This window comes from Xyrauchen texanus, chromosome 45, assembly GCF_025860055.1.
Source record: "Xyrauchen texanus isolate HMW12.3.18 chromosome 45, RBS_HiC_50CHRs, whole genome shotgun sequence".
NCBI lineage: Eukaryota > Metazoa > Chordata > Actinopteri > Cypriniformes > Catostomidae > Xyrauchen > Xyrauchen texanus.
In genome coordinates this window covers 17,922,343-18,052,317 of record NC_068320.1, presented here as the reverse complement: position 1 = coordinate 18,052,317, position 129,975 = coordinate 17,922,343, and the positions used below count along the sequence as shown (strand labels likewise).

The window sequence follows — 129,975 nt, the reverse complement described above, 5'->3', positions numbered from 1 at the left end:
GTCCCTGTCAAATAAACAGAAGGAAAAAAAAAAAAAACATCCAGTGAGAGCCAGTTCTGCCAATGGAAACGCCTTGTTCATGAGAGAGGTCAACAGAGAATGGCCAGACTGGTTTCGTACTGACAAAGTCTACGGTAACTCAGATAACAGCTCTCTACAGTTGTGGTGAGAAGAATATCATCTCAGAATGCTATTCTGAGATGCGGGCTGGTGCTGTTTTAGCGGAACGAGGGGGACCTACACAATATTATGCACTGGATGCATGAACGAGGGGGACCTACACCTATCATGCACTGGATGCATGATCGGTGTGTATATGTTTTTTTCTTAATGGGAACAAAGTAATCCACTCATGGCTCAGGGGAATTAATATGTGCAGAATCTGAATATGTAGTGCTTTCCCGCTGGAATTTGCAGGGAAAAGGTTTTATCAAGAAAGGGCAGGCTGCTATCACAGCATACTTAAAACTAGCCAAAATGATCTGAGAGTGAGGGAGAATGATCAAAATGTTCAAACTGATGCCAATCAACAAAGAACATGATACGCAGCAATTAAAAAGCAATTCTCCAATGGAAATGAAAGATAAACACTCAGAAGAGAGAGAGGTAGCACTTGCTTTTTATATTTAGGCAGCATGCTCCAATCTGCCTTTATTTCATCCAGTGAATTCTCAAGGGATGAGTGTCTCCCATAGCAACAGTTTCATTTGCCATAGATTGTATTGCTCTCATAACAAAGTGAAGCAATATCTGTAACATTTTCCAGTTGACCAGTTTCTTTTGACAGACCCTGCCATGTCCATTTCATATCTGAAATCTGGTGTCATAGGATGTAAATATTTATTCTTATTAAAAATCTTTATTTTAGTATTTCCTTTGGTTAGCAATGATGAATAGCTTTTCAAGTAACAAAAAAAGTTCCTATTTAAACAGTTTGTGATATTAGTTCTCAATGTAGGATATTTTTATACACAAACCAAAAATGATAATAAATAGCTTCACTTGATATAAATGTGTCCCTAAATGTCAGACAAAGATTATACTGCTTATAAAAATGATTCAATGAAACAAACTATTGTTCCAAGTTCTAACTGATGAAAATGCTCTCTTCCAAATATTCCAGTACTAGGAATATTAAAAGATGCAAACTTAACAAGTGTATAATTGTGACTATACAATTTAATCTCAATGATACGCATATTACATGTTATTACAATGTTAGTAGCACAAGAGCAATGTGAAATTACAAGCTTTCCAACAAAATAATCACATAACGAGTAGGCGTACATGTGGTTCATCATAACTCAGTAGGGATGGACAGGCTGTATGGGGCACTGGGACTTTTCTTGGTGATCCGGTTGGTGAAAGCAAATAGACAAAGATTTAAAGGGAGAAAAATTTAGACATCCACAATCCGGCCCATTTAAGCTACAGTGGCAGATCATGGCATTCAAAACATTGAATGGTGCTGGTAATGTTTATCTGGACAGTAAAATTACATAGTAAATGCAATAAAACATGCCACGTTCTTCATCAAAATCTATTGTTACTTGACAACCAGATCACTCTATACAATTACATTGGTTTTGTTTATTTATTGTTTAATATCACAATGTAAATAATATTACATCCATTTTGCCCACCTTAAGATTTACTATTTGTTTTTTAGCAATACTGTCAACAAAAGCCATTATATGTGGTGGACACCAATTCCATACTCAATGTGTCATCAGACCAGCATACAATGACCTGTGAGATTGAATTTAAAGATCAATCGCCAGTGACGCTTATGTCTACCTGCTTTTCATACAGAGCACAGGACGCTGTATAGAGTGACATTCTAAAAAACAAAAATCAATTTAGGTAAAATGTCACAGTTCCATTTTTTTCTCGGCACAGGACATCAAGGGTAATAATACAAAATAAGAACATTTTATAATGAATGGCCATCAATATAACAATATGATGTGGTTTGAAGTCAGTATAAAGACCTGCATTTATTGTATCTTGCAAATTTAGTACAGTATACTCTAGTCAGAGCATTTGCATTTTTCTAACTGAATACAGTTTTCAATTGGATTTTCAACGTAGACTTTTGAACGGCAATTACATTTTCAAATGTTAAAAGTGCATAAAAAGGCAAATGCATCGTTCTTTTAGTTTGCCACTTTTTGTCACACCCAAACAACAACTTAAACCACAGTTGCAAAATCACACAATGACACCTGTATTTGTACAGAAGCCACAAAAAGCAATTCCATACCCAAACACTACACACTACAGGCCCACACAAACAAACTTGGATCTTACCAAGCACTTAATCTTGTGAGAAAACATGCCGCAAGTCATTGTAAACATATAAATAGCATAAGCGGTTAGGGCTAAAAGTGACAAGTCTGTCTATTCTTGTGTGTTGATTTCAACATTTTCTAACATTCTCAAACAGAACACTAAATGCATGTCAGAAAATGTTTGGAAATGACTCCAGCTTCTGTAGATTTCAAATGAAGGGTAATGTAACATTTCATGGGCTATCTAAAAAAGATACTTTGTCTTACAGAAATAGCTCTTGAAGATTTTGATGTGATGATGAGGAGGAGTAAATTTAACAGCCCAAAGGTTTCCTCTGGCTTTTAGAAAGTGGGTTAGTTCAGAAACGTTCCAGACCAACTGGAGTGTCGTTGTAATTCATAATATCAGTTATTGAGTGAACTATAAGGTAAAACTTATATGGAACAGTCAATTCTGTTTGGCAGTACACAATGACCAATTACAACAAATAGAAGGTCAGGCATCAGCACGTTGCATTTAACAATAGTGTCTTTCCACACCATGTTTTGTTCAAGGACACACCACACTAATAACGCAAAGCACTAGACAGTCATAACCACAAAATCCTGTACACTATCATTAAACTCACAAGACAGAAATACAGAGGTATTTGCACTATGACATAACATGCCAATTCCACATCACATAATCTTAAACCACATATGACTCATTTAAAATTCTTAAGACACTGACTACACAAGACTAGAGTGACTTGGGAGCAACAAGACTTGTAATACTGTTTAGGTGCCATTTCATTACTATGCTATGCAAATATGCCTTAAACATGAATTTTCAAACTGGGGTCATCTGAAAATGTAAGACATTTTAGCTAAATGTATCTTAACAGTAAGACATAAAAAAAAAAAAAAAAAATTATTTGTATTTTTATTAGCCTATAGTATCTCTTCATATAAAAAGAGATAAAAAAAAGCTACTTTAGAACAATTTGCATTTTGGAAAGTGATATAAATATAAATTGAATATATATATTTATCGCTCTATTATATTTGGTTGAAGAGATAGTATAAACCACAATGTCATTTTTTTTCCAGATAATCTTTTAATTTTTCTTTTGACAAATAAAAGCTAATTATTTTGTTTCTAGTTCACACTAGCAATATAAAACTGTGCTTTACAACACTGGTTGTCTTTCTAATTATTTCTTGGCTTTAGCGCCAATAGCAGTACAGTAATAAGTGCCTTTTATCATCCAAATAAGATCATAGAAGAGCTTTATATACTAAAAGTGAGTTAAGTATAAACAAAAACTTTTTGCCTTCAGAAACTATTTTTGAGCACTATTTATCAAACATGTCTCCAAAAGAACTCCCTACAGATTACAGCCGAAATGTATCCTCCCTGTTTCCCTCACAAACCCAATGGTATATGGCATCCAACTGTACATGAAGGCAGTGTACTGGCATTGTATATTAGATTTTAAAATTAAAAAAAGATATGAAAAATAGCTTTAAAAAATGTATCTGAAAAATAATTCAATTATTACATAGTATTAAAATGACAAAAATAATTTTGCTCATACAATATTGTAAAACAGTTGAAGGAATTACACATATATAACTTGTTACGTAACTTTAAGCAAGTACAGTGACATTCAGATCCAAAGAGCTCAAGAATCTTGATATCATTTTTTTGTATACATTTAGCTATTCGATGATGTAAATGTAGCCTATCTTAAACTAAAATGTCAACTTGCAAATGTAAATGTTACTATAACTGAAGATATTTTCATTTTAGCAATCAAGTGGGTCAGGGCCCACAGATACTAATATTCACTGATGTTTAATCAATCATCTGAGGCATTTTCAACATGACTTGAAATGACATGTTGATATGAAACCTACCTCTAGACCCTTTGATGCTCCAGCGATGCATTGTGTACAGCACTAGCACATGTCACCATAGGCTTTGCTATAAAGGTAAACATCTGTGATAATATGCACGACAGTGTTCGTAAGCTGATAAGTGAACTGAGGCTATGTGCTCAATATAGTCAGACAAGCATATATATGACTACGTGAATATGCACTTAAGAGAAAGTGTTCTATGCAATATATTCCAAGGTAAGTAAAATAGTCAAAATAAGCCAAAATATTTTAAAATTATAAGTGCAACTAGATTTTTAAATTTTCTGAAAAAAATGAGGTGCTTGGCTGTGAAAAATTGACCGTCACAATGCCAGGGTGTCATGGGTGGTTGCTAAGGCATTGTTATGTGGTTGCTAATAGAGAAGTGCAAAACTACCAATTTTCATAATCGACTAGTCGGTCGGTTGTTTGAACAATAAGATGACTAATAGGTGTTAAGGATAATGATGTGCACTGATGTGCCAAAACATTATGACAACCAGCCTAAAATGCTGTTGGTCCTCCATGTGCTGCCAAAACAGCACCGACCCACCGAGGCATGGACTCTACAAGATGCTTGAAGGTGTCCTGTGGTATCTGGCACCAAAACATTAGCAGCAGATCCTTCAAGTCCTGTAAGGTGCCTTGTTGTTCCAGCACATCTCACAGATGCGCAATCGGATTGAGATCTGGGGAATTTGGAGGCCAGGGCAACACCTTGAATACTTCATCACATTCCTCAAACCATTCCTGAACAATGTGTGCAGTGTGGCAGGGCACATGATCCTGCTGAAAGAGGCCACTGCCATGAAGGGGTGTACCTGGACTGCAAAGATGTTTAGGTAGGTGGCACATGCCAAATTGACGTTCTCGTGAATGGACCCAGGGTTACCCCGCAGAACTCACACCCTCCATCAGCTTGTCGTCTTCCCACAGTGCATCCTGGTGCCATCACTTTCCCAGGTAAACGGTGCACACATACACAGCTATCAACGTGATGTAAAAGGAAATGGGACCATCAGACCAGCCAACCTTTTTACACTGATCCAAGTTAAACCCACCACCACTAAAAATATTAATGTTAGTAGTCGATCTCACTAATTGAATAGTCAGTTGTTAGATGACTACTCAATTAGTCGACCACCCTATCACATCCCTAGTCACTAAGGTGTTCTGGGAGGTTGCTAGGTAGTTGATTTCTGGCCCAAGTCAAAAGAGCTATTAAGTCTATTTGATATTCTGATCCCTAGCTATGGTTCAGGTCCCTGTAATCAATAAAAGTCTTTGGAAAGATTTATCACCACCAGGCAAAAACCATAAGTCTAATCCAGTGCACGCGTTCTCGCATACTGTCCCCAATTTCATCATCAAAAATATATTTATCAAAAAACTTTCAAATGTGTATGACCTGTGAGGTGTCCATTTTTCAGAGTATTTACAGTAGTCCTGTGCATTGCTGAATCACAACACAGAGAGGGAAATAAACTGCAAAACAACTGCTCTCTTTTTCCCAGGGAGACATAATGCAATGCTTACAATAACAATGGACCAAATTTGACCCACTGGGGTCAAATCTGAAATCACTAGATGTGGGTATCCATTATTATTTTTGTCTTGCTGCTGCCGCCTGACAACATATGTGCTGTTTTGATTGTGTAACTACAACACAGTATCTGCAGATATTTAAAAAGAGGGACAAAATTAAGGGGAGCACACTTGAGCCTAAGATGAATGGTACTGCTGTAGGATGCAGATGTGGATCAGCGCTGACTGATGGTTGCTTGGTTAGGACAGAGAGTTATTAATATAGATGCAATGTGATGGAAACAAAACATTCCTTTGACTTAAGTAAATAAGGTTAAGTGAACAGTCAGTGGCGGGGCAAGGAAGGGGCCAGTCAAAGCAGATTATGCAACAACCCAGATATACTGTGTGATAAATTGGTGAAAATATACACCAGAACAAAATAACTCATCTGGATTTGGGGAGAGATATCATGCAAGCTGCGAAATTAGGACAAAGCCAAACTGGACACAGTTTTTCCAGGTTGTTGGCAAATGGGATGTTCCAAACTTCCTGGAGAATTTGCCACAAATGTTTTTTGTGCACGCAGTCCCTGTTTTTATTCCCAGCCGTGCGCTCTTCTCTCTGTTGTGTTTCATGTATGGAGTATGGTTTCTGTATCCTAACTTCCTGTCTCTTTCGGTTCCGGTCTGTGTCGGAACATGGACATTCATACTCCTCATTTCTCTGATATTGGCGTGGGTGCATCTTGGCTACATGCACTCGCATCAATAATCTATGTCAGCCTTCGTGTCTGTCTCTTGCATCCACGCGTTGCACTCGCTTTGTGACGTGCACCTGGGTTGTGAGCTGTCTTCATGTTTGTGCTGAGGTTTGGTCACTTCAGTAAGGTGTCATGTGTGTGTGTGGCCAAACTCTCCCACAAGTGTCTGCTCTCGTCTTGTTTGTCGATTGGCTTGAGTGTGTATCACCTCATTGTCTCTGGCACTCATAGTCAGATGTTTTCCTTCTTGCGAGAACACTTGGCTTTGTTGTTGTTTCTGTCATCACCGCGAGTCTTACGTCACACTCCGCCTCCTTGTTTGCTCATTATTGTTTCAGTAGTAGCACCTGCCCTGTATTAACCCTCTAGATATCTCTCCCTATTTTAGTCTCCTCATGTGTGCTGTCCAGTGCTAGTTCGTCTTATATCTTGTTACCTTGTTCTCTAGTCTTGTTTCTTGTTCTCTAGTCAGACCTGTATATGTTCTCCTGTGTTCCAGCCGATCCTGTTTCCTTGTTCCCGTAGCCCGGTCCAGTTTGTCCTGCTCCCCTTTTCGCCTCTGCCCCAGCTTAGATTCAGCCTAGAGTTTTTTCCCTATGGGGTAGTTTTTGCTTTCCCCCTTGTGGGAGTTTTATGTTTGGTTTATTGTTTAAATAAATAATATTTATTTATACTCTGCATTTGGGTCCTCATCTCTGCTACACAGCATGACAATTTGTATTTCACCACTGTTTTACTTTTAAGTTTTAAACTAATGGGGCATTTTTACTGCACGGTACAGCTCAAACCGACTGGACTCTGCTCACTTTTTGGGGGTTTTCCGCTGTGGACAGTACCTGGTATCTGTTACTTTTTTTTAGTACCATCTCAGTCGAGGTTCCATGCGAACCGAGCTGATACTAAATGTGACATCAAAATCCTGCAGATTACTGATTGGTCAGAGAGAATCGTCACTACCAGCGTCACTGGATTTGCGACACGGGACATCAACCCGCTAGTTTTAAAGTTAGCAACAGTAATAGCAGTATCATTTGTTTACATGACTTTCGAATCGTGAAATGAAATGGATGTGTGCAAAACCATGCCATGGTCAACAAACGAGGTGCTGTCGTTCCTCTCGTTAGCGATGAATGAAACGACGCAAAACGAAAAAGTCTTTCAGGAAGTGTCTCAGCTATTGGCTCCACATGGCTATCACCGGACCTCCCAACAGTGTAGGGAAACATTTTAAGTAAACACTTAAAAGTGTCTACAGAACCATCAAGGACCACAACAGCCGAAGTGGTTCAAACAGAAGAAAGTGAAAGTGGTTTGACCAAATGGATGCTATCTATGGCAATAGATTGGACGGTGAGTTTCCTGGACTCTGCCACGGCTTTGGCCATGGAGTCCACGATGGGGAATGGTTAGTTTTGTTGCGTTAACTCTATATTCTGCTTGAAAGCTTCACTTTATTTAGTTGACCAGCTACTGGAAAGCTTGCTTCTAAAACAACCAGGCCAATTTAACTGTTACACTTACTGTAAAATAACCATGCAAGAACTGCTTTATGCAGCCGATGAGCTAGCAGCTAACAGCTAGCGGTAGTGTTATTGTTTATGGCCAGTAATGTCTGTGTCGTGTTTATGATAGTAGTAGAGGTGGCACTAAACTGCAGTGGAAAAGAAAACTAAAAAAAGTAAAGCGAGCAGAGTCGAGTTGAAACAACGTGCAGTGGAAAAGTGCCATAAGTCTGACACCGTAACAGTGTCATTATGTCATCTCCAAGCAGAAAAAAATGTGAATAGCTAAATACTGACGATGCCTAAAGTTTTAAACTAGTAGCAAATTTGTCTGTGAGTCCATCAACGGTATTTTACGAGATTAAGAAGTATTGTAGTTTAAGTGGCCATTCAGAGCTAACGTGTTGTTGTGCTTAAAAAGCTAGACGCAATGCAACCTCTTTAAAACTTTTTTTGTTTTTTAGCTCAATAAAAGACGCTGAAACAACAGTCAAAGACGTCTGTCTAGTGTGTGTTTACATAGAACATTTTTTGAAATAGAGCAGAAAGACACCAAATGTGTGAGCGGCCCCTAACTGTATAAAGTTTAAATGTATTTTGTCTAAATTTCTTTAAAACATTAAGCAATAAACTCTGATGGCTTTATGTACAGATACAGATATTAGAACAGATATAAGCTTGTAATATTTCAGAGAAATGTTATCTGAATATAATAGCTTCTCTGTAACAAAATACTGTCTTGGCCTGAATGACCAAAGAATTTTTTCATTTGGCAAACTTGATACAAAAGGTGGACTGAACTAGTTAAAAAATGACTGTTCTTTGCAATGCACATCACTAATTGACAGTAATGCAATGCGCAAGCATGTCCTTGCCCTCTGATTTGCACTAAACCCACCACAGACTCTGAAAACCCAAACTTTTGAACAAGAATTACCTCGTCTGTATGCAGAGTAAACAGTGCCAGACAATCTGAGTTGCTGACACTTGTGTCTTTTCAAGCACTCCAACACTGTAACATAAGATCTTTCTGAAATGCCAAACATTCTTAGTTGAAAATAAATTGTCTTAAAATCACCACTGAACTCTTCAGACCCATTTCACAGGAAACTAATGGTAAGCATGCTAGTGTTTAATGCATTAGTACTCTCTCTTGAAATGCTCCAAAAGAAGGGGGATTGTAAAGGTCAAAAGCATGTGTTGTTCTGCATGGAACCTGTGCTTTAGTGCGTTAATGAACAGTGCAGATCCATTTCAAAGCAGAAACAAAAGAATAGACTGGTGTCATAAAGAACATTTAAATCCTTCATTCACTCTTTTGACTGGTGTTGATTTAAGGAGAGCACTTAAGCAAAGGATGCAAGTTCCAACCAAACATCCTCCAATGTCATGCACTGTACAAACTACTTGCTATAAGTGAACAGAACTAATGCATCACATGATTTAAGCTCAATTACAAGTGCATGGGCCAAAGCAAGCACCACTAAATAATCAAAACAATCTAGAAAAACACTGTAATCACTACAATTATTGACAATACAGTCAAGATGTGTCACCTTCAGAGTTTAAAGAGCTATAAGACTCAATGTTATGAACCAACAGTTATGAAACTAATGTATCATGAGGCTTGTTTGATTGGAATAATTAATTAGGCTATACATTGACTGTATTTCTTTTTTATATATTTACCCCATCTAATATGGACAGGCTCTTAGGAAAATGTTCAGATTTTGTCATTACTCTGACAGCAACCCAGCACTGAGGTTAGTGAGGCCTGGTTTCCCCTTTTCGCCAGTTAAGCAGGGCAACCATCCAGGGGCAGCATGCCATACATTTAGATAGCACCTGATTAACTGCCCAGCAGTTGCAAAGATAAGAAATTTTATTTATTTGATTTATCTTACAGAGTTTTGTTCCTACTGACTCCATTCTTGACTCTTCATTTTTTGCTGTGTACTGTACTAACTGTATATGGTTGAAACGACAATAAAAACCACTTGACTTGACTTGACTTGAATGAAACAAAATGTGGATGATGTTATCCATGGGCACGTTTTTAACTGCTCTGGAGATCTGGTATGTTGAGGAAGAACAATCCATGAACAATGGAAATCAAAAAGACATCCCTGAATTGAAAGGGATTCAAGTTTAAATGAGCAGAATGACAAAATGCCTCAAAATAATGCAGTACATTATTGACATGGCACTGTTCAGTTCCAGTAAGGATGAAGACATACATTGGGATCTTTGCTATCCCATCATGATTTATGAATGTTTCAAGGAGCATCTTGTGTGCTTCAAGGAATTCAGATCTTTTGTACAAAGGACTCATGGTCATTGGTCAATGTGACAAATATGCTAATTTGGTTGTCCTACCTGATCTAAAATATTTCTTACTTTACCTCATAATGTTTCTTTGCTCATAACATTTCACAATCCTAAAATGTTGTCTATCTTCAAGTTTAAATTTGATTTTGAATTGTAGATTTTCAATATGTTGTCAGACTTCTGGCCTCCAATTTATTCTGAAACACAGTGACCATGAATGGTGTTCTGAATCCTAAAGTATCTGCCAAGAGAACGTGAGGCAGGAGGGAGAACAACCAGAAGAGTATTTGGCATCAGCAAGCAGACATGAATATGAGAGGTGCAAATTGCATAAACTGAGCCAAGTACAGTTTGTAACTGGGTAATTGGAAGGTTCAGTAATTGGATATGATGCTCAGTCTCTACCAAATGATCCAAATTCGTGTTTTGAAAACCTTAAATGGAGTCTTCTGCACCAACTTTTTTGTGTGTTGTGAGTCCAAAATGAAGGAGAAAACTTATATTAACTATCTTTTAGTGACATCATATCAGTCTAAAGATAGAGGGGGTCAACTTTCCTCATTACAGCCAGTGCTTTATGGCCAACTATTGTAAAAAAGAAAAAGTTGTGCTGCCACCATGTGGACAACATTGCAACAACTTACTCGTGTAACAAGACGAAAACCACGTGATCTCATCGTGGCCTCAGCAAAGAGAAAACATACATTAAAATGCAGCTGGAGGGTTTAGAAATCTGTCACAGGCATTCATTCTGCCCTTAGAGAAGCAACCACAACTAAATCAGAAGATAAAGGTCTTAATTTTTCAGTGTTCACTTTATTACAGTGTACATAAAATTACAGGTAAGTGTGCTGGAATAGGGCTAAAGATCTACCCTTATTCCATACAAATACAAAGAGAGACAGAGAAAGACAAAGTTGAGATTAACGAGAAACATACTCCATGACTTTAGTTGAATGTTAATAAGACAAAATGTGCCTGGAATGATTTATTTAACAAAACTAAAGCCAAAATGGAGAAGACATGTATGAAAATCTAAGTACACCCTTACTGCTCCCATAGGAATTAAGAGGCTAAGTAGTATCCAGGTGCTGCTAATCAAATGTCCTTGATTAATTGATCATCATGATGTGACCACCTCTATGAAACCCGGAGTTTTAGCAGTTTGCTGGTCTGAAGCATTCAGGTGTGTGTTAACACAATACCAAGGAGGAAAAACATCAACAATGATCTTAGAAAAGAAATTGTTGCTGTCCATCAATCTGGGAAAGGTTATAAAGCCATTTCCAAAAAAGTCCATCATTCTACAGAGAGAAAGATTATTCAAAATGGAAAACATTCAAGACAGTTACCAATCTTCCCAGGAGTGGACGTCCCAGCAAATTCAACCCATAGTCAGAACGTACAATGCTCAGAGAAATTGCAAAAAACCCAAGTTACATCTCAGACTCTACAGGCCTCAGTTAGCATGTTAAAGTTCATGATGGTACAATTAGAAAAAGAATGAACAAGTATGTTTTGTTTGGAAGGGTTGCCAGGAGAAAGCCTCTTCTCTCTAAAAAGAACATGGCAGCATGGCTTAGGTTTGCTAAGTTGCATCTGAACAAACCACAAGACTTCTGGAACAATGTCCTTTGGACAGATGAGACGTGGAGAAAAGTGGAGATGTTTGGCCATAATGCACAGCACCACATTTGGCGAAAACCATACACAGCATACCAGCACAAACCTCATACCAACTGTCAAGCACAGTGGTGGAGGGGTGATGATTTGGGCACCTTGCAGTCATTGAGTCAACCATGAACTCCTCTGTATACCAAAGTATTCTAAAGTCAAATGTGAGGCCATCTGTCCGACAGCTAAAGCTGGGCTGAAATTGGGTCATGTAACAGGGCAATGATCCCAAGCACACCAGCATATCTACAACAGAATGGCTGAAAAAGAGAAGAATCAAGGTGTTGCAATGGCCCAGTCAAAGTCCAGATCTCAACCCGATTGAAATGCTGTGGCTTAAGAGAGCTGTGCATAAACAAATGCCCACAAACTTCAATGAACTGAAGCAACGTTGTAAAGAAGAGTGGGCCAAAATTCCTCCACAACGATGTGAGAAACTGAAAGTCATACAGAAATCGATTACTTGAAGTTATTGCTGCTAAAGGTGGTTCTACAAGCTATTGAATCATAAGGTGTACATAGTTTTTCACACATGGCTTCTCCATTTTGGCTTTATTTTTGTTAAATCATGACATGGTGTAATATGTCATGTGTTGTTGTTCGTCTGATGTTGTATTTACCTAATTTAAAATAAAACCATAGAATTCAAGGAGGGTGTACTTTCTTTTTCACATGACTGTGTGTGTGTGTGAGTATATACACTCACCTAAAGGATTATTAGGAACAACATACTAATACCCCCTTTCGCCTTCAGAACTGCCTTAATTCTATGTGGCATTGATTCAACAAGGTGCTGAAAGCATTCTTTAGAAATGTTGGCCCATATTGATAGGATAGCATCTTGAAGTTGATGGAGATTTGTGGGATGCACATCCAGGGCATGAAGCTCCCGTTCCACCACATCCCAAAGATGCTCTATTGGGTTGAGATCTGGTGACTGTGGGGGCCATTTCAGTACAGTGAACTCATTGTCATGTTCAAGAAACCAATTTGAAATGATTCGAGCTTTGTGACATGGTGCATTATCCTGCTGGAAGTAGCCATCAGAGGATGGGTACATGGTGGCCATAAAGGGATGGACATGGTCAGAAACAATGCTCAGGTAGGCCGTGGCATTTAAACGACGCCCAATTGGCACTAAGGGGCCTAAAGTGTGCCAAGAAAACATCCCCCACACCATTACACCACCACCACCAGCCTGCACAGTGGTAACAAGGCATGATGGATCCATGTTCTCATTCTGTTTACGCCAAATTCTGACTCTACCATCTGAATGTCTCAACAGAAATCGAGACTAATCAGACCAGGCAAAATTTTTCCAGTCTTCAACTGTCCAATTTTGGTGAGCTCTTACAAATTGTAGCCTCTTTTTCCTATTTGTAGTGGAGATGAGTGGTACCGGTGGGGTTTTCTGCTGTTGTAGCCCATCCGCCTCAAGGTTGTGCGTGTTGTGGCTTCACAAATGCTTTGCTGCATACCTCGGTTGTAACGAGTGGTTATTTCAGGCAAAGTTGCTCTTCTATCAGCTTGAATCAGTCGGCCCATTCTCCTCTGACCTCTAGCATCAACAAGGCATTTTCAGCCCACAGGAGTGCCGCATACTGGATGTTTTTCCCTTTTCACACCATTCTTTGTAAACCCTAGAAATGGTTGTGCGTGAAAATCCCAGTAACTGAGCAGATTGTGATATACTCAGACCGGCCCGTCTGGCACCAACAACCATGCCACGCTCAAAATTGCTTAAATCACCTTTCTTTCCCATTCTGACATTCAGTTTGGAGTTCAGGAGATTGTCTTGACCAGGACCACACCCCTACATGCATTGAAGCAACTGCCATGTGATTGGTTGATTAGATAATTGCATTAATGAGAAAATTGAACAGGTGTTCCTAATAATCCTTTAGGTGAGTGTATATATATATATATATATATATATATATATATATATATTTTTGTTTAAAGTAAACTGAAATGTCAAAATGAAAGCAGCTGCAAAAATGATTGCACAAATCTCTCTTTTACTGTTATGATTTATATATTTTCAAGACATGCATTATATACAGTGTTCAAGTACAAGCGGACTCATGCTGGTAGGACAGTCTTCAATATCTTCAGAGATGATGCATGACAACCAATGCATGTATGATTATTGGATTTCATCAATTTGCCAAAAGATGGCAGTGTTGTATCTGGATCAGAAACATGATCAATTTAAGTCAACAACCAGTTGTTTGGTAATGGACTGCATCACTCAAATTGTTGTCATACTGAAATTTTGTATCCAAAGGGGCCGTTCACACCAAACACGTCTGAATGTGCTCTGCCATTTTTCAATAGCTTTTATATATAAACATGCACTAGAAATGTTCATCCGCACTGTTTTCAATTGTTTTTATATGCAAACATTCACTAGATGCGTCCATCTGTGCTGTTTTTCAATACTTTTTAAATGTAAAAATGCACTACATGCTAATATATATGTATATGGTGAAAACTCCTGTTGCTCTTCTGAATCACCTAACAACAGCTCATAAAAGACAAAACAGTGATGGCTACTTATTTTCAGGTTAGTCTGCTCAATGCATTAAATCTTTTTTATTTATTTATTTTTTACAAGCATTATCAGTTAAAAATATATAAACTTCAAGGAAATGATAAGGTGGTCAACACCTCGACAGACACGACACTGAAGTTGCCATACAAAAGAAATGGTTTTAGCAGAACTTCACACCAAATCACTGGGCTTTTATTAATTCAAATGCAATAACAATATAATATTGACCAGTGTAACAGATTTCAGTAAAAATAAAACCCCCTTCGACACATTAAATAGGTCTGGCAGAAAATGGTGAATAACACAAGCAAGAATTAAAAATAGAATACATATAATAAAAGAGTGGTAAGCACTTCAGCATTCATTATATATTGTAGAGTATCATCATAATTCCTTTAGTATAAAATCCAGTGTTAAAATTCTTATGCAAGTCAGAAAGTCATATTGCACCAAAACCTTAAATCCTGATACAAATTATATTACCATAAAATGTATTTGTTCCACGCTATCAATAATATAAGTCTGGCCAAGTAGTTGACTTTAAAAATATTCTAGTACAACTCGCTTGTGTGTCTTTCTTGTGTTTTCTGTATGTGCATGTGTGTTTGTATTTAATTATGAATTAGTTGAACTTAAGGCAATGAGTTCAAATCAGACACATTATACACAGTATTACACCCAAATTAGACACCATAGACAAATATCTTACCTTTAAAAAGGTGACGTGCTTTAAAACAACTATGATAAATCTTGCATTGTGTCTTATTCTTTGGTATTTGGGCAAAAGTACATAGAGAATAAAAGCATTCTACAAATTCTATGAGTAAATGTGCACTGCATTCATTCTACCCCAAATCACATTTGGGACGTCCTCTCCACCTGTGTCTTCAGGCCAGGTCCTCACAAAATCAAACAGCTCGATCCAGATGATTCCTGTGGTCTGTATTAACAATGTGAGCAGTAAGTTATTGAAATCACATTTCAGATATACACTACAGATATGCACACAAAATAGAAACATTAAAGGAATATTCTAGGTTCGAAACAAGTTGAGATTAATCAACAAAAAATAAGGATCACAAAAGATTATTTCAACTTTATTTATATATATATATATATATATATATATATATATATATATATATATATATATATATATATATATATATATATATATATATATAAAAACTTACTTACAATGGAAGTTAATGGCACCAGTTCATTGTCAGATATTACAGCCATGACAACAAAGTTGTAATACTAGGCAATTAAGGTCACGGTTCTAAAAACTTAGGACACTAAAGAGACCTTTCTACTGACTCTGAAAAACACTAATAAAAAGATGCCCAGGGTCCCTGCTCATCTGCGTGAACGTGCCTCAGGCATGCTGCATGGAGGCATGAGGACCGCAGATGTGGCCAGGGCAATAAATTGCAATGTCTGTACTGTGAGATGCCAAAGACTGTGCTACAGGGAGACAGGAAGGACAGCTGATCTTCCTTGCTGTGACCACGTGTAGCAACACTTGCACAGGATCAGTACATCCGAATATCACACCTGCGGGACAGGTACAGGATGGCAACAACAACTACATGAGTTACACCAGGAACACACAATCCCTCAATCAGTGCTCAGACTGTCCACAATAGGCTGAGAGAGGCCGGACTGAGGGCTTGTAGGCTTGTTGTAAGGTGGACCAGACAGGACTGGCAAAAAGTGCTTTTCACTGATGAGTCGCGGTTTTGTCTCACCAGGGGTGATGGTTGGACTCACGTTACACTGAGGCCTGTACTCTGGAGCAGGAACGATTTTGGAGGTGGAGGGTCCGTCATGTCTGGGGCAGTGTGTCACAGCATCATCGGACTGAGCTTGTTGTCATTGCAGGCAATCTCAACGCTGTGTGTTACAGGGAAGACATCCTCCTCCTTCATGTGGTACCCTTCCTGCAGGCTCATCCTGACATGACCCTCCAGCATGACAATGCCACCAGCCATACTGCTCGTTCTGTGCATGATTTCCTTCAAGACAGGAATGTCAATGTTCTGCCATGGCCAGCGAAGAGCCTAGACCTCAAAAACCCATTGAGCACGTCTGGGACCTGTTGGATCGGAGTGTGAGGGCTAGGGCCATTCCCCCCAAAAATGTCCGGGAACTTGCAAGTGCCTTGGTGAAAGAGAGGGGTAACATCTCACAGCAAGAACTGGCAAATCTGGTGCAGTCCATGAGGAGGAGATGCACTGCAGAAATTAATGCAGCTGGTTGCCACACCAGATACTGACTGTTACTTTTGAGTTTTACTTTTTTAATTTCTGTTAGTCACATGTCTGTGAAACTTGTTCAGTTTGTCTTAGTTGTTGAATCTTTTTATGTTCATACAAATATACACATGTTAAGTTTGCTGAAAATAAAAGCAGTTGAAAGTGAGAGGAGTTTATATTGTTTGCGTCTTGTGGCCAAACATTTGAAACAGTGTTTATTTTAATATTAATGGACTGGCCCCATTCACTTTAATTTTAAGTGCCTCAGTGTAAACATGGTTTTTGCTTTGTTATTAATTAATGAGAATAATTTTTAGTGTCCATCACAACAATCGACAAAAGAGCTCTATTATGTTAGGTAAATAATTGCAAATTTCTGGTTACTATGTACACAGCGGTCTGAAAACAGGCAATGATGCATTATAACCTTGCAGATGGAGCTTCGTTAGGCTTTAACCTCTTGGTTGCGCTGTGGCTGTTCTCCCCCACTGAAGGCATGGAACTGCTGCTGTGAACTTCACTGTTCTCCCTAATCTCTTCATCAAACATCTGCATAAGAGAAAACAAATATAATATGTAATATTACTAGTTTATATAAGTTATGGACTTGTTAGTTACAACTGTAATTAACCATGAAAGACAACTGACCATGGTCCTTTTAATTCCACATGCTTGCTGGAGTTCTGGACTGTTCTTACTATCTGGATCTGATCTGATCGGCTTCCTGCGCAGATCTTCTCTCCTGTGCACAGCTGTATTTTTTGTCTTCAGCTGCCTGAAACGAAACACAAAACTATCTGTCATCGACTAAACCAGAGAAGATGTTAAGATTACTCAGTTAAGCAGAAAACAGGGACTTGGGAGTATGAAACTATACTTTTAGCCCCTCTTTCACATCACTAGCTCGAAGGAACAGTTCACCAAAAAAATGAAAGTTCCTCATCATTTACTCACCCTCATGCCATCCCAGATGTATATGACATTATTTTTTTTTTCTGTTGAACACAAATTAAGATTAAGATAAACTCTGTTGTTTCTTTCAATGCAAGTGAAGTGACCAGACCAAAACAGAAATAAATATAAAATAATCCATAAGACTCCAGATGTTAAATCAATGCCTTTTGAAGTGATGCAGTTCATGCTGATTTTATCTCCTTTATAAAGTGCTGATCACAATTATCTTGCATTGTATGGACATCCAGAGTTTAGATATTCTTCTAAAAATCTGCATTTGTGTTCAGCAGAAGAAAGAAAGTCTTTTATGGGTGAACTATCCCTTTAATCATAGAGAGACATGGTATCCATGATGCTAATCTTGACATTTTAATACAGATTACAAACTCCTGACCATCATTTTATTTTTTAAAGATTTGTTTCCCTTTTATCCCCAATTTGGCATGCCCAATTCCCAATTCGCTCTAGGTCCTCATGGTGGCGTAGTGACTCCCCTCAATCTGGGTGGCAGAGGACGAATCTCAGTCGCCTTCACGTCTGAGACTGTCAATCCTCGCATCTTATCACGTGGCTTGTTGAGTGCGTTACTGCAGAGACACAGCACGTGTGGAGGCTTGATGCTATTCTCCGCAGCATCCACGCATAACTCACCATGCGCCCCACTAAGAGTGAAAACCAAATTATAGTGAACATGAGGCGGTAACCCCATGTGACTTTACCCTCTGTAGCAAGCAGACCAAATTGGCTGCTTAGGGGGCCTGGCTGGAGTCACTCAGCATGCCCTGGATTCAAACTCATGATTCCAAGGGTGGTAGTCGGCATCTTTACTCTCTGAGCTACCCAGGCCCCAACTCTTGACCATTTCTTAATGTTCTGGCATTTGTTACACTGCACACAACTTGTGCCTCATACAAAGAAATGTTCCAGCTGAGATTTTGTGATGAAAACAGTTAATTATGACTTCTTAAAGACCCCATGAAATAAAAAAAAGTTAAATTGCTTTTAAGTATGTCTTTGGTGACAAAGGTGTGAACAACACAACCAAATTAGCAAAGCAAATAAAAGCTGAAAAACACAAATGAAATAAGCCACAATATAACATAAGACACACCACAACAACAACAACAAAAAAAAAAAAACACCAGCACAACGGAATTAAGCCACAAAACGAAATATATCGTATTAGTTTTATCGTTTTGGGGCTTATTTAAGCCTCCACACGTGCTGTGTCTCTGCAGTAACACACTCAACAAGCCACATGATAAGATGCATGGATTGGCGGTCTCAGACGTGGAGGCGACTAGGATTCGTCCTCCACCACCTGGATTGAGGCGTTCTGCCATGTCACTACGTATGTATATATATATATATATATATATATATATATATATATATATATATATATATATATATATATATATATATATATATATATATAAATGCTGTACTTATTTGTCCTTAAGTGCTCTGGCCAATATGGGTTTCTACCAGAACTTTTAAATGTACATAACTTCAACAGGCAACTCTGTCCTGCTCCCATGAAAATGCGCTGTGTGCTGGTTGTAGCACCCGCTCAATGCGAAGAGCACAGTTGTGACTTGCAGTGGGTCTAGCAGCTCTCTGCATCTTTCGAGCAGCCTCTTGATCCATCATGCTTTGAATCACACTGCCACAAAACTTTAAATAATTTGAAAGTATTTTCTGTTTATTTCGTTGTGCTGTGGCTTTTCGGTTGTGTTTATGCCTTTATTTCATTGTTTTGTGGCTTTGTTGTTTTGATGTTTTTTTGTGCATTTTCTGTTGTGTTTTCAGCTATTATTTGCTTTGCTAATTTTGGTTGTGTTGTGCATTTCTCGGCCACCATACATGTCTGTTAGCTTTTTTTTTTAAATTTTTTTATTGCAAATTAACAAAAGAGTAACACATACAAGGGAGTGAGACACATATACAATACAGAAGAGAGAAAAAGCACAAAAACAAAAACAACGAAATACAAAACAGCCCAACACAGTCATCGATAAAGTGGTGTATGTAGACAGATGAGATCCTTTCTGTGACGCAAGTATAGATAGGGGCAGTCCGGTAGTATCAGTATATTTTTAGTGAGGGTATTAATCACCCCAACAATCACAACAACAACAGCAATATATTAATATTAGTGGTGATAGTATCAATGATAATATTTATAATGATAATTCATGACAATAATAGGAGCATTAGCTCTAGCAATCTATAATAATAATAGTGACAATAGTACTAATAACAATACATTTAGGTCAGTCAATAATGTCACCGTACCTGCTCTAAACTCTAGGTCAGGGGGCTGATCCACAACTGCCAGTGAGCTCCACACAGATACCGACACCTCTCCTCTATTCAATATTCCGATTCCCCCTCACCGCCGCCAGCGACACCCAACCCCCGTAGTTAAGCTTCTAGGCTCCATTGAGGTGTCCTCTTTTTTTTTAAAAAAAAAGAAAGTACGCCGGGGCACCATAACAGGCACCTCCAAACCAAGCTCCCTTAGTCTGTTTGTGACCTGACGTAACCAAATGTTATGGGTGGTTGGCCCTCTTACCCCCTTCCTTTTTTTTTTTCTTTTCCCTTTCCTTTCTAATCTTTTTTTTTTCCTTTTTTTCTTCTTCTCCTTTCCCCCCTTTCCTTTCCCTCTTTTTTCTTTTTTCCCTTCCATGGCTTTGAGCAAGATGTGCACTGGTTAGCTCCTCAGCCAGAGACACCACATCCAACCCAGGTATCAAATCAATGATTCTTTAACACGAGGGAGGGATCTGGCCAGAGGCAGTAAAAGGGAAGGGCCAGTCAGTCCAGTCACTGATTCTGTAATGATTATGCCAACAGGATATGCCAGTTGCACCCACCAACAGCACCTAGAACAGACGCCCGACCCAGACCATTTATATTTTTAACAAAATTTTATACATATTTATACGTAATATTTTCTGAATTGTCATTTATATAGAAAGAGAGAGGAAGGGAAGACTAATCATTCTATAATAATAATAATAATAGTATCAATATCATCATCCCTACTACCACCATCTTTGATAAAAAAATAAATAAAATAATAATAAAAAAAAAAATAGCAATAGTATGCAGATTTTAAATAAAATAAAAGTACAGCTTATCGAACATTATACATATACATGTATACATACATACATATGCACACACATACACATACATGCATGTATACATACACACATACCTACATATACATACACGCATACATACATCTACACATACATACACGAACATATACATATACATATATATATATATATAGATACATATACATATATATATATAAGGGCATCTATACTGAATAATTGTAGTACTGTACAGTAATGATATTACTGTAATATCATCAGTAGTGTGGTTGGGAGAATGCGTTGGTCCGGTTCCAGGTTATTGATTTATATGAAGATGAGTTAGGAATGGTTTCCAGATATCAAGAAATGTAGATATAATATTCTTGTTAGTGTATGTTAGTTTTTCTAATGTGATGTACTCTATTAGAAGATTATTCCAGTGATTGATATGTATACAGTTTTTGGACTTCCAGTTTTGCAAAATTACTTTCTTGGCGATAGTTAGAGAGATGAGGAGGGGTTTTTGTATTTGATTGGGAGATTATCAACTTCCATGCAGTTATTAAGTAAACAGAGTGACGGAGATGGAGGGATTCCACAACCCATGATAACGGAGAGTTTTGTGGTCACTGATATCCAAAATGAGTGAACTGATTGACAGGTCCATAGGGCATGAAAATAGTCATCTGTGCTCCCCAGTGTGCACTGTGAACAAATGTCTGTGTCCCTCAAGCCCATTATAAACATCTTTCTTTCGGTGATGTGAATCCTGTGAATAATCTTGAACTGTATGAGCTGGAGGTTAGTATTATTAGTCATCGAGAATGCGTTGTTACAGATTTCCTTCCAGAGGTCGGTGTTGGGTGAGAAGGCTAAGTCTTTTTCCCATTCACATATTCATGGGTATTATAATTGTTGTATCATTATTTAATATAAGTTTATGTAGTTTGGATATTAGTTTGTTGGTATTAGTGATTTTCATTAAATCTTCCATTAACTGAGAGGGATGAAGTGGGTTATTAATTATGTTAATCTTGGATTTAACTATGGATTTAATTTGTTGATATTGTATAAACTGTTCTCCCCCAAGACCGTACCTCTGGACTAATATTTTAAATGATACGAATTGGTTGTTTTCAAATAAGTGATGGAGATGAGTGATTCCTTTTTGTTTCCAAGATGGAAAATTGATCGGTTTATTGCATAATTGAAAATCAGGGTTGAACCAAATGGGGGTGTATCTACATGATGTTAGTGGTGAATTATTAATTTTGTTTACTTTCCACCAGGCTGTCAGAGTTGATGCAATTGTAATATTATTAAAATAGAGCATTTTCTTAATTGATTTTGGTAGAAAGGCAAGGTCTGAAACTGAAGTATCTTTGCAATGGTTTTGTTCTAATTCCATCCATGAATTATTATGATTATTTTTATGAATCCATTTATATAAATATTGTAGCTGGTTTGCTAAAAAGTAATATTGAAAATTTGGAGATTCTAGGCCGCCATGTGATTTTGTCTTTTGTAATTTTTCCAGTAAAATTTTAGGTGTTTTATTTTTCCAATAGAAGTGGGAGGTTAATGAATCCAGTGATTTGAACCATTTATCGGTGGGTGTTGTTGGAAGCATTGAGAACAGATAGTTGACTTGTGGTAAAGTTTTCATTTTAACTGTAGCAATGCGACCGATAAGTGATAGTGGTAGGTTAGTCCAGCGTTTTAAATCATCTCCAATTTTTTTTTAAAAGTGGGGTATAGTTGAGATTAAACAACTCTGACAGTCTGGAGGAAATGTTGATACCCAAGTATGTAATGTTGCCAGTGTGGAGTGGAAGAGAAGAATCATGAGCTGTGGAATCCCAGGCACCCTCTGAAAGTGGTAATATTGTTGATTTATTCCAGTTTATTGTATAATCAGAAAGTTTTGAGAAAATATTGATAATTTTAAAGGTTTCTTTCAATGACTTATAAGGGTTTTGTAAACATAACAACAAATCATCTGCATAAAGACAGATCTTATGTTGTGTATTGACGTTTTGTATTCCTTTGATATTATCATTTTGTCGTATTGCTGCTGCAAGTGGTTCTATAAATAGGGCAAATAAAGAGGGAGAAAGTGGGCATCCTTGTCTGGTCCCTCTGTGAAGTGTGAAATTTTGTGATGTAATCCCATTTGTTGTTATTGTGGCCCTAGGTGAAGTATATAATATTTTTATCCAGTGGATGAATGACTCTCCAAAGCCAAATCTATGTAGAGTATTAAAAAGAAATGTCCAGTTAACTTTGTCAAATGATTTTTCGGCATCAAGTGATACAATTATTGTTTTGGTATGATTTTGTTGGGCAAGGTTAATTAGGTTGAATAATCTACGCATATTATCTGAAGCATTCCTGTGTTTAATAAAACCTGTTTGATCATGGTGAATTAACATCGGGATAACTGTTTCTATTCTAGTAGCTAATGCTTTGGTAATGATTTTTAAATCTGTGTTTATTAATGAAAGAGGGCGGTAACTAGAAGGGTGCATTGGATCTTTGTTTGGTTTTAGCAAAAGTGTCATAACCGCCGTATTCATGTGTGTTGGTATTGTCGAAGTAATTTTAATTTCTTTAATAACTTTGAGGAATAAAGGAGAAAGAATTGACCAGAAGTGTCTATAGAATTCAGCTGGTAGACCAGATCAGGTCCGGGTGATTTGTTATTTGGCATTTGGTCTAATGCTTTATGGAGTTCAGCATGAGTGAGAGGTGTATCTAATGCATTTGCCTGTTATTTTGACATTGATGGTAGCTTTAATTCTTTTAGAAAATGTTCTATGTCTGCTTCATCTGGATTGCGATTAGAAGAATATAATTTTTGGTAGAAAGTTCGAATACATTATTAATTTCTTGTGGGTTCTGGGTTATTTTATCTAAATCATCGTATATGGATGGAACAATTGCTTTTTCTTGTTTACGCTTTAGTTGATTTGCTAAATATTTACCCATTTTGTTACAATATTGGTATTGTTTGTATTTGAGTTGTTGGATAATAAACTGTGTTTTATGGTTTATTATGCTATCGAGTTCAGCTTTAAGACTGTTTAGTTCGCATTGTATTTGTTCACTAGGGCTGCTAGAGTAGGTATCTGTGAGGAGTTTAATTCTCTGTTCCAAGTTATTTTCCAGCTGTTGTTGTTGTTTTTTCCTGTATGATGAATATGATATTATTTTTCCTGTAATTACTGCTTTGCCTGTTTCCCATAATAATGATGGTGAAATCCCAGGAGAGTCATTCATTTCCAGGAAGAAAGCCCACTCTTTCTTAATAAAACTGTCGAAGTCAGAATCGCGAAGCAGTGAAGTATTGAAGCGCCATCTATTGGGGCGTTTAATAGAGGATTGAGTATTTAATGAGATGGAGATGGGAGCATGATCGCTGATTATGATTGGATGAATTGAAGTTTCTATTACATGTTGGGTTAGTGAGTTACTGATGAGAGAAAAATCAATTCGGGAAAAGGACTGGTGAAAAGAAGAAAAATAGCTATATTTTCTGAGTGAAGGGTTATTCATTCTCCAACTATCGCCAAGTCCAAAATTAGTCATATATTGTTTGATTGTTTCAGTAGACTGGCAGGTTCTTGTAGAATTTGATCGGTCCATTTGTGGGTTTATAACAGTATTGAAGTCTCCAGCAATAATTATATTATTTGTATCGGGTAGTAGTGAGAAAAAATTATGAAAGAAGGATGGATCATCATTGTTTGGTCCATAAATATTAGCTAGTGTGGATGTTATATGGTTAATGGATACATTGATGATGACAAATCTCCCTTCTGGGTCAATAACAGACGTGCTAAGAATTAGTGGGATATTTTTATTTATTAATATTGAAACTCCTCGTTGTTTACTATTGTATGTTGATGAGAATATGTTGTTAAATTGATTAAATGTTAGATTTCCAAGTTCTGATTTTGATAAGTGTGTTTCCTGTATAAAAGATATATCAGCCCCTAATTTCATCAGATGGTTAATTATTTTAGTCCTTTTTGCCTGGGTCCGGAAGCCACGCACATTCCATGATACCATTTTAAGTGTTTGCATGATTGTTGATTAAATGTCTAGAAAGAGATAATGATAATAATAGTAAAAACAAAAAAAGAAAGAGACTGTAGGCTATACACATGTAGAGTATACTTATAAACAAGTGCAGAGTGACATAGTGAGACAGAATAAACAAAAGCATAAGGATCGGTGGATTAAGATCCACGTATCCGTTTAAAGAAAAGAGAGAGGGTGGTGCATCATATCAATATATAGGCTAATCTGACAGTCGCAGATTGTTCGATGTTATAGCTACTATATTAAAAGAGCCATGGAGTAATTTTTGAGTCATGGTAGAGCTGTCCATCGATAAAAAGTTTGTCCACAATTATATTTGCACGTTTATTGTTTTGTCTGTGTTTTTTCATGATGGGGTAGACAATTTTGCGCCGATTGTTTATTTCGCCTTGGAAATTGATCATTTAATCCGTAATTGGTTCCTTTCAGTTCTTTGCCTTTGCTTTTTGAGTGCTTTGTGTTTGTAATGTTCCAGTTTAGCGATGATCGGTCGAGGTGATTTATTTGAACGTGTTCCGAGACGGTGAACTCTGTGGAAGGTTATTTCATTTACAGTGTCCGGTTGGAGTTTGAGTTGAGTTTTCATGAAGTCTCTGATCATTGCTTCGGGATCGTCGGGGGAATTTTCAGTGATGCCAGAAAATATCAGGTTATCGCGCATGCTTCTCGTTTGAATGTCCAGAATGGTTTCTTTCATTAATTTGTTTTCTTTTATGACTGTATCCATCTGTTTGTTGAGTGATTCAACATTAATTTGGAGAGATTTATTCGACTGTTCTAGCTTCTCAATATGTGTGTATGCAAATTCCAGACTTAATCGAAGTTCTTTTATTTCGTCATGTACCGTAACCAGTAAGTCCAGTTTGTTGTTAATGGATGCGAGTACACTGACCTCAATTTCTGAGGTTGTAAATCGCTGGTGTCAGTAGATGATGTCTTCTTTCGTTTGGTTGGTTTCGGAGTTTGCTGAGTTGTAGTGGTATCCATTGTATAGCGGTTGTAGTAGTGATCGATGTATTTCTCTAAGTCCGTTAATTTATCCAGTATAGAGGAGGGTAATATGTTCCCGCGGTGACCGGCATGCGGTTTATTGGTAGTTGGTACAGCTCTCTCAGTGAGCGCGTGCCGCCATGATGAATCTTGCCCTCTCTGCGCGAATCTCGCGTTACTCAGCGTCTGTTAGCTTGAAAGCCATTTATTTGCAAGTGTAATAAACTAAAGCAGATATACCCATCTTAAATTAAAATAGACAAAATCTTATATGCAGGAGCATTTCACCCAATAAAATGCACTCTAGAATGAGAATGTTGTATACCGCTAATAGCGTTTGCAACTGAATAATACTGTCTCACTAAAGTCAAAACACAGGAAAGAAAAATCACACTTATCATACCAAAAAGTGAAACTGGGAAAATTAACTGCATTTATAAAAGTGTAAGTAGGAGAATCATCATTCAAAAATGTTCTATAATCGCACCTTCTAAAACACATTTTGATCAGTCATTTTGGTTTGATACTGGAGATGCTGTATCAATAGAGGACAGGATGTGTCTGTTTTCTGGTGAAGGGAAGTATTTGGTTTGTATAGAAGATGTGTATCTGACCATAATGTTTCTCTCTGCAGAGGACCTGCCTCGATGAGAGACACTCAGTTCTGTCATAAGGCTCCAGCTTCCTCCACCTCATGTCATTGAGACCATGGATTGAACTACTGATCGAGCTCCCTAGCCAACAAATAGTAGCATTGTCTGTACATTTGTGTGTGTGTAAGCTTATTTGTTTACCACTGTTTATGTACTTGGAGTCAAACATTTCCAAAATGAAACTACTCTGATGAGGATGTTGATTTCTGTGCATAGTGTTTAGAGAAGTTGGAAGGAACGGTAAGCTTTTAAGTTTCAAAAGGGTTTTAAGGGGCACAATACTTTTGCGGTCTTGTTTTGAGACAATAATCAGTGATTAAAATAAGCACAGAGATTGTATTTTCCAACCACATGCAATAATAATAACATAATGCCGTATCAATAACGGGAATCAGATAGCATTTCATGAAAAGAAACGATTACATATAGATTAGAGATAATCATGGAGGGTGAAGGAGTGTGGAATAAGCAAGGCATTAGTAAGTGATGTGACACAAATCGGTGACATGGTCAAATATAAAAGGTATTTAAAAAGGAAAATGGAAGAGTAATCTATTCCTTTATCTTTAAAAAGGTCATATAATAAGAAATACAAATTTCCATGATCTTTATAATGTAAACATAACAGGTACTATGTAAACAATGCGGTTTTCAGTAGTAAAAAAAATGAATAAATTATCTATAGACACTAAGAAGCAAAAATGGCTCATTCCAAATGTCCGCAACTAACAGACACCAAAAAGATGAAGCCTCAATCTAAATTTTAAATGGGCTGTCCAATTCCAAGGGTCAGAGAGAGTGAGTGAAAAATCATTATGGAAGAACTAAATGTGAAAAAAACCTTTATGTATTTTAAGCAGAAAATATTTAAATGAAAATACACTATGGTCCTAATAAAGTGCCCAATGTGGTCTTCTGCTGTTGTAGCCCATCCACCTCAAGGTTCAATGTGTTGTGCATTCTGAGATGCTATTTTGCTCACTAGAATTGTACAGAGTGGTTATCTGAGTTACTGTAGCCTTTCTGTCAGCTCAAACCAGTCTGGCCATTCTACGTTGACCTCTCTCATCAACAAGACATTTCCGAACGCAGAACTGCCGCTCGCTGGATGTTTTTTGTTTTGTGGCACCATTCCGAGTAAACTCTAGAGACTGTTGTGTGTGAAAATCCCAGGAGATCAGCAGTTACAGAAATCCTCAATCCAGCCCGTCTGGCACCAACAATCATGCCACGGTCAAAATCTACCCCCCCCCCCCCCCATTCTATTGGTTGATGTGAACATTAACTGAAACTCCTGACCCGTATTTGCATGATTTAATGCACTGGTGACAGAGTGATAAACTAATTATCCTAGCCTTGAGAGGCCTGTCCCCTGTGAAGAACTCACCCCATGATAACTTTTGCTCTGCCCTCTTGCCCTAGGAGAGAAAAGTGCACTGATATTTGGTAGCATTGTCACAGTGCAAAAGGCTGAAGATTATGAAATGTGTAAATGCTTATGCTTAAACCTTCCCTCCGAAAACATACAGTAGGTGGAGTTGTATGGTAGATAAACATCTAGGCCAGTGACCAAAAGATTTAGGTTCTAGCCACATCTGGGACGAATCATAACTACTAAATGACTACTTATTTACTTAACTTGTAAAACATGAACTCTAAAATTAAGTTGACTTGAACTTTGAAAACAGGGAAGCTCGAAAGTGCAGTCTAAATTGATTTTGTTGGCAAAGGGTTGGGTATGGAAAAGAGGACTGCACAGGCATTAAGTTGAAGCCAGAACCCAGCCTTTAAAGGAATATTCCTGGTTCAATACAAGTTATACTCAATCGACAGCATTTGTGGTATAATATTGACTACCACCAAATATACATTTTGACTTGCCCCTCCTTTTCTGGAAAAAAAAAAAAAAAAGAATAGAAAAATTCTGGGTTACAGTGAGGCACTGGGAAGTGAACGGAGCCAATCCATAAACCTTAAAATATTCTTTATTTCAAAAGTATAGCCACAAGACATAAACAATGTATGTTAACATGATATTAGTGTGATAAAATCACTTAGTAAACTTTTCTCTGTAAAGTTATAGCCAGTTTTACAACTTTGTTGCCATGACGATGAAAGGTCAACAAACCCTAAAACTCTAAAATAACTAAAAGTTATGATTTAAACAACTTTACAGCTCAAATAATACATTTTAAAAGAATTAATGTAAGTGCTTTTAGAAAATTATAAGCATCACATTTATGCCTTTAAACCCTCCAAAAATTAGTCCCATTCACTTCCATTGTAAGTGCCTTGATGGAACTTCGATTTTTGCTTCTTTTTTTTTTTTAAAAGGAGGGACGAGTCAAAATATATAAATCTTTTGTGGTAATCAACATTATGGCACAAATGCTGTCAATTGAGCTTAACTTGTATTGAACCAGGAATATTCCTTTTTAAATTAAGCCTGTGTGAACCGACCAGACCTGTATTGCCAAATTTTAAGATCAAACACATCTCGAACCAGAGCTAGAGTAGACTCGGACACATTCTCAAGGCTCACTAAGCAGACTCAAATATGAAACACTGCATGTGTTTGGACACAAAATGAGTTGCAATAAAATTAAAACAAAATATTTTCTACTAATAATTTATTTGATCATTACCTACCAAGCTGAACCCAACGAAAACCCAAAGTTATATATGCAATAAAGACCCCAAACCCTCAGGTCGGTAATGGTATCAGACGTTCAGATTTTGGATTGATATAGTTGTACTCACCCTATGGCCATGCAGAGGCTACGGTACCAATCATTGATATTCTCCTGATCATCAGACATCAGGAGCAGTTTGGCCCTGGCGAAGGTCAACTAGATAAGACAAAATAGAGGAAACGATCGGAGTTAAATGTGATGTGTAAAATGTATGAGATTGGGAGTTTATGTTTGGGGGAAACTAGTGAGGAACATTCAGAAGAAAACTGCAGATTTTGTAGGTATAATTTTAGAATGCCTATAGATCAACTTTTCTCCTAAGCAGATGGGACATACTATGAGTTTGTCAAAAGTCCAGAGATCTTAATCTAATGCCTCGCACCATTTCTCTCTAGCCTGGATTTTCATTCCTGTGCACATAATTCCATTGAATCACTAGAGGGCGTCCATGAACCAGTTTGATGGCATCGCCACCAGTGTTCATCGTGTTGACAGTTTATCTACCTTCTGAAACCTTATGGTTCACAGTACTGATTGCATTGTACTTGAGGAATATAGTCGACAAAAGTAGAAGAGGTTGCAGGAACAGCCATAATTTGACATTTTAAAAGATGTAAAATTACATCACCTAAGCAAAGACAACTGGTCAAACTACTGTGACTTTGAGGGTATTAACACCCAGCATTGAATGTGTGACAGAGTGTGTCAATTTGACATCCACATGAATGGCCGGACCCAGGGTTTCTCAGCAGAACATTGCCCAGATCATCACACTCCCTCCACCGGCTTGTTGTCTGGCGCCAACACTTCCCTAGGTAAACGGCGCACACGTACATTGCCATTCACTCGATGTAAAAGAAAACCGACTCATTGGACCATACAACCTTCTTTCATGGCTCCAAGGTCCAGTTCTGACGCTTTCATGCTCATTGTAGGCGTTTTCGATGGTGGACAGTGTTACCCTGACCAGTCTGCGGCTACAGACTGTGTTGTGACACATTCCTCCCATAATCATCATTCATTTTCTGTGACTTGTGCCACAGTAGACCTTCAGTCGGTTCGGACCAGACGGGATAGCCTTTGCTGCCATCATGCATTAAGCTTGGGCGCCCAACACCCTGTCTCCGGTTTGTTGTTTGAACCTCCTCGGGCCACAGTTGGTAGGTACTCACCACTGCTGACTGGGAGCAACCCACAAGCCTTGCCATTTCATGTTGACTACAAGAACTTTATTGTTCGCTTACCATCTAATCTACCCCTGACATGTAGCCTTGTTAGGATATGATCAACTTTATTTGTTTCACCTGTGAGTTCTGTTTTGGCTCAGTGTATTTATAGCAACTTAACTAAATAAAACCAAATCCAGTTTAATGGCACAGACATTTGAAGGTAACTATCACCCCATTTAGTACAGAGGTTTTTTCCCACCACAGTAACCCAAAAACACGTTTAACTGGACCGCACATTGGCTATGTGGAGGTCAAGAGCTTGCATATGCAGTCATGTACTGGCGTAGAGTATGTTTCTGGCGTAGAGTATGCCTTAAGATGCTCCAAAAGCCTCAATCTGATGCCTGTGTACATCGATGCATCCCTAAAATAAATCCATTATAATAAATCTATCTTGGACAAAGTGACACATTCACTTGCAAACAAATATTCGAGGGGTGGGAAATATGTGAAAAATGTATGAATGACAGATGTCGTAATTTTGCAAATTTCGCCTGGGCCTGGTCATAAATCATATAGGGTTGGAATGACACGAGGGTGAGTAAATTATGACAAAAATTTTATTTATGGGTGAACTATCCCTTTAGCTTGATAAAAAATTATTAGATATAGAACCTGCTGTAAAATAGGTCATCACGCAAGAGGAGAAAAGAGCAGAAGATGCAGAGGAAGCAACATGTTCTGCATTCTGGACCAAAGGCACACAGATGTGCCAGTTGATGCTCTCGACTGCTAATTTGGCAATGATCTGCACTTTGAGGACAACTTAGAGCTCTGCCCACGTTCTCCTCCTCCCATCAGATGGCTCATCCATGAGTCAACAGCAATTACCATCAGTCATCCGCACTGAGGAGACTTTACTGCTAGATTACACATGTCAAACAAGACAACGGGAGCCATCCAACTCCAAACAAAGGCTCCTCAGAATAATTACAACAGGGACCCATTAGAGTGGATTATAATTGGGGCCCTGAAAATATTAAATGACCTTTCACATTTACCTGAGGCCGCCAGAGAAGGAAACAGCACCAGTTACCGTCATCATATCAATAATCAGTCCTAATCTTTATTACAACTGGGAAAAGAATCATAATGACGAGCAGAGAGAGGTCTTTAATGGACACCTGGTAAAAGTAATGACTCTCTGGTTATATTTTAAGGCGGCGGGTGGCTGGCGCGGGCTGTTTCTCATTATGTATTAAATAGATTAAGATTTCAAATGTACCGTCATCAAAAGTATTATCTAATTACCGAGTTCAGTGAGCGAAGCAAAGCGGAGCGTGATATATTATCAGTCCGCCGCATTGGGGTGGGGGTGGGGGGACTGGTGTCCTGATTTATGCACAAATAGATACCACTTCTATTGCGATGCGGTAATTAGGGATTTGTCAGGAAATCTGACCCTCTTAGGTAGAAATTACTTTGTATAATATGAACGGCGAGGCATGGAGGCTCTTCGACGCACATAATTTCACTTGATTATTTATACATCAAAGGGAATCGGTCATGGATGCAGAATAATATTCAAGGAGGTGGAGGAAGATATAACTGCAAGAGGAAGACAGAGAGACGGAAAGGGAGGGGATGCGAAGATGGAGAGAAAGAGAAAAGGGGGAAATTATCCAAATACAAACACTCTCTCATCTAGACAAATGGAGAGAGCACGCACAATAATTTTCATAGCACATTTTCGTCCCTTTCCTCTACTACTTCTACTTTCAAACTTTGCATATAGATTGCCATGGCATTTCCAGCTGTCAAATTTAATTTTGCTTTAATTCTTCACAGCCCGTCTGGGGAGGGGTCTGAGTGTGCTGACAGCCTCTTTCCCTTTCAGTCCAGGTGGGAGGCGGGTAGAACCAGGATCAATAATGTGTCCTTATGAGAAATTGCACCTAATGCTATTGAGTATGCATTTGAGGCCTCTGTGGGATAACAGGCTAATGAAATGCCATTTCTAGCCATTAGATAATATGCACCCAAGTCCACAGCGCAGGCAGAGGAGAAGAAAGGAGTCGAGTGGTGACAGGGTTCTAGGAAGATGCATTCAATGGTGGTTAGGAAGAGATGGATCTCTGATTCTGATGGAGTGAGACGAGCGCTATTGTAGAGTTCTTCAGAGCAGGTGGAGAGAGGCTACTAGTTATGTCTATTCTATGAGCCAAAATGTTTTAGTAGATCAGGGAGCAATAGTGTTACAATCAGTGCAACAGACTTTGATTTTACGGAGTACAATGCTGTAGTTGGATTATTCCGTTTATGCGGTAGGTTTTATGCACAATTATTTCAGAGTCTGCAATGAATATGGGCAACATGGGATGTGATGTCAAACTTCAGGATTCAGTTTTAAATAAATAATAAGAATTCAGATAATTGAAAATGTAAATAAATATACTGTACCATTTACCCAAGATTCTTGTACAAATGCAAACCATGCTTTTTTGTACTTTGATACAAAACCGACAAAATATTTTTTGCCAAGAGGTCAATCTGACATTTAGTGAAATGTCGTTGAAAACGTTGGTGAAATGTTGTTTTATGAATTTGCAGGTCTGAGTTCATCAAACTTTAACTTCAGTACATACACTTGCGTTCCAGCTCAACAAAGATGCAATGAAAGTGAATGGTGACTGAGGCTGTAATTCTGCTTTACATATCTTTAGTTATATTGGTATAAATAATTGGTATATATAAAATAAAGTGAAATGATGACAGAATTATTTCTTTATTTGTTCTATTTTTTTTGTGAACCATCCCTTTATGTGAAAGTATATACACTAAAATGCATCTTAACTGTAATACAAATAATCTGCTGATTGACAAGTGTTTGGCACTGATTAAACAGTGTAGAATAAATGATTTTGTGGTGTGCAATACATTCGTCTGAATGTTTCATGAGAGTGCGAAGATTGCTTAGACATAATTTGTCACACAGCAGCAGTTAAGAGACCTGGAAAGAGATCAAGACATGTGAAGACATTAAAACTTGAAGCCTTATGAGGAACTCAAGTAATTAGCGCAAGCAAAATAATGATAAATTGATCATTTTTACTAACTTGCAGATCAAACAGTTCTGAGAACAATAAATCTCTTAAATCATGTGGGGAGGCACATATGCTTAAGATATACAGTATTTAATGGATTTGATAAGTGCCAATGAGGAATGTAATCTTAAATAAAAATGTGTAATAAAAATAAACAGAAATACAAGGGAGGTAAAAATACATGGAAGAATAGATCGGACAATGAAAATTAAATAAATCAATAACAGGATTTAAAAAACAGATTATAATAATATCAAAGGTATGCATTCATTTCTTATTCAAAGAGAAATTACTTTTTTATTTTCAGTTGTGAAAATCCACATCCCTAATCTGTGTTTGTTTCCCCCCCCATGTGAACAACACTGGCTCAACCAATGGCATGAGTTTGGGGTGAGCTATCTGTTTGAAAACATTGCTGAAAAGTGTTAAATTATTTTAGCAATTCTGTTCATTGCCTCTAGTGGCGCAGAAATTACACACTTCACCCTTATAAATAATTAGAAAAAGATCTAACCAAAATAACATCTTAATAAAAGGATCATAATTGAATCTGCAAAATTGAATTGACATAACTATTTATAGTCTTAATAAATACTGTAATTGTCAGGAGGGGATGCTTTATTTGGTACGTGCTAAAAATCACAGACCATTTCAACTTACACTGATAAGTCCTCCCTGGCTCTTGGTGTGGCCAAAGACTTTGTCCACTGTGCACTCTTTCAACGGGTAGACTCGCTGGCTAGCAAACTTGTCCCCATTGACTGGGTGTATGGGACTGCATGGCTTGGCCTGGAGCAGGATGTCCGAGAATAAGAAGAACATCTTGGGCTTGGCCTCTGTGCCTTTAGGGGGCACCGTCTTCAGCCAACCTTCCCGAATATACCACCTTCCTAAGAGAAGAAGAGATAAAAGACAACTTAAATTGGTTGAAGGGCTTACACATCCACCTTTTTCCACCACATGAAAAAGTCAATTTCACCCAGAGAATAAAAAAGCGTAATGTTTACATGACTTAAGAAGAGAAGAGACAACCAATCTATCCTCTCTGTGATTGGCAGTAACATGATGGAAAGTAAATTATGCTGACATTTAGATAGATCAGATGAAATTGCATTCCTGCTACTGATTCCTTAATTGCCCCGGTGAACCTTGTGATTGCAGCTCCGGCGATAATGCAAGCGTAGGGATCAAAATGGATGCTCTGAGCAACATATTAGCAGAGGGGTCAAGTAGGGGTCAAACTGCTTTTTTAAAATGCCACAGGTTTAATATGAGTCAACAATGAGGACACATCTTGTGATACTCCCAGGCGGCGTGTGCAGATTGGATTTAACGGTTTCTTGGCTTTTATAAATTGGTTACACATTTTACATGCTCCGGCTTAAAGGGAATAGTCAATGCTTACACAAAAGAATAACCCCAAAATCTACGCAAGTATATAGATGCAAACACAATCAATTTTGTGTGTCGTTGCAATCCGAAATGTACCAGACAACAATTCATAATGGAATGTAAGAATGTTGCATTCTCAGTACTGCCACAAGAGGCGCTTTTGCGAGCATTACCATTGTCTTCTGTGGTCAGTTTTCTCTTTTAGATCAACTACTGTCATGGTGAAGCAACAGTTTGAAGAGAAATTTCTTACGCTGTGTAGTAATGGTCACTTACAAGCGACTTTGGGCTTGTTTTTTCATGTTTTCAGTTGCTTATCAATGTCCCATTGATTCAAGCTTTATGTCAGAGAATTACACCACTCTTATCTCCAAGCCAGCCACTTAATAATGTTCAGGGGCCCCAAAGCCTCCCGTTTGTCAAGCATCACTTTTGTTAAGGCACATCGAAGGAAACAGAGGGGATGGACTGGGATAAGCTGGGATGGTCGCGGTCGGTACGGCCTTCTGATGCTAGAAAAAGTGTGAGGAAGAAAAAGAAGCCTTATTGGACAAGAGAAAGAACCTCAGTAGAATTCTAGAGTCCTGAAAAAACAGGATGAGAGGGCTTTTTCTACACACTTCCTACATCCGGCTCTGTGTGAAATGAGCCCAGCGGTCGTTGGGTATTCATCGCCAGTCTCCCAACCACCTTTGTGCACACACGCTCCCTTCCTTTCTCCCAGCATCCTTTTTATCTGCCGGCCAAGATGAGGAGAGGCGCTAATTGGTCCTGGGGGAGATTGGCAGGCCAAGGCATTCACGACAAGGCCCTCTCTGTCTTTTCTCTCTCTCTCTCTCTCTGCATCCTTCTCCATCTCCTTGTCTTTTGTTTCACACGTGGGCATTCCCCTTTGGGATAAATAAGGAGGAAGAAAGGACCTCCACTCCACAAGTAGCACAAAAGAAGATAGAAAGAACTGACTCTGTGAGCACACTTCCCCCTCCATTTACCAATTAGTGCTGAGAACTTATCGATAAATTCAGTTAATTCTCTCATTGGAGACTTAAAATGTGCCTTGCGAAAACAAAACCATACGCAATCGCCTCTATTGATTATGGGCAAACAGTTGGGTCTCTTTTAAACAAGACTATTTTCCACACTCTTCCATCTGACCTCCTTCATCCATTTAACTATCTGTCTCTCCATGGCACTCTCCGAGATGAAAAGAATTACAGATCACAGACTAACCTGGAGCCAGGATTCTGGTCTTTCGGCCCTTCAGCTGTTTCTGGACTCTGCGCAGTTGCAGGTAGTTCTCATGGCTTCGAGCGTTGTCCTGGATCCGCTGGGTGACCTCTGAGATGGCCTTCACTGCTTCTATATGTTTTAAATTCATGGATATTTTCAGGTTTTCTAATACCAATGTCAATATTAATCATATCTGAAATCCTCTTTCTTAATCTTATGTGCATGTTAAGCCCATTTTAGATGGACTGTATTTTAGGCAAGATAAATCTACAACTTTTGTAATTAAGTGAAATTTTTTTTTTTTTGAAAGATTGCAACTGAATGTAAATATAACGCAAAAGTATATAATTAAAATGTAATATTTGTATAAAACAATAATTAAACTGCCGTTCAAAAGTTTGGGGTCACTTGACTGAAATGTTTCTCGTGATCTTAAAAACCTTTTGGTCTGAAGGCGTGTGCTTAAATGTTTGAAATTATTTCTGTAGACAAAAATATAATTGTGCCAACATATGAATTTATTTCATTACAAAAATTACAAAATGTAAAAAAAAGGTTTTTAAAATGGATGCATTGGACCGAATAATAAAGAAAAGCAGCTAACAAGTGCCCAGCATAGATGGGAACTCATTCAATACTGTTTAAAAAGCATTCCAGTGTGATACCTCAAGAAGCTGGTTGAGTAAATGTCTGCAAATTCTAGGCAAAGGGTGACTACTTTGAAGATGCTTAAATATAACAGTTCTGATTTATTTTTCAAAACTCAATTCCTATAGTTCCATTTCTGTTCTTCCATAGTTTTGATGACTTTATTATTATCCTTAAATGTGAAAAATAATAATAATAAAGAATGAGTAAGTGACCCTAAACTTTTGACCAGTAGTGTATGTGCAATGCCAGTTGGTTCCACATAATTAAAAACAATTTCAATAGAATTACTCTACAGTTTTACTTACCAATTCTTACATAATCACACTGTAACATGAACTAATATAAAGTGTACCCGATTTATGCACTTTTGAATTTAATATTAGTGTCCAAGGAGTAATACAACAGCATGACACACTAATAGGCGCACGCCCATAGGCGCTCATGTATTATGCAGACTGTATTATTGCATATGGTAATAACAAGTTTGTTTTTGGCCTCCACACAATATTTGATTCTGCCATCAACCCCCTGGAGTAAGGTGTTGAGGGAGCATTAACACATGCAAACATCAAGGATTGGGTGAAATATGTGTTCAGACCTTGCCACAGGATGAGGTGCTAATGTTGTGCTATCAAAAGCACAAGGCCAATGTATCATAGATTATTGGTTAAGTAAATAATACATATATGAAATGTAGTTGAAAAATGAACAATAAATACAGTGATTGCAGTTTTAATTACATTGTCTACCTACTTAATCTGGAACATTTTCAGTTTTTTTTGTGTGCCTGATAAACAAGGAATCTGAACAGAACAGGTTCCTGTGGTTCCTTAGGTTACTCAAAATATAAAAACACCAAAATGTAATCTAAATAGAGTGAACTCCTTTTCAGAGTTTAAGATCCTACTTTTGTAGCTTGCAACAGAAATTTAGGAGAAAACATTTTGACAATTACCGTGCCCAGAATTCATTAACTAACGTAGACGTCAACTCATTAACGAGAAAAAAGGAACAAACAAGCAGATGGATACTAATTTTAAACCCAGCTTTGGTCTTGTTGACTCTAACAATTCATACAATGAACACAGTGCTCGGGAAGTTTGCCTCATAGTACGATATAATCACTGCCTAATTGAGTCGCTTATCTTTAGAACAATTACAAGCAAAAGCAAACAAAGTGTCTGTTTAGAGATGACTGGGCCGCAGTCTGTACATCTTTCAGTCCGTGCCTTTTAAGAAAACCCTCTTTATAATTGTGTTTCAACAGAGCCATGGCTGATACATTATTAATACAATCTCATTCCATATTCTTTGAACACTTTCTGTCTTTTTCATTTTAGCCATCATGTTTAAACAGAACTTGATGTGAGGAGTTCTTGAGTGTTAACTTTTTTTAATTAACCTTTGACAGTGTAGGAGGGGGGGACAGTTTTGGAGATGTAGGGTTTGGCGATAGAGCTAAAAAAAAAAAATATATATATATATATATATATATATATATATATATATATATATATATATATACACACACTCACCTAAAGGATTATTAGGAACACCATACTAATACTGTGTTTGACCCCTTTCGCCTTCAGAACTGCCTTAATTCTACGTGGCATTGATTCAACAAGGTGCTGAAAGCATTCTTTAGAAATGTTGGCCCATATTGATAGGATAGCATCTTGCAGTTGATGGAGATTTGTGGGATGCACATCCAGGGCACGAAGCTCCTGTTCCACCACATCCCAAAGATGCTCTATTGGGTTGAGATCTGGTGACTGTGGGGGCCATTTTAGTACAGTGAACTCATTGTCATGTTCAAGAAACCAATTTGAAATGATTCGAGCTTTGTGACATGGTGCATTATCCTGCTGGAAGTAGCCATCAGAGGATGGTACATGGTGGCCATAAAGGGATGGACATGGTCAGAAACAATGCTCAGGTAGGCCGTGGCATTTAAACGATGCCCAATTGGCACTAAGGGGCCTAAAGTGTGCCAAGAAAACATCCCCCACACCATTACACCACCACCACCAGCCTGCACAGTGGTAACAAGGCATGATGGATCCATGTTCTCATTCTGTTTACGCCAAATTCTGACTCTACCATCTGAATGTCTCAACAGAAATCGAGACTCATCAGACCAGGCAACATTTTTCCAGTCTTCAACTGTCCAATTTTGGTGAGCTCTTGCAAATTGTAGCCTCTTTTTCCTATTTGTAGTGGAGATGAGTGGTACCCGGTGGGGTTTTCTGCTGTTGTAGCCCATCCGCCTCAAGGTTGTGCGTGTTGTGGCTTCACAAATGCTTTGCTGCATACCTCGGTTGTAACGAGTGGTTATTTCAGGCAAAGTTGCTCTTCTATCAGCTTGAATCAGTCGGCCCATTCTCCTCTGACCTCTAGCATCAACAAGGCATTTTTGCCCACAGGACTGCCGCATACTGGATGTTTTTCCCTTTTCACACCATTCTTTATAAACCCTAGAAATCGTTGTGCGTGAAAATCCCAGTAACTGAGCAGATTGTGAAATACTCAGACCGGCCCATCTGGCACCAACAACCATGCCATGCTCAAAATGGCTTAAATCACCTTTCTTTCCCATTCTGACATTCAGTTTGGAGTTCAGGAGATTGTCTTGACCAGGACCACACCCCTAAATGCATTGAAGCAACTGCCATGTGATTGGTTGATTAGATAATTGCATTAATGAGAAATTGAACAGGTGTTCCTAATAACACACATACATATGTCATGTTTTTCACTAAATTAACATGTTAATAATTTTCTTTGATATCACTGCAGATAACAATACATGTAAAAAAAAACATTTACATTTTTAATAAAATATTGGGTCACACTTTACAATAAGGTTATATTAGTTAACGATAGTTAATGCATTCAGTATCATAAAATAATAATGAACAATATATTTAAGGCCATTATTAAGTTCATAATGTTTTCATACATAATGTCAGAGATTGAAATGAAGATTGAGTGATAATGCTGAATCGAAGCGGTTAATTCGTTGAAACTAACAGTTTGAACAGTTTAATTATAATTAATTAAACTATTAAAACATCTCTGTCTAAACACTAACATACATGCAAGTGGTGGCGGCGTAGTGGGCTAAAGCACATAACTGTTAAGCAGAAGGTCGCTGGTTCGATCCCCACAATTGTGTCCTTGAGCAAGACACTTAAATCCAGGTTGCTCCGGGGGAATTGTCCCTGTAATAAGGGCTCTGTAAGTCACTTTGGGTAAAAGCATCTGCCAAATGCATAAATTTAAATGTAAATGTATATATATGCGAGTCGCGAAAGCAAGGAAAGATCGCAAAACTAGTCTAGTCACACACTTTTGAGGAAATTTAACAGTGAAATAAGAGGATTAAAATAATTGTGATATTGTGATAACAGTGTTGCTTAATTTTATATAGTCAACAAAATATTTGCAAATATCTAGTGAGTATTCAATAAGCTATATCGCTCAGCCCTTCTTGTCCACGAGGTTTGAAGCAGCAAGCATCCAGAAAAACATGCTTTAATCCATGACTGACAAACTCTGCAAAGCATGGCAATTACTACAATTAAAACCATGCTGTTTCACGTGAAGCACAGCGTGTGAGAGTACATGTGGTGAGGAGATAGAAAGAAAGAGGACAGGAGAAAAAAAAAAAAAAAAGAAACAAACAACAACACAAAAAAGGAAACTAGAAAACAACAACAAAGCCTCTGGTGATTTTCACTGCTAGTTTGCCTAATCAGATACAATATGATTTGTCTGGGGTTGTTTTTAAATAATTCCCTTTACAATATGCCTATGACGAATGAGAAAAGTTTTTTTCTCTCGATCTCTATAAAACTAAGGAGTTTAAAAAGCGTCTCTAATGAGAAGAGGAAAAGGCAATGGAGGGGCAAATCTGGATATGTACCTTCATCTTAGAATCAGGGGCCGTTTTAATTTGTAAGCAAAAGCAGCAAGCAACCAATGAGATTTTAATTGATACACATAAATAATTCCTTGTGTACACTGGATCTTAAGTCAGATTTGCTGTTTATTTGACGATAGAAATGAGTCATTATCGGGGCTTCTGTTGATGCCGGAGATTTTATTTATTTATATTTTGTATGGCTCATATCCTTAGATCTGGTCCCTATTAATTAAGTCAAAATCCACATAGAGTATTTAGACTTGCGTTAAGCTTTTGCCATACTTTCATCCTCGGCGAGCACAGCCATCCAGCAACAATAATGATGATTTAACGCTACAACAACAGCCCAAACTTGTTCACTCATACAAAGACAAGGGAGGCTGTCTTTTTGACTTCCAGCTTAAAAATGTTCATTTAAGAAACGGGTTTGTTTTAGCACCATATGAAACAATGTCAGCATTTGAACCTTCTTCAACAGGCCAAGGTATCTTGTTCGAAAAGCACCTCATCATCACAAACAAAACAGAGTGATCTCTTTTTAGGTTGCTCTGTAACTGATAAACTAGAGTGGAAAGCAAATTTGACTTAGGGTGAATGAGATTCCGCAACTTGATACAGATCCTGACAATAAACGGATAATAATAAAAAAATATTTAGACAGGCTAAACCAATCAACATTTTTGTCACAGAGCGCTAACAGGATAAGAGAGTGTTTGTCAAGTTGCGAGACGGCAGAGCCTCTTACTTGAAAGCTGCTGAAACTCCGGGTTGTCTGGACTGGTGTTCCCTGTCAAGTCCCTCAAGAGATGATTGTACCTAAAAAAGCAACAAATAAACAAAACACGGCAAAGGCTTATTGCAACATTTCTATAAATACACCTTTGAAAAACAAGAGAAAACAGATCTCGGCATGTCAGGGTAAGGAGTTTGGACATGCGCTGTCACCATATGCTGATACTTTTAATGAAAAACTAAAATAAAATGCAGTTTTGCTTTTTGAAATTCAGCGTACAAATTTACACTAATGTGCAGTCTTTCTGCTTTCTCCTACAATGTGGTGGAACTGATTATGTGCCATTTATACAGCAGGAAAAAGATGAGAGAAAAAGGAGGATTTAAAAAAAGGGATGCGAAAGCCAATACAGTAGGGTTCAAAAGTCCACTTGTGGAAATGCTTCCATTTAGCATTTTTCTAAATTAATAGTTTTTTTATTTATCAGAAATTATGTTATCAGAATAGCAGATAGGAAGAGAGAGAAGAAGAAAAAAAAAAGTGAAAAACACCCCGGCCCCTCCACCACTCGAGCTGGCATGGGCACCACAAGTTTTTGCCAAACCTTATGATCCATGTTATTCCAGCATGATTTGAGAATGTTCCAAAGAGCATCTTGTGTGTTTTAGTGGAAGCAGGGAAATCAGACCTTTGGTACAAAGGAGTTTACATGGTCAGTCACATATATGCTTCTTTGATTAGGGACCTAGAAATAATTCAGAACCTTTAATATATCTCGTTCATTTCACATCAAAACATTTATTTCCTTCACATGTTATTTGTAGAACTTGGCTTATTCCATGTTTAAATTGATTTTGAATCCCAGAATTTCAATGTGATCTCAGACTTTGGAAACCCCATTGTATATTTCTGCCCATTCAATTTACACAAACAAGAGCATAGATTTGACATGGTCAAATTTCACGTTTACCTCTGCCCACTGCAGACGGACCGTTGTTCAGAAAATAAATAAATATCGATTATTGTGGCACCGCCCCCTTTCCACGATAAAAGGTTATAAATTGCTGGGCAAATCAAGGACCCCATTAAAGATATGACCGCTTTCATGAGGTGAGGGCCAAAATGAGAGGGGATGAAAATTTGGTAGTAATTCATTTTTCTGTTTCAGGGATGGAGATAAAGATAGAGTCTTAATGCCTGAGATTACAGTTCACTTAAGCAGAACTCCAGCAACTACAGACATCAAAGGACTCTTTCAAATGAGAAAGCTCTCAGAAAAGTAAGACTCTGTGATATCGTCACAATTGGGAATAAGACTCTCTAAAGTTTTCTATACTTTGATTTGAGAAACTCGAAAAATGTGGAGGGAGAATATTACACAGGCGTACACATGCAATTAATTTAGCAGTCGAATATACATTCAACTAAATACAATAGAATGTATTAATTCTTGTCGATGTCAACGGTGTTAAAGAAAAATGTCTGCTATCGTGAAACCCTGTTCGTAAACCCATTTTACTTGTATTGTAACTGGAACACCCCACAATGCAAAACTGATACTCCAAAAAAAAAAAAATTTAATAAAAAAAATTATTATATATATATATATATATATATATATATATATATATATATAATTATTATTTGGACTAAAGTGAAATGAGGAATAGTTCACAACAAGACCAAGAGCATGCATTAAGTAAATAGTGTCAATATTGATAACATGTTGAATTTTAAAACAATGTTTTAGACAAAACCTCAACATTTCTGGTACTAAATTTTACTTCACATCCACCATTTTAGATATTGTCAGATAAACTGGGACAAATTTAGTGTCTTAAACGTCCTCTCAACTCCACAGTGGTGTCTTTCTTTGGTGACTCAGCCTACCAAACCCTGCAGGCAAAAAAGTTAAGCTTGAATATTCCTGTTCCCTGAGAGCCCTGCTAAGCGCCGTTGCAGGGGCCCCTTTATAATTGGAGGAGTGCAAAGTGAAGATCGGTGCAGCCGCAGTCTTTTCCCCAGTGGCCAGGGGCGTAGCACTAAATTTTGGGCCTCGGTACAGAACTATTTTAGGGCTCCCTTAACAATTTGGGTTAGTGATGGGAATAATATCCAGTATAAACATTTTAGATGGATTTTTAACAGTGCTAATTCATAAGTAATACACAACTCCTAATTTTCAAACCCAAATATTATTTGATAAAAGCAATACATTACAAAACAAACCAAAAAACAAGGGCCTACAAACAAAATAAATTATACATGTATATATTTATAGGTTTTCTTGTTGGCAAAGTCACCATAACATTTCTGAAATGAGAAGTGTGTCAATTTGTTCAGTCCATCCTGAGACATTTCTGCTCTCAGGCAATTTTAGAAAGTCTTAACTTGCTAACGATATCTGCACAGGGCCCAAAATTAACCTAAAGTTAGGGCTGGTAGTGTTACAGATTTCCAGATTAAATTTTATATTTTGTCACATTTTAGCTTTTGAAAAATGGTCAAACTCATATTCCATCAATAAATGTCTTTAAGACATCATTTATCATTTTATTACTACATCAATACTCAGAACACATGCTAAATAGGTACTGTCTCTTTAAACAGATAATGGCATCTGAGTGCAACTTCAGATGATTTTGTTCCTCACATATTCTTTTAGTGGCTTAATGTGAGGAAAATTTCATGTATCCTATGGAGTTCTGGAGAAAATAACATTTAGGCATCATGGAAGTACATCTGAAGGTAGATTTTGCACTGAAGTAAAATATGTTTATACAGAAGATCCGTGAGGAGCGGCAGATGTTGAAAGTTTGATTTGAATTGTGCATGTCATGTTATTAAGCAAGCATCTGATTGTTGTTCACGGTTTAATAAAACACATGTAATGATGCAGTTGCTAATAATGATCCCTACCACCTGGTGAATATTTCCCTTTTATTTTCTTGCCAAAAGCTTTTTTTTTCCTTGCATGTGCCATGTGCAAGGAAAAAGTTGTTAATTTTGTACCATGTTTCCATTGATATCAAACTAATATTCACAAAGTAGCTACGTTGAGATGTATGACTCACTTTTCTTCTGTAAAAAACGAAAAGATTGTCTGCTACCTCCTGCTCTTTCTTCGATCCTTTTTCTTTTGAATGTCCAAATTTTGATACATTTCTGTAGATACGTCAATGGACTGAAGCAATGTACATCATGATGTATACTCAGTTTGGACCAGACCATTTCGATTTTGATGAGGGTTGGGTCGCTAACATGGGAGATGACAAGGCAGATTATAGGGGACATTTTTTTCAGGTGGAAAACAGACTCTTGCCATGTTTTATTCCAAACAATTGCATGTTACATACATTACTGTATGTATATAACATATGACAAAATAATGGAATACCAGTGTAGCCTTTCTGTGGGCCCTCCTTGCAGGGAGGGCCCTTGTTACTCAGGTCCATCATTATCCACGCTCCGTCGCCCCTGCCATGTCGAAATTATGTAAAAAATGGTAGCAGCCACCAAGACGCCCATGTCACCCGTCACAACCACGGAGGGGGGTAGAGGAACACATCCATTAAACTCCACATCTGATGGGAGATTTGAAGAGGTTGAGACTACAAGGCTAAGGAGAGGAGCAAAGCAAATATCTGACATGTGGCTTTCAAAATCTGACTCCTTTTGGTCTCTCTCTCTCTCTCTCTCTCTCTCTCTCTCTCTCTGACATAAGAGGTGATTTAATTAACGGTTTCAGTCAAATCTGAGCTTAAGAAGAAAAATTTAAATGGATTATATTTCCATTTTACTTTTTAATATCATATTAATTTCAATGAATTTCCAGGTCTGGAAATCACAACTTTAAAGTTCCCTGATTTTTCAAGGTTTTCCACGACTGTGGAAATAACATACAGTAAAGATCTAGGACTAAAAATTATCTAAATCCTTTACAATGAATGTAATTCGTAAAACTACATTAGCTAATGGGTTTCTGGTTGCAAGTATGTGGTTCATCATGGCTGAGGGGATGTCAAAATCCCATCACCATTAGAAAAGTATTTCTGCCAAATGGACACTCCCTTAATCTATTTGTTCAGAGGGGCACAATGACCTTGGACTTCATTGACAACTGCCATTGATTTCTGTCTGTAAGTGTCACTCTGCACTGCTCCCTTCATCAGGTCAAGACTTGAATCCAACCGTTTGCAGTCTAAGGTCAGTAAAACAGACATGTGGGTGCCATGGTGGTGAAATGCCACAGCTCAAAGTCCTCTCATGTGCAGAAGTGAGATTGAAAGAGAGATGATAGTTGTATAAGAAAATCACAAGTCGAGTCAGAGCCATATTGTAACGTGTATAGAAGTGCTCATGATAAAATCTTGGTCTAATTTTCCCCTCTGTCCCACAACTTCCAGTCTCTCTCGACGTTCCTATTTTGGTGAATCTCAACATGTCCAGGTCACATGTTACCCCAAAATCAAATGGGATAAAAAAATAAATCATATTTTGCATTAGAAAAAAAAGCCTATTGTTAGGGAAGTTATTTTCATTGCAACATAATTTTCATGACTATTAGCCACATTTCCCTCCCTAAACACTTCAATACATTTTACTGTAGCGTTAATTCGTAATTCCTATTATTCTCAATGGTTATTCTCATTATTCTCATGGATATTCATATTGAAAATGACAATAATATGAAGACTTTAAAAACTTCAACTCAAATCCTATCATCTTCAATAAATACAAATTTAACTATAAAATTATTTTGCTTCACACTAATTAGAGTCCTAAAGCTTCATTTACTAGAAGCAAAATATAATTATCTTTTGATTTTGGACTAAAATATTACCCAGACACGTTTTCACCCATATGTTAAAAAGCCTATTAAAAAGTCAAAAACAAAAGGTACATATCGGGAATCATTCGCAAAACTTTGCTCTTTTTTTAGACTAAGTTGTCTTGTACAACTTGTTACAAAGCCAAAGCACACACACAAAAAGGCCTACAAACAGTCTAACTGAAAGCTAACTAAACAGGCTTTCTGAAAACAGGGGAAACTAGAGCAGTACCATATTACACATTAGAAATGAAAGGGAAAAGGAAACCAAACAAGCCCCAATTAAGCCGCCTTCTATTAAAAGGCACTTAAAAAGAGAAATAATCTCACTTCTTATTCTTCTTGTCTCATCTTGTAGTAACAAATACATTACAGGCATTATCAGCCACGAATGCCCTTATTAGGGGCGTAGTGGGGGAAAGAAATCTAATTAAAGTGGCAAAGTAACAAAAAAAGAGAACAGCCTAATGAGCATTATGAAAGCACATTCCAAATAATGTAAACGCAACTTGCTCATTTAGCTGCCCTGTCCCACTCATTAGCGCCAAAGCAAAGAGAAGATAACGAGACAATAACGTAATCTGAACCGTATTTATAACAGATATTCTAATGAAGAGCCGTACACTACAAGAAAGCATCACTGGCCTAGTTACCGCCACGGACGCCTTGCCTCGCTAATTCCTTTGTAATATGCAGATGAAACAAGTTTCACATTTTCAAATCAACCCCCCACAGCAGTAGATATTTTGGGTCACCTCATAGTTACACACGTCTGTGCTGGAAAAGAGAGGTAGGAAAAATCTAAATTCTTTTTTAAATAAGAGCATTAAGCTTTCAAATTCCTAATTAAGAGACAAAAGCAACTGTCAAAATCCTTCATGGGTTATTGACCATGGTGCTAGTTGTTGCATAATTAGTACTTCTTAATAGCTGCAGACATATCAGCATTGCACATCGGCTTTGAAGCCAGTGTATGTGAGTGGTAACAATGTCCCCTCCATGCTCAAATCATTCTATAATCAGTATGCTTCAGCTCCACTTCGGGTTGTCCATTTCCCTCTCCCCCACCGCTCACTTATAAGAAACCGATATGGGTGCTGTCTTGGACTTCACACCAACAACTAGAGGCGTAGATGCAGCTTTGTGAAAAAAACAAAGGTTTACATTTACCAATGCCATTGCAGAAATGCACCATTCCTAGTCATCTACGAAGAATTACCGTTTCTGTAAAGCTAAAGTTTCTGATTATAGTGGGATAACTGAGCAAATAGTATTCAGCTGGTCAAGTGATCTTAACATGTACTCAATGTAAAATAAAACAGCTTTATTATGTCACTGAAATCTTCATCTCGTGCAAGTATACACAATTTTAAAGTACAATTCATTTCTTCATGTGTTAAACATTTTAATGAGAGAAACATCACAGGGTACACTTTAAAAACCCTCAATCAATCAATCACTAAACTTGTATTTTTTAAATAATTACCTAAAACATGCCATCTTAACTGCATCCAAAGCATAATGTAATAATTTCTGAATACTGAAACTGCTAATTGGACTCAATATAGAATTTTGTTTCCACCAAATTGACATGTGATCTTGAAATCTTCCTCATTAGGCTGCAAACCATTGTCTTTAATGAAATAACAAGCCTAAATGTATGTATATAACAGCACAGCAGTGTCTACGATAGGCACTTCAAAAAGAGTTCGGGCGAATGAGGGCTACAACAACTTTTTCCGTACTTTGACTGTTCCCAAGCACCAGAACCTAAATAACAAAAACCAAGACATACAGTAGGCTGTCTGATAACCTCAAATAATTTTCACCAAAAAAAATATTCTACTCAAGATCTGAGCATTTTGGAAGGCAATCACTTCCTGGGGTCAGCATATCAAGGACGATGAGATGAGGGTAATGCTATATTTAGGGGATCAATACCAGTTCTGAAAGTAAGTATATTAAATAAAAAGCTTTTTTAAAAGACTGAAGATTCCTATAGTGCTAGTCCTTCAAGACTTTGGCTGCATCAAAACAAGTGTGCTTTCACATCACTCATTGAGAGATCAAAAGGAGAGGAGAGTTTGTTCGAGGTCTTATCTTAAGACTGAACCATAGATATGGAGGATGTGACCAATCAACTTCCATCTAAAAGCGTCATCTTGATTGTAAAGAAACCATGATTAGGAGGACACTGCTACAAAGCTGCTTTTAAATGAGTTCAAATCAACACCTTTGCAAACAAACACAAACAGAGTAAAAACCTCCTGAACTACCTCTCATTATGTTGTGTTTGAAGCACAGACTGAATTGAACCCATCTGCTGTGTAAGCACAGGCCTATATATAACAGCCCTGACACTATCGGCTACATAATGGCTCGGCTCCATTAACACAAGTCCTCCTCTGCATTTTGACGCTATCTGCATGTAAAAGCGAAATGGCCGTGACCTTATGACCCGCTCCGAGCTGAGAGTTTGCCACAAAACGAAAGATTAACCTCTTATATGGTACTTTGCGATGTCAATGTTGAAGACGTACAAATACATTATGGATCTCAACAAATTTAAAGAAAAAAGTCATGCCTGTTTTATATCTGTAGGGCTTAAAACACCAAGAACTAATGCTAGACCCAATCAATGTCTTGACCAGGAAGTCTACATGGAAGGAGAGGAGGATGGAAAGGAGATTGATACAGGGACAAAACGAGAAAGACCCTGTTTGCACCTGGTACTGACATCTATTTTGGGTGATCCGATCCCAAGTGGACAGCGGTAAATACAAGCGTAAATGGGGTATAAATGCGTTATGATCTGATCACACACATTCAGAGGTAGTTAAAAAACGCACATGAACACATCACCTAAACTCTGCAGGGAAGCGTCAACATTTTGATGGATTGGAACGCGTAATATTCATTTTGAGGGCGTCAGTATGAAATAAAGTGTAAATACAGTGAATATAAAGTGAAAAATACAGAACTTCCACCTTCAGTTTAATTTAATACAGGCCAAAATAACAATGAACAATCCAATCGAAATGTTAAATTTGTGGCGAGATTAAAATTCAAGCATATTTGAAAGCAACATTGGCATACTACATTTTCCAAGTAGGTATAGCTGCAGGCTGGTGATCTCCAAATGGGGGCATAATGTCTAAAAGAGGGCAGGGTTACTCCAAAAGGGGGTTGCGCAAACTCCAAAAGGGGCATCACTGCCAATCATAGTTAGGGTTAGGGAAAAGGTTAAGGGCTCACTATATCTTTGCTGGTGGTTGGAGCTCCCTTCCATTTTTAGGGCTCTGCCTGCAGCTAAATCCTTCTAAAATTTTCGGCCCCTTTTCCTTTTTACACTTATTAACATGCAGCGACGTAGAAAGTACTGTAGTAATACATGTTGTCGTGATATCAGAAACCCTCCCCTCGACAAAATACAAATCACAAGTGGTTACAGGAGATGAACGTAAATATCATGCGATAAATGGTGATCTGTCTCTCCTGACCAGTTGTGATCGTATCACCTGAGACAGATGTAAATACTAGGTGTAAACTGGGCCAAAGAGACAGATCTTTTCTCGGCAGTTAGAGTAAAAGCTTTTAATAATAGGAATGAATTTATCCTTTCTCCTAGCAGTCTTCCTCCACTTCTTAAGTAGCCACCATGATCCACACACACCCACCGTTGCCACCCATCATCCTCCAGCTGGATAAGTGACAACAATTTCCTCCTGTGTCCCCATTTAGAGGCGGTACTCCTGATTATCTGCATCTGCACTCTCAGAATATGGAGCTCTTCTGCTGTGCCACTTTAGATCATCATACAATTATGCAATCCCTGTGCATCCTTGCTTTCCAAGAGCGGAGAGGTAGAATCAATGTGGTGCAATGGGAAACATCGCGATCAGGGCCTGAGAGGACGAGATCAGATCAAGGGTGTCTTCAAAACACGCTGATTGAGACGTCATTGCTCAGAACTTCCAAAGGAAATTAGAGGATATCTCAGTGATAACTGGGTACAGAACATCAGGGTGCGGCACAACACTCCAAGGCGGTATTTGCACAAAATACTGCAGTATTTTGTTTAGTGTATGACAAAACAGCAAGAAAATGTCACCCGCCATTCTAAGGGCTGGCATCTGTAAATGACGTTTGACGTTTTGCATATGATGGAACTAATGATAGAACGATATATTTGACAGGCTGATTAATCTGACAATTTTGAAAATTCAGTTTTTGAAGAGGAATCTGTAAAGTTCATTAGCCTGATTCAAACTGATAACTCACGAGTTCATGAGTCTTATTTAAAATTATTAATAAAACGATTAAAATAATCGGCTCAGGAGTCATTTATTCATAAATAGGACTATACTGGTCATGCTTTACGTTTTTGTGTATAGCCAGCAAAGACAACAAGAAAAGAAGTGTCTTTCTATTATTTAGTTTTATTCAGAATTTCTCTCTTATCACATTCAATGCACACTCACAACTCTGGTAACGTAATTTCTTTTGTTGGAAGAAAAATCTTGTTTGCCATCTTTAATCTGTTTTATGTATCCAGTATATCAGCATTATATCGGTCATTGGCCACCCCGTTCTATAGATATCGGAATCTGCATAAGCCATTGGAAAAACACATATCGGTCAACCCCTACATGAACCACAGTAGGTAAAAACCATGGAGGACAATTCCATTTCACATAACAGAAACAGAAGAACGTTCTTATAAATATAAAGGGATAATAATCTCCAAAGAAGAAATTTCATTTTGTTAGTCATTTTTCATGCTGGAAACTACACTTAATATGTAGGAGTGACATTAAAGCCTAATTAAGATGGATTGAGCAGCTTGATAAAGGACTGGCATGTAATTTACGCTGGCTCTTAAGCATGTTCTAGTTCATTTCACACCCTGTTACACTAATTAATGGCTGAGACTACAACCGCATGAAATTACAGTCAACAAAATCATATGCTAAACAAAAGGGATTTTGACAGTTTCTGGACATTCTGAAGGCAGGCATGAGCACAACATCAAACAATAATTACGTCTGTCTTTGAGAGCCTCGATATGTGGAGCGCAACGACGACTCCAAAGCAACGAAATATGGATGGAGAATTAAAGCATGAAAATCATAACCCGGTGGCGACAGCTTTCTGTTATCTGCTATAAACTGATTCCCAAAACTCTGCTTAAAAGAAAATACACAATGTAAGATCTGCAAAATGTAATATCATAGAGTGATTTTGACAGCCAAGCAAAATATTTTCAAAGTAGACTGGCCTGTTTCAGAAGATACTGATGCATAACCAAAATTCTTTACATTCCCATCAAGAAATGGCAGCATCTCAATTCTGTCATCTTGTTGATGCTGTCCATATTCACTCCGGGATAGCAGATGGCTTAAATACACAAAACACGTCTGTTGACCAATACATTTAATTTGCTTGGAAATTCAATGGCTGAGGAACTCTGACATTTAATGAGATTAAAATGAAAGTCAATTCCAATATAAGTGCTTCAGGAGTCCATTAAACAATATTGTGTAGGTATGTGCAAAACATTGAAAATCTACTAGTCTGAACAAATATTCAGTCTTAAGGAAGCACTGTATAATTAAAATGGGTTAGAGTTCAACTGACTCAGATCGGATGCATTTCTAAGTGGCGTTTAAGGTTGGCGTTCAAAAACGGCTAAACGGAGTGCAATTAAATGGAACAGAATTCAGGCGTCTTGAGAAATGTTTTTAAATGTTGGACAGTTTTTGATTAACTTAACACTCTTAGGGGGACAAGCAAAAAAAAAAGTGAGACAATACAAAGACTAAAATTGTCTGCCTGTATGTGCAAGGCTGCAGTGGTTTTACTTTAACTGGGAATAATTTAAGCATGCAACCTACCGGGAGTACCAACTAAAATGCAGCACTCTGTCAGCATGCAAAACGTTTTCAACTTGTAATGCCCAATGCTCTCTAAGTCCTTATGGTGGCGTAGTGACTCGCCTCAATCCGGGTGGCGGTGGACGAATCTCAGTTGCCTCCGCGTCTGAGACCGCCAATCCACACATCTTATCACATGGCTTGTTGTGCGCTTTACCGTGGAGATGTAGCACGTGTGGAGGCCCACGCTATTCTCCGCGGCATCCATGCACAACTCACCACGTGCCTCACTCTGCTTAAAATATCAAAACTATAAATGAAAAATGGTAACATTTAACAATGTTGTATTTGTTAACATTAGTTAACTACAACTTTATAGCACTTATTACTCTTGGCTAATACTTAAATATGATTCATGGTTAATTCATGATCCCTAAATAATTTACTAATGTTAGTAAACTGAGCGGAAAAAATCTAGATTAACAAGAAATATTAAATACTTACTGCTGGATGCGCAGAAGGGGGAGTGGAAGCAGGTCCTCGAGTTTCTGCTGATGGAACTCAGGCCTTGACTCCTGGAGCTTCTTAAACCGTCTGAAGGCTTTGTTCTTCTTTACTTGAACCTGAAAAAAGAAGAGCCATAACTGTGAATCAACTCAAAAGTTTGGCTGCCAGGATCAGATCTTAATGTATGAGTAGAGTGAATATAATAATGCTAGAGATTATATTCTGCTAACGATTTAATAGCCAGACTTCTGACTATTAGCATAAAGTCTTGTCCCCATTGTTGCTTTTTCTGGCCAACAACCACTCTCTTAGACAGGAAGAGACCATCTGACCAACATGTAATGTGACAAACCATGGTTTTCCTTTTGTTTTAATGCAGCATTTAGGGGGCGTGGTTAAACTTTGAAATGTATTATTATATTAATAGGCTGGTGTGAACTGTATTGAATGCGCATTCAGTCTTGCTTGAGAATCTGATTCATGCATGGCAAAACATATCTATTTATCATTACAAGTAAACTTGCTTCTGTTTTTAAATAAACATTTATGCGTAACACATAAGGCTAATGATAGACAGTGTCATTAGCAGGGCAAATAACACTTTTTGAATTCATAAATGTAAAATTTGTTTCGAATTGTGCTTCCCAAAGAAAAGTGTGGGTCTGGACTTTGTTGTGTGCCAAGTAAATAATAGACACATCAAGTACACAAAACAATCCTTCATCTTCAAACGGCGCACACCATGTAAAACACCTGCTCAGCTAACATTTATGGTGGAGGCAGCTGAGGTCTCCCTCTGAGAAACACAATCACATTAAATCACAGCATGCTGGACATGCTGTGAGAGGAATCCTTTATTCAGTGCAGGCAAAGTAATAATGGTGTTTTAGAAATACAATACAAAAATACTGCCATTTTTAATTGTGAGATGGGGAACGAGACTTTAGATATCTTTAGAGTTCCATTTAAATTTTAAATAATCATAAAATAGGGATAGACCAATAATCAGTTTTGACCAAAAAACATGTATATTTACCAATATTAACCAATCTCAACTTAATTGGTTATCAGTTCTTTTATATCAGGTCTACCAATCAGCGCTGCCATTTAGGGGATCTCTTAAGAATAACACAAAACAAAGCAATTACACTACCATGAGTTCTAAAGGAAACAACAGTATTCAAAAGGTATAGTTACTTAATGAATCTGTTACCATATAGTTTTCATAACAGCTATACAATATCACAAGAGAAATGTATAGCATTTTAATCTTAACAGTGAGACAGATAAAACTAAATGAGCAATGATTTAGATTGCAAAAAACTGAATAAATATAATGGAAGTAATAATAATAACATTATTATTAATAATTAACAATAACATTTAGTATTTTAGGAATATAGTTATTAAAAATAATTATTACAACCATTAAAAATAATAATAATAATTATAACGTTATCATTTCCCCATATTAGTTATTGGACACAGAAATCATCAGTAATCGTCTTTAAAACAAATTCTGTCCGATAACTTAAAATAATGATAGCAGGGATATTATGTAAAAAGATCTAAGAAAAAGATGACAGGCACTCTCTTGTAAAAATACTGTAAAATGCACTCAGGATGGAGGGGTCACTTTGAGCATCTAGATGGACAGATCAGCGTGTTTGAGTCACGTACCATGGCGAAAATGCTACCTCGTGTTCTCTTGATCCATGTAGGCCTGGCGGGAGAATCAATGCTAACTTAAACAACTCAGTCTCCAATCAATGGGAATCAGTCAATTTGCCGCAGACGCATTCCTCCTCTTAATTAAGACATTAATATCAGTAAGGCTCCAGGCTTCCCCCAGATAAATAAGAGCACATGTTAGCACTTCCGTGGCTCTGTGGCTAGACACCACATGGAGGAGCTTTGGTGTGAGGCTAACACTCTAAATTACCTTTCCACTAATACATATTTGGTTTAAAACACCATTACTTGCATAGTGAAACATCTCCAGTTTGAAAATCAGACTAAAATTCCCCCCTAAGTTGGCAGAAGCACCGTAAGCAGAAGTTAGAACTAGCTTAGCGGTGCAATGATTTGTTAACTGCTAACTGGTTTGGCCTAACAAGGAATCAGTCATCCGTACACAGGTGTGCAGGTGCCTTGCTGAGGGAGGAGATAATTAGCAAAGAGAAAGATCCCCCAATGGACTTTTTTTTTCAGCCAACTGAAGGAGGCTGCCCACTTAAGTCAGGCGTAATGAGAAGGTAGTGTTGGACCTAATGGTACCGATGGGCTTTGCCTGGGAAAGATCTGTTTGCACAGAGTGTCATCCATAAGCCTTAATCAGGTAGGTGACAATTTTTTTTTATATATATATATATATATATATATATATATATATATATATATATATATATATATATATATATATATATATATATATATATATATATATTTTTTTTTGTTTACGTTCCACACACGTCAATCATTTTGAATGGTGATCTTTGAGTTACTGACCCGACATTGTGCCTACTCTTTATTTCCCACAAGGTTGAGGAAAACAACATGGTACAATGAAAAAGAAGTGCCATAGAAGAGGAGCTGTACAATGACTTAATGAGTTTAGACTAATTAGAACTGGAGCATGACATACTGTCAATCCCACACATTACCACAGATCTATAATGAATACATATTCATGATTTCATATTGACAGACATAACCACCAGCTCTTGTGAAAAGAGATGACCTCTATCCAGATTTTTATTCAAAGGCAACTCACTTCAAAAAGTCAATAATAAAACCCATTAAATTTAGTAACTAATGCAGGAAGTACAAAACGATCAAAGAACATTTAAAGAACAAGAGTAAAATAAACACAGAATCAGTGAAAAATAACAACATGTTATGTTTAATTACAAGAGCTGTCATAATTAATGCGTTAACACATGAGATTAATTTAAAAAAAATTACGCGTTCATTTTGCTTAATTGCGATTAACGTATTTACTGTTAATACAGCATAAACACTGGTGTGAACGGTGGAACCTTTGTGATGTGTCTGCCTGGAGTCATTATGCTGAAGCACATGCCACAAAGAGACAGTCCCAGAGCCCTTCTACCAAGAAGAGCCTACAAGCTTAGCATAAAACAGCATAATGCGGCGGTCCAATAGCCACTCTATGGGCGGTCGTAAAACGCTAGCTGACTGTCTCCTATGATACAGCCACGGAGGATATCTCAGCAAGTACAAGAATCTCTGACAGTGCCTCACTCACATGATGGACAAAGGAGCTCATAGCACTATTTGATGTACAAAACAAGCCCAGATGGGACTTGTGATAGGCTAAAAAATACTTGTTTCCCACTTGTTTTTTGTACGGCATATTTTAATGATCACAGAAGCACACCAAACCTAAACTATCACCAAAATGCAGAATGAGATGTCTTCGTTTGCAATCGCTTTTCATGATGATTTCAAAGCTTGCTGGACACTGGTGTTAAATTTCTGACACGAATCATGAACGCAGCTTCATGATTGCTGTAGAAAAGTGTATAGCCGCAGTCTACCGGCAGATTAATATTGTGGAGGATTTGAGTTTAAGAGATTTAATGCTCATTGCAATGAATATGCAACCTATGTGGGGAGAACCGTTTATGTTTAATGTTACATGAATTGGTGATATTTTAGTGCATTTCTACCAATATTGTGGGCTTTGTTTGGAAAATGTTAATAAAGCATTATATTGCTACATGTTTTGTTTCCTAAAATAAAATAATATGAATTTGGACAAGAAAAGTAGTACAAATAGTGTCAAATGTCAACACTTAAAATCTGTGATTAATCGTAATTAACTATAAAAAATATTACGCAATTAATCGCAATGAAAAATTTGAATCGACTGACAGCACTAATAATTACTAATGTATGACTATGTTTACACAGCAGAATATGATTGTCAATCCTGTGTGAAGCACCAAATATGGTTCTGTTAAAACAATTACATCAGTTATGTGACAACCGCATTCTAAAACCCAATTTTGAGAGCGAGTTTGGTTAATATGTGCTGTAAGATCAGAACCCGCAGTGGACTACTTGACGGTCATATCAACAAGTACATTGCCAAGTAAAAAATGGGTAAGTAAACTAAGACAATGTAGGTGTAAGACAAGTACAATTTGATTTTCGGTAGTTGGATAACATTAAGTATCTTAAATCCCAGCATGTAGACTGTCTTTTGTCATGGGAGTCACCATCTTTGATAGTTCCAGTACTCACTGCCAATGTTGTTACAGACTTTATTCAAGGCTATCACGGTTGTCAAACCCAGTACCCAGTACAGTCTTTTATCCCTACATGTTGAACCTACCATAAGAACTTTTTTAGCCGTCAGCATGTTGTCAACATAAGTATTGTACATCTGGAGGTGAGTGCAGAACTCCTCAAACCCGACACCAAACCTCTCCTCTTCTAGATGGGCAAGTAGTGTCCTGTTTCAAGAAAATACATCTCATATTAGATCCACAGTTTGTGTAAAATGCAGCTGAAGTTAAAAGGATAAAGGGTCGTTCAGACAGAACGTGTTCTTGCTTCAAAAATAGCTAGACACAATGCAATGAATGGAACAAAATGAAGGTGTCTCAAGACACATTTTTGAAAGCTATTTTAACTATTAAAAGCATACAGTATTGACATGCGACCTCATACATTTTGACTCTTTAGTCTATTTAGAATAAGTGCCTGAAAAATGTACGCATGTGGAACTTAGGTGTAGGTTATGTGTATCTTGTGTTACGTGTAGCTCAATGTGTTTTTGGGAGCCAGTTGCATCTCAGGAAAGTTCAGTGTGAAAGTAATGCAGAGCTACACGCCCACTAGAAGCCTGTTGTCGGCTAAGGAACGTCGCCTTGTACCAACACAGAGGCACCAAAACACTTTCTCGGACTTTCAGCTCAATCATACCACACTGGTGGAATGACCTTCCCAACTCCATCCGTGAAGCAGACTCACTCTCTGTCTTCAAAAAATGACTTAAAATACATATTTTCCAAGAGCACTTAACTAGTCACAAAAAAAAAAAAAAAGAAAAAGAATTTGCACTTATATATGTTTTGAATACTATTCTGATGCTAGTGAAACTTTGTAATATGGCACTTTTGTGCCACTGTCTCCTTAAGATGATTCACTTATGCTTTCCTCTTTTGTAAGTCGCTTTGGATAAAAGTGTCTGCCAAATGAATAAATGTAAATGTAATGAATCCTGTTCTAGATTTGTCCTGACTTGTTGCATTTTCTCTTAGATATATGATGAATAAAACATCGAAATATATCAAAATCTATTTTATTCTATTATTTTCGAATTGTCTTGAAAATATTTTTAAAATTTGACACTATCTGGGCAATTTGTAGATCCATTTGTGATACATATAAATGTCAAGTCTCTACCTGACCATGTAAGAGTGTTTGGAATATTCCCATGCATTTAAGGGTTAAATAGACATTGTGGCAAATATCAACTATGTCCATCTAGCACGTTTATATAGAAAATTGTTAAAAATAGCAGAGACAGACGCAAAGAATATGTTCGGTGTGAACAGCCCCTAACACCCTGTCTACACCGGACATGTCCGTTGATGCTACACAACATGCCACGACTTATGACTGTCTACACTGGACACATCAACATGAACATTATAAACAATTTATTTGTGTTGTTGGCAGTAGTAAAATGGAACAGGACACCCATTTATGCTTCCAGTGTAGACAGCATCATTGATAACAATGGGGTTCTATTGCTTTTGAAGCGAAGCATCGCCCACATTCAGTGTAGACTGGGCATAAGGGTGTTATTTCTGGCGATCGTCAGCAGATTTGAAAATACAATGACAGATTTCAAACAGGTTTTCTGAACTCTTTCCAAATTTACCACTGGTTGGTCAAACAGATAGTCTAGTCCCAAACTACCACCATTGGTTTGTTACTAATGTTGCTGTATCTGGCTTGTAGGTAAGTTGAAACAACCAGATTGTTTTAAAAGTGAAACAGAGCCAGTGTTCACATTTTTTTTTTTTTGGGAGGAATAACCCTTGAATGGCTTACAAGTCTCACCACATTAAAGTGGTATAGGAATAAGTATTTTAACCCATATAATATAAACATTTCACAATTTACATCGATGTCAAATAAGCTCAATATAGATCAAATAATTTATGTTTTAATTTAATCAGAGTTCATTGATTTAACCAACCCTTAAATGTGTTAGTAGCAGCAAATCTGGTCAATATCCTACCCTGTAGTTTTGCTATTCCAATCAAAACACAACGATAAACCTTGTACTGTTTTGGAAAGCAAGGTATTTGTCATGTCACAAATAATGAGGGGGGTTAGTTCAGAGGTAGATGTATTTGCGAATGGAAGTGTTTTTAGTCAGATGCGTGTGGTGTCATCCAAGGGCCCCTCCCTGTGGGTGACATACTTATTTGAGACAAGGGTGCTGGGGCTAGCGCCCAAGGGCAAGCGTGTGACGCTTTGTAGTGGGAACGCACTCATTGCGAAACCAGGAACAAAACAAGGTGTTCAAGAGGAATGGAAGAGATGGTGCTCTGGCTGTCAGGCACATTAGGGTGACATGGGTATAATTCAAGGGTGAGGGTGTTGACACTTGTGAGGGAGCTTATTATCCAAACTAGGTGAGGTAGACCAAACAGAAATATAGGTACAGATACACGCACACACTCTCTGTCTAATGATGTTCCCTGAGACTTAACGTTTTTACATGCTGAAAGGAGGAGCATTTTGTGGTTGAAGTTGATTTAAATAGATTTTAATGAAGTTGCAAGCCAAGGTAGCTTCTGTTCATAATCAGGAGATGCCAGTGCAGCCGAGAGTTCTAACGAGGGCAAAGGGCGGGAAAAACAGTGCTTCCTTTTTCCTTCTCACAGCCAGAGGCTATTATGATAAATATGAAATTATGAGGTACATTTTTTATATTTTTATTTAGGGCAATTAAATTCTCTGGCCATCAGGAAGATAACAAAGATAGCATAAGCATTCATACGGAGTCACGTTAATCTACATTAATTCCTAACAGTTGTTACATTTGGCCTGGGCACAGATTCAACCAAACAATAGAGGCCTGTTTGGCTTCATTTGTGGGAAGAGAGAAGTGAGGAATACCAAATATTGCAGCTGAATAGTTAGCAGAGACACAAACACACGTAAAAACAGAAATCTTTAAATGAAATAACAGGACGTTGTAGAACCCAAAAGCAGCATTTGGTGTGAACAGAGATTCACCCCTCCCCTTAATAATGACAGGGAGCCTCTGCCTTCATATTGCATTGTATTTGATCTATTTTCACACCACATTTACTGTCATTAAGAAACCCCCTAGACACACTCGTTCAGAGTATTTATCTCTCAAATAGGTTTTTGATTTCGAGCTACTTAATAAAGTGACAGCCCTTTCAAGTTGGTGATCACTGTGTATTACAGTGTATTTTGGGATAATTGGGTTGTTCGCACTATTGCCTTATCCCCTCATCAAATAAACAGCTTTAATTCTGACAAATGGCACCAGTGTGTCAATATATTCAGGTTTTGTTTGTTTTGTTCAGCAGCATATAATGAATCCAGAATGTATTTAAGTGTTCGCCAACCCAAGAGTATCAACGAGGTACAAAGAATAAACTTGAAACTAATTGCAACTTGGTCTTTTAAACGAAAACATAGCTTACAAACTTTTAATATTTCCTAAGAATTATTGCATTTGGGGGGGTCTGGGTAACTCAGCGAATATTGATGCTGACTACCACCCCTGGAGTCACGAGTTCGAATCAAGGGTGTGTTGAGTGACTCCAGCCAGGTCTCCTAAGCAACCAAATTGGCCCGGTTGCTAGGGAGGATAGAGTCACATGGGGTAACCTCCTTGTGGTTCTTGCTCTCAATGGGGCGCAGTTGTGTGTGGATAGCGGAGAAGAGCTTGAGCCTCCACATGCTGCGAGTCTCCGAGGTGTCATACACAGTGAACCACGAACCGGAGGCAACTGACACTGTGTCCTCCACCACACGGATTGAGGAGAGTAACCGTACCACCACGAGGACCAGGAAGTAGTGGGAATTGGGCATGCCAAATTGGGGAGAAGTGGGGATAAAAAAATTAATTAAAAAAAAAAAGGATTCATTGCATTTAAACATCGCCATTGTGGTTGCGGTCATGAAGTTCCGTTTTGAGGGTTTTTAATGAAAACTGTTTTAAGACCGGATTTTATTGTCATCAGGATTTTGCAATTGCTTCAACCAGGCACAATGCAACAACAAACTATTTATCAGTTCACACTGAATGCAAAACTGTTGCATGACATAACACAAACACAGCGGGAATTTGGACCAATAAGATTTCATTATATCTTGTCTGGTTGGGACACGTGTAAGATTGTACACTCATTTATTTAGCACTAATTAATGTATCAATCAAGAATGGCTTATAATATGTCTATAATACAAAGTGCACAGTTGCAATTATAGAAACTGTCATGATTGTGGCTGATTATAAAAAAATATTCTATTCTATACTCTGATACAAAGAGTTCGCTTTCAGCGCTCATTAGTTTATTGCATTACACCTGGATACAACATAGTGTTAGACTGTGCTCTTTTTTTTAATTATTAAGCCCTAAATAATGCTGCACTATGTAACTTTATGATCTCTAGCAACATCAGTGATTGAAACTAATAATTGCAAGCAATTTGCCGAAGAACACTTTGCATCAGTTGTGTTTCGTCACTGCTCTTCTGGCAGATGAAACTCATGATTTGAGCTTACCTGGACATCACCTCTGTGTGATCATGACTTTTGAGATATTCATAACATGCTACTTTCATTTTGATATTATGCTATACAATTAAACCTTTAAATATTACTTATAAAAAAAACCACCTATATACATATTTTGAATGAATGGATTTTACACTTTTCTGACATTACACTCAAAGCGCATTTACATAGTTTTCAAGTGCTTTATCTACTATTCATTTTTTTATTGTACTACACTAATCAATATAAGAGGTGAAACTCGTAATATGGTTGATGAGTTAAATCGAAGACTTTATTTTATATTAGGCTATATTGTACAGCCTCATTTGATAATGCAAGTGAACCGTAATATTACATTAGTATATCTATACAATGCACACAATAACAGTAAACTAAAAACATAAAACGAGGATTAAATTTGATTGGGTATAAAATATACTTTATTAAACATGAAAATGTGCAATATAGCAAATTACAAGAACGTCACTGTAACTTTCCCCGACAACGAAGATAAATCGTAATTGGTTAACACACGAGTAATGTTTGATTCATAGAAGCATGACAACCAATATTAGCTTCAACAACCTTACCAGACAACATATATAAGCATTATAGCAGGTAAACAGCTTAGTCAAACGTATAACAGATAAAAATCCATCCAGATTTCCGAATGCTGTCCTGAACTGTGCATGTGTGACAGACTGAACTGAATGTCGTTTCTCCAGCTGCAACATGAGACAGCCGGCACTTCTTTCCTGTTTTTACGAACATGATGTAATGACGCAAGGATGTGTGACATTAGCCAGCGATTTCGCACCAAATCAGACCAGACAACTCAAAATACAAATAATTTTTATAGGCTTACCGTAGTGAAGGTAAGGACATTTGTTTTAAAAATTGATTGCTTATGCACTCATTCAATAATGGCAATTTGTTAGTTTTTAACCAAAACAAATCTTACATAGCTTTAATTAATCAAGATCTTTTTATCTGTAATTAAATTGGATCCATAAAATTCAACACTACTTTTCTAACATTGTGCAAATTGTGTATGATAAAAACTATGGCTCACCATCCTATCAGGCTTTCTCTTTGTTTCAACAAATCCAAGATAAAAACGATAAATTATTTCAGCCAAGCATTTAAATAACCTTTAACATCCAGGGCAAATAAAAACATGACTTTAAAGAAGCTTCCTGATAATGATGTGGTTTTGGAGTACGCAAGCACATTATTCGTTTTAATCAGTCAGTCACCACTGTCTGTTCACAGATCTAAATTAAGAGACTGCCATTACACCTCAAACAGCACGTCAATAACCGATTCTAATGATGATATATGGTAACCAAGCACAGATTTATCCAATACATCGGGCTCTGAAATTCAGCTCTCCATCTCCATTCAGCCATTGTTTGTAGAGCAGCCCGTCAGTCAGGCATTGATGGGAACCTCTGGGACCCACAGTGATTCATTATTCAGACAATTTTATGATTCCTGATTAACGGGGCCTGGATGAAGCTGTTGATGAGCTGTTCCCTTTTCAGTTGTTCGGTTATTCTAAATACTGTATATACACATAAAACCACAGAGCATCAACTCATACATGAACTTCAGGCAATTTGAGATTAATAAAATCTTTTAACTAGGTTTCTGTTGTTAGGAAATATTTCTTCAAACGTGATTTCTCTAATGCAGGTTTGAAGCTCTTCATAAAGGCTGGAAGCACGTTTGCTCTCAGGCTATTGGACATCGTTTCAGAGAGGGTTTCTGCTTGTTGCTTTCAGATGTGTTAAAACACCGGTACATCAGAACACAAAACGTTTCATGAGAGATATGTGCCATGGATAGCCCCAGATAAAATTAACAAGAACAGACTCGTGCAAGTTAATTTGTTGTTAGTCTGCCTGCCCGCATGGGCAGATCAATGCTGACTGTTCTTCAGGACAGTCTTTCTGATGTATTATTTAATCTTCTCGTTTCATTTGCACAGGCTGTCATGAAGCCAAGCCTGCTTAAGCAGGGGGCCTATCCGAGTCAGAGCCACAACTGGGTCTGAATTATGAATTAGAATTAGTACTAAGGCCACATGTCCGCTGTAAAAAAAACTATTCTTGAAGTCAACTTGAAACTAAAACTGACTGTATTTACTTTTTTAAATTCACTGTATTTAAATGTACTTATGCATGATTCAATGATGAACATTATTCCCTAAAAAGAAAAAGCGTACGTTTACATAATCTTTCATAAGCATGCAATAACAGGTTCAGCCTTTTAAATAAATGAAATGCTGATGTCACAAATTTTTCCAACTCCTTTCAATTATATTGCTCAATTCTCATTTGTTACGCCCACTTTTTATGGCCCAATCAATTCCTGGTGGATAAAAACATATCAATTCCTGCTTTTCTCATTTAATATCCTGTTTTAACTCAAATACACTACATGGCCAAAAGTATGTGGATATTATTTCAAAATAATGGGCTTAGATAAGCCCTTTAATTCCAGTGTAGACAAATCTTAATGCTACAGCAAACAATGATATTCTAGAGAATTAAACTAAAATGAGCAGCAAATGCTTTACAACTTGTATTACCGATTTCTAAAGTTGGTGAACCTGTGACTAGTCTTGACATCTGGATGAAAGTCAGTAAATGTGTTGATAATGAATGTATGGCAATGAATGCATTCATTAAAATGCCTGTGCCTCTGTTTAAAACATCAGCAATTATAAAAGCTTATTTTTATCAACACATCAGGATTTGAAGACTCAAATGGCAGTATTGTGATTTAAGTCATCTCCGATTATGGTAACAGTGGCGGGATGAAAGGGAGTTCTCAGTAGAAAGTACCTCTGTAAGCCTAAAACCAGCATCCTCATCGATTTGCAATTCAATTAGAGAGAATGACATAAGACACAACAGACAATCTTCAAGTTCTCAAACTTGATTCTGCTGTTAGACACCAATTAATAGTCCCCTACCCTCTCGTCCTTTTTTAAATGTATCAAAGCTAGCCACCCTCAGCCGTCTCCCTCCCGAGAGTGGGAATATTCACTTAATTATTTAAAGGATACTTACTGGTTTATTAAATGAATGGATTTAATTGAACTGAAGATGCTTTCACTAATGTCCTGCCTGAGGGTTCCTTTGGCCTTCAAGATCTCCACAAAGTACTGTAGAAAAAGATAGAGATAGGAGGAAAGAGAAAGTAAATTTTTTAGACGTCACTCATACACGACTCATCTTGTTAGAGTGTGACCTCTTGTTGCATACCCTTGTGAAAAATCTGACAAATCTGAGGAGAGCAAAAGCATTTTGCAGCAATGACATCTCAATTATTTCTAACAGCTTAAAGCTGCACTCCACAAGATTTGTATTTTTTGGTTCCAATTAACAAAAGTTAATTGAGCGAGTTCATAAAAAAGAAAATCATGTTCAAAATTCTGTCCTTTTCTTACACCGATTCACTATTGTAAGTAGTGGTCGACCGATGTGTTTTTTTTTAATGGCCAATATCCAGAGAGATGGGTGGCCGATAAGCCGAAACAATGCTGATATATCACAAATTAATATAGTAAATAACATAAAACATCAAATTTATTAAAAAAATAAAAAATGAATACACTTTACAACTACATTTACTCAATTTCACACAAAACTTTAAGTTTGTAAAACAGAATCTTAAAAATAATATTTTATTTTAAAATGGTAGATAGTTTTTTCTGATCTCTGTTTAGTCATCAAATTTTTGTAATTTATTTGCACATGAAGAAACTGTTAATATATTAGGAAGAAGGAAATAACAGTACACACAGTAGTCCAGTAAAAGAAAGACATGTATGTGTCGGCTAGGGATGGTAGGATCAGTTGCTGTTCAGTGAAGTGATGTCACTACAATAGTGAAAAAAATGTGTAAAAATATGATATACTGTATATGGTGAATGTGAAATATTAAGGGTATAAGCATCTCTCTATATATAAATCTGTGACCGTACATGTGGTCCTGTGACCTTGCAGTGAAGCAGTGCTACTTTTAGTAGAAGTTATTTCTAAGAAATATTGAAGTATTCTTCATATTTTACACCTAAAGTTGAAGTCATAAGTTAGCATACACATTAGCCAAAATTTAAACTCACAATTTCTGATATTTAATTGTAGAAAACTTTATCTGTCTTAGGTCAGTTAGGATCACTACTTTATTTTAAGAATGTGAAATGTCAGGATAATAGTAGAGAGAATTATTTATTTCAGCTTTTATTTCTTTCATCACATTCCCAGTGGGTCAGAAGTTTACATACAATTTGTTAGTATTAGTTAGCATTGCCTTTAAATTGGTTAACTTGGGTCAAATGTTTTTGGTAGCCTTCCACAAGCTTCTCACATTAAGTTGCTGGAATTTTGGCCCGTTCCTCCAGACAGAACTGATGTAACTGAGTCAGGTTTGGAGGCCTCCTTGATTGCGCACACTTTTTCAGTTCTGCCTACAAATTTTCCATCTGATTGAGGACAGGGCTTTGTGATGGCCACTCCATTACCTTGACTTTGTTGTCTTCAGCCATTTTGCCACAACTTTGAAGGTATATTTGGGGTCATTGTCCATTTGGAAGACCCATTTGCGACTAAGCTTTAACTTCATGGCTTATGTATCGAGACGTCTTGCTTCAATAAATCCACATAATTTTCCTTCATCATGATGCCATCTATTTTGCAAAGTGCACCAGTACCTTCTGCAGCAAAGCACCCCCACGACATGATGCTGCCACCCCCATGCTTCACGGTTGGGGTGGTGTTCTTCAGCTTGCAACCCTCACCCTTTTTCCTTCAAACATAATGATGGTAATTATGGCCAAACAGTTACATTTTAGTTTCATCAGACCAGAGGACATTTCTCCAAAAAAATAAAAAGATCTTTGTCCCCATGTGCACTTGCAAACTGTAGTCTGGCTTTTTATGGTTGTTTTGGAGCAGTGTATTCTTCGTTGCTGAGCCATTCAGGTTATGTCGATATAGGAATACTTTTAATGTGGATATACAGTGCATCCGGAAAGTATTCACAGCGATTCACTTTTTCCACATTTTGTTATGTTACAGCCTTATTCCAAAATTGATTAAATTCATTATTTTCATCAAAATAGATGAAATACAAGCTTGGCAATACAAGCTTGGCACACCTATTTTGGGCAGATTCTCCCATTCGTCTTTGCAGGACCTCTCAACTCCATCAGGTTGGATGGGGAGCGGCGGTGCACAGCCATTTTCAGATCTTTCCAGAGATGTTCAATCAGGTTCACGTCTGGCCGCTCTACCATACAGGCCTGATTGGTGCAGCGCTGCAGAGATGGTTGTTCTTCTGGAAGGTTCTCCTCTCTCCACAGAGAAATGCTGGAGCTCTGTCAGAGTGACCATCGGGTTCTTGGTCACCTCCCTGACTAAGGCCCTTCCCCACCGATCGCTCAGTTTGGCCAGGAGGCCAGCTCTAGGAAGAGTCCTGGTGGTTCCAAACTTCTTCCATTTACGGATGATGGAGCCCACTGCGCTCATTGGGAGTGCTGCAGAAATGTTTCTGTACCCTTCCCCCAGATCTGTGCCTTGATACAATCCTGTCTCGGAGATCTACATACAATTCTTTGGACATCATGGCTTGGTTTTGCTCAATCAAGTTGTAGAAACATCAAGGATGATCAGTGGAAACAGGATGCACCTGAGCTCAATTTTGAGTGTCATGACAAAGGCTGTGAATACGTACATGAGATTTCTTTGTTTTTTATTTTGAATATATTTGCAAATATTTTCAATATTACAAACTTTTCACGTTGTCACAATGGGGTATTGTTTGTAGAAATTTTAGGAAAATAATGAATTTAATCCTTTTTGAATACATGGCTGTAACATAACAAAATGTGGAAAAAGTGAAGCGCTGTGAATACTTTCCGGATGCACTGTAGATACCTGTTTCCTACAGCATCTTCCCAAGGTCCTTTGCTGTTGTTCTGGGATTGATTTGCAATTTTCGCACCAATCTGCATTCATCTCTAGAAGACAGAAAGAATCTCCTTCACAAGCTGTATGATGGCTGCATAGTCCCATGGTGTTTATACTTGCGTACTATTGTTTGTACAGATGAACGTGATAGCTTCAGGCGATTGGAAATTGCTCCCAAATATGAACCAGACTTGTTGACATTTACATTTATGCATTTGGCAGACGCTTTTATCCAAAGCGACTTACATGGTGAGGTCCACAATTTCTTTTCTGAGGTCTTGGCTGATTTTTTTTTTTATTTTCCCATGATGTCAAGATAAGAGGCACTGAGTTTGAAGGTAGGATTTAAAATATATCCACAGGTACACCTCCAATTCAGTACACCTCCTATCAGAAGCTAATTGTCTAAAGGCTTGACATAATTTTCTGGAATTTTCCAAGCTGCTTCAAGGCACAGTTAACTTAAGTGTACTTAAACTTCTGACCCACTGGAATTGTGATCTAGTCAATTAAATGTAAAAGTAGATGTCCTAAAAGTCTTTTCAAAACTATAGTTTGCGAATATTAAATCCGTGGTGTGGTTAAAAAAGTGTATGTAAAGTTCTGACTTCAAATGTAGGCCTCACATCCTTACTGTAGCTTTTTGTAGATGAATATATCCTGATTTTGTCAATCTGGGGAAAATTAAAATAGTAATTTTAAGAACAAATCATACATCGATCACACAGATGTTCCGTTGTTTTTAATTATTTCTTTAGTTTTCATTGGATGATGTAATATTGCATGTATATAAATGCTATATAACCTTTAGTTTTATGTCTCATATATTATAGCTCTCTGCTTCTAACATATAATATATGAGGCCTCATATTTTATGTCTAATCATTTATGTAGTTTTTTTCTCCAAATGTAAATAATAAGTTAATAAATAATAATGCATTATTCATATTTAATAAAACTCTTGCCTGCTGATTCTACATGCATCACACAACACAATCGACAATGTGCAAGTAAAGATCTAGGAGTTCTCAGCTATTTTAGAGATAAAATTAATTGGGTACCAAAAAAATGCAAGAGGCCTTGAACAGGTTTTAAACCATGAATTTCAAAATTACAGAGCCCTGATTGTGTCAAGGACCACTCAATAAATAGAAAACCTTGTGGCGTTGAAACGTGGTGAATAATGTTCTCAAAAGATAATTACAATTTCAGATTTTTGATTAAGATATTCTAATAATCAACACATCACAACAATGCAATAGTCGGTTTCTAGCCATATGTGCCATTTACAATGGCCAAGTCCAGCCCTGACAAGTGCATCTCAAATATATTGTTCAATAAAAGATTGATCCATCAAGCCAATGGGCATGAATATATGGTTGGCTTAAAGTGGGCCTGCAGAGACACTAACCATGATGACCAGATCCAGCTGTTCACAGTATCTTTGTTCGGTCTGGACTAGCTCGCGGGCTGTGCGAATCCTCTTCCTCTCCCAGCGGTTCCGCTGCTCCTGAATGCTGCGGCTGCCCATGGGGGTGAACGGACTTGGAGCAAAACTCATGACCGATCAGTTAAGGGTACCGACTCCGGATCAGTGTTGCTACCTACAAATCATAAAATTACTACGAATTCATCTCTATTAAGTCATCAAAATATACTGTATTAGTTTGCATCCACATAAAAACTAGGTAATTTCTAATTTACCCAAAGTACATTAGCAGTTGAATGACAAAGATTTTTCAATAACAATATAATTTTAACCCTCATATTATTTCAGCTTTATGAAATAAATGCTGCATTTATCTATGCCTTAATAAATCATTTATAATGTTCTTATTTTAAATGTTGAAGTGTCCCATTTCTTCCTTATCCTTGTGCGGAGACTAATTTAAGACTTGACAGAAGAGTAAAAACACTGTTACTCACCATCAATATTAAGCATGTTCCTCGAAAATAGTAATCTACTACAAATTACTTATCTAAAATTGTAAACAGATTACTCTGCTGATTACTTCATGGAACAAATTATCACATTCAAAAAGCATATACAATCTAGAGTGTGTCCAATAGAATCTATGTAAAATCTTATATTGCAGAAGGTGCACCCTTGACATATCCACTTGACTTGACATATTTTTGAATCCTAGCACAGACCTCAAATACAAAGTTTAAATCTTTTTCCCATAATCTCTTGAGAAGTTGAAGCTCCATAATACATAGTAAAAATAATACAGAGCAGGTGGCGCAGCAGTAAATACCTAAAGAATGTTGAACCATATTTTCAAAGGATCTCAACTAGGGATGATACTGAAGCATTTAGACAGATCAGGTATCGGGTGCATTTTACCAGAATTTGAATAAGTGAATAAAACTACTGTGAACTTCCCTACAAACAGACACTTACAGGACTTCCTGGAGAGTTCGGAATGTCAAAATAAAAGTGTGAGGGTTTAAAAAGTGCACGATTTAAATATATTACTGTTGTATTTAAAATTAAGTGTCAATAATAATAACAACAATTTATTATTATTATTGTCATTAGTATTTGTTTACAATTTATATCAATATTTAAGTTAAATAGCTTCCAAAAAATAAGTGTTTAAATGAAAATTGGACTGACAACTAAATTCAAAAGTCAAGATGCAAGCTGAAACCTTTTCCAAAACTAAAACACTGGTTTCTTTTCTACTGAGGACTTGAAGACTGGAATTACTGTTAATTTTGCTGCTACATTATCCAGTGTACTAGTTAAAAATAAAGTGTTTCTTAATAAGCTATACATATATTGAAATAATGTGTAGTTTGAGGTTCGTGTTTACAAATTAAAGAGCACTCACAAATTGATTACACACAATAATGTTAAGACATTCTAAACTGATTATGCAAAAAAAACAACACTGGTATAGGATCGGGATCGGTGTCTGCAGATACTGAGATTTCCGATATCGGAATCTGAAGAGGAAAAAGTGGTATCGGTTAGGGCTGCATGATTGTAGCAAAAATCATAATTGTCGATTATTGCTCTTGATAATTGCTTGCGATTATTAATGTCAATTAAATTTTTCAATGGTGGATATGAGCTGCACTCCAGTAAACTTCTTTTAAGCATTATTTTGTATTGTATAATATATTGTAATAATGTTTGTTAAGGTAAGGCAAATTAAAATGATTGCAAAATTGATATCTATGGTATAGAATAAATTTAATTATTGGTAAATTACTGGTTAACTTATTAGACCACATACTGTAAATAATATGGCATATTCAATATTCAAACTTATTAACAGCTGATTTAAATCGACAAAGTTAATCCTGTTAGATCTTCAATGGTGATCTTGTTCATGCAAGATCATCGTTAGATCATTTTTGGCCTCAGTGGTTGCACTTTGGAAATTAAAAACAGTCATTTGCGATCTGAGTTTGTGCGATTCGTGAAAATGTTAAATCTACCAATACCAGCTGCGTGGCAAATGGGTCTTATTAGAGCAGACGCAATAACAATGACGGTGATTCCTGAAATATGCTATTCATGACATATTCTTTATGTTGTCTACACCTCTTAAACACACTTAGAACAGTTAAGCTGAATTATTGCATTGCTATTTTGTACAAATCAAATTCACATTGGCCTACTTATTAACATGACAAAACAAAACTGTTATTGCATTTTTAATAAATTGTACACAGAAATCGAGCAATGCGACAAACTCTCCCATTACAATGACTTCCGTCACTCACTGCAGGTTTACACTGTTAGAGACCAGCATTTCGATGCGAGCGCAGTGACGCTCCACACAAAGTTCTGCACTCTCGTGAATGCTCTCATTAAAAACAAAGCCGTCTAATCAGCATAACTCTATTTACACCACGGCTGTGCCTTGATTAGAACGGGAGTGTTTTAGTTTTGTCGTGTTGCTCATTTGCAGTGTATTTAACATCTACGTTAAAAGAGAGCGGTGCAACATGCAATGAATCCAAAATAATTAAAACGTGCTTTTCGCTCTTGTTCTACAGCTTCTTTTTAAGTGTCAGGTGATGAGCAAGAACATAAAGCAAGCATCTGGGCATTCAGACAATTTAAAACTTGCGCATTAGGATCAGTTGTCATTACAGATAGGACAGAGGACTAATCTAAGCGCCTCTGACTGCCATTGCCATTTCATTGCTCAATGGACATGTTAGTGATATAGAAACCATTAACGCAACAGGAGCAGACTTAAATTGAATGCTGTAATCGTCAGTTTTCACAATTACATAATCGTGGTAGCAGTAATCGTGATTAGTTTAGCTGTAATAATTAGATAAGAGTGTAGTAACCCCCCTCATAATCCACTCAGACCAGCAGAAAGGGGACTTAATACCTCATTTTGGGTTCAGCCATATGCTCGACGCAACATTTAAATAATGTCCGAATTAAACACTCTGGACACTTTTGTCCATACCATCAATACAAAACCAGGGAGGGGCTCTCTCAGGTGGAAGCGACCAATGAGCCAAATGTCTGAGACCGAATGCATAATAATAACACAAAATCTTGGGTAGGCCTAGCCCACGTTTGTCAATCAGCCTATGTAACTTACTGAAATGTAATCTGGGACGTTTACCATTCCAAATAAAGGACTTCGCTATGCTATCAAATTGCTTGAAATACGAGAGGGATACAATTTGGAATACAATTCATTTTAATACAATTAACCTTCCCAGTCATAGATAAATGTAATGAAGCCCATCTACCCACATCATTTGAAAAACGTTTTATTAAAAGATCAAAATGACCTCGAACTAAATCACACAAATTTGCTGGGAATAAAATACCCATATACTTAATGCCCAGTTTGTGCCACTGGAAGGTGCCCAGCTGAAAAGCCGTTGCCAGGCAGTATGCTGTCAGAGACAAAGCATCAGATTTAGACCAATTCACTCTGTATTCTGAGAACTTTGAAAATGAATTAATAATTCTGTGGAAGCAGATTTATTAAATCTGGTATGGTGGGAGACAAATGATAAACCGCTCTTAACCGATTATTCAGCTTGTGCCCAGAGTTAAAAGGGTGTATTAAACGTGCTTACTAACAATAACGAGGACAAAATCATCTTTTAAAAAAATCTCTAAATGACATTCACTGAATTAAAGGGGAAAAAGTGTTTTTATTACGTTTAATTCAGTAAAGAAATTCGCTGCAAAAAAATCATTGTTATAAAATGTTTTTGTCTTGTTTTAAATTTAAAATAGTCTAAAAATCCTTAAAACAAGGTAAATTTACTTGAAAAGCAACGTATAAGATATTTAGACTTGCTTTAAGAGAATGTATCTTAAATATAAGTGTATTTTGTATATAACTGTATTTATATATCTAGACAGAAGCTTCCCTGCTTTGTCCCCCGACTCAAAAGTATGACTGTCTTGCCCTGAATAGCCAAAACTCCACCTTCCATGGCAAAATAGAATTATATCTGTATTTCAATTGGGTCAATTCCCTGAGGCCATTAGATTACATTTAGCACTTCAGCTCTGCCTCTGCACTTTTAATATTCCTTTCAAAATCCACTAGATTTTGTGCTTTGGATTTTTTTGGTGAATGAGGCATACTCATCAATGTCTATATGGAGACCAACTGGTCTTCAGTATCCTCTGTGGGCGTGGCTTGGGAGGCACTTAAGGCAGTTCTTTGGGGTCGGATAAGAACAGCCTTAAGTGCCACCCAAGCCACGCCCACAGAGGACACTGAAGACCAGTTGGTCTCCATATAGACATTGATTTCAGTCTTTAGGTTTTTGCAAAATAATTAACTACATGATTTCTATTTCTCCATATGTGGCAACACCACTAAACACACCAGGGCGTGATCTGAGACTAAAATGTTTCCAGTTGAGCAATCAACAACAAATGAAATGAGGGACTTAGATATAAAAAGATATTCTAAAGTAAATCTTATGAACTGATGAAAAAAATGTTTAGTCCCTACAGATGGGTTAAAAAGTCTCCAAATATCTTTTTACACATCCTGTGAAGTGCCAATGTTGCTCTATGGGGCTAGGGATGTCACAATGTGACTTTTTGATGGTACAATTATTGTCCGATAAAAAATAAATCATGATTTCAAGATTTGTATGATTATCTGCAAATTTACGAATTATGCAACAATAAAACCCTCCACAACCATATCCCAAGTTTTATTGCAGTATTTGTTAGGACATGCAGTTAACATATATTCCCACTTCTATGTTGAAATCAAGTAGGTGAAGTACTTGTATTTAGGTAGGTGCAATTTTCTCTCTCTGCCCTCCGACACAAAAACGTACTGTACCTTTTCAACAAAAAAGTATGTATACCCTTTCAATAAATAAAAATTAAATATAACAAATAAATAACCAAAAACAACTATAACTAAAACCATATGATTAAAATAAAACGGTGTCAGGCAACGAGATCCTTCTTTCTTTATTCAGTAATCTAACGATCAGCCGGATAATCACAGCACTTATACATTCACTGAAATCTTATTTCAGTGACTTAACTATTTGGAAGCATGGTAGCATTTATAATATATAACTATACAACTCTTCAGATTTACAGTTTAAATTCAGTGTTTGACTTTACCAAAAGGTAAGTATTACACTACATATAATATTTGCTGCGTTTGTAAAATAATTACCTTGATCTGGGCATGAATCTCTGGATGGTGATCCCTCATGTGTTGGAGCAAATTAGTTGCATTCACCACTTTTGCTGACACTTTTTGTCAGCACGTTTTGCATACTGGACACCAGACTTCAACATCTCCCATGTCATTTTTTAAATAGCTGATTTAATTAACTTTTTCGGTGGATACAACTCCAGGACATTGCGTTGTTCCACCATGTTTTAATATTGAGAGTTTCACGTGCGCTGAAAGTTTGTGTTCTACACGCACCCCGCCTTACCTAGACAATCACCTTGTGAACTCCGCTACCATAGTAACAGCTAGCCGGGCCGGGCGCAATAGTAAGACCCACACCGAAAGACAAATTTTTTGTACTTTTTTTTTTTTTAAACAGACAACGTGGTTGTTTTTTCCAGTTTTAAACCGTAGCTTACAAATTATTACAGTTTATTATTCATTTTAAATCGCAGTTAATTGTGAAATCAGGTAATTGTGACATCCCAATAGGGGGCTTGCACACTTTTGCTTCACTATGATCAAGAACGGAGTCCATCAAAAGATTGATGTCTCCTCCCAATATTATATCAATATGGGTGCCAGCGGCTTGCAACATCCCTTCAAGATCTATAAAAAAGCCCTGATCAATGTTAGGTGCATAAATATTATCCAGAATAAGACTTTGTCCCTTATTTTCATCTAAAACTATAATGACTCTTCCTAATTTATCTTTACTGCATTTGAGACATTTGAATTATAGAGGTTTAATTATCAGCGTAATGACTCCCCTGCTCTTACTCGAGCCAGCACTATAAAAAAAATGCCCACCCCGTATATTTACAAATTTTTCAGCTTCACGCAGAGAAAGGTGCATTTCTTGAAGAAACACTACATCATATTTCTTATGCTTAAGAACAGAAATAACATTACTTTTTATGGTGTGCCCCAACCCATTCACATTCCACATGGAGAGAGACAATCCACTAATATTAACACTTGACATTGACTTAACGAAATAATTGTGTGTCAAAACCAAGATTACAAAGACTACTTTCCAACATTGGTGTGACCATCAAAACTAGAACTTCCCCAGAACAAAACAAACAGAAAAATTTAAATGTGTGCATCAACCCCGCACACAACGGCTCCAACTGCCATCCATCCCTCCAAACTCCAACAGTCCATGCACACCTATGAGAGCCCCCGCGACAGCTTTGCTGTTGGATTGCTCAAGTCTGGTGTTTCTATAAACATTTTGTGAGACAGAATTGCACAGCAAAAGATAATCTATAAAACAAACTCCAGCCTATAGGAGGAATCAGTTCAAAGAGCATGTAGGTTTATCCATAAAACTGTCCTGAAGGTGTGTTACTCTACAAAATAAACTCCAGCCGGTAGGCATAACCAGCACAGAAAAAAAAAACCATCAGTTCCCTCAGAGTCAAGTGATTGTTCAGTGAGCCGGCTGCAAAGTACCACAAGATGACTTACTCTCTTCAGTGATTTTATGAAGGACATTGCTTGCTGTGGGCATGTGAATGTTTTATGGCCCTCCTTAGCATATATTCTCAATTTGGCTTGAAATATCAGGGCAAAAGCAACCTTCCAGTGATGTAAAAGTTTCTTGCATTCCTTCAATCGATCACATTTCTCTCGTTGAATTAGCAAAGTTTGGGAATAAGAAAATGCTGTGATATTTCTAAGAAGGTTTTCCTTTACTCCTCACCTCACGTAACACAAGATCTTTATCTGATGATCTCAGAAATGACCTCAGAAATTTGGCCACAATTGATTGGGGCGTGCCTTCCTTTGCAAATCGCCAAGCAGGATGCAGAGCTCGATTTCCACCATAGGGTGTGCTATGTCGAGCAGATTCGGAAGGAGCCCATATAGGAATTTCAGGAATTCAGACGAAACGGACGTTATTCTGCCTGCTACAGTTCTCCATGTCCTCCAACTTCTCCCAGGCATGCCCAAATCCACCTTGGTCAGTAGCGTATTAGCAGATAATCCCCTCTGTTTCTCAACATACCTGTCTCTTGTAACCACATTAGAGAACTTTGCCTCCATGGCAGTGATCAATCGATGTATCACAGCAAGATCCTCTAAATCAGCAACAACCATCATCACCTTTGCCGACATATTCAGCATCTCGCCTTATTTCCCGCACATCTCAGACTAAACCGACTCCCAGGCTTGTGGCCTGTTCGGAGGCATCAACTTGAGCACGTAAGAGTCTTTTAATGTCTCTAGAGCCCGAGGATTTGGAATTCTTTGACATATTATCCAACTAGAACAGTTATGGAACAGTGTGTTTCAAATCTCGTCGGTTTATGCCATTAAAAGTGTTAAAACTAGAAGTGCGCAAAGCTTACCCTTCAAACGTCCGATCCTCGCATGGTGTCACATGACTCCTACCAATTACTAAAAAAAAAAAAAAAAAAACCTTCATAGATAAGATTTGGTTTTTCCCACAACAAATTCAAAATACTGTCTATATTTCCTCGTTTATTGTTGTTGTCCTTTCAGCTGTCGCAGTCACACAAACAGGTGTACATTTCAGGGTTTCCGTTAGCCACTAATTACTGTTTTTTTGATCTTTAAAATGTCCTAATGTCTGACAAATTCAAACATTGTAGGACACAATGTCAGATTAAAATATTTAAATCTGACATTGCAATCTGACAAATAATAAATTTTATTAGATTAAAAATGTAAATAAATTAGATTTAAATACATTTAATTCAGCAACTCCTTTGGCTGATGCCACAAGTGTACAGTGTGATGCCACCCAAATGATAACAGCGCTTCGGTCAGACGGAGATTTAAACTTTCATGAAAATTGCAAAGTCCTAATCTGCCATTAACCTAACGATATGTAATTTAGAAATTTGGTTTTAAACAAAAAGATGGGTAGCAAATTGCAGATAAGTTGTTTTGTTCACCCAAAGTGCAAATGAAATTTGAGAGGCGAATCTTTTCAGTGAATAATGACATGGATTACCGATGTATCCCGTTTGAAAAATGCATATTTTTGCAATTCAGTTTGTTGCCTCTAGTGGCGCACAAATGAAAAAATTGATAGGTGAATCTTTTCAGTGAAAAAGAGCAAGTAACATGGATTACTTTTATGGTATTTTATTGCACATTTTTGTCCTTTTTGGAGTTCCTTTTGGAGTGCTCGCTAAATTATTTCATTGTATGAATAAGAGCAACATAAACTTTCTGCAAAATATAATAAAAGAGAAAAATCTAAAGAGTTTGGAACAGGGTACGTAAATAAAAATTAAAATTAAATGTATGGCTGCACAAGGCTATTCCTTGAAATCACTTTTTCCATTTGTAGATTACAATTAATACAGCAACATAAAGCAAAACCCATTGGCTATATTAGACCAAGTTTGAGGGACAACCAGCAATTCTGTCCCCTCTGAATCTGTAATGAACAATGTGTGGACACCAATTACGAAAAAACACGCCAACACAGATTCTAAACAACACACAGTCTTGATCTATGACTTTGTGTGTTCTCTCTCTCTCTCTCCCCCTCTCTACAAAATAAAGTCTCTCCATCATGACTCCCTTCCCCCAGTCTGTGGTGTTGTCCCCCGACTCCAGGGTCTCCTCTCTGCACTGCCTCATTAGTGTCAACTCTAATGGAGCATCAGGGCCAGAGAGTGGGACGAGACCAACACTTTAACAGCAATTAACCCTTGTTCCTTCCCCAGGGAAGCTGGCGTCAGCCTTTCTCTAAACACACTGTAAACAAGCCAGCTTGATCAATCCCAAAGATGTAGAGGGCACACTACCTGGTGTGCATGAGAAGGCTACCAGCAAAGTATCTCTTATCTATGCACTATACTTGCAATTTGACTGATGGCAAAAGTACAATAGAAAAATCCCATCACATCTTCCTTTGTAATGCTAGATCCCTCGTTTGTACAAAACCTCCTTAAAAATGTTGCAAAAGTGATATGCATCCCCTTCATTTATTCGTACCCCTTGCAGCCAGTGCCAAGGGTTGTGTGTGATGCCAAGGACCCTTTTTACCACCGACTTACTGTAAATTGCATCACTCTCGAGACTCAAATAAGCAGTCAATTTCGAGATATATTGCAGCATTTTAGGCCCAGTGAAGCCAATTAAAAGCCAGCTGAGGAGGACTGGGGTCAGGAGTACTTAGTTAAAAAGACTAAATATGAAGCAACCAGCAGGGTTTGTTTGCATAACTCAGAGCTTACATTAAACAAGACCACTTTCTTTTGTTGAGAATAAGACTCTAAAACCATACAATATGCCAACCATGAACAAATATGCAAAATTAGACAGATTTTCTGATCCCTGAGGGTAAAAACCTCACTAAAAAGGGCATTTTAATAAACATGCTGCAATAAACCTTTTTTCTAACACACCTAAGCTCTTCATGCCTCTTATTATAGAAGTGTTAGGTAACGCCTGTAAATAAAACAGTGCAACCTCATCACCATTGGCAGGTCTACAGATATGCATCCCAATGGATGAGGGGTAGTGCTGAACCACGTCCAAACTATCCCACTCATTGCTATTACTGTGATGGTTATGGAAAGCTTTAGATTAGTCTAGTGAATGCTTTGAGGGAGGAGTAAAATGCAGAAGAATCTGAGCCAGATCCACAGCCATTTGTATCAGGAGCATAATGCACCTTCCAAATTGCCTCTTTCTGTTGTCTTACCAGTTTTTTTTTCTGTCAGAGGGTAACAATTTGAAGGGACAATTCACCCAAAAATTTTAATTCTCTCATCATTACATAGTCAAGCCATCCCAGATGTGCATGATTTACTTTCTTCTGCAGCTCTGTAGGTCCATACAATTCAAGTGAATGCTAGTCAAAACTTGGAAGGTCCAGAAAGCAAATAAAGGAAGCATAAAAGTAATCCACATAACACCAGTGGTTAAATCCATATCTTCAGAAGCGATCTGATACAGTTGAAGTCAGAAGTTTACATACACCTTAGCCAAATGTTTTCACAAGTCCTGACATTTACCAAAAAAAACTTTCATCACATCCCCAGTGGGTCAGAAGTTTACATACACTTAGTTAATATTTGGTAACATTGCTTTCAAATTGGTTAACTTGGGTCACACGTTTTGGGTAGCCATCTTCAAGCTTCTCACAATAAGTTGCTGGAATTTTGGTTGATTCCTCCAGACAGAACTGGTGTAACTGAGTCAGGTTTGTAGGCCTCTTGCTCGCACACATTTTCATTTCTGCCTAAAAAATGTCTTTGGATTGAGGACAGGGCTTTGTGATGGCCACTCCAATACCTTGACTTTGCGGTCCTTAAGCCATTTTGCCACAATTTTTGTATGCTTGGGGTCATTGGCCATTTGGAAGACCCATTTGCTTCCTGACTGATGTTTTGAGAGGTTGCTTCAATAAATCAACATAATTTTACTTCCTCATGATGCCAACTATTTTGTGATGGGCAACAGTCCCTCGTACAGCAAAGCTCCCCTTCAATATGATGCTGCCACCCCCATGCTTCACGGTTGGGGTGGTGTTCTTCAGCTTCCAAGCCTCACCCTTTCTCCTCCAAACATAACGATGGTCATTTTGGCCACAGAATTCTTTTTTTGTTTCATCAGACCAGAGGAAATTTCTCCAGTAAGTAAGATCTTTGTCCCCATGTGCACTTGCAAACTGTAGTCTGGCTTTATGGCGGTTTTGGAGCACTGGCTTCTTCCTTGCCGAGCAGCCTTTTAGGTCATGATAATATAAGACATGTTTTACTGTGGATAAAGATACTTGTCTACCTGTTTCCTCCAGAATCTTCACAAGGTACAATGCTGTTGTTCTAGGATAGATTTTCACTTTTCGCACCAAACTATGTTCATCTCTAGGAGACAGAATGCATCTCCTTCCTGAGTGGTATGATAGCTGCATGGTCCCATGGCTGTACAAAATCTTGTTTGTACAGATGAACGTGGTACCTTAAGGCATTTGGAAATTGCTCCCAAAGATGCACCAGACTTGTGGAGGTCCAGAATTTTTTTGGCTGACAAGAGTTATTAGCTGATTTCTTTTGATTTTCCCATGATGTCAAGAAAAGAGGCACTGAGTTTGAAGGTGGGTATTAAAATACATCCAAATGTACACCTCCAATTGACTCAAATTAGCCAATCAGAAGCTAACTGGCTAACTGCCTAAAGGCTTGACATAATTTTCAAGGGGCAGTGGTGGCTCAGTGGTAGAGGCTCAGGGTTACTGACCAGAAGGTCGGGGTTCAAGCCCCAGCACCACCAAGATGCCACTGTTGGGTCCTTGAGCAAGGCACTTAACTCCAAGTTGCTCTGGGGGGATTGTCCCTGTAATAAGTGCACTGTAAGTCGCTTTGGATAAAAGCGTCTGCCAAATGCATAAATGTAAATGTAAATGTAAATTTTCTGGAATTTTCCAAACAGTTTAAAGGCACAGCTAGCTTAGTGAATGTAAACTTCTGACCCACTGGAATTTTTATGCAGTCCATTAAAAGTGAAACAATCTGTTTGTAAACAATTGTTGGAAAGATTAATCATGTCATGCACAAAGCAGATGTCCTAAATGACTTGCCAAAACTATGGTTTGCTAATATGAAATCTGTGGAGTGGTTAAAAGAGTTTTATGGGCCTGGGTAGCTCAGAGAGTATTGACACTGACTACCACTCTTGAATTCGTGAGTTCGAATCTAGGGTGTGCTGAGTGACTTCAGCCAGGGATCCTAAGCAAACAAATTGGTCCGGTTGCTAGGGAGGGTAGAGTCACATGGGGTAACCTCCTTGAGGTTGCGATTAGTGTTTTTCGCTCTTAATGGGGCGAGTGGCAAGTTGTGTGTGGATCGTGGAGGGTAGCATGAGCCTCCACATGTGGAGTCTCAGCAGTGTCATGCACAACGAGCCACGTGATAAGCATGGACTGGCGGTCTCAGAAGTGGAAACATCTGAGACTTGTCCTCCGCCACCCAGATTGAGGTCAGTAACTGCATTCCAAATAAGAGAATAATAAAAATTAAACTATAAAAAGAGATTAATGACTTCAACCTAAATGTATGCAAACTTCTGACTTCAACTGTACGTGTGGGTGAGAAAAAGATCAATATTTAAAGTCCTTTTTTACTATAAATATCTACTTTCACATTTATATGCTTTTGTTTTTGGCAATTCGCATTCTTCCTGCATATCGTCACCTACTGGACAGGGAGGAAAATGTATGGTAAAAATTCATATTAATATTATTAGATAAATATTGATCCGTTTCTCACCCAGATCTATCAGGGCTCATGACTGCGACTAAATAGTCGCATTTTGCAACCATTTATCCTAACAGTGCGATTAAACTTCGCAAAAAGTAATCCACCTGAAAAGTAATCCACCTGAAAAAGTAATCCACCTGAAATATGCTATAGCCTGGAATGCATACTGCATTCCAAGCTATAGCATATTTAGAATGGATAGGTCTACTGGAAGAGGTGGTGGATTACTTTTCTATGTTAAAGAGCATTTACAATGCCAACAGATAACTGTGCAAGATAAATTGGATGTAGAGATTGAATGTATTGCTTTAACTATAAATGTGTCACCTCAGATGTCATTCATTTTAGCTGGTTTTTATAGACCACCTTCGGCTGATGTTAAATTTTATACATCATTTAAGGAGATTTTAAAAGAATTAAATACTCTTGGTAAAGAAGTGATTGTACTAGGGATTTCAATGTAAATTGGATAGATAAAAACAGTAGGAAAAGGTTAAAGGAAATAATAGGACTTTATGATTTTGAACAGCTAATAAAGGGACCGACAAGGATAACCAAAACATCTAAAACACAAATCGACCTGGTATTTTCAAATAAATCTGACAGAATAATAAAATCTTTTAATTTTATTACAGGTATATCAGATCATAACTTAGTTCTTATCGCAAGGAAGTTAAACAAAAATAGATTTACATTTAGAACAAATAAGAAAGAGGTTTTTTATAGAATACCCAATAAAGATTTGGCACATTTTGACCAAGAGTTGGAGAAGGTAGACTGGAATATTTTGAACTCTAATGATGAAATAGGCTCATTTTGTGGGAGCTTTTTTAGATCTAATCAATAAGGTTAAGGCAAAATTTATTAAAAAATGCGTTAACTTGAATAAAAAGGCACATTTACCCTGGTTGACAAAAGACATTTGGAATTTGATGAGTAGAAGAGATTATATACTTAAAAAGGCTTTAAAATCGAACATTGATAATGATATGCGTCTATTTAAGGATTATCGGAATAAAGTAGTGAAAGAACTAAGGACTTCGAAAGCAAACTTTTTTATTGATGTGATAACACAAGCTAAAGGAAACAATCACTTAGTCTGGAAGCACATTAATACTATTTCTCGGCAAAAATTGTCTCAAAAATGTTATGAAATTAAAATAAACAATGTTTTAACGCAAGAAGAATCAAAGGTAGCTAGTGCTTTTAATAGTTTTTTCAAAGATTCGGTTAATGATTTGGTTGTTGTTTTTGGTAACAGAACAAGGGAAATTAAATATGTAGATTCAACTAAACCAGTGTTTCACTTAAGTGAGGTCTCGGAGCAAGAAGTCCTTAAAATTTTACAAGGACTTAAAATTTCAAAGTCACAGGATGATTATGGTTTAGATTCGTGTATGGTTAGAAGGAATGCTGCCACCCTATGTCGACCTACTACTCAGCTAATCAATCGATCCATCAGAGAAGCGGTCTTCCCGACTGTCTAAAAAGGCAGTGGTTACACCTTTGCATAAGGGAGGAGATAAAGCTGAGCTGGCCAACTATAGACCAGTGAGTATCCTACCTGTAATATCTAAGGCTGTCGAGAAAGTAGTGGCCATGCAACTGATGGATCATTTGAATTATGGAGAGCACCCCCTGAATCCTCTTCAGTTCGGTTTTAGAAAACACCATTCAACTGAAACGGCACTTTGTTATTTTGTTGAACAACTCAAAGCCATGTTGGATAAAGGGGGGGTGGTGGGTGCCATATTTTTAGATCTGAAAAGAGCATTCGACACGGTAAACCATAACATCCTGTTATCTAAATTGTCCGCTCACAATATTTCTGACGAGAGTCTTTGTTTTTAGACTGCTCAGTTGGGGTGCCACAAGGCTCCATTTTGGGCCCTCTCTTATTCAGTGTTTATATAAATGATCTTCCAGCTATTTGTCCTGAAGTTCACGTACAAATGTACGCCGATGACGCCGTGATATATGTCCATGCAAAACTAAGACAGAAAGCAGCAGCTGTGCTCCAGGGAGCGATGGAAAAAATTTCAGATTGGATGGTACAATCATGCTTGACACTAAATTTTAGCAAAACTGTCAGCACGCTTTTTACAATAAGGAATACTTCTCACTCTGCTCGGAAATTATTGTAAAAGGAACAAGAATTCACGAAGCAGAGTCTGTCAAGTATTTAGGCGTATTGTTCGACAGGACACTGTCATTTAAAAAGCATGTTTCAAAACTGATAAAAACTGTAAAATGTAATTTATCGCAGTTCAGATATATCCGCCCGCAAATGAGCACAGATGCAGCCAAGCTTTATTTGCATGCGATGATATTATCACATTTTACATATTGCATCACTAATTGGTCTTTATCAACAAACTCTGCGTTACAGCCGCTTCAAAGCTTGTACAAACAGGCACTCAAAATATTAGATAAAAAAACGGTTTCATACCATTACTGTAACATTGTGAAGAAATACAGATTATTAACGTTTGAAAATTTTGTTTTGTTTTCAAATGTTAATTTAGTATATAAAATTTTTCATGATTTGGCACCACAGCCCCTGAGTATGTTTGTGAAATCGTGTGAAGAGGTAGGACTTAGAACAACGCGAGCCTCCCACAGAGGAGACTGTTATGTCAACTTTAGGTCCTCTGCTTTTGGACAGAATTGCTTTTCTGTGAAAGCTGCAGGGATGTGGAACTCGTTGCCTTAAACTATGCGAGAGAGTAGCACCTTGCAACAGTTTAAACTTAACCTGAAGAAATGGTTGAAAGATGGTCAGATTTGTGATCATTAGCACAAAACTGGTTAATTGGGGTTTGGCTAAAAATATAAGAAGGTAAATTCAAAAGGGAACTGTAAATAGTTGTAAATACTACTGGTAGTGCAATTGCATGTTTTGTGAGATGATCCTTTTGCAGGTGTTTTATTTGTATTTTGTATTGTGAAAGGATTCATCATTGGGAATGCTCATTGTCCACTGTATTAACCTGCTGTCACCTTGCCTCTGTCCAGGGACTACAGATGAAAATTAGCTTCTAGCTATTTCTGGTTTGTGCAACACATTTGTTGTGCAATGTCCCTGTTAAATAAACAAATAAATAAAAATAAAATAAAAACTGTCGCACTGGTTCTACTACAAAATTGGCTGACTCTCTGATTATGTGCTGTGGTTTTTTGTTGCGTATGAGAAATATCAAATGGCAAATGTTCCAGAAGCTAAACGAAACAGTTCTACCTGGATCAGTCACGTGGCTCAATGGACAGATCAGCACAGAGCTTGGACCAGTCTCAAACTCTAGATAGCGCAGATCATCATAGACTGCGTTCCAAATGGCATAACCCACCCTCCGAAAGGGCACGTTCAAGGGAGAATAATCATGATAGTCATGCTGTAAGATCGCTTCAAACAGAATTTCCAATAAAAATAAACTTAAAAAGGGAGTTCTGAATTACCCTTATTTTTGAGCCCTTGACCTTTTAGCCATTCAAAACTCTCACTGTGGTTGGCAAAATCTTCAAAGGGAATTGGGCTTAAGGATGATCACTTCTGAATGGAACACACCCATAAACAGGACTGCGAGAAGTGCGGGCTGGTCTGTGGATTCAGCATTGATTATTTGTTTAAAACCTCTATGAAAACCCCTAATGTGTCAGTGATAGTTTAAAAAGGCTTTGTTTGTCTTCAGATGACTATTTTAATCAGTAAGAATTCATTCCCACTGTCAAAGTTTTTACATTTATCCCAACATAAAAAAAGGTGTTAACATTTGACAAATGACTTTTATAATATCAGTACATTTACAAAATTTAAAATTCAGTGCTTCATTGTGACATAATGTGCATAATTATTGTAAATGTACTTATATGTACTTAATAATATTAGTTTTTGTCCATATATTTTTCATTTTAAAGATATACACCCCACCCCACTGTGCGACCAACTCAGTTGCTGGTGCGGGCGGCCATCTGTAGAACTTGGAGGCATCGGTGCTACCACTCTCAAATGTTAGCCTGGAGCCTTGTCAATTGAATCGCTTCTGAAGACATGATTTAACCACTGGAGTTGTATGGATTACTTTTGTGCTGCCTTTATGTAGATTTTGGAGCTTCAATACATCAGCACCCATTCACTTGCATTGTATAGACCTACAGAGCTGAAATATTTTCCTAAAAATCTTTGTGTTCAGCTGAATAAAGAAAGTCATACACATCTGGGATGACATGAGGGTGAGTAAATTATAGGAGAATTTTCATTTTTGGGTGAACTATCCCTTTAACACAAAATAATAATGCTTTGCTGACATTTTACAACTAAACACCACATAATTATACTTTACTTTCACATACATAATACAGAAAAGTAAAATTGCATAGTTCCATCCAAGCTACAGGTTCTGTTAGGGGTACATTCACTTTTAGATAATGCTTTTTGTGATTAATACTATTATTTTGCCAGTTCTTGTTTGTGATTAGCCTACTTCTGAGTTGAATACAATAATATTTGTTAAACATGCAGTGAGTTTACCATACTGTTTCTGTAAAACTTTTACAAAACAGAAAGCTCAAATGTGCCAGGGACAAAGTACTTTTGATTATCGATATCTATTTTCAAATAAGGTTTACAAAAACCAAAGAGGTCCTCACGTTTCAGACATAGCAATAGATCACGATACGGTAATGATACAATGTCTCGATGTTATATATTCATACTGGATACATGTTGAACATTCTTTTCAAACGAATGCGTTGTACAACAACAGAGAATATACCTAAAGCTGTATAATATCACACCTGAGAAAGACAAAATATGGTGTTTTGTCTTTAAAAAGAAACAATTCAGTGGACATTTGGCATTGTTGCTAGAAAGACGTTGATGAAATCAACAAATAAAATGTGTAGCATACCTGATGCAGTTCGTTCTTTTCAAATTGAGTGCAGGCGCCCTTTCTTCTCAGAAGTTCCGGGTTATGCGACGATATGATTGGTTCCTGTGACTATGACGTCACTTAGTGACGATAGGTCTGAGCCATCTTAGCAAATCGGTTCATTCGATCTGTTCGTTAGAATGAATCACTTCAGCAAACCGATTTAGTGATTCGCTTCATCCATTACGCAAAATGGTGTGTTTTTTGTGTGTGCGTGTGGTTGTTTATTGTTTGGTTTTTAAATTTAAGAATGCTATACCCTTTTTGTGCTCTCATGTTACCCACGTAGGCTGCAATTTGCATGTAGATTCCGGTGTACGTTTCACTTCAACCGATACATTAAAATGAACCGATTCAAAAGAACGATTCGTTTGCGAATTGGACATCACTAAACGTCATCCAGACAGTTCAGGGCTGAATCTGATCCTAGAAGCGTTACTTACGATTTACTAACCATAAATACATGTTCTTGCGTGAGAAAACGTTTGTTTCTGGATAGATTTTAAAAGTTAATTTTTGTTTGTTTGCAATTCTTGCAAGCACGAGAACATTTAGGCAAATTCCTTTTCTAGTGTTAGTGTGTGTGTGTGTGTGTGTATTCAAACTTAGCATATAGTTCGCGCCTTCAGACGTATCTGAGGCATGTTCCCAAAAGCTTCAAAGCAAAAACTGAAACTGAAAGAATCCTTAATTTATCTTCTAATTAAGGAGAAACATTCGTTTTGCAGTATATTTTGCACTCTAGTAGTTTAGAAAAGAGTTTAATCTATACTCTTGATGATACATCCTAGGAAATTAAGGGAGGAGAAAACACATCTCAGCAATTTTTTACTAATTATACAAGAGTGTTGACAAGATGAAAGTGATGCCCCGTGATCAGACTTGGCAGAGTAATGGCCCTTAACTCTTCATAGACTGCCTTCTAATATTAGGAAATTCATTAGGACCCCAAAGTTCAGGCATCAAATCATTTATTCGCTTCTGCTTTCCTTAACCACAAATAAAAAGGTTTTCGACAAAGTGCAATCCGACATCAGCGAGAATACTGACATCTAGTGTTGCTTGTGTGGTCATCTGAGGGTAGTCAGCCTCTGACCACCATGATGTGCAGCCACTTTATGTAAAATAAGTCAAAAAGGCATGATTGTACTGTCCTGTTGAATTAAAAACAAACCACACATTAAGATAATAAATCATAATTTTGGAATTAAAATAAGCAATTGCTATAGAATTATCATGCTTGAGTGTGCATGACATAGTTTTCTGCTTATACAGTGTGCCTCTTAAAGCAAGGACAAGGTGTACATAGTATTGTAACACTCAATATTATTAATATGACACCACCTACAGTGTGCAATGTTCCTAGTATAAGGTAAGAGCTGTTTCGAGTGCCAGATGAGGTCGTGCCCTTGAGTTATTGTATGTTTTTTCAGTGAACTCAAAGCACTGTGAATATACCTGAGATGTCATTGTACAGAGCAATAACACCTTATGTTAAAGTGTTGCTTATAGATATACCAGAACATGTTAAATGTATTTTTTTTTACATAGTTTTGAATACATAAATATAAATATTTAAACCACATACATCCTGTAGGCCTATAATAGGGTTTAAAAGTCTGTGTCCACACTGAAAATATGTAATGGAAATATGTAATTTAAATAAAGTTTAAGAATTCTTGAGAAACAAAAATATGAAATAATGAAACATTGTGAAGTACAATGAATATGAAATATTTAAGATTCTGCATAATTATAAGTCACTAATTAAACAGGCCTAAGCAAATTTATGTCACTGGCCATTTTTCGACTGACCTTTTCACTCAAATTGTTGTGGTGATATATAATAAATAAATAAATAAAAGAAATACAAATTAGGCATTTTCAGTAGTCTCAGACTGTTGGACTCTCTCTCTCTCACACACACTCACTCACTCACTCACTCACTCACTCACTCACTCACTCACACACACACACACACACACACACACACACACACACACACACACACACACATGTTGTGTTTCCATGTTTTATGGGGACTTTCCATAGACATAATGGTTTTTATACTGTACAAACTTTAGATTCTATCCCCTAAACCTAACCCTACCCCTAAACCTAACCCTCACAGAAAACTTTCTGCATTTTTACATTTTCAAAAAACATCATTTAGTATGATTTATAAGCTGTTTTCCTCATGGGGACCAACAAAATGTCCTCACAAGGTCAAAAATTTCGGGTTTTACTATCCTTATGGGGACATTTGGTCCCCACAAAGTGATAAATACACACACATACACACACACACACACACACACACACACACACACACACACACACACACACACACACATATATATATTGTATATAATAAACCATGCAATATATGTTAGTATAAGCCATAAAATCGTACATCAAAAACACCTTTAAAAAGTGCAAAAGAAATGTGTTGCAAATTGCAAAACTTCTAAAATACATCTTTAATGAGAGGTTCATTAAAATGTAAAATGTATGACAATATTGGCGGCTCCACTCTTTATTGTTTTCAATTTTATTGTGTTTCCAGAACATTTGGTATTATAATAATTGGCCCCAAAACAGACCTGTGCAAATTAGGCCCATTTTGCCTCCAGGCTATTGAGGCATGAACAGTCAGAGACACCGCAGACAAAGAGTCCTTTTTCACCTGAGGAGAGAAGAGAAAAAAAAACAGCAGGAGCGTCAATAATCTACACAAGTAAAGCAACTCTCCCAAGGTTTTCCAGCCCTGTGGTGCATTATTCATACTCACTGTTGCCAGAGGACTCTTAATTGACCCTTGCTCCTTGCAAAACTTCACGAGATGAAAGAATGCAATGTTTTGTAATTCAACTTTTTTGAGCCCCCTCTTACTCCAATTCAATAGTATTGGATTTCTGTTCATGAATTATTCAGGAGAAAAGAGAGCGGTAACCCTAAGCGTAGAGATGTCATAGGAAACTATGCTGCAACTCCAAAACATATCGCATCACTTAGACAAAAACAAATACAGGCCTGATCATAACAAATACAGTTTAGGGCCTTGTTATGTGGAAGCCTTTTGAGGAATTTACAGGTCAATATATTTATTTAGCTGCTCTGATAAGAGCTGGGTAAATGAAAAATGTAATTTTTTACAAATGACATCTGCTGTTTGATAGGACATCTTGCCAACAAGCTCTAAATCTACATAAAGGCAGCAGAAAAGTAATCCATGCAACTCCAGTGGTTAAATTCATGTTTTCCGAAGCGATATTACAGGTGTGAGCAACAGATCAACATTTAAGTAATTTTTTATCATAAATTCTCTTCCCTGTCCAGTAGTGGGCATATGCATAAAGAATGTGAATCACCAAAAAACAAGGAGAATGTGAAAGTGAAAATGGAGATTGACTGACCAAGGATGAGAGTTTATAGTAAAAAAAAGGACTTAAATATTGATCTGTTTCTCAACCCTTCTGAAGACATGGATTTAACCACCAGTGTTTTATGTTGCCTTTACGTGGATTTTGGAGCTTCAACATTTTGGCACATTTTATGGATCTACAGAACTTAAATATTCTTTTAAAAATCTTAATTTGTGTTAAGCAGATGAAAGAAAGAAAGAAAGAGTAAATGATGAGATGCAACCGGTGCCAGCCAAACATCACTTCAGTCTATTATGATGGACTTCAGAGGATGAACTGATGCCAACTCCATCCATAAGACATGGGATACTTCATATGCCATTGTCTGAACCTTGGACTTAGGATAGACCTCACCAAAATTACCGGCCAGGTTGAACTGCGATGCACCTCACTGATCTCTGCCTGCATCACCTCAGTCTATTGATGGACTACACACTTGAAATGGAATACATAGAATATAAATTGCCAACAAAAGCCTTCATCAGCCAATTAACAAGGACAATTGCATCAATTTGAACTTCTGCAGTTAATACAGGATGGACTTGAAAGACATTGGTCATTAATCTTACAGTTCATACAAAATCTTTGTTTAAACAGTGTCCGTTAACACTTACTAAGTTTAATAATTTTAAACCATGACTTGCACTATACATAAGTAATATTTGTATTATATTCATGATGTTAGCCAGAGGGGAACTGGCCCCCACAGTGAGTCTGGTTTCTCCCAAGGTTATTTTTCTCCTATTAACCAGCATATTTTGGAGTTTTGTGTTCTTTACCACAGTCTTTCCAGCATCTCAAGTCTCTGCCAGTCACAGGTATCATAATAATAATGCAGAGTACAAGATTGGGCATAGTTTAAACATCTTTATTAAATGATTGCTGAGCAAACAGAATTAACAGTATTACCTGTAGATCCAGAAAAATGTGCTCTTCCTCCATTCTCCTGTCATTTGTTTGGCACTGTCCCAATACCCACACTTTTGGTCTTGCCTACTTACACACTTGTCTTACGTATTTCCGGTGTTTGGCCACTAGTGTGCAAGTAGACGTGAAGACTGCGAGTGTGTTGATGACTTTTGATTGCACATTGGGACTCTCATAGACTTAAAGATGTTGGTGCTGGTTGTGATAGCTGTTTTTGTCTTTTCACTCAGCTGAAGACTGATGGTTTTTGGTAGCAGTGACTGTTATGGCATACTTAAAATAATAAATAACTGAACATTTTATCCAACTTTTCATTTATTAATACACTACTGATTGTTGGAAGTGTATTATGCTGTAGAAATATGCAAGTACATTTTGGCACAGTAAGGCATGTTTTTATGTTATATTTAAATTATGACGATGAATAGTGGGCAGAAACCCTATCACAAAATGGACAAAAGCAGGTTCAGAGTGGATGGGTATAATTTGAATATTAAGAAGACAGTGTTCTTTTTTTGTTTCACTGTTTATATATTTTTTGTTTGTGGGTGAATGCAACAATTTTTTAAAAGTTGTAAAATGTAAAATGAAGATCTTTAGAGGAATATCCCTGCTCTGTAGGTCCTACCAATGCAAGTCAATGGGTATGGTTTTTGGACCTTCAAAATGTTGCCATTCACTTGCACTGTATGGTCATACAGAGCTAAGACATATTTTTTGTTGAAAAAATTCTATGTTCAGCAGAAGAAAGAAAGTCATTTAGTTCTGGGATGGCATGAGGGAAAGAAAATGATGAGAGAATTTTCATTCTTGGGTGAACCATCCCTTTAACTCTTTACTTTCCCTGGTTTTATTTGATCTTATAATTATACCTTTAAATTATGCATATAGTCAATGGTTTAAAAGGTAAATGATAGATTAGGTGCTCAGAGCAATATAAAGTCATGATCAATGCCAAAAACATATAGTATAAACAGAAAGACTAAAGGGGTGAACAAGGCAAACAAATTGAAAGCGCACAGAGGATTTTCAAAAGCAATTTGTTGTAATTGCCTGTTGTCTACCTTTGGTCGCCTTGATTAAAGTTCTCAATCGGCCCCCACAACCCAGCCCTCAAAACTTGTTTCGGCCTGTTTAAAAACGGTGAGCTTATTAGAGTAAAATGACTGTTTGGCCCTAGGAAAAAATATAATCACATGGAAACAAATAGACACTTCGTCTCTCCAGTCGAAGAGGACCATTGAAAAAAAGTGTAGCACTTATAAAACCCAGTTTTCGTGGATAATGATAAACTGTCATGCCTACAATTACTGCAAACACAGGATGGCAGGTTTTTATGAGTGTCAATGAGGTTTGCCCCTAATTGACGATGGGGGACACTAACTCTCTTGAAAGCTGTCATTCAACCATCAAGCGTTAGAACGAGAGTCTCAGTTTGTGATATGTGAACATCCATCACCAATACATTTGTTTTTAGACATCCACTTTTGGGAATGAAAATGAGAGCATAAAAGTTTGCTCGCTCTGTGCTGGGAGCACCACCGACTGTCACAGTTTCACAGGAGACATTTAAAGGTAAACTCATATCTTGACACTAAATGTCCAGGCTGTGTTTTACCTGTGGGAGAAACGCGGCAAGAGTGAATGTTTAGAGTTATGCTTAGGTTGTTACTGCATGTGTTTAACCAATACACAGACCTCTGGGATCACATTTAAGGCAAAGCTGTTCCAGCAGTGCAAGTCATAAGGAACAAACAGTGGCGGCACAATTCTTTTCATTGCAACCTTATTTTTTAGCTTTCTTTTATCTCTATATAATTGGTTTATTCTCTTGAGATATTTTGTCTTTTATTTCAAAGTGGTTAAATGCAAAGAAGGTCTGGTGAACTTGTGTTGCATTTGAAAATATTATTAGCACTCTGCTGTTCCTAATATTTAGTTTTTCATTATCAGGATTTTGACAATGCAAAGACTTTTTTGGAAATGTCAAAGTCAACCTATTTGCTACTTCTTTTTCTAAAGATTAAGTTTTAAAAAACAGCCACAAGTCTCTCAGTCGTTAGTTTAGCTAATATTTAAGACAGTTTGAAACTATGTTAAGCATGTATTGGAACATTTTGGCCAGAATGTTCAACATGATGATACGGTACATGGACATGTTGCTTCCAAAATTTCATGTAGAATGAAATCAACCTCATTCAGCCGAATTTCGGAGAAGTGCCAACACCCATCAGACATTTTTGCATCAAATCAATTGTGTATACCTTTTCCTGTTGCATCCTTGAAACACGGGTTGTATTCCCATGGGAAGCAGGGAGAAATCGTGTTCACTATGGTGAGTGCAATTTGGAGGTTGCATTTTCGCTCTAAAATAAAATGTTTACTCCACTGATGCTTAGAGTTAGGGATATGGATTGGGTTAGGGTGTAGAGTTAAAGAATTATGCATTCCTGTTGACCTTATAATATTATTTACAAATAAAATTACAACTCACCTGTAACAGCACAGTGTAGACTATTTACCTTGAAACTGGAGTTCACCTATGCCCATACATTCAAAAACACTTCCAGCTTCGACCACTGGGGGCAGTGATTAAAATTTTGGCAAGGTCTTTTTAACAAGTCACTTGGCAGCCATCTTTGGAATGCTCTCGCGCAGGCTGGGCAGCTATTTTTCTCTGTAAACAAGCAGCTTACACGTGCACCTCCTATCTACTTGAATTAGGAAAGACTGAAATCTTAAAAATGATTGTTCAAGATTATGATCAAAGATCATATTTCAAATCATCAGTCAAATCTCTCAACAATGGTAATTTAAACTGTGCAACTTTATCTCAGATTAGAATTTTCCCGACTTTCTAGCTAATATGCATGCACGTTCTCGAGTTGACTGAAAGCCGATGTCTGTATCTAAATGGTGATTTGCTCTTTTACTTGTAAGGCGGGACTTTCTTTACTACATCCGTTGACCATTGGGTGTTCCAATTTCTCACATTAATTTAAATAGAAGTAGCCTGTCTTTGCTAAGTAATCTCTGATTTCAGTAAGCAAAGATCGATTTCAACAGCAAAACTCTCAACCTACTTTTGCAGAAGAGATGGTGCGATCAGTGTGAAATGCTTTAACATAGACATCTGTTAAGTTTCAACTTTAAAATTTACCAAGTTAAATTTTTTCTTAGGCAAATCAAATTTTATTGTAAATATGCTAATTACCATATATACAGGAATATTCCGATATTTGTGGAGAATCTAAACATCTTTTTCGAATAAAGGCTTCACTAGAATAAGGACCTTGATTTGATAATTATGTGAATGTAAACATGGTCAAAGAGCTTTAGTTTACAACTAATGACCTGTTTCCTGTATATTTGAAGTATAACATCTTTTAGTAAAAATGTTGAGATCATTTGTATAAAAAAAAAATCAGTCTAAGAAACAAAATGCCATTAGAAAAGGATCATTTATATTAATTAGTTTGTGCATTCAAATGGTTCTCTATATAATTGTCCCAGAGTTTATTATTCTCAAACGGTGTTTATAAAAAACAATAATTTAATATTATTACATTGCTGCATATGTTATTTGTATACTTATATTCATGCCTCCCAAACTGTTCCCCAAATCCCTGAAAAGATGAATGCTGTGCTTTAAATAGTTTGGTTAGTTCAGATTTCAAATCTGCATCAAGTTTAATGGTGCTGTGTGCTGCCTTAATTCATGGTGAGAGTTGCCTGCAGCTACTTAGCTGTTTACTTGAACCAACAACTCAGGATGTTTCCATTGATTGGCAGTACCATTCAGTGACTAAACTATGATAAGTGCGTGATGTGTGGGGTCAGCTTCATTATAATCGGCACACTTGTTTTCTGTATTATTCACCTGCTTAATTTCCTCGATGCACAGCCAGATACAAGGTGCCTCCTTCGCCTAATGATTCGCCTCCCTGCCTCCTTGAATCCCCCCACCACTAATTCCCTCAATGGGTGCTGTGCTTTTAAGCTCAGCAGAAAGCCTATTTACCCACAAATTAAAGCACAGCATCAGTGTGGCATTGGATCTGGTGCATTCAGAAAAACAGGGCAATTACTTGGAAAGAGCGCACCTTGGGAATATCACTCATCGCAGGAGAGTGGATGCGTGGTTTGGAGTGAGCAAGTTTTAAACTCTAAGCTCATAGAAAATATGCAGAAAAACTTTCTCCTTAAAATAAAAAAGGGAGCATATCCAAAAAAGAGGCAGAGTTTTGGGGAGGGGGAAAACCTTGCTTGTTCATTACATCATAGGTAAGGAGAGTACCTTCTTGGCGCTAAGCTTCTAAGGATGGTCTGGTTCCATTGGGATTTCTTTGTTGCCTTTGTTTTGGGTGTGGATTGACAGGCTCTTGGGCAGGATGGAAAAGGGAATACTGCGCATGAGGATAGGGACATATCAGCTTCATGATTTCTTCACACCCGCTCCAACTCCCACCCACCCCTTACCTCCCATCCGTGTTAGATGCAAAGGATCCTCAGATTGAAGAGATGCACAAAACTTGTTTTCTCCTTGTACTCCCTTTGGGACAGCTGGCCTTAGGGATCTCCAAAATCCAAAATGGAGGAGCTTGCTGGGGTACCAGTCACTAAGGGAATGGTAGGATGTGCGTGCTGGATTACAGAAAGTTTTTGATTGCACAATTTGGAAGTCATCAGCAGGGTTCTCAGTATACTATTTACTAGGAATCATTCTGATGTCTATCATAGTATGTGCTTCACAGTGTTTCAGACTGGTTTTCTAGTCACAGGGGGATGTTTTACCTCTTGTTACTAACCTTGATGTAAGTGAAACTTGCCAACAGTAACTTTCAGTCAGCATCTTGTGTCTTCATATCATGAAAATGCTTTTAAATCATAAACTTTTCATAAAAAGTTTATTTCTTGGACCAAAAATACCAAAACATACTCAAATTCGCCCTATAATGTATTGATAACTCCCCCAAAGTTCAGAAGTTTCATAAAGGGCTCCCTAACAGCACATGTACATCAGCCAGATGATGTGTTGTGATTGCATCTGGGAGACATATTATGTTTGCTCATCTGCAATATGTCTATAAGATGTTTTCTTGCGTATGTCAAAAAACATTCAGAAGATGTCTTTGAGATGTTTATGAATTAGAGTGTTTGTAAATCTGATCTTTTTAAGATGTTTAAAGAATTTTAATTGTAATGCAAAAAGAAAGAGACATCTCGAAGATGTATGTATGCTATCTGAGCTGTTTAACCATCAGCTTTTATATAGAAATAAAATATACATACCATGCAATGTTTGAAAAACCACAAATGAATTTTTATCAGATATACTGTATACAGTACTATGACAGGGCAGAGTGCGGGGCCGGGTCGTAATTCTACACACCCAGTCCCTTATCAGGCTAATCAAGCCTCCGAGAGGGATAAAGGCAGAATGCGGACGGTTGTGCGACAGAGTGAGAGCGTTTACGGCCCCACCCCGGCCCCACCCTGTCAAAAGTACATTTAAAGGAATATTCCAGATTCAATACAAGTTAAGCTAAATTAACAGCATTTGTGGCATAATGTTGATTAACACAAAATGACATTTACAATGGAAGTGATTGGGAACCAATCCATAAAAATTACAATTAGAGGGAAAGGAGCTCTTGGAAAGGAGTCCAGAATGGACTTGTGACAGAAATTAGAATAAGTAGTTTTTCTTCTAAGAAGTAGAGCCTATGTAAGGTGCATTTTCATTATCACATGAGCACAGCAAGTCTTAACTATCACCAAAAAGCAGAATGAGATGTTTTTGTCTGCTAGCGCTTTTCATGTGGAGTTCAGAGTGATGCTTGATGCTGGCGCTTACGCCCTGGTGCGAATCATGAATGTGGCTTCACGATTGCTGTAACAAAGTGGATAGCCACCATCTGCTGGCTGATTAATATTGTTGAGGATGAGAGTTTAAGAGATTTAATTTTGAAATAAAAATGCTACCTATGTGGGGACTATTTCTTTAGTCCCACTTGCTATTTTAGTGCATTTCTATCTTCATACTTTGGAAGGCTTTGTTTGGAAAATGTTAATATAGCATTCTATTCTTACAAATAGATTTACAAATTGTTAGGAAATAAATGCGTTGTGACAGGAAAAGAAGTACTGTATATTTAGAGTCAAATTTCAGCACTTTCAAAATCTCTGATTGATCACGAAAAATTATGAGATTGACAGCACAAATTAATATACACACTGTTTCAAAATTATAGCCACTTGATATAAACATTATTCATGTTAGAATGATTTCAGTATGATCAAATATCTTAATGACCTTTTCTGTGTGAAGCTATATCTAATTTTACAAATGTATTGCCATGATGACGTAACAACGTAAACACAAAACCAAAAATGACCATACAGCAAAGCAACTTTACAGGTGAAGTAGTTAAAGGTGTTATATGTCATATTTTTACTGTACTAAACCATAAAATGACCATAATATGTCATTAGAGAATTAAGAAACATGCTAAGCTGAAATACTGGCTTCTCCGATAATGGAATTTCTCTTTATGTTTTGGCCTGTGTGATCCCACCCACTGCCCACTCACCAATAGTATTTCGACACCACTGGGTTGCCAGATTTTAACAAGTTTGCGGGCAAACAACACTGTACGCTGCAGCCATGGAACCCAGGAAATGAACTGGATCAGAGATAACAGATTCCACCCAACCTAAAAAGCCTCACCATCCAACCACCATGACCAGAGGCATAGTAAAACAAGGATTAATATCGGAAATGCCTTTGGAAGATGGAGACAGTTTAAAGCCCAGAAATCCTTTAAAACGGATGTTGGCTAATTTGAGAGTCAACATTCTGGCAACCTGCATGAGCTTCGAGTCTGGAGTGGGGCAGACAACTCTCCAATATTTTGAATTTGGACTGCAGTTCAAATGCTTGTTGTCAGTCTTACATATAGGTGCTGTAAGTAATTTTTTTATGGAATGGTATGCAGAAAATGTTCCCTCTCCCTGAACGATACAACTGAAATAATTGTCCTTATATATCTCACCGGTCTCTGTGAATGCACTACTGTAGACTGTGTAAACAGCAAATAAATATGTGACTGCAGGCCGTGGACACATTCCTTGATCACCCAATCAGAAGACTTTGATGTGCTTTTGCCTGTCAATCATGGACTGGTGGTGGCATAGCATGCTAAAGCACATAACTTTAGCTATAAAGGCTAATAAAGGTTGCTGGTTTGATCCCCACAACCACCACAATTGTGTCGAGCAAGGCATTTAAATCCAGGTTTCTCCAGGGGGATTGACCCTGTAATAAGTGCACTGTAAGATACTTTGGATAAAATTGTCTGATAAACGTAAATGCAATTGTTTTGCGCGTTCTCATAGTGTAGTAGGTTTAAAGTTTAAAGGTTTATTTTTTGGTAAATAATTTGCCTAATAGCATATGTTCCAAAAACAACATCAGAGAAAAAAGCTATTATGAATGATTTGGGTGAGTAATATAATTTAATGTAGACACTGATCATTTGCAACAATTTTTCCCTTAATCCTTAATTTGAAAACTTTGTCTGTGCAAATGGAGAGGTTGAAATGAAAAGAAGATGCCTTTGTGTTTGCATCACTGACCTCTCTGTCCCTTTACACCATGTGCCATTGCATCAAATTATATATATGGTAACCCTGCTGCCCTCTGTTCAGATAGCTTTTTACAGTTATAAACTGCCTTCTGAGTTTTTGCCTCATAAATGGCTACTAAATCGAGATGTGGAGTGGTCTGATGATGTTTTAATTGTAACTCGCGAAATGTATTTGCCGTGACCTACAGACTTCTTGTGGCAGCTTCTATTCAATATGTATGTGTGTTCCGACACCTTGGGGTTTAAAAAGGTTAATTAACCTCTGATGGTAGACCTTTCCTTTGCACTTAACTTGGTCTATGTCCTGATAGTACCATTAACCCGTGCCCTAGCCTCTTAACCTCCTCTATCATTACCCACATAAAATCCATTAAAACTTCCTATTGATCTTTCCTGTTGAACCAAGACTTTTTCCAAAGCTGGTTTGCAATTTTTATACTCCTACGAGCAACTGACTCACATAATGGGCTCCACAAGTGTGGATAAGTGGATCCACAAACACAGCTTTTAGAGTTTTCAACTTCATTCCAAACCATAATTGGACATGATTAACCTGATTATACATACGCTAATGTTATGCGTGCACTTTAAACCCCCAATTTTCAAATTCTAGCATCCAAATTGGGAAAAACATTGCAAATGGATTTGAAACAACATGAAAATTATTAAATGATGACAAAATTTTCATTGTTTGGTGAACTATTCCTTTAAAGAGTAAGCCAAATGCGCTCAATGTGTCTCTATAAGCTGCAAGTGAGTCAGACCATAATTGATTAAAACACTCTGTGGTGGCAAAGTGTTACTAGTGGTTAATGGAAACAACGACCAAACTAAGTTTGATGGAGAGACATCTGACTAAAACGGGAACGCTGTCTTTATGAGCAGACATCAGACTGAAGCCCCCTATGCTCTGCCTGCTCTGTCTGAAACAATAAAGCACAATTAGCGGGGGATTCAGGGCTCGCTGTATGTTCTGTTACTATGGTAGCGGCATTGATTAACACTTCAGCAGTCTCCAAATTAATGATGTAAAAGCTCCTATAAACAGCTACTCAGTGCATTGGTGCATCAATGCTTCAGTGCAGGTGTTAAATTGTGAATGTTTGTGTTGGGAAACTAAGGCATTGTGGGATGGAGTTGTTGCAGGTGGAAGGTGGTGTCTAACTCTCTGTCAGTCGCTAATTTCTCGAAATGTAGACTTTAATCTGAAAGCCTCTTAGAGCCACTTATCTTAAGTCCTCTGGGCTGAATCTGCAGAGGAATTGTGATGCAGTATCATTTTGCAGCTCGTCAACAGCTCTCTAAAAAGGGCCCCATTTCCTGTATTAATCAAGACGTTCAAATTTGAAGGCATAGTTCACTCAAAAATATAAATTCTCTTATTATTTACTCAAACATTTTGTTTCAAACCTGTATGACTGTATTTCTTCTGTGGAACACTAAAGGAGAGAGTCACCATAACATTTCTGAAATGAGAAGAGGGTCAGTTTGTTCAGTCTATCCCGAGACATTTCTGCTCTCAGGCAGTTTTAGAAAGTAGATATTTTGGTTACAATGTTTGGTTCAACTTAAATATAAAATATATTCTTTCTCAGGTCATGTTGATTATTCTGAAGGGACCTTCTAACCTCCAAGTAGCTCTTCTAGATACAATTTGAAACTGTTAATTTGACAAATTATACTTAGTTTTTCATCATATTATTTGCATTTAAAAAAAAATTAAATTGTAAAATTAATTTATTTTTCACCAATAAATGTCTTTGAAGTGTAATTTATTATTTTTCATATATATATATATATATATATATATATATATATATATATATATATATATATATTTGTTATATGTTTATAGTTTACATGCATAAATTGTTCTATTTACAATTATTTACGTCAATACTCAGAACACATGCTAAATAGGTACTGTCTCTTTAAACAGAAAATGGCATCGGAGTGCAAGTTCAGATGATTTTGTTGGCAGATGTTGAAAGTTTGAATTGTGCACGTCATGTTATTAAGCAAGCATCTGATTGTTGTTCACTGTTTAATGAATATCATGTAATGATGCAGTAGTAATGTTACCTACCACTTGGTGAATATTTCCCTTTTATTTTCTTGCCAAAAGCATTTTTGTTCTCTCGCATCTGGCGCATGCCAAGTGTTAATTTTGGACCATGTACTGTATACATGAATATCACCAAATCAATATCAAACAAATATTCATCTATTGCTCGGTTGACGTTGAGATATGGCTCACATTTCTTCTGTAAAAAAACTGTCCGATTTCTTTATGAATTTCTACAGAAACATGAAAGGACTAAAGTTAATTACATCATGACAAGTAGTTAGTTTGGACCGCGCGCTGGCTGATGGACCAGACCACTTTCGCTTTTGTTGGGGGGGATTCATTTATATGGGAGGAGAAAAGCCAGATAATAGGGGACTCCCCATTTTTACATTTTTAGAGTCTTGCGATGTTTTTATTCCAACCAATAGCATGTATATATATATATAAAACAAATGATAATATGATGGAATATCAATGAAGCCATTCTGTGGGTCCCCTGTTACTCAGGCCCATCATTACCTGTGTTTCGACACCCCCGAGTACCATAAAAGTAGTCATAAGACAGAATAACAAAAATAAAATAACATATACAAATTTTAATTATACCTAATGTTTTTCCAAAACAGTATTATGTCTTCCATGGAACACAAAAGGAGATGTTTTACATCCTGTTCAAGCTGCTTTCTTCCATACAATGGAAGTGAGTGGTGACCAGGGGTTGTAAAGTTTGAAAAACGACAAAAAACCTCATCAAGTACCATTAAAGTAGTCATAAGTTCCCATAAGATTGCTTTTTGTGAGGAAAAGGTCACAATTTTAAGGCATATTTCATAAAACATTTTTAATTATGCAATCATTTACTCACCCTCATGTTGTTCCAAACCTGTATTACTTTATTTCCACTGTGGAACACAAAAGGAGATGTTCGGCAAGATGTTTATACTGCGCTCATGCAAAAATTTAAAGTAAATGGTGACCAGGGTCTAAAAATGAAAAAAAAGAAGAAAAAAAAAGCACTACAACATATAAAAGTAGCCCACTACCCCAGTAGTGGGCTATGTTACAAGTAATCTGAAGACATATTATAGCTTTGTGTGAGGAAAAGATAAAAATGTAAAGGCATAGTTCACTCAAAAATGTAAATCCGTCTTCATTGACTCACTCTCATGTTGTTCCAAACCCGTATTACTTTATTTCTTCTTTGGAACACAAAAGAGATGATTTGGCTGGATGTTCAAACTTCTCTTATCCATACAATGAAAATAATATGGTGACCAGAGGCTGTGAAGCTCCAAAAATGACTGCAATTATACTGCAAGTCTGCTGAAGTCATACGTTAACTATGTGTGCGTTTGGTCATTTTTGGCTCCCCCGGTCACCATTCACTTTTATTCTTGGGAAAAGAGCAGCATCAACATTCTGCTTAACTAGTTACAATACTTGCCAGGCAAGAAGACAACACCATACCCAGCACTACTTCTCTAAAGCACACTTCCACACACACACTTGTAATCACCATTGATGTGGGCTTAACGCAGCACTCTCTGGGCAGCGTGGCCGAGAGAAACATAAACTCCCATTAACTACAGACTCTCACCAGGAGTAAGGCAGCTGATCAAAGGTGGAACGCTGGGGAATCAGAAAATGTGGGCATTGTTCACATATCTTAAAAGTAACAAGGATTTCATTATGCCAAGGATTAGCAACAGCGCAGTTAAGAATAACACTCAAAGACTTATCGCCAGTCAAAGGTCTGAAATGCAGTTGATGACAGAGCTCTCAAAGACTACGAACCAGTGAAATCAAGTATTCACGCGCAATACATATTTGAATCTTGTTGCAGTTGAAAAGGTGTTTCTTCATTTTGAAAGGCCGTAGTGGGAATTCATTAATAATACATTTTGTCAGTTTAAAGAAGCATTTATTTGTACGTGCTGTCTGAATTGTTTATGCACTCAGTTCACTAAAGAAATTAAGCAGAATGGTCATAAAAGAATCACCTTACTATAATTACATTTCTGCTAAATAATTTTTATGTGGCTTGTTGTACATATCACAGCAGTTTCCTGATCAAATGAAAAAATACATGTGCTCAACCATGACTTTTTCCACTATAAATCAAATCAAGTAAAACGGCAGATTATCAGTTCATAAACACTGTCTTTTTTGGCCCTGTTCCTTACACTTTTACTATTGTGCATGACTTGTAAGGTGATACATTTTAAAGTCTGCATAACATAACCAACTAAATGAACAATTTTGTTCTGCAAAAACTGCATGACCTTGTGATACGAAGGACCGCGGTACAAGTCTGGATGAGCATGTAAAGTGTCACAGAAGCACCACAAAATTACATGGTTTCTTCAGCAAAAAAAAAAAAAGTTTTGTTCACATTACATTTGGATTTATGACATTATCGGTTAGGTTTAGAGTTAAGGTTTAGGGTAGGAATGGATGTTTTGTTGATTCAAAAACGTCATAGCGTATTAACCTTCGAAACCTCATCTATTTAGGAGAACATTAAACTCACTTTTAGAGATAAAATTAAAATAGCTTTTTCAGGGTCTACATTGTTTTTTTTGTAGCAGATTTTTCAGCTTAGGATCAGCCCTGGGCACCACACCTTAAGCTATAAGCCTCAGCATGAAGCGATGGCAGCCTTGTTTCCCGCTCATTTAGCACACTAAATTCAAAGCACACACCAACTTTAACAAAGTGACAGGTGGGACGCACAGCAAGACAGAAAGTTCGCAAAGGTTGACTCTCATTAGGTTTCCAAAGCCCCACCGACAGGCCCTTGCAGCTGCCTCCTGATGCACGTTCATCTGCACCAGCATCTGTAAACTGCAACAAGACAGAGAGCCGGAGCCAGTGAGAAAAACACAGAGGTGGGGGGTGGGTTATGGAAGGAGTTAAATTAACTGGATGGGGTTGCACCAGCAGTTCCTAAGGCCTTATTTAAAGGGATAGTTAAACCCCCCACCCAATAATAAAACAAAATTACAAATGAAAATAATGAGAATAAATAAATAAATAAATAACTATATATGTATATATATACACACACACCTTTTTTTCTTCTGTGAAACACAAAAATGTTGTTAGGCAGAATGTTGACAGTCTCAGTCCCCATTCACTTTTTAATTGTATGGAAAAAAGAACAGCAGCAACATTATTTAAAAAATTGTGTTCCATGGAAGGAAGAATGTCATAAGAAAAACCACCGGAAACTTAACTAAAATAATATTTCATGACTTAAATCGAATTAAAACGTTTCTTAGTTCATTATTATGTATATTATAAGTATATAATATATTATAAAATATATGTATAAATATTTTTATATTTATTATAAAATTTGAATATATTATTCAACAAATCTTTATTATTAATAAAAACGCTAAATAGCAATAACAATATACGGCCCTGAGAAATGAATGCCATTAAACATTTTTTAAATAAGAAAAGTTGCTGCACCTTTTTCAACCTTAAAATACTACTAACTAAAACTAAAATAAAAACTATACTAAAACTAAATTAAAATTAGAAAAACTGACTAAACTAAAACAATCATAAAGAGAAAACTAATGAAAACTAAACTGAAATGAAAGCACATATTAAAATAAAAACCTAATTAAAAACTAATAACCCTGTCAGCCATCCTATTGACATACCTCCTGTTAAGCATATACCCTGACATGCTGCACATAGTATGAAGTACACATTTTATGATCCCTAATCCCAATTAATGTCCAAGAGAGGTAATGAAGAGAGAGAATCAAAAGAGAAGCTGTCCCAGAGACAGGATTGATTGGAAGAGGGAGTGTTGAGGGGGGTTGGCTGAACCAATTATTTTGAAGGGTATTAAGTCATCAGATTTACTTTTATCTTGATTGCATTGTGGAAGTCGTGCATAATTAATGGAGGGAGCTTATTAGGAAAAGATGATTAGGCAAATTACACAGGTGTCGGATGCATTTTTCATGATGAATTTTGCTGGGACAATCCCGTATTTCCATCTGTTCTGCTCCTATCAGAATGTCACTGCAGGCGAAATTAACACGACGGCATCAATACCAAACAAATGAGGAGCCAATGGAACACAAAATACAAGTAAATAAGCCTTAAAGGGATAGGTCACCCTAAAATGACCCATGATTCACTCAATCTAATGTCTATTTAACTTCTTGCTCCTCTTGTTCACAAAATGAAAGTGAATAGTGAACATGGCTGTCAAGCAACGTTTTCACAGAATAATGTAATTTCCAGTCTGTTTCTCACACAAAGCTATCATATGGCTCCAGAAGACTTAGAGTTTAGTGTTCTGGACTGGAAAATAGTGTGTCTGGACTATTATGGTTCATATGGGTTTAGAACAATATTAGGATCAAAAAAAGGCTACTTTATCAATAAAGTGGCTTTCTAATGGCCATTTATTACTCTTATTATGTGTTATACACAGTCTTCTTTGATACACTGAGGTCATTTATGCCTTAAGGTTAACACATTTTTGACAGTTAAAATTAAGTCTTTCTTCCTTGAAGTCTTTTGAAAGGGAAGGAAACAGGAAAGAGTATTATATTATGACCCTCAGTTAATCTGGACATTAATTTGGATTTATGGATCATTTGGCAATCCTCTTTAAAATAGTATAATTTAATTAATCAAAGAGGCTCTGGATGCCGTCCGTTGAAGTCAACATACATGGCTTTCGCAACCCATTTTACTTCCATCTTCTGACATATTTGAGTGAAAGAGTTAATTCAACCACCATTCAAACGACTTTTGGTCATTGTGGATTGTGAAAAGCATACATTCCATACCAGATAATAGAGGGAATGGTGATGCCAGTCAAAAAGGAAAGTAAAAGTTGAAGCAAATTATTACATATTGATGAAAGTTTATGAAGGCAAACACTTTTTTTTCTTTAACCTGCACCAATGGATCATGCACAATCAGAGCAGGAGTGACTATTAAGAGAATAAGTAGGGTCAATTTTAATTCCATATTGATTTTAAACACTCCTTTTTCTTCTATACTCAATTGTAAGAGTAAAACAAACTACATTGGCCTTAGAAATTTCCATCACAATGTTCATTGTTTTAAAAAGAAACTAGACCGAATTATATTTGCATGCCAACTAAGGCATGCCTTATGGGCTCTCAGAACCTTGTCTTTCAGGTAACCCCTCACAAAGATTTAAACATGCAATCATTACAGTCACTGAATTTCCCCCTCAATCTTACCATGGCTTCTTTCAATATATGAATTTTCTTCCATGTGTATTGGGGTTCCCCAAGGACCACTTCAAGATCTCCTCATGATCATTAGACGCAGTATGCTTCTCGTATTTACCACCTGCACCTGTGCCAGTGAATGCTCATCACAAATCTTTCCTCCTTCCTTTGCAGGCCAGTCATTAAAGTCATGTGTTCTCCTTCACACTTCTCCATTTGTCTGGAGTTCCTTTGTTTTGTCTGGGTGCCGTGCGCTTGCTGTAAATCGGCCAAAATTCAGATGTTATTGTTTTGGTCAACTTAGGCATTTTTTGTGTTTCCCAGAGGAACATGAGTTTATCTTTACTATTTGGAGAAGCATCGCGACCTCTCAGGACTTGTTTATACCTGATATTAAAATCCATTTAGGATGATCCGATTACAAATGGCTGGGCCGAGACAGATCGCTGCTAACACCTGGGAGTAATATAAAATACAACTCTTGTGAGGACTTGTGGTAAAACATTTCAAGGGTTAAACACTTCTATGTCAGTGTTTTATTGTATGTTGATAAAGCGCAAAAGAGTAAAAAAAGACCACTAAACATCACCACGTTGTGTCTTTCCCTATAAAAATCATACTCACAATATTGTATGTTTTGTATTACTTTAATATATTGTATATATTGTATTACTCCCAGTATGAATATTTTATGGATCTTTCTGTATTAATAATAATAATAAACAGATCATCTAAATAAGCACAAACTCTGATAAGTTGTTCCTTAGTGCGTTCAGAGATGCTTCTATGAGGCGCAAGAACAATTACGGGTATCATCATACGGGAGGGAATCATGCCTCTGTTCATTCAGATTTCTTCTTCGGAGCTGAGCGGTTGTGTGATCAGCAAGCTGAGATCATTTACTGTTACACTCACCTCTGCAGAGATTATGCTGTTGGATCTATGGCGCATATCAGCGGCTTTCTCCTTCTCTACACGTCAGTGCAGCTTTGCCCCTGGCCGCTCACAGCCATGCCCTTTTACTGACCACAACCGACCTCCTCGCTTATCCACTCTCACTAACCTTGATGGCGGGGTTGCACACAGGTACTCGGAGGTCCCCCAGGTGGACGGAGCGGTTGCGATCCACCTGTGCCCCGGGATAGCCTGGTGCTCCCCTACAAGGCCTGTAGGATGACGTTGTCACTGACCGCCAAAGCCTACAGCGCCAACGGACAGACCACCTCTGCCCTGCATGCCATGGCCCTCCTGCAAGTTCACCAGGCTAAGGCACTCAAAGATCTGCACTTGGGAATTCCTGACCTGGATGTGTTCCAGGAACTGCGCTCTGCAACAGACCTTGCCCTCCGGGCCACGAAGGTCACAGCGCGGACACTTGGGCAGGTGATGGCCATCCTCGTGGTCCAGGAACTTAATCTTTGGTTGAACCTGGTCGAGATGCGGGAAGTAGACAAAGCTCGCTTTCTCAATGTCTATTCGGCGACAGCATTGATGACTTTGCCCAACAGTTCTCGCCGGTGAACAGATGGAGGCCATTTCCCACATCATGCTGTGCTGCCGCTCCAGCATGGGCCGTGCTCATCTGCTCGCCGAGGGCATCCTCCTGCAGCTTCCAAACCTCGGCCCACCTCTTAGCCCCAGCGTCTAGCACCCCGCAGGAAGCGCACGCCCCAGACCTATGGAACCTCCACTTCTGGCCCCTGGATGGGATGCGGAAGATATAAGTGGCCTACACCACCTGCTGTTGTAGACACGATCAACCAATCCAGAGCTCCCTCTACCAGGCAACTTTACGCCCTAAAGTGGCGCTTGTTCGCAAATTGGTGTTCTTCCCAATCTGAAGACCCGCAGAGATGCGCAGTTTGGTCAGTGCTCTGGTTTCTGCAAGATAGGCTGAAGGGGAGGCTGTCTCCCTCCACCTTGAAGGTTTATGTAGCTGCCATACCCGCCAGCACCTGCGTCCGCAGCGCACGTACACGGTTCAACGCATGGCATGATTGAATAGGGACCTCTAGTGTCACTTCACTTGACACAGCATCTCGTTCCCTCCATCAGGGAACGGAGGTTACAACAGTAACCTATACGTTCCCACTCAATGTGCAAATAAAACAGAGTTTACTTCCGTGAATATGCTAATTCTGAGCAGCGATTTTAAAGAGCAACATGCAGGTTGAATTTATAACTGAATTAATACTTTATATTGTCTGCAGAGGTCTTTTAAAAACACATATGTAGAAATTACTAATGAAATCTCATTTGATGTAGAGATTTTGATGAAAATGTGCTAGGCTCTGGAATACGCCTTTCCCGCTATCAACGCGTCATATGACGTAGGGCGAGGCAAACAAAAGAGCTCGCGGTCAGCTCTCATTGTGGGTGTTGATGTAGTTAGAGTAGTACAGAAAGTTTTAGAGAAGCCATAATGGTAAATTATTGTATTTGTGCTGGTTGCACGAATTCCAGCCTGTCAGGACATCGTGTCCATTTTCCTTCTAGAAAAAACAAGGCTTTTCGGTCTTGAGTGCGTTTTGTGCAGGTGAAGAGAGCAGACTTCACTGCCGCGTCTGTTACCACACACTCGGTCGTTTGTGGCGCACATTTCACTCCGGAGAATTATCGACCTGGAGATTTGTTGGAGTCTCGGATGGGATTTCGGAGTAAGGACCACGTGAGGCTGATTACTGATGCTGTTCCCTCGGTGCACTTGATGGAATCAAGTCCACCGTCAAAGTGTACACCGGATTTTGGCACGGGCTGGACTGGAGGACAAAGTGCTAACGTTAGCAGACATTCTGTGCAACGAAAACGAGGACTTAGCAGAGTAAGTCTTTTAATTATTTTAACTCTTAATTTGCTCATAATTATAGGCCTGTGGGCCATCATAGGCATGTTCGTCCACACCGGAGAACTCGGTTTCTTCATTCGCATCCATTGTAACCTGAGCTTGAACTTGACCAGACTCCCTCGCCCATCGTCACTTCCGGTTAGTGCTTTATAGACGCGGAAGTTATTTTATCACAATTTATCTCAAAATATCGTTAATGGCTAAATATATATTACTCCAGTTCAGAAAATCTAGTTGTTTTATCATCAACATACACTATGCTATATAGGGGTGTCCAACCTGCATGCTGCTCTTTAAGATATGTGATTTATTATTTGATTCGGTCTCGTCCCATGTTCTCTCAGGTCCGTGCATGTAGAACTCGGGAATGCGGAATGTCTGACCAGGTGTTCAGCTTGCACATAGCGCCCTTCTCCTCCACAGAGGTGATCACATGCACTCTTTTCCCCCAGAAGAGTCCACTAGATTCGTGCTCCCTGGATTTTCTTCCTTCCTAGCCCTCTGGTCCGTGAATTCAGCAGAGGAATTCCCTGACCAGACCCACTACGGGTACTAAAATTACTCTGTATTGCACAGGATGGGCCCTTTTGGATTAATCCACCTGTGTGTATTTTCCATGGTCCCCGCTACCCCCCTGTGTTTGTAGTAACTCCGTGCCATTTCTACATGTGGCCCAAAAACCCATGTGATATATTTCACCACTGTTTACCTCTCCCCAGCCTGGGCAGGTGGTGATCTCTGTGAGGTCTTTTCCCCCCTGAAAGAATAGGAGTTGGAAAAGAATGCCTTCCTCGATGCGTGTGATAGAGTTAAGATGGCCCCAGCCGCTTTAACTCTATGCGAGAAACATAGAGAGAGAAAAGGCGCGGCCTGCTCCCATGCTTGGCATGTCGCTTTGTTCCCCCCTTCAGGATGCCGGGAACCTAAAATGTTTATGACAAATTTATGGGGCGTTGGGAAAGGGTAAGTGCAGTCTTACGCAGCCTGTTGCTTTGGCACGCAACTGCCTGCCCACACCTTTGTCAGCAGCGCACGTAAACGGTTCAGCTCATGGCGAGACTGAATAGGGACCCCTAGTGTTGCTTCACTCGACACAACGTCGAAGTGAGCGACAGACGGTGAACGTCTAGGTTACTGTGTAACCTCCGTTCCCTGATGGAAGGAGCCAGACGTTGAGTCCCCCTGGCCACAATGCTGAACCAAGCCACTGCAATGGCTGAACCTTATTCACGGCTCCTCAGTGCAAAACCTGAATGAACAGAGGCATGTTTCCCTCCCTTTATACCTGTTTGTCCAGGGGAGGGACATGAAAATTCTGTCTGCCAAATTCTCATTTGCCTTTTCTCAAGTTCAGAGATAACCGAGGCCTTCAAGAAAGTCCCCTAGTGTCACTTGACACAACGTCTCGCTCCCTCCATAAGGGAACGGAGGTTACAACAGTAACCTAGACGTTCCCACTCAATATGTTAATTCTGAGCAGCGATTTTAAGATATGTGATTTATTAATTGATTCCAAGTGACTGCCCAGCGTGCGTGTGTGTCTGTGGGTGCATATTGTATTTTTCCCCTCGGGGCTTGTTGTAGATAAATGAGTCATGAATGTCAGCTGCGCACGGGTCAGAGTTTAGTTTCAGTTTCATCAAATAGGTCATCATTTAATAGCTGAGGAAAAAACTTCTGTCTCTCCCACAATGTGTATCCATTTTATTCTTTGTTATTTTATACTGCGTGATGCGAGCTATGCAAATATTCAGTAACAGCTGTAATGTTTCAAATTTTTCCTATACTGACACAGCGTTGTTTGGGTGGAGCAAAGTTTACATATTTGACTTGTACAGCCAGATTAATTTACACTTGACCAGTTTCATCTGGAATGCGTGTCAAACCACCTCCTGAAGTGGTTTGAGAGATCGGATTTCAATCCATCTCGAATGTGTTTCGGAGAGCATTTAGATCTGGCCTTTTATTAAGATTAAGATTCAACTTTATTGTCATTGTGCAGTGTACAGGTACAGAGCCAATGAAATGCAGTTGTTTTCGCATATCCCAACTAAGCTGGGGTCAGCCATGAAACAGCGCCCTTGGAGCAGATAGGGTCAAGGGCCTTGCTCAAGGGCCCAACAGTGGTATCTTGACGGTGCTGGGGCTTGAACCCCCGACCTTTCGGTCAGTAACCCAGAGCCTTAACCGCTGAGCCATAATTGAAAATGCATGATGTGGCCAGAACAAGCCATTTGTGATATCATGTTGCATTGCAATATATGTAATTTATTAATGTATCACAGTACACAGTAACTGTATCATGTCTAAATACTTCAATCTAACCACAAACAAAGTAGTGTTGAGCATTACATTTTAATTCTATTAATGAGATTACAGTTACTGACTTTAAATAAAGATAATTCCTTTTAAATACATTTCTTGGGTTACACATTTCTAAATGTCATCTAAATTTCTGTACTTATTAGGCCTGGTAAATATTAACAAGATTAATAATTGACTTTTTAACATGTTTAAAAAATGTATGCAAATCATTTTTGTTTCACTTCCTGAAACTTCACTAACGCTTACACCTGTATTTAGCACTATATGTTAAAACCAGGTGTAATCAGCCTCTTACACCATAGAAGAGGAGCTGTTCTGATGGGTATTACAGTGAAAAAGTGAGTGAGAGGTTTGGTAGATGGATAAATGGACAGATATAGGACCGGAGTAGAGAAATTGGATCTGGCTCCTCTCTTTTGGCACTAACTGAAGGAAGCGCAGAGCTCAGTAAACACTCGGGTGCCATTTCCATTTAAATTTTTTCTTTTTGCACAGCATGAAATTAAAGCTATTTATAACCTGAGTGATAATTACATTATATTTATTCCATCATGATTAGACTCCTGCTTTTTATGATACAATGTCACAGTTTAATTAAAATGTCTCACAGGCAATGAATAAAATGTCGCTCGACTGGCCAACTGGGCTCTAGTTTTCAAGGGGGGTCTTATTCTAAATTTTGCACGCTTTCGCTGTCACGCAGCGTTTAAAGATACAGATTGACTTGACCTAGATCAGGTGAATTTAAATCATAATATTAATTTGGGTAATTTATGTTCAATGTGTACCTGTACAGTACCTGTACTTATTTGATAGTTATGGCATGTGGCAGCATCACATAGACTTCAACCATCTGTCAACCTTTCATTTGCCAATTTAATCACTAATTGTACTGAAAATTGGAGCTCTATTTTTTCAGCTCTTTTTTTTTTTTTAACCTTGAAGGAGTTATGTTAGAATAATGGAACATAAACTCCTGAGGTAGTTTAGAAAAGTTTTGAGTTAATGTTAGCAGTGATACTTGCGAAAAGAGAGAGAGAAAAAAGAATGCAAGAATACCCTGTAGGTTTAGTGCACTGAGACCTAACTTAGGGCGAAGAAAGAAGTAGGCAATCCTCTGTAAATTTTTCATGGGCGATATATACTCAATAATAAATAGCTGATAAATAAAATATGCTTACTTGTCTTGATTAAGGTGAGTGCATTCCCTTCCCCTGATGCCAGTGTCTTTGATTCACATATCTGTGGTTGTGCAGTCCTCCTTCCTGTCTTTATTCAACATTTCCACTTTGTGTTGCACACTTGAAAAGAGAACGGCTCTTGGCTGGAGGGTTGTTGTACAGAAATGAGCTGTAGAAACGTTTTGCCTAAGGCATTGGCTCAGGGTAATGTTCGAAGCTGAGGCCACCCTGGATATTCATTCATGTTTTATGATGAAGAGGGTATCGCTTTAAACGTGTCCCACTTGAGTGAATTTTGGTGATATGGCACCAGGTGATGGAGTGGAGCAGTAATTAATACCTTGTGGATATTCCACATATCTGAAGACCGATTAAATCTTGCAAAACACTTCTAATTATAAAGCCTCCCCACCGGATGTCTTGTTTCTTACTGCTAACAGCAAATGTCATGATATGGGTGTTAAGCAACAGGATTTTGATTATTAATATTATACTTGGTGTTCTGAAACATTTGCTATCAGTATGCGTCATCTATGGTGAACAGATCTGGGATTCCCTTTCTGATTCTAGGATATTTGATAGATGAATAGTCTGGGCCAAGTCACAGTATTCATTGTCACTGGACATTTCAGAAACATCTCAAACCATCACTTACATTGGTAGGTTTTGAACACCATCAAAGTCTGTGAGATTTCTAAAAGTACATTGTGCAGTCTGTAATCTGCAGGGGAAAAAAAAAATATCCTTGAAAGTCAACATGAAAACAAAACTGATTCTATTTTCCTGGTCTTATTGTGAAGGTGAATGATTCTTTGGTACACTTTACTGTCACCAATCAATTCCCGATGTTGATTATTATATGATATGTCAGAAAATGACTTGTGAATGGTGTTTCATGTCGACTTTGAAATTAAATGGCTTGACGATTGCAGTTTTCATTCCTGTGTAAATATGTTTCAGGTTTTAAGAGTACTGTACACTAGATTACAAATGACTTTAAATTTTCCAGGTTAAATTCAAGTTGAGCTCAATCGACAGCATTTATGGCATAATATTGATTACCACAAAAAATTATTTTGACTTGCCCCTGCTTTTCTAAACAAAAAAACATCTGGCTAACAGGAGAGGCTCTTAGGCAAGTGAATGGGGCAAATTTATAGACAATAAAATACTCACCATTTCAAAAGTACAGCCACAAGACATAAACAATATGCAAGTTAACGTGATTTTTAGAGTGATAAAATCACTTACTAACCTTTTCTGTGTTAAGTCATAGCCATGACGATGTAATGTCAACAAGCCCTAAAACCCTGAACAACTTTACAGATCAAATAACAAATGGGTTTTACATTTACATTTATGCATTTGGCAGATGCTTTTATCCAAAACGACTTACAGTGGACTTATTAAAGGGACAATCCCTCCGGAGCAACCTGGAGTTAAGTGCCTTGCTCAAGGACACAATGGTGGTGACTATGGGGATCGAACCGACAACCTTCTGCTTAACAGTTTAGTGCTTTAGCCCACTACGCCACTGCCACTCTCAATAGGGTTTTAACAGAATAATTAATGTAAGTGCCTATAAACACTTGGCCCCATTCGCTTCCATTTGAAGTGCCTCACTGTAATTTTAAATTTAGCTCTTTTTTTTTTTTAAGAAAAGGACGGAAGAGAAAACTTTTGTGTCTTTAAGAAGGGTCTTTAAATTCAACTCTGTCTGACTATCTTGATCATTAATTAAGCTTTTGATTTAATATCCCCTCTCACCATCCTTTGTCTTCCTGCCATAAAGCCCAACAGAGTTTCCAGTTCAATGAGGTGATAGATATTCAAGTCAGAGAACTGCTCTTTAAACCCAGGTAGAGAGAACCAAAGGATACAGAGGAGTAAACAGAATATATGGCCTTTAAGGTGATGTTTGGTGCGGTGGGGAGCACAGGGACATTAAAGGTTGCACACCTTTCTCTCGGCAAAGACCTATACAGTTTTGACAGTCCCTCACCAAATACCCTTATTGGTGGCAAAGCAAAAAGACCACTAAAGGTTTCGGCTAGAAGTAAATCTGACCTTTTTTCGGCATTGAACGCACATGTTTGGAGAGGTTTGTTGGGAGTGCGGGACTGATTCACAGCTGGTTTCCTTCACCTTGGGTGAGCTGAATGTAAAGCCCAAATGACAGTTTCTGTTGAAAGGCTGTTAGATGTTTAATTACCCAAAACAACAGCCTGACCTTCTCAGTAGTTCCTGCACAGATTGCTTATGAAAGGATGGCTATCTTTTATACTGTAGCTCTACACCTCTGAATGCCCTGCCACAATGTGAAATTGTGACGTGCCAGTCAAAATATCCGTTAATGTTTTTTTAGGGTTGTGTCACTGCTCTCATTGGATTTACATCTGCGCTGTTTAAGCAAGATTTCTTTTTAACCAAAAAGCTGTAAATGTGATTTGTGTTTAATTTTTTCAAAATTATACATAAACAAATAAAATAAGCCATTCGTATGTTGATTTTCCCAAAAACTGTAAGCACAAATGATTGCACTTTTTGAGCATCAACAAATGCTGTGAGTTTGGGGCAGGACTCTCTGTTTGTTGACCAGTGGCTGAAGGGGCGTGTTCAGGGTGTTTGAAAACAGTCATGATTTGGTGACGCTCGTAGCGCAGAAATTACACACTTCAGGTTACAGGTTAATAAATTAGAAAAGATTATTCTGAATCTACAAATTTGTGAAATTGGATTTAATAAGCTCCAATGTCTCAATTATCTCAATGGCCAGAAGGAAACTCACTCATAATGTTATTAAATATGAGCTTTAAAGGAATTTGATATATTCTTATTTTAAAGGTCTTGTATTCAAAGGCATGCTTTCATTACGTTAATAAGACATCAACAATAAACAAAGACCTTTTCACTACAACATGGACCCAGTCCTTATTAACTAAGGACCTCATTAAATATGCTCCTCTTAATGAATGTCTTTTCAGATGTTGCATGTTGGAATGTCTCATTATGCTGCTTTTAAACTGAGGGACCTTTCATTTTTGGAGGACACATTCCTCTTAGTGAGCAAATTGCGACTGGTTTACTGAAGTTGGGTAAAGTGATCCCATATGAATCACTGTTTTCAATTAATCAGTTTGGTTAAACCAAAATAGTGAATCTGGTTAGTTGTAATTGTTTCTTTAAAGCAATAAGCCATGAGATGTTTTGCGTGGTATAAAATCACTGTATCTGCACACTGTAACTGTAACTGACTCAAGTGGCTTATTGCTAGTTAACAATGGTGTAAGAGCAATATAATAAAAGACACATTTTCAATAAATAGTTCTGTGTATTAATATTAATAATCAGAATGAAGATTTTTATTCCAAAGTTATAATGTTCATATTATACGATGCCTCGTTTGGCAGCATCGCATTTATCCTTCATGGAGAAGGTAATCCTAGATATTTTATATACCTATCATTCATTCAATGCCAAAAATTATATATATAAAAAAATAAAACAAATTAAAAGTAGACTATTTTACACAATATTTGTGTGTGCTGTGTATTTTCATGCTTATTAGGACATCCCGCTTTGTGTCTGGCAGGTTAATTGTTAGCGTAGCAACATGCTAACATCCAACTCTATTTGAAATCAAATGTGAGTTGAATCTCTTGTGAGGCGCGCTATTTGTGTACCGAATGGAGTTGCTGCATATTTACAGCATTCTAAATGACTCTCTTATGAGATTCATTTAGGATGCAGCCTCCCTTACAAAGCAAAATCTAAATTTCTGGCAAACTAGCCACAGATTCGCAGCACATTTTCCACTCATTATTTTTACATGAGCTTGTTTCAAATGAGCTTGGGTTTTAGGGGGTTTCAAGGCAGCTGCCTACAGTATATAGGCAATATTTTGGAACAGACTTTAGCCTAAAAAATCCTTACTCTCTGTTTTTTTGTGCCCAACAGGTTTTGTGCACAACAGGTTAATTGTTAGCTTAGCAACATGCTAACACCCAACTCTATTGGAATCAAAAGTGAGTTGAATCTCCTGTGAGGTGCACTATTTGTGTGCTGCATGGAGTTGCTGCATATGAACAACATTTCAAATTACTCTCTTATGAGATTCAATCTCTGTTAGGATGCAGCCGTTTAAGGCCTTTATAGGACAAATTTTAATAAAGACCTTACCATTCCTCTCTGTTAAGAATGTAGCACAAAAGGCTGTGTCTCTCTTTTTCAATTAAATCTCAGTATATGAGAGAAGTCATTAGCTACTCATCTTCTGTAAAGTCAACCTCATCTGGGTTGTCTTGCTGGTGGCCTGTGGTCCAGCTTGGTCTGTTTCCTGCTGGTAAGTGTTTGAGGGTACATTTGAGGATGGGGGATGTTTGCATGCAATCACAAGTCCCTAATAGCTCAATCTGTGGCCAACCAGCATTTCTATTTTTAAAGGCAGTCGCTGGGCTTTCATTAATGAGCATGTGTCCACCTCTTGCCACGGCAGCCATCTCCATTGTGAAGTCTGCCACTCCGCTTTCATTAAGCTCCCACACTCTGATGGAGACAATAGAGCAATTCCACACACCGCTCAAGGTAATCTTTATGGAAGGGCAGAAAACAATGGGGCGCCGAGGGGGAGTTCACATGGTAATAAGTGGACAAACCCAGAAGCGATTAACTCTGTTGTAATCCCATTGAGTTCAATCAAAGGGACCAAATGGGGACTTTTCAAAAAATCAAGCGAAGAGTGAAGAGCCTGAAGGAAATTAGTGATTATGAGTGCGGCACCTGTGGAAATTCTGGAAATGCTTTGCGGTGAAATGCAATAGGCAATCAAATCGGAATTTTTAGAAGTTGATTTGTTGAAATGTCTTTGCTTAAAAGGATAGTTCACACAAATATGTCTTCATACTTACCTTATTCTTGTTCCAAACCTGTATGACTTTAGTCACCATTCAGTCACCATTCACATTCATTGGAAAAAAGATCCAATAAAATGGTGACTGAGGCTAACGTCTGGCTTAAAGGAATATTCCGGGTTCAATACAAGAATCGACAGCATTTGTGGCATAATGTTGATTACCACAAAATAATTTTGACTTGCCCCTACTTTTCTTTTAAAAAATAAATAAAAATGTGAATGTTCCAGTGAGGCAGATACAATGGAAGTGAATGGGGCCAATCCGTAAACGTTAAAATACTCACTGTTTTAAAAGTATAGCCACAAGCCATAAACAATGCAGGTTAACATGATTTTAGTGTGATCAAATTACTTACTAACATTCTGTGTAAAGTTATAACCAATTTTACATGACGATGTAATGTCAACAAACCCTAAAAAGACTTTAGAAATGACAATTTAAACAACTTCATAGGTCAAATAATGCATGAGTATTAACAGAAGAATGAATATAAGTGCTTTTAAAAATGATAAGCTTCACATTTCTGCTTTTAAACACTTTAAACCAAAAAAATTGTAAGTGTAAGTTCCTCACTGTAACATTTTGTAAAGAAAAAGACGGACAAGTCGAAATAAATTCCTTTAACATTATGTCACAAATGCTGTCATTTGAGCATAACTTGTTTTGAATAGGGAATATTCCTTAAACATTTTTTGTGTTCCGAAAAAGAAATAAAAGCATTTGGAATTTTAAGTATGAACACAAAACTATTGCTGGGGTTGACTGTTGTCAAGAAATTGGATCAGACTATTCCAATAAAACCCTGAGCAATCCTTTATGCAATGAATTTCGATTCCTTTGGTGACAGCAGTGGACCTATTTAGCTAACTGATACATTTATACAATAGTATACAATTTCTTTATATCCGTAGAGCATGGGAAATTTAAATCCAGTAATAGATTTGGTGTTTACTGAACTCATATGCTGCTGTGATATTTGAATATGTAACCAGTCTCTCTGTCATCCAAAACATTCCCATAAGAGGAAAGATCAATTCCCCATCATCACAATAGCAATTCATAGAGACCCCCAGCTATTGATTTGTGGGAGTGTCTGCAGACCATTGGAGACCATTGGAGACATGGACTTAATGTGAAGTCATAGAGCACTGCAACATTTGTTTTGTTTTTGACACAAGGGAAAGTATGACCCTCGGATCGATGAGGGACAAAAAAGATTGATTGAAGAATCCAATGTTTGTCATAATTTAAGCAGCACTTTTCCAGTTTCCAGTAACTGATACAGAGCTGAATATCGTAATCTTTATGTACTTAATATCCTAAGGTTAAGGCAACCTTAAATTGTCTTCCTCCATTTATTTCCCTGCACAAGATGAATTCAAGAAAATAAATGACCCCCTCTACTTCAATAATTTTCACTTTAATATGCTGGCTGACATTTGCCTACGGTGGTAAACGCTACTGACAACAAATCTGTCACATCTGGAAGAGTGTCAGAAATGGTGCTTGGAGTTAAACTCTTGTACAGAACTAATATTTGAAGCTTTTTGCTGCTCTAAAATATGTCCTTCTTCAGCTTATAGACAAATATAGTGCTTTGTAAAAAAAAAATTCAGAATTCTGTTCTTTCTTCTTTGCAATACAAAAGATGTTAGGCTGAATTTTTGCGTCATTCACCATTCACTTTCATTGCATCCTTTTTCCATTCAATGAAAGTGAATTGTGACTGAGACATCTCCTTTTGTTTTCAACGGAAGACAGAAAGCCATGCAGGTTGGGAACGACATGAGAGTGAGTATACTTTTCATTTTTGTGTGAACTGTCCCTTAAAGTGCTAAAAAGGGCAAAAAAGCACCATAAAAGCACTATGGACAACTTTTATGTTCCAAGGAAAAAATAACAGCATAGAGGCTTGGAACGTCATGAGGGTGAGTAAATGACAGAATTGTCAGTTTTGGGTGAACTATCCCTTTAATTCAATGTCATAAAATATGGTTTCTTTCTTTAGGCAAGAGACAACAGTTTTTAAAGTAAAGTGCAGTAAAGTGCAGGGGAACTAATTAAGAGGACACTGTGAACCACAAGGTTATGAAACCAATGGCGACTGGAAGAAGCAGGGGCCGAAGTAGAGATAATATTGATAGAATGTGAAATAAGATATCTCAGCAGTCTGTCCCAGCATTTAGCAGATAGAGAGAGAGAGAGAGAGAGAGAGAGAGAGAGAGACAGAGGTACTGATCAAGAGCCCATGCCAGTCTCCTTGCAGCTAGCTCTGTTCTAATCAGCATACAAGCGTCAGGCGTCCTGTGTTACAGTCGCTTGGCTGCCATTCCAGTGGCTTTTGATGAGACTTTGGGGCAGGGGGGCGGCCCAGCCAAACACTTTCTCATCTAGCGCTGGAGTCAGGCCGTCTGTCCGCCTCCCATCTAAAATGAGACACCCTGAATTTAATCTGAAACGTAGAGGGGGTGGCAGGCAGGAGTTGGTGTATCATATCAACTCCTCTGATAGTGCCTCCCCTGCTTTCAGTGAGGAATTGGAAAGTGGCACCACTTTTTAAGCCAGACTGATCAATGGCGCTTATGTATTGGGTCAAGCAGCATAGAGCAGATGTATGGTTCCACCTGTCTGCTAGCAATTAAAGGTGGAAATAGATTGCTAAAGCATTGCATGGTAAGACGAACTCGTACGGGTGCATGGTCCCACTGGAGCCATTTGTTTTCAAAGTTTGAGTGTGAAAAAGCAATCTTTGCCTCTAAGGTGAAAGAAGACATGCACTCATGCTGTTAATGTTATTAATTCAGTTTTGGATTCAGGGCTGTGATTTAATCAATGAAAAACATCAATAGAAAAAAAAAACATTTTCAAGAACATTTTTAAATTTTTCGAGATTAGGGTTCCCCAACCAGGTTTTGTGAACACATAGATGTTTCTGAGGTTACAAAAGAAATGCCAATGGTGAAAAAAAAAAATACACAAAATAATTTAATTAAAATAAATATATAAAATAATATTGATATTAATAAATATAATAATAAAATATATATATATATAGTTTATTATTTTCAACTAAATTTTATTGTAAAAAATATTAATCAATTATTAAAGCTAAAAATAATATAAAAATTGAACAATAAATGATCTTTTCGAAAATTATTAAAAAAGTTCTAAAAGTTAATATTTCAAAATAAAAACATGAAAATGTTGAAATTAAATATGAAGATGAAGAAATAAGAGGATTATGATAAATATGAAGAAATTAAGTATATGGGACAGCTTAAAGAGATTTATACATCCTGTCATTATTAACTTCCCATTATGTACTGTATTTCCAAACCTGTATGACTAACTTTTTTGATGTTGATTAGACTGTTAGGGACTGATAGCCTCAGTCACCACTCACTTTTATTGCATTCCTTTTTCCATACAATGAAAATAAATGGTGACTGAGACTGAACATTCTGGTAAACATCTCCTTTTGTGTTTTATGGGGGAATAAGACATACGTGTTAAGAGCAAGTAAATTATGACAGAATTTTGGGGTAAATTATCCCTTAAAAATCTAGTAATTTAGCTCAGAGTAGTTCAGCTGACAAATAAATAAATAAAAAACCCATCTGATCTACATGGTTAGCATCTCAGTTCATCCTCTTATTGCACCTACTGTATATACAGTAGCTTGATTACAGCTTCAGTGATGAGGCGCAGTTACTGGTGTTTGTTTTGATGAAGATGGTGTGTGGATCATCGCAAGTTGACGACCATCCCATTGACACTCCTTCAGGCCATATCTCAGGTAATTAGAAGTCACATGAGAGAAGGGTTAATGGGCCTCACTTGGTGCAGAGGAGCACTCCGCTGCACCTCTCTTTTGATGTCTCAGCACTTGGTCCTCCCCTCTATCCACCTGAATGTCAACCAACTGGGACGGCGCAAGGGCTTGACATTATGTCTGCGGGTTATCATTATGAGTATTTTTTTTCACCAACTGATCGATTTGCTCCCGTCCGCAATGGTGCTTCTGGGGGGAACTGTCATCACTAGTTAGGGTTTGACCAGTGGGGATCATTAAGAGAGAGCCCGGGCTTGGGGAAAGCTTTGTTGGGTGGTGGGTTGAGCTTTCTGAAGAAGCCAAGCCTTTCTCTTTTAGCCTCCTGGACTTGGTTGACCTTTCACTTAGGGAGCAGCTGGAGCTTAGAGATATTTAATTGAATGGAGTCTTCAGATGTATTATGAGAGAGCAATTCAAGAGAGAGAGAGTATGGGACATACTGCCAGTTCGAGATGAGGATGTCCAGCCAGAGGAGGGTGAGAGGGAGAGAGAGAGAGAGAGAGAGAGAGAGAGAGAGAGAGAGAGAGAGGAAAGAAAGTACTGTAGGAAGAGGCACAGAGAGAGTTTGCTTGACCTTCAAAGCCTAATTGATAGGCTTTTCATAGACCTTGTTTGAGATGTGCGTTGTCTCTGTTGTTCGGCAGACCCTTACAACTCTAGAAGAAATACAAAGTCAACTGCAGGTTGGGAGCCCCTAGTGGCCCAGTACAATCAATAGCAAGAAGGCACTCATAACGAGGGCTGCAGTCACTTGGAGACAGCATTAACAGGCAGAGGCAAGCCTAATTCCACAGCCTGTGCTCATTAACACAGCCAAATACAGCACATGGGCAAGATTAAGGAGTGGTTTGCAGATGACCAGATGCAGAAATGCATCTGAAATATCTAGACCAGCCAAAGCAAAGTTCTGTATTGCCCTGGACCTTGAAGACCTAGCACACACAACATCACATATCAACAAAAAATATTTAATTTAACTTAAACAGCAAGTTCACCTGAAAAATGATTATTGCCCTCATGTTGTTCCAAACAGTATAACTTTCTATGGTGAAACACAATAATTTTTCAAGACTGTCGATGCTTTTCTTTGGACTTTACAATGAAAGTGAATGGTGACTGAGGCTGTTCCTAACATTCTGCCTAACATCACCTTTTGTGTTCCATGGAACAGATACTGAAAATGTGATGTTCTGGGTGAACTATACCTTTAACTAATCTTGGTCGCCTGATACATGTCTCTTATGTATTCTCATCCTGAAAAAAATGTACCATCCTGAGCTGGTTTGGTGGTTTTAGGTTGTGTGCCAGCCTGTACATGCTGGTATGATTTGATATTTTAGAGTAGTTATGGGCACTTTTCAGCTGGTCAGCCTGGAAGATCAGCTAGCCGAACAATGAAACCAGTTGAACACCAGCTTGGCCATCTTAAACCAGATAAGACCAGCTAGACAATCTGAATGCCAGCTTGGCCAGGCTGGAAGAACACATATACTAGCTGAAGACCATCTAGGAAAGGCTGGGAGACCAGTTAAATCCAGCTAAGACCAGGTAGACCATCTAGATTCTAGGTTGCCCAGGCTGGAAGAACAGCTAAACCAGCTGAAGATCAGATTGGGCAGGCTGAATACCACCTTGGCCAGGCTGGGAGACAAGCTAGACCAGCTTAAACCAGTTAAGACCTGCTAAGACCAACTAGATCATCTAAATAACAGCTTGGGAGACCAGCTATACCAGCTAAAACCATCTTAGACCAGCAAACAAACTTAGGCAATTTTAATCAAGTGCTTTTTGGGTGAATTATCTTTTAACGAGTCCACACGTCTCTTCCTTTTCCCTCACTCTTTCTTCATCCCTTTTCTGCCATTAGCCTGCATTATGATTCAATTTTTGCAAAATCCCTCCAAGCAGCTTGGTAAAAGACTGGGCCTTAAGGTCTGCCTGAAGCCTTTGGAAGTGACAGGGGAGGCCGTAAAAGGTAGTTAGTTTCTCCTCTGTGGGCCAAGAAAGAGAGAGAGAATGAGGAACAGTGCAAGCGAAACAGAGACCAAGCAGGTTCCTAGGCTCTTGTGAAGGCAGCAGCCTTGGACACACAGAAAGGATTTCACAGGGATCATGTACGGAGATCAACAGATAAGCAGCTAATTTTGTGTACTTAGGGGAGCAAACGATTGAGCGCAGCCCTCTCCGGAATTCCACCAGCAGAGAGGATGAAAGACAGAAGCCGAGCTGTGATCTTAGGCTGTTTTGGCCACTAATGCTGATCTTTAAAATTAAAGATTTATACCACTTGATAGATCACGCTAACAGCACATACCTACCACCTGAAAAGATAATGCTATCGTTTCAAGTATTTCAATTAAAAAGAGTGCAGTCATAAAGATCTAGTTTGGGCTAATTGGATATCTCAGAGTTGGCATTCTTTGACTCCTGGACAAGCTTTCACTAATTAATATTCTGTTTGACTATGAACCCAACAAACCTATGGAACAGAGTATACATTTGGAAACCAAATTGTATTATTGTAATATCCTATGACATCAATAACTGCTGGAGAATTTGAGAAGTTACTTGTCTATCTTTTTATCAAAGCCGAAGTGTGTAATTACTGTGCAACTAGCATCACCAAACAGAAAAGTAAAAATAATGATTATTTCAAAGAGGTTTTCCGAACATTTCCCCCATCTGGCATTGGTTGGATAAACCAACATGATCACACAGGAAATCGAGATGTTCATGAAATGTTCATGTTTCCATTTGCAAAAATCCCCCCAGTGCCAAGCAATCACAACACAGACTGTCCACTATTGTTACACAGCTAAATAACCAACTTTACATCACACCAGAAATATCCTACTTTGCGATCCTACTGTAAGCATTTCTATCTTTCATGTAGCTGTTAAACTTTTAACAGTTTGCATCCATGTGGGTAAGTGACATTGTAATGCCTTGTTATGCATATAAAGCAAATAAAAAGGAAATATAACTAATTTACCCATGATGTGCTTCTTGCACCCAAAACCCTCATTGATTTATTAATTTTGTTCTTGTACTTTTCATCAAAATAGGACACACTTGACGTAGGGACTGCATCCCTCTGGACTTACAGATCTAAGACAAACATGAATCAGCATGATCTTATTAATACCAACCTTGATGTTCAGCATATGCTGCCAATCAAACCCCTTCCTAACTTTCCTTTTGTGGTGTGTTTTCTTCCTTGGTACACATCTGAATTTGAAGTATTAATTGTTGATAAGTTGTCTTTAACACTGCAGTACAGCTATCTTGGTTCAGACTTGTATCTCAGACACTCAAAGGGGCAAATTCATTAAACAGTCGAGCCAATTTTGTGCAAAAAGTCTGATTCACTAACCATCCTAAATCCAGTTTACCAGGCACAGAAATAGCATTTTTTTGGGGGGGTATATTCAAATTAAGTAAATGTACAAAGAGTTTTGGCAGGTAATAGGCTTGTCTGGTCTCGGTGAAAGTTTTGGGCTGAGGTGGACAATGGACAATTAAAGAGGAGAAACTCTGGAGATTCCAGTGAAACAGCCTAATACTCTGTTCTCTGCAAGAGGCCATTCCTCAATGTTTAATCAAAGACAGGATCTGGCATGTTGTTGGTTTTTTCACAAAGCTCCACCTTAAATCTGTACACGAGTGCTCTTCAGAAAGATCAAAACGTCTGGATAATATGATCTGTTGCCAAGATTGATAATGAGCATCTAAATGAGTTTGGCCCATTAAATGTACCTCTGGATAATTAATAAATAATTAACTTTACAACTCTGATGTGATCCCTAACTGGGTTTTGGAAAAGAAGACTCTGTTGCTGACCCGGTACTTTCCATCTGGAAACACTCCTCAATAAGTGGGATCTGTAGGATAGACAATTGAAATAAACTTAAGAGATCAACCACAGATGTTGTCACAATATTGTAAATTATTGCACATAAAAATGGTTGCAAGAGCATTCAAATGGAATTTTATTAATGTGTAACGGATAAATTGGACAAGGAGGAGGCGTGAACCAGCTGAACAGTAAACTTGATGTTTAATTTCATAAACTAACTTGAACGAACATAAACACAAAGACAAACACACACAGCGGCCACATGTGGCTCTCTCTCCCTAACTAGTGTCTCCAGCTCCCTTTTATCTCTCTCTCCCACTGATTATTTGACTCAGAGCCGGCCATGCACCCTCACGGCTCGGCCGTGCCATCCGGACTGGCCTTCTCTCCCCACAACCCATCTCTTGAGGGGAGACACTGCCCTTCTGGCAGTCCTGCCAGCCGATGGTCCACCCCGCCTCCTGGGAACCTGGGGAGGGAGAGGGGAGAGGGGAGAGGGAAAGGTTGAGCATGAGAGACACAGAGAGAGAGAGAGAGAGAGAGAGAGAGAGAGAGAGAAAAACTTGCTCCCCAGTCCCCGGACATGCCTTCGCTTGGTCCTCAGCCATTCCTCCACCCTCTGGCGGACGACAGCCACTCCTCCCCAGGTGGACGGCAGCGAGTCCTCCGACCCCTGGCGGACAGAATGGCTCCTCCCCTGGCAGACGGCCAGGGTTGGGAGGGTTACTTCTGAAATGTATTCCACTAGAGATTAAAGAATACATGCTGTAAAATGTAATTTGTAACATATTATGTTAGATTACTCGAGGTCAGTAACGTATTATAAATACTTTGGATGACTTCTTCAGCACTGGCACATTTTTTCACTTGTTTTGACTATAAAAACTCTGCCAGTACAGTAAGAATAAGATTTTTGTCCTAATATCAGAGGTCTTACTAGAAAAGGGAAATTATGATCCAACGTGCCCTACTCCTCGTCACAATGTGTATAGACCCTTTTCACATTAACAGGTTCAGAATGCACAAGTAAACTAAAGTGGGTTATACATGGGAGATCACAGTAAATATTCATTTTTCATTAAAATAATACATTTTCAAGACTTTTAAAAAGAGGTAAAAATAGAGGAAGATGGATTACACTAGTGAAAATACTAAACCAGTACACTTGAAATCAACTTAATACATTTATGTTTGAGAAAAGAACATAACTATATTACATAAAGGCCAAGTGATATTCAACACAGTCATCAACATTTTTTTCAAAAGAATTCAGACTTCTAATGGATGGTGCCAACGTGATTTTAATTGCTTGCTTACTTAACTTTTTTAAAAGGATCTGCTGCAACAAAATTCTTTAACGTTTGGTCTCAACCTAACTTCATTGTGTACACGCCATCTATGTTCACCTCATCCAATTGTGTTGTACTATGTGAATAATATTTGTTGCATCAATGCATTGCTGAATCCGGGCAGGGAATTTCAGTTCCCAGCATGCTTTGCACGGGATTGGATTGGGAGGGTAACATTTAAAATCAAGTGTTATTTTAATGTATTTCTATGCAAAATGAAACCAATAGTAGGCTATTTTATGTTTAATGTTCTGTTATGTTGGAATCTAGAGGACTTTCTGTCATGTTTAATTTTTTTGGGAGGTTACAATTGTGGAGAAGAGTGGAGCTAATGGTTAGATTGAAAAAATTATGAAAAATATTTGTGTATATTGCTTGTTTTCATAAAGCATATAGTGAGGGTTTATCAGTATAATGACTGATTGGGGACCTGTAAAACCTTAGCAGAACCATACCTGTTATACCATTCAAAACATATTTATGATATACTAATGTGATTATTGTAGAGTTAATTGAACAGGTCAAATTTAAATGAACTCAATTCCTTTAGGTTTTTGCTACACAAAGTTCATTTTTACAGAGCATTCATTTTAATTTCATATATTTATAAAACTGATATCCACCAAAGTCCAATGTAGTTATACCAGCAATTTGTTTTTTCAGTGTAGCAGTCAGAAGAGATAAAGATGCCTAATGATGTCACTCCTTTACCCGCTGCATTCTGAAATCCCAATTTTTATTCCAGGGTAATATAACAAAATATAATGTTATAAATTGACAGTAAATGAATATAAATTGAAAATCTAAAAACGTTTGCTAGATTTATGCTGCTAAATTAAAGTGCAATTTCATCACCACAGTCTGTGAAAAGCTCCATTGAGCAAAGACATACACCTTTGGTTAATTGGTTAAAACCAGAGCTTATGAGCTATGAGACTGAGGTTTTGCTAAACAAAGTAAATGGAGTGCAGCTTTATTGCTAGCTAATTGTGGGAGTCGTTTTAGAGTTGTGCAATTCATTTCAATTGCTTTGTGACATTTGGTGAACCAGTGCCATTATCACCCTACATTGGCTTTTTATCCAATAATTATTCAATTCTAAAAACTAATTGACATCTAAAATTGTATTTTATTGATCGATTTATTAGGAAATTGCACTTCTATAAAGAAATGCCCTTTACACATGATTGTGAATAGTTTTGGAAGCAAAACTAATGCCATTACAATGATATTCACTGAGAAGAGAAAAAAAAAAAAAAATATATAAATATATATATATATGTATACCTTCAACTGTCAAACAGAAGGTCTGCTAATGTGTTTATGCCCTTGTTCATAATTGTGGCACATCAAAAAATTTATCTTTTGTGACATTAATTACAACATCTGCAGTGAAGTGTAGAGTCCTTGTGTTCAAACCCTCACCAATTGAAAAAATTGGGAGCAATGATGTTAGCTTGGTACACAGCAATTGTCTGCATTGCATGTCAAATGTGTGTTTGGGGTGGTCTCTGAGTAGACCACTTCAGCGTTCCCCCCCTCTTTTGCCTACAAATGCTCCACAAGCACGTGTGCTCTTCCTACACATACTGTATATTTCATCTTCCATTTCCTTTGATGACTAGTGGAAGTTTGCCTTTGCAAAAGTACTCTTGAAAATAATAAATCATGAGAGTTTCTTCCTGCACTAATTGACATTTGACAACATCATTTGCATAATGATTCAAAACACCCTCAAGGGAGACGCTTAAAAAGAGGAAAACATTATGGATTTGCTAATTAACTATCGTCAATTCTTTTTCCCCCCGCAGTTGTCGTCGTTAGTTGGAATGCAGTAAGTTGATCAGACAAGCGTAGCGTTTATGACAGTCATCATCACTATTCAATCAGGATTATTGGTGATGTTGTCAAGTGGATGTTGCATTTTCCTTGCAGTGGCATTAATATAAATTCCAAGTTTCAAAGTTGGGAATCTTGTTTTAAATGTTTCAATCACATTTATCATACTCAACTTAGTTTCACAATAAAATACAGCGGGGTTCAAAATACTTTTTCAATTACAAATTATATTGTCAGCATGACATATTTATTTTTAATGAATTTCAGAATTTGTAGTATTTGGTATATTCCTGTTTTGCTTTGATGACAGCATGTTGGCATGGTTTAAAACCTGATGATCCATGTTATTCAGCATGATTTGAGAATGTTTTAAGAGCATCTTGTGTGCTTCAATGAAAGAAAGGAAATTGACCTTTGCACAAAGGAGTTAACAGCCAATGTCACAAATTTGATTACATTAGATAAGTCATAAATCAGATCTACTGTGGAAATAGTGCAGAATACATTGAAGTCTTAATGTCTAACACATTGTAGATATTACTCTATGTTTTATTTAACATTTATTTTCAGTGGTGAGAGATGAGATCAAATAGTTTGTACAATGCATTATTAGCCATTTGCACTTAATTTAGCATTTTTTTCACTTACACAGCTCATTTTAAACAGAAAATACAATAGTCTGAACCCAGAGAGGGTCAGCTGCACTTAGGGCCCTTTGGTTGGAGTGCCATTGTGTTGTGGTTTACCTGTGTTTGTTGTTGAGAGGTGCTTAATAAACTGTGGTGCCATCGCTTTCAAAAAAGGTTGCACCAATATCCACTGTAAATTAAATATTTGATCCATGAAAGCACTACATTGTTTGATGGGGCACACTGTTTGTTTAAAATGCTTGCAGCATAAGTGTGAGCTGCTAATAGGTACTGCCTCTTTAGAAAAATTGGATGAAATCTTGTTTCACAGGTGCGACTAATTTATTACTTTTGAACTGTAACCATTAAAAAGATAAAACAACCACCAATATCTGTGCTTTTTCTATGTACACAATATGAGATATTTGAATCAGATCAGAATCAGATGTCATCTGTGTGCTTTGTTTAGCAACATAATAATATAGTATAATTAGAGCTGTCAGAATGAATGCGTTAATGCATTTGATTAACTGAAATAGTTTAACGCGTAACATTTTCTTAATTGCGATTAACACACTTACTGTTCATACAGCATTAACACTTGTGTGAAGGGCAGAACCTTTGTAATGTGTCCGCCCGGAGTCATTACACTGATGCACTCTTCACAAACAGCGCCAGAGTCCTTCTAAAAAGATGAGCCTACAAGCTTGGCATAACATAGCATAACGCGGCAGCCCCATTGACATTCTATGGGCGGTACTGTCATAATACTCTCCTATAATAGAGCCGCGGAGGTTGTTATCTCAGTAAATAAAATAATTTCTGACAGCGCATCCCTGTCAGTGATAAAATGATGCAGAAAGGAGCTCTTAGCCCAGATGGGACTTGTAAGGTGCATTTTAATTACTCCAGAATCAAGTTAAGTCGTAATTATCACCAAAACACAGAATGGAAGTCGAAGTGCTTTGAATTTTTTCTGGAAGTACTTTTCATGGTGAGTTCAAAGACTGACACTGGAGTTAACGCTCTGACGCGAATCATGAACGCAGCTTCACGATCGCTGTGACAAAGCAGATTAACAAAGTTTGATTAATTTTGCGGAGGATGAGAGTTTAAAAGGTTTAATGCCCATTGCAATGAATATGCAACCTATGGGGATACTATTTCTTTCAATTAGTCAACCTCTCACTTTGACTGGGAAACATTTCATTTTACTCGAATTGGTGCTAATTTTGTACATTTCATGGGAAAGGCTATGTTTGGAAAATGTTAATAAAGCACTATATTGTTACATATTGTTTTGTTTTCTTTCCTATCATGGAAAGAAATACATTTTGACAAGAAAATAATATATATAGTGTCAAATTTCAGCACTTTCAAAATCTGTGATTAATCACGATCAACTACAAAAAATTATGCGATTAATCATGATTAAAGAATTTTAGCAACTGACAGCACTAAATATAATATATTATAATATAATATAATATAATGTAATTTAATGTAATGTAATATAAAATAAATATAATTGAATGCCTGTGTAGTTTTGAGTTAG

The 129,975-nt window shown here is 37.6% G+C and overlaps 1 protein-coding gene across 1 annotated transcript; it reads right to left on the bottom strand.

The window, feature by feature from the left end:
* Nucleotides 1-14,436: 14,436 nt before the first annotated feature.
* Nucleotides 14,437-86,370, bottom strand: LOC127637815 (rho guanine nucleotide exchange factor 39-like). Its single transcript, XM_052119103.1, has 12 exons — nucleotides 86,325-86,370; nucleotides 68,920-69,112; nucleotides 64,605-64,699; nucleotides 57,082-57,202; nucleotides 52,719-52,837; nucleotides 41,523-41,593; nucleotides 36,199-36,327; nucleotides 34,237-34,466; nucleotides 29,371-29,459; nucleotides 17,448-17,574; nucleotides 17,227-17,348; nucleotides 14,437-15,481 (listed from the first exon to the last, which is right to left on the bottom strand). Exons 2-12 carry the CDS (start codon nucleotides 69,067-69,069, stop codon nucleotides 15,442-15,444), a joined length of 1,293 nt encoding a protein of 430 aa, XP_051975063.1. The 5' UTR covers nucleotides 69,070-69,112; nucleotides 86,325-86,370; the 3' UTR covers nucleotides 14,437-15,441.
* Between the last annotated feature and the right edge of the window lie 43,605 nt (nucleotides 86,371-129,975).

Bases quoted from the DNA above. Each gene is read 5' to 3' on its own strand.
- LOC127637815 (XM_052119103.1), bottom strand. From the start codon at position 69,069: ATGAGTTTTGCTCCAAGTCCGTTCACCCCCATGGGCAGCCGCAGCATT. The intron at 17,575-29,370 runs GTGAGTACAACT...GTTTCGTTTCAG, and splicing joins AGCCTCTGCATGGCCATAGG to GCAGCTGAAGACAAAAAATA. The intron at 17,349-17,447 runs GTCAGTTGTCTT...TCTCTTATGCAG, and splicing joins GTGGAATTAAAAGGACCATG to ATGTTTGATGAAGAGATTAG.